At 39.7% G+C, this 123617-nt stretch overlaps 2 protein-coding genes across 6 annotated transcripts in view; both read left to right on the top strand.

Moving 5' to 3' along the window:
• Positions 1 to 3469, top strand: part of LOC138618250 (uncharacterized) — a 15517-nt gene extending 12048 nt beyond the window's left edge. For all 4 annotated transcript variants that reach the window (XM_069693847.1, XM_069693849.1, XM_069693850.1 and 1 more), the window contains 4 exons: positions 50 to 226; positions 524 to 700; positions 1369 to 1415; positions 1968 to 3469. In XM_069693847.1, the coding sequence (XP_069549948.1) occupies positions 50 to 226; positions 524 to 700; positions 1369 to 1415; positions 1968 to 2491 (925 nt within the window). In that variant the 3' untranslated portion in view covers positions 2492 to 3469. The remainder of the gene's footprint in view (positions 1 to 49; positions 227 to 523; positions 701 to 1368; positions 1416 to 1967) is intronic.
• Positions 3470 to 55522: 52053 nt separating this feature from the next.
• On the top strand, positions 55523 to 121658 carry sema3bl (sema domain, immunoglobulin domain (Ig), short basic domain, secreted, (semaphorin) 3bl). Of its 2 annotated transcripts, none has more exons than XM_069693852.1 (16): positions 55523 to 55974; positions 75531 to 75691; positions 83493 to 83555; positions 93493 to 93612; positions 103052 to 103142; positions 105330 to 105446; positions 106205 to 106347; positions 108179 to 108293; positions 108464 to 108533; positions 108932 to 109076; positions 113794 to 114025; positions 114230 to 114321; positions 114636 to 114677; positions 114790 to 115015; positions 117547 to 117674; positions 119557 to 121658. In XM_069693852.1, the coding sequence occupies exons 1-16, from the start codon at positions 55869 to 55871 to the stop codon at positions 120067 to 120069; spliced, it is 2364 nt and encodes a 787-aa protein (XP_069549953.1). In that variant the 5' UTR covers positions 55523 to 55868; the 3' UTR covers positions 120070 to 121658. The 2 variants fall into 2 exon arrangements, with proteins under 2 accessions (XP_069549953.1, XP_069549952.1); XM_069693851.1 differs by having other exon boundaries at positions 55524 to 55974; positions 117544 to 117674.
• The last annotated feature ends 1959 nt before the right edge of the window (positions 121659 to 123617 follow it).

The following is a 123617-nucleotide window of genomic DNA, read 5'->3' on the forward strand; positions in this document are numbered from 1 at the left end:
TCCACAGTCGGTACTTCTGGTAGTGTTCTGATTATGGATACTTTCACAGGTTGAGTTGGTGTGAAATCTCTGAAGAATCCTGCAACAGTCTGACATCCTCAGCCCTCAGCTCTGCAAACTCAAATCTCAAAGAGTTGCACATGAGTCACAATGACCTGCATGATTCAGGTGTGCAGAAACTTGCAAATGGGCTGAAGAGTCCACACTGTAAACTGGAGATTCTCAAGTAAGTGTATGTTTTATTTACATTTTATAGGGTTGTACAGGCAGCTGCAAGTGAAAAACAAAACTAATGAAGAGGCAAAGCCTGGCAGCAGTGGAGGGCGCACACGCTCTCCGCTGTTGAAGTCGACTTCTGCTTGTGTGAATAGACCTGAATTTTGACAAATCTGGGGACAGAAACTAAGGGGCACTGTAACTGTCTGGGTATTTCAGACTAATGCAGTGATGTAGTATCTTTTTCAAAATGTAAAACTGAATTGGGTCCACCAACAAAACACGTGTGTCTGTGTGTGGTCTGCAGGTTGTCAGGTTGTCAGGTGACTGAGAAAGGCTGCTACTTCTTGGCCTCAGCTCTCAAGTCCAGCACAGGCTCCCACCTGAATCAGCTGGATCTGAATTACAATCACCCAGGAGACAACGGGATTAAGATGCTCTCTGCTATCGCTGAGGATCCAAATATGAAGCTAAAGACACTGGGGTATGTCAAGATGTGTGTTTATATGTGTACATTTGTAGTTGTATAGCTGATTCTTTTAAAGCAGGTTATACTGAAGCTACATGTAGCCTAAGGCTAAATCTAATAGAGGTGTACAGTAAATTACAAGTTGAGCTCAGTTAGTCACCAACTGTAAAGTAATTGTAAGAAAATGTTTGCATCTTCATTTAGTTGCATTTCAGTGCGACAAAAGCAGGTGCACACTTTCAAAAACCCTTAAGTACAATAGAAAAGGAGTCATCGTTCACCCAGCTCAACAATTTAGGGATTCTGTGGTGTCATTTTGATTTCAGGATTTGTTTCTGATTTTCACAGCCATACAGCAGCCATGCTTCCTCTCACGAACTGTGCTAACCATACGAGGCTAGAGAGACCTTTACAGACAGTACATCATACAGTAGCTTAGTTAATTATGAGACAGACGACGACATTTGAAGGCATGTATTTTTTTCCTGAGTGAAAATAGCTGCTACTTTACCAGAGATTTGGCTACTATATATGATTTAACGGTAATTCCCAAGGTAGTTTATGATGTAGAAATTATGAAGAAGTCCTTCCCCTATCTCACCCACATCTGAAAATAATGTCAAATATCAGCATTTATAAAAGTATTGAATTAAAATTTAAAAAAATCTCTTTCTTTTGTACAGTCTGGACCATTGTGGGGAGCATCGCTTAAAGCCTGGGATGAAGAAGTGTAAGTCTTCTTCTGAAATGTTCCCAAAAATTGTCTCTCTTGTCACAAGATGGTGCCTGATCATTTTGAAATGCAGATCAAATCAAGTTCTTTTATCATCAAACTTTAGATATAATAATATACAGTGAACCCTCGTTTTTCGCGGGGGTTACGTTCCAAATAGAAACCGTGATAGGCGAAATCCGTGAAGTAGTAACCTTTATTTTACAATTGAAATAGATAGAACTGGACATTAAATATATCTACGTTACATATAGTCCTAATGTGATTTCAATGCACGATGCAAATCCGTGAAGCAGCGAGACCGTGAAAGGTGAACCGCGTTATAGCGAGGGTTCACTGTATAGTAATAATAATTGTGACACTTTGTACCATGAGTTTTGTAACTTAAAAACAACAACAACTTACAAATAACTTGAACTTTCAAAATGACAAATCACATTCCGATGTACTTTCTGTGTCATCTTACTTTTCTTGTTTCTATAATTTTTGAATGTTTTCTGAACTATTAACTACAGAAAAAACACCTAATATGATATCTTGCTTTTTCAGATGGTGTAGATCTGAAGCTTGATGAAAATACAGCAAGCAAAAGGCTGGTTCTGTTTAAAAACAAAAAAGCAAAAACAGTAACCACGGTAGGTGAGAAAGTGCCACAACCGAAAAATGAGGACAGGTTTCAGAGGACTCAGGTGCTCTGTGATCAAGGCCTTAAAGGCTTCTGCTACTGGGAGGTGGAATGGAAAGGGAGGGTCGGCATCGCCGTGGCTTATAAAGGAGTAGGGAGAAAAAGGGACAGCAGTGGTGGCTTTGGATGCAATGAGAAGTCGTGGAGCCTGGACTGCTCCAGCACTAAATGCACTGCGTGGCATGGGACGAAAGCAGAACATATTCAAGTTCCCCCCTCCTCCAGAATAGCAGTGTTACTGGATTGGGAAAGTGGAACACTGAGTTATTGCAACGTGTTGAAAGGAAAGCTGAGCCTTATTCACACCTTCAATGCAAAATTCACAGACCCACTCTTCCCAGGTTTTTGGTTTAAGGAGGGCTCTGTGACCTTATGTGACACAAACTGAACGCCCCTGTGATGCAAACAAGTTTAATGACTTGTCATGGTCCCTACAGCATACAGATGATCTTCTTGACATTTTGATATATTAACTAAAGCGTGCCTGCATCATTTCAGTATCATAAAGTGAAACATGTTTTCCTTACATGTCATAAATCCATTTTAACATTGTGAAGCGAGCGTTGTCGTTAATATTTTGACAAAGGAAACAAATACAGATTGTTGGAATACATATGTGAAATACATATTATATATTTTTAGTTGATTCACATCATATTTTCAAAGTTCAGTTATATTTACAGCTGACTATTTAAACAGAGTCTTTTATGGTTAGTTTTTTATAAGATAACTAAAATGGCTGTAGGCTTCTTTTTAAAAAAAAAATACATTTGATGTTAAATTTCTTATGTTAATTTGTCTGAACTCAGGAGAGTAGAAAGGGTTTACTTGAACTAGTCAGAGGAGCAGAAGGGACTAACATTCTTCAGAGATATGAGCAGATAAAGAAACATGAGCAGAAGTACTGCATCTGATCAGCTTTATTTCTAACTCCTGTATTGTTTTTTCACTTAAAATGGAAAATTAGTAGCATCTACATATCAGTGTCTTTCATGTTCAAAGGTCAGTACATGGGTTGGGCTGTGGAAACATGAAATTAAGTATAATAGAAGAACTGTCCGTCATTCCAACCAAAGAGAGCCAATTTATGACTGCCATGATAAGTTGCTGCATTTAAAAAAAATGTAATATAGGAACTGGATGTTATGGGGATTTTGAGGTATTTATGAGCACCTGCTGGTACATCTAAAAAGACATTGCAAAGGTACCAATGGCTGAATTATGCTAACTAAATACATTCTCATCATGTTTGCTGGTTTCTATCATTTGTGCTCGTTTATTTAATTTCTGTCATTGATTGCTGTAAACATTACTCCTGTTCATACTTGCCATTAAAAGATCCCAAACACCATTCAAGATATAGTGTACATGCATGTTTTTCCAGACTCATATATGTAGTGAAGACTTTAAAAGAATTTGGCAAATAAAGCTGATTCTGGTAGAACTTGTAGCCATGACAACATACAATGCATCAAATATGGATGTTAGTGCAAAGAAGCTTCTAACTCTAATACATGGATACTTCACACACATCTTTAACCTGACAACACAGGAGATCTGTACAATCAGCACAGTTTCAAGGTGAACACCTAATTCAGTATCTGACCAAGTGTGAAATATGGTCAAAATCTCTTTCTGTTATTCTTTAGGATCGGGGTAATGTTTGTAAAGACCTCGATCAAATAACGCATTATTTGATCAAATCAGAAGACAAAATTGTGTACTTGTTCTCGTGAAGTGGGCTGAAAAGCCTGCCATCATTAGATCCAAGACTAGATGAATCCTTTTTTCTTTATTAATCCTTCCTATGAAGATGGGAATAATTGTACACACTTGCAGACAGCTTTTCTTGAAAGGAAGTGTTTCACTCATTTGTGCACATTAAAAGTGACAGAAGAATTTTAAAAATTGCATGCTTACTTTCCAACTTTTGCATGATGTAGGCGTGCTTGTAAAATTTTTCTTTTTGGAAATTTGAATACAGTTCACCCCCGAATTCTAGCATTAAAAAAATGTGGCGGGACAGAGAGTCAGACGTAGTTCAACCATCTAACGATCACTTCAGATCATATCAACCACTCTGTCTCCTTTCTGCCCTCTGTTCTCATGTCTGTCTTTCTCTGACTCATCTACCTGATAGCCACACATCGTATAGCCCCCTATATATTTACTCTGTAGGTATACTGATGTTTTTCAAATCTTCCTAAGCTTTTTATTCTTCAAATTGGCCTATTATATATAATTTTTTATTGTTCCAGTAACGGAACATAAACAATGGCTTGGACATTTGTTTTCTTTCAAATGATTTGGGAACCAGTTTTAGCCTTGAGCTAACCACTCCGTCTCCAAATCAAACAGAAACGAAAAACAACATGTCAAATATCTTGAACATTATAACATTATTATTGCTCCAATAAAAAGACCACAGTTCTTGCCCTTGGGCCAATTCACAACAATACGACTCTAAACATACAGGTGGTTTGCTTAAAATAGGGGCAGGGCCAGTTCACATTTTAAAATCATATTATGCCTCTCTCCAACCCGTTGGCTAAATTGATGTGGACGCTGGCATGTGTGTGACCATCTGAATGTAGGCGGTAATGAATTACACTCGTGAAGGACAGCACTGGGTGGAAGCTGGAGAGAGTGAGGGAGCAGAGGGAGGGACGAACTGAGAAGTGAAAGGAAACATCCGGGGACAGTGTTGCCACCAGTGTTAAAGGCCTCTTTATACAAGCTGCATCTTTGTTTCTATGAACCTAATTCTTGACCAGATCTTTGAAGAGGCTGAAAAACTCACAATAATCACAATTTAGTTCCACTACCCACATCACAGCCCTCATAAAAACAACAGGCCTGTTTGATTCATTTAGGATCCTTTTGTGTTTCTGCTTCTTTCACTCCGTACCATTGATCTGCTGCTGCTAATTGACAACACATTTGAGCGCCTCGCGCTCTTTCTGTCTCGCTCTGCCTCCGTCTCTGCAGATTTGTTTTGATTAGTGAGCTGCCTGTGCCAGCCTCGAGCCGAATGAATGAGTGTTTGTGTGGGTTTACTGAATGGAGACATGGGACTTTGTGTGCGTGTCTGAATGTCAACGCTTTGGAACAGAAAAATGTAGATTCCTCCCGCAGCGATCAAAAAGCCTCCTAATACCCCCACACACTGTTAAATGGTTCTCTTTTAATTTAATTATTTGATTGATTGTGTGATTGGCTGAATTTACAGAAACACGAACCTTGAGACACCTCAGACTATTGGTTACTCCAATCAAACAGATATGAATCTTTGTTTCTTCTCATTTTTTGAAATAGGATCCAGATTAATGATTGGTCCACAGTTCTGACCCCAGAGTGTTCATTTGCTGTCTTCCTCTAACACATAAAAAAATTCCCCTTTAAGAAAATCTACAGAGAGCAACACAACCATAACCCAAACAGACTGTGTGAGGAAATGTGACTAAAATGGAGGCCACTCCAGATGATCTGAGCTTTTGGAGATTAACCTCATTAGAATTTCATTGTCTTCATTTCATACATTTATGTATTTTCTCCATCACAAAAAATGTATTATTTATTTAAATATTTATTATTAATAATGATCTAAAAACTGTTTGCAGGCACATTTGGATGCATTAATTTAAAGCAATTTTTCTAGTTTAAATGTGTTTATATCAGTTCATTAGTAACAATGGCACAGCACAGTGCATATATACAGAATAACCAGTAAGGATGGAGTCCGTATTAATCATACTTCAAGTTATATCTTGGAGTAAATATGCCAAAAATATGTGCTTTAGATTTAAAAAAAGAAAAAAAAGGAAAACTCAAGAGTCATGAATATTTGAAGCCTAAACATTATTTGTACTTGTGTATGTGGCAATACGTGGTCTGAGCAGGTCAAAGTGCAAGCAGATTTTCATGCCAAATACTATAAGTACTAACATTACATTCATCTGCATAACATCCACCCATAGTGCAATCACATTTGTTTGAAAACTACAGTTGTAGTCTAAGGTAAAAAAAAATAAAAATGGACTGAGGTCAACAAAAAGAGCGCTGCGAGAACATGATACCAGAGGTTAGATAATGTGAAAATACTGTATGCTGCCTAAAGCTTCAGAATATGTTGGCCAGTGATGAAAATTATTTGAACTATTTTGTAAATCATTAGATTATTAAATGACTGTATCATATTTTATACACTCATCAGGTGTTTTGTCTGTAAATGAATGTTTAAAACACACATGAGGAAAGAAAGGAGGCTGGGAACACCTGTGATGACTTATTGGTTTGACTTTTTACACCCACTATTGCAGCATGAGGAATACGCACCGTTTACCAGAGTATCTGTTTTTTCTTAGAAGTCCAATTTGTGTGACTTTCTTCAGCTTTGTGCCAAACCCAAATATTTATCCTAATCTAAACCAGAACATGTCGTAGTCTGTGTTAAACCTTAAATCTAACATCAACCTCATCCTTAACCATAAAACCTGGTCTTAGACAGCCCTTTAGAGACATAAGGATTGTCTAAAATGTTCTCACATTTCCAATTCTTCACTCTAAAGCCCTAAAACATGATCTTCACAAAGAATCAAGTGCAAGAGATCCCCTACACACAGACAAACACTCTAAAAATCGCAAATCTGGCTGAAGAACTGTGATTTATCCGATTGTCCTCCACAGTCGCTTCATCTTCACTCTACTTTTCCTTTTTGAGTCAAAATCAAATATTTCAACTTCATACATCTCTCTGAATATTAACCTAGACGTTCTTCAGAACAGTGATTTGTGACTTCACCGTCTGCACTTGTGCGTCTCCCTTTATCAGGACTGCTTGCTTCCCCTGTGCAAAGCCCTTTCACTGCAGGGTCAACTATGTGAGGTGTGCTTGATTTACATCACCAGGCACATCAGAACTGTTTTAACAGTTCAAAAGGAAGCTGCTGGCCTGGTGATTTACTAAGCTTGAGTGCAACTCAAATATTTAAAATATTTCAACTCTGACATTATGCGAATGAATGAAAATGAGGGCTTTCACCACTCGTCACTTCTAGCAGCTCACAGCTCTGCCCTGCAGCCTGGAAGGACAAAGTGAATTAGAATCTTGTAGCAGCTTAGCAGGTATCACATGGTAATGTATTAGTGTGTGTTTGTGTGAGTTTGTATGTAGCTCTAGGGTCCAAAGTGTTGTGCTATTTAATACTTTTGCCAACTGAACATGTTGTGTGCTGCCTGTGGTCATATGTGAGTTGCACTGTGTGTGTGTGTGTGTGTGTGTGTGTGTGTGTGTGTGTGTGTGTGTGTGTGTGTGTGTGTGTGTGTGTGTGTGTGTGTGTGTGTGTGTGTGTGTGTGTGTGTGTGTGTGTATTTCAGCTGTCATTTAATCCATCTTTCCTCAGTTTGCGCATCCACTCTGCTTCTCACAGACCACTCACATTGCAAATTCCTCCACCTTCCCAGGGTCTAGGGGACCCAGGGTGCATGGCTGCAGGGCGTTACCATGGCGCTGGGGTGATGGGGTCACCCCCCTTTGGTACGTCATGAGAGCTGATGGGGTAAGATAGGCAGGAATAAAGAGAAAGACGGGACAGAGAGGAAGAGCATTAAGACACCCATGTTTTTAGCAGTGAACATATACACGTTCATACTTCTGTTATTATGAGAAGCTTCATTGACACGGACTGAGTCCAAATGTCCGGACTTCACCACGCTTGCTGGAGAGATAACTTTGCGGGAACGTTCCCAGGAAGTCAGTGAGAGCTCAGGGCTGTCCAAAACCACAATTCATCCATACCACAAGGGGCTTCAAGTGGACCTACTTTATTAAAATGTTACTACAATCATGTTGGCCAGAAATAATATTCCACATCATGATACAGAAAAATGTAGATATATGCTATTAAGGTAAACAAAATGTCTTATATTGTTGTACTCTATCAGCAAATTGTGCAGCCTCTTGTGGTCTTGCAAGCATCATGTGGTGATGGTGAACACATCACAGTATGAGGTCTGACATATGAAATCCGTGAGGGCTCAGTCTGTAAGTCCAGTGGGTGGGTATTTGGATTAAGCCATAATGCTTTTCATAACATAATGCCTAACCCAAGCCCTTCAAGTTCCCATATTTTACCCTTTTAAAGTGTTTTATTTGCATTCTTGTTGTCCATAAGATGATATTTATGTTCTTTTAAGTACCAAAAACCATCTCATATGGAGGTCTACGAAGAACCGACTTTTTATTTAGTCTGTGCCTTTAAGGCGCATTGACATCAATCTCTAATGATTGGCTGAGTCTTTGCTGAGAGACATATGCCCAGGTTTTTTTCAGTATTGTAGCTTGCTCGCTCAGCAACAGACTTACTGTTCAGTGTTTTCTTCCAGATAAAAGGTTGGACACTTGTTCATGCTGAGGGCGGGCATATGACACGAACATGAGCACACTTATGGAAATCTAAATGGCACAGTTGCTGTATAAAGGCTGTCTCTATTTTTCCAGGAACTGAGCATTTTTACTCTTTCATGGTATTTTTATACATGCTTTGTAATAAAAACTCTTAAGGTCTAGAACTCAAATGCATCCTCACAACGACGGGCGCACAACAGCACACACACCTACCTCCTGTCACCCTCTGAGTCTGAAGGGAGAGTTCTAGTTTCACTCTGTCTAAGCTTGACATGTTGCCAAGCTGAAATCTTTTCTTTGGAAGGTGGGTTGCTTTTCCAAATTAGGCCCCTGAGTAGTTAGTCATTACATTCAAACCAAACAATTTCTCTGGGTTACTGAAGAGTCTTTTTCTAAGTGTAAGGATAGAAGGTGTCGTTTATCATGCAGATGAAAGCAGAAATGACAAAGATAAAATGCTTGATAAAATCGAATATGAATTAATCTGACAAGAAATTCAGCCTCTCTTCTGTACAACATAATGTAAATATTGATGGTTAATATCAGCCAACAGTCTTCTATTCACAGCTAGTAAAAGACAAATGTGAGCATGTCAGAGGACAGACCTTTGAGATAGTCATGGTTTAGGTCATCATTGTGTCTCGCTATACTGTGTACTTTAAGAATGACTAAAGAAGATCTATATCACTGTTGCCGTGTTTTGCTGTTTGTTTCTGCTGAAACTGTAGTCGACCAAACGTCAGAGTTATAGCTGTAAGATGTATCGCAGCCGATGGCTTTTAAAGGCAGTTTGTGCCCCATGATTACAAAGTTGAACTGAATAATGGATGCTGGGGGAAAATATAGTCAGCCTTTTTGTTAAATGTCTTTCAGCATTAACGTCCACTTTCAACATTTACCTCTCAGGTTATTTACATTTCCTCTCCACCTCATCCCCCGTGAGGATTTGTTGAGTAAAGGATAACAGTTCTTTGTGCTTCATTGACAGAGCAGGGATTTAAATGTTCTGTCTTCCATTGAAAATTATATTTAATGAGAGGACTTTTTGAAATTCAGCACATAAAGATGGCTTTTGTCCTTCTGCCACCCCAACTAGCTCCTTTTTAACGGTAAAGAGCTGCACTGGCCTGGCCTGGCCTCGCCGACTGTGGATAACAACTTCAATTTACTTCGCTGTGAATGCAGTCTGCGAACTCGGTTCGTATTAGCGTTTACACAAACACTCTAAAAGGTGGCCCTATCACCGACCAGTGTCGGTGCTTAAGCACATTTTCCCCGCCCCCCGTTCACTGTGGTTGGGTGGCTGGTGACAATGACGAGTGCAGCGTTAACATGTGGAAAATAACACTGAACATTTAGCGCTGAGCGTAGGATAAATGTTCAGCTCCGCGCCACGCTGCTGGTGTTCATTAAAAACAACTTTAAAAAAATTGGCTGCGCTAAGGAAACAATGCTTTTGTGGACACGGTATGTAGTAGCAGCGGTAGCAGAGTGTCTGCCGGTTTCGGCGCATGTTGATTGGTTAAAATGAACCTGAGGTCTACGCCGAGTAGGATGGAACGTCTGCAAACAATTCCAGGCTACAGACAAGGTCTGCACATCTGTTTACCCTGACCACAAACATCAAAGTTAAAGGTCCTCTTGAATTATGTTGATTTTGCCACTCTTGACCACATGTTGGCTGAACGCAAAAGGAAGTACAGTCATTTTTCTGTTGATAAATGACTGAAAGCTTGTTGTGTAAAATCTCTATTTCCTAATTTATCTCCTGAAAGAAATATGGGGAGTAAAGACTGCCGGTTTGTCACATGACCTACTTGATTCCTTGCTCTTGAGTTTTTACAGGCTCATCACACGTATTTAATGTCCCGAAACACGTAAATCATGATCGATCCACAACAACGAGTCTTGTCCTGTTTCTCTCATGTCTCTTTCACTCGCCTTCTCTTTTTTTTACTTTTCCTGTCCGTGTGCTGCTTTTCTGTAGATTTATTACAGAGGTTATCTCTGAGTCAACATGTGTTTTCATGTATCAGCTCTCCTTTTTGTATGAAGCACACGGTAAGAACATACAGCAGTGACATCTTATTTATGATCCACAATTGGCCTGTTTTTTCTCTTCCTACACACACACACACACACACACACACACACACACACACACACACACACACACACACACACACACACACACACACACACACACACACACACACACACACACACACACACACACACACACACACACACACACACACACACTTGCTGAGAGACAGAGTGCAGACAGTTGGGATGAAGGAAAGAGATGAGAAGTGTTGAAGATATATGACTGGTCCCGTCACAGCTAATCCACATATAAACACACTGTTATATACACACTTGTACAACATTGCTTCTATTGGAATAAACAGAATGTAACTGCAAGTGTATGTTTTTGTGTATATTTGATGTTTAAAAATATATAGATATGTGATGAGCAACAGGGAAATTCTATCTACCTATCACTGACAAACTGACCTGTGTGATTATCTCTTGGGAAGAGATGTAGTGTGCAGCCTTGCCAATGACAGGAAAGCATGGGAAGAGCTCATTGTACAGTAACGTCTCGGTTACTGGGGAGAAAAGTGGTGAAGAAAGACACATGCTGCATGGTTGGTGTAAACAACACAACTGTGCATTGAAAACCCTAATGAGCTTTGGAGCTGATGTAGCCCCCATTGTGATGTCATGAGCACATTTTAGATAAATCCAGATGTGAATACTGAGTCATAGATTTTTATGCAGTTTTTAAACCACAATAGCCTTGAACAGTTGTCAAGGTTGATAATAATGTGATATTCTTGAACCTCTGAAAAGGTTTTGCACTTCCCTTTTGTTAGAGCAGAGAATGTCAGGAACACAGACCGCCTGGAAGTGGTGGATTAACAATCCCACTTGAGTGCATGTCGGCAGGGCTGTGGACCAATGTTTCTGTTTTTTGTGAATTATATTTTCAATCTGACCCTCCGTCTGTTGCATTGTCAAGAACAGAAAATCTCACTTTAAGGGAATTTCATCAGATTTGGCACTAATGTTCACGTGGACTCAAATATGCACTACTAATATTTTGGTGGTCAACGATCAAGTTCATTGTTACTTTATGTCCATCCAGTTCTTATAAATGGAAAACTGTAAATCAGAACATTTGGTCAGATACTAAATTGTTGACACTAGTCTTATGTGTCCACGTGGAAACTGTGGTCATTATTTCAATCTTCTGTGCTGTTGGGGTGAAAATGTGTGTTAGCATCCACACTTTAGAGTTCTTAGCTTCTATGCAGCAACATCCATATTTGAAGCTTTGTCGACTGACATGGCAACAACTTTGTGTCTGTCAAAATCAGTTTAAAAAAAAAAAAAGAAATACCCTCAATGTTTTCACTTCATATATTATATGATTCTGGACAGACCAGGATGTCAACTGCAGCTTAACTGGTTGGTAGAGACACACAGCCATGAAGCAATAATTCCAGTAATGGTGGAATAATGGCATTGAATTACTGTTTACGTTATTAGTGACTGAAATTAAGTCACGCTTATTTGTATTTTCTCTGGAGTGCTTTTGTACTTTAAGAATTTTACTAGGCCACCAGAGTCCACCAAAGGAGCAAGAATGCCCTCTTGTAAATTCAATGTTGTCTTATTCTACTACACACTTACACAACAACAAAACTGTCTGCTTTTCTAGATGAAAATGTGACCTGTGGCTGGTTTGACCTTTGAGTGCCTTATAAAATGTCATGTGAAAGTAATGTCACTGACTGGTGCTACTTACACTTGAGTAATTGGTAACTTCATGTTATTGTCCTTTCAACAAGTAGTATGTAATTGCTTTACACTGATGTTTAACATGGTACAGCCTGACAGGGTTTATACCTAGGCTTTTGCTTTACCGCCTCTGCTCCACATGAACATGATATGTGGGATTGTGACCCGTTGGTTTCAAGATGAGCTGACTCGGCTCAAAGCCATGCTCCAAGGCCAAGCTAAGACAGAGACAGGGCAAACTCCAATCGGTGTCAACAGCAAAACCAAAACAGTGGGAGGATTAAAGGGTTTTAAACCTGATATGTAACAGTCAGTTTTCAACACAATGGAGATGTGTCGTGATTGTGATCTAATTGCTGTGATCTTATTTGTGTTAACCTTTGGCCGAAATACGAGTCAGGAATACAGAAACTATCCAACCAGACCAAAATAAATGTGGCTAGAGACGAAAACATGTCCACAGCATCTATGTGGTCTTGACATGTTGCAGTGATGTTGGAGCCTCATTGCGTGTGTTCAGTGTCTCATCTCCCCTGCGGTTGGACATAATGTCAACTTATTTACATAAACATGACCATATATCATAGAGTCATGGTCAGGACATGTGTGTGTGGATGTGATGAAGGCAAGTGGGACTTGTGTGTGTGTGTGTGTGTGTTTGCTGTAGGTATCTCACATTAGACTTAACAATTCCATGGCCTTTCCATAGGCCTCTATAGTGGTGCTTCACTTTTCTCTCTCTCTCTCTCTCTCTCTCTCTCTCTCTCTCTCTCTCTCTCTCTCTCTCTCTCTCACACACACACACACACACACACACACACACACACACACACACACACACACACACACACACACACACACACACACACACACACACACACACACACACACACACACACACACACTTCAGAGTACATTACGTTGGCTTACTTTAATTTCCTGGAGACTTACCATGACCCCAACTGTAACTAACCTTTGCCTAAACCTAACCTTAACCTTAACCTCAATCTTATGCTAACCTTAAGACAAAAATTAATGATTTACCTTACAGGGATTAACTTTTTGTTAGCAAAAGGGAGGCCACAATTTGACCATGTCAACTGATTTATGTCCCCACAGCATGAGTCCAACTAACACACTAACTGACTTGCACACACAAGGTAGTGTTGATTACCCGTGTCTAAACACAGCGTGTTCGATGAGGGTCGGCTGCAGCCTGCAGGTAAAGAGTAATTGGTTCCAGATTTCATGCTTGTGTGTGTTTGTGTGTGTGTGTGTGTCTGCTTGGGCACAGAAATGGTCAAAAGTGCAATGGTAGTTACTTAACGCTGTGAAAATGGAGGCTGATCGTAAACTGTAACAATAAATGTTGTTCCTTTTATTCGAAACGCTCCTGCTCTTTCCCTTAATTTGTTTCTTGATCTCTTTCCATCTTATTTTTAATTCTGTTCCCACCCTCTATTTTGATTCTTTATTTTTAGTTTATTACCTACAGCAGACAATATCTTAGCAATGTGCAGTTTTTAATATAAAAAACAAGCATATATATATCTATATCTATATCTATATCTATATCTATATCTATATCTATATCTATATATATAAAATAAATTATTCCCTCCTACCTTTTCCTTCTGTGTATATAAATGTGGTGGATGTCTGTATCTCCATGATCTTAAATTACAACCACTACGCTCACTTTACTAAATATGACCCGTCACGTAAACGTGGAAACCCAAACGGTTTTAATCTCACGCCATGCTTCACCTTTCGAGCTGAACACTGAACCACTGAGTCGAATTCCAAACCTGTCACTTAGGGAATCATATTTGACTTGACCCTGACTTTAAACTGACCTTCGTTCCTTCTGTTAAAATGTGACCTTCAAGCCTGTGGATACACACGTGTCAAAACAACATTTATCACCTCTGAAATTCCCAGAGCGCTGTCCTCATTTCTTTTCATCCCTCCCTCCTGCCTTCATCTGCTTTCTCTTGTGGATTCCTTTCTCCCCCAACTATCCCCCCATTTTGTCTTCTCCCGTCACGATCCTCTTCAACTCTTTCCCCACATTGCAACAACAAACCCACTGAGTCTTATAAGCATGTATTTTACTTATTTCTTTTCTTTTCTTATTAGTAAAAATACAGATTTTCTATCCTGTAGATAAACATATGTTGTTTTGCTGTTTTCTACCCAAACTATTAACTCATTTTCCAGGGCTGTCACAATAAAAACCTTTAGGTTGTCTGATGATATATGTTTGCAGTTAATAGTGAAACAATAATGAAGATAACTCTTGATTATTATTGATACAAAAGGAAACCTTTTGCCACACATCTTTTATTTTAGTTCTCATCCCTTCTCCTTCTTCTCCTTTTCATTGTTTTGTCTCATCTCTTCAGACCTCTTCATTTCATTCTCAACAATTATCTTCCTTTTCCCATTTTTTATCTTTTCTTTTTCTTTATATTTCAAATACTCCTTCCTCTTGACTTTTGTTTCACTGTCTCTACCCTCTGCTCTTCTTCTGCTATGCAAAGACGGATGATGGGGTGATAAATCAGAAGAAGTGAAGTGGTGTGGAAGAACAGTGTTGAGGGTTACTGCCTTGGCTACCCTGCTTTATACGACTCCCACTGGGATGTCCAGATTCAATATACCATCGATGGCTCTCCATCTCAAGTGTCTTCTTCTGCCTTCATCTGCCTCATTTTGGCTTCTTCTCATCCTTTATAACGTTTCTCTCTCTCGGACTTAAGTCTAACAGGTTGGTGCAGAGGTCAGAGTAATGACATCTGAAACCGCAGCTGAGGACCGTTTACTTGGAAATGGATAGTTTGATTAAATTACAGACATCGGTAGGATAAAGATTTTGCTCAGGCTTAGTTCATGTCAGCAAGAGAAGTGTATAAAACTGGGCCAAAATCAACACCAACTCATGTTGAGAACAAACTTTTAAGAGCAAGACGTACTGCAAAGACATTCAAAAATTCCTTTTAACAGCTGTGGGTGAGTACAAACGTCTTCTCAACTTTCATACGGCCGTAAAAATAGCACATTCTCAAACATGGTGCTGTGTATCGCACTGTCTCATCATTTAATCAAAAGATTTTTTGGAAATATATCAGTGATTGATTAAATGCTTAATTTACTTTTAGCAGATTACAAGGAAGCTGAGTTGAAGGAAAGCCGTGTGGCATTAGACAGATGTTACCAGACACAGATTCACTCTATGAATATCTAGTTCTGACCACCTGCATTGGGGATTATTGTTGTCGTTAAATCCTACTCCGAATAGACCTCGGGTTAATTTTGCCTTTAATCAATCGGCATTGACCACAATATGACGTATGTTGTCCCCTGAAACTCGCCAAGCTGTAAACAACAGAGACCCTTCCTCACAGGCATTGTTTTTGCTCCCGCTTTAACTCCTTAATATTTTCTTGTGGTGCTGTTTGTATCACGTCATTTAGCTCTACTCCCGCCGCCATTATTGCAATTATAGAACCACTTGACTTAAGTATCATCACTCTTAGCCACTCCCACTGGTCGCTGAGTGGTCCACTGTTCGGAGTGGCTGGGCAAACCTTCAGGTGAACCGGGTTTCTAGACTCTAATCACAGCGAAGACTGAAGCTGTGATTGGCATGCGGGTGGAGCCAGGCTGGTGTGGCATGTTGTTTTTAGAAAAGATAGACACTGTAAATCTTACTGGGCTAAAGGAAAGTGTGCAAAACTTCAAGCAATTTGTCTGCTCTGCACTAATAACAATAGCAAATAGGGGAGTTAGCACCCATTTCAATTTCCCTTGATTTCAAATTCATCTCATAAAATAAAGTTTATAACAGTAAACATCCTGGAGAGAAGGACTGATGAACATTTTGAAGGCAGGCTGAGCTGAATGTAATTAAAGGGAACATTATGACTTCTAAAGTGTGCACTTAGCTGAAAAACTAGTCCATGTTGCCTTTCACATCTTAACAAAAAACTCCAACAACAACCCTCCTACCCTTGTGTCTCTTGCTGTGTAACATAATCTCTATAAACTTTGCACATCCAACTCCTTAAAATCCAGCATGTCAGAGCAGATTCACAATGAAACCCCCTGAGCTGCGGTGAGGACAGACTTTGTGATTTAACCAGAAGAAATTATACTATTTTTAAACAAAAGGTAGATGAAATGGGATATGATATAGTAACGAGGGGGTATGGGGAAATGATGCCAATAGCTCCAGTTCCCTGAAAGATGTCTGAATGAACAAGATATGAACTTAATGACAAATATATTAAAACAATAAATCCTTAAGGCGATAAATTCTGCTTATATAAGGTTTATTAATATAATAAATCTGAATCCAGAATAAAATGCGAAAGAAATCTGGATAGATTCAGAGATTGAAATCACTGTTGAGCGGCACAAAGTCGCCGCAAACAAAAGAAATATGGAGCAGCAGCAGCTTCATATGTCCAATATAAGTTCTTTGACTCTTGGGGCGTAAATCGGCTAAACTAATTACTGATCCGGTATGCAGGACTGAAACCCAACAAAACTGTTCCCAAACCCTTTAAAAATGCCCCACAGGACTGAGAAAAACACCAAAGAAAGCATGATCATGTTTCTGAAAATGTGATTAATGTTAAAAATGTTCAAACACACAGTAAATCACCCCCGCTCACTGTCCGACATACCTGCAGACTTAAAGCAGCAGTGGGAACTGTCGATGCTTTTGTTTTAACTCTGTGTGTGTGTGTGTGTGTGTGTGTGTGTGTGTGTGTGTGTGTGTGTGTGTGTGTGTGTGTGTGTGTGTGTGTGTGTGTGTGTGTGTGTGTGTGTGTGTGTGTGTGTGTGTGTGTGTGTGTGTACATTGTACAGTATATGCCTCTACAGGAGAAGGTCAGGTATTTTCATTAATGTCTAGAGAGTAAACATACAGAGTCTGATTCTTCCTGCTGGACTGCGATGGAAAGATCACACTGAAAAGCTCTTCTGTTTTTGTGTAAATTCTGAATCCCAACAGAATCTACCAGGCTTGTAAAAAAGGACTGTGAGACTATCCTGCTTCTCTCATACACAAATAAACACTTCGGGAGGTTTCTGCCCCTTTGCGTTGTGTATATATAAATGCTGGTAAGAGCTTAAAGGCAAATACCAGCTGAACTTGGAAAGGCACATACCAGCTTTGAAATTTGTTATTCCTGAGTCTCTCGGACAGACTCGTTCAGCCTCTGTGAACATGACAGAACTCTTTTTCTAAAGCCACAAGAGCCAGAGGAGAGGAGGGAAAAATGTAATGTCATAAGGATGTATAACCTGGAGCTGCTCTGTTGGTACTAATGACAGATTGACTCTGTGGGAAATGCTTGTCCGAACTTCTTTCAGTGGGGCTTCTGTCTACAGCTGTTTAAACTGAAGAGTGATCCTCAGACACAGTCGGTCTGTTAACTGGGTGAAATCACATGTCTGAATTGTATTGGTAGAGTATGTACACACTAGTGAGCTTGTGAACTAATATTAAGCACCGTTGGGAAGGCTATTTGAAATATAATATGTTATAGATTACAAGTTACTCTGTTTTAAAAGTAATACGTTATATAGCTATTTTAATAACTTCATCAAAGTAATGTAACTTATTACATTTGGTTAGTTTTTGATTACTTTTCAAACAAATGTTTTAAAACTTGGCAATAAAGCTAAAAAGCCCTAAGAAATCAATATAAACCTCCCAACAGTACTCAACCGATTACTGTTAAACTTTAATTAAACATTCTTCTATGTAAAAAAAAAAAAAAAAAAAAAAAAAAAAAAAAGGCGTTGGTTAGTTAGCTAGAAATCAATATGTCATGAATGGAGATTAAACATTAATTTGAATCTAATGGACCGGCAATGAAGATGAAGCATCCAGAACACATATGGTGGGGTGGGAGACACTTTATTTTACGTGACGGACTGCGGTTACCTTAACCTTACCTGTGGATGTGTCCTCAGGTTTGACATAGAGGGTTTCGATGACACCATTTTCACACTGTACAGTAATGTTAGCCTGTTTTTTTCTGCTTAAGGACTGAAAATATTCTTTCATTTCTGACAGTGAAGCCCATTGTAATCTGACAACATAGCCAACAGACCTTGGCGGGGTTGCTTGGACCAGTGCGTCTTGATTTGATTGGCAGGTGAGAGGCGGTGCAAATTCATACAAGAGAACCAATCAAAAACAACAAACAAAATTGGAGCCCTTGCTGCCAAAGTAACGGAGCTAGTTGTGACGTAGAAAGGAGGCATGGTGAAAAGAAGCAGAATTAATATGTTATTCCTCGTAAAAGCTTTATACCGAAAACAATACATTTAGTTTTACCCATCTGTAATCACCAAAATCTTGAATCTTGGGATATTGTACTTGTAGAGATTGCTGTATATGGATGTATATGTAACTTATTTATTTGTTGTTGTTTTGGATAAAAAAGTTAAACTAACAAAACGGCATACACACACACACACACACACACACACACACACACACACACACACACACACACACACACACACACACACACACACACACACACACACACACACACACCATGAACAATGACAACAAAACAGCATTTGTATGTGAAACTTCCTATACATGACATCTAGTTGGTTTGGCTTTGGCATAGCTTGTATGTTCTTAGCGGTTGCCCTGTCGGTCGAGGATGTGAAAGCTGGATTTTCCTTTTAAAGTCTAGCCATGGGAAACCTTACTGTGACAACAGACTCCCTGCAGAGCGGACCAAATCAGAGAGCTCTCTTCCAACTATAGCGTGTGTGTGTGTGTGTGTGTGTGTGTGTGTGTGTGTGTGTGTGTGTGTGTGTGTGTGTGTGTGTGTGTGTGTGTGTGTGTGTGTGTGTTAGCATGTGTAAGAGCGGGCATGCATCTCTCTCTGTTAGTGTGTGTACAGTCCACATGCACACTCACACAAACGCATGACTGGTCTGGATCATTTTTAACATGCATTCCTGCCATGATCTGTGTATCAGCTACAGGTTTGTACAAGAATTCAGGAAGAGAATCAGTTTGGATCATCCGAGGGCTACTGTGATATTCAATCTTCATAACACGCAGCGGATCTGCGAGTGTGTGTTTGTGTGCGAGTCAGCTTGACGGATTGCCTCTTTGGCAGAGAGATTTGTCACTCAGCAGGGGAGCGCATGGTTTAAACACACACACTGAACAAAGTTGGGTGGTGTTGTGTTGGGGATGAAAGACAAGGGGGGGATGAAGAGTGTGTGTGTGCTGCAAGTTACAGATGGCAGCTTCTTTGACGATGAGGGCATGTGTTTGTAAGATGACATGAAAGGTGGAGACACTGTGGACCGAGAGTGTGAGCGCTTATTTATATATGAGAATACTGTACAAATATGTGTGTGTATGTGCATGTGAACATGTCTGTGTGTAGCTTGTAATGTGTAGTGACAGTCATGTGTGGCTGAGTGATGGGGGTGTAATGGTTGTCGACACACACACACACACACACACACACACACACACACACACACACACACACACACACACACACACACACACACACACACACACACACACACACACACACACACACACACACCAAGGCACACACATGCATACATTCCCCTGTTAGTTCAGCACAGTATCATATCAAAGCATGTAATACACCCACCGGGCTACTTGAGGAGAGTGTCAGTGTGACAGTTGGCCTCCCCTCAACGTGAAAAGCAGATGCACAACGTCATGTGACAAGCGTTCTGTTTCGGCGGTCATTTCACAAAGTACAAAAGTGCTAAATGCTGGAAGGCAAATTAGGGGTCTCTGGACGGATAAAACGAGACCAGGGTTCATGTCTGAGAAAGAGACCTGGATTTCTTTACAGAAATTGTTTCCTAAAAAACTCGTTTTTGAGCGTAACCCTAACCGTGTGTTTTTTTATGCCTTTGCAAAGAAAAAACGTGACACTGACACAGTGGGCTGTACAGGACTGCTGAGTGTATTGCACACTTAAGTGAGATACTGTGTTGGTTGGTGAATATGGAACGATGTCGTGGTCCACTGCTACATAGGTACACAAGCTCACACACACACACACACACATACACGCCGAAAACCTTTGATTGGCAAGAATGCATGCGTGTTGTGTTGAAGTTAAAACCAAACTCTTTTCAAACTTGCATACATGTATTTTACTTTGTAGTAGAGATCCAGTGGTTTCCAGATATACCAACGTTTCAAATATGTATCAAATGAGTTGGAAGACATCTAAAAATGTTCCCCTTTTGTAGCCATAAATATGTTGTTAAAAAGTGTAGTATCAATGAAAAGCTGCACAAGCTGAGGCAAAATATAAATAATAATATGAAACAGTGGAAATCATATGAATTTGACAACCTAAACACAATTTAATGGGTAATCTGTATGTTCACCAATTAATAGTGATAAAAAAACCTGTGTAAAAAAAAAAAAGCCCTCATACTTGAAGTATATTAATAATTTATGGCAAAGCAAAAATACTATCTTTAAAAAAACTTGTTTGATAAAAAGTTTTGTATTCATGTACGTGACTATCCACAGACTTAAACCATAAATATCCTCCATGGATTCCTTTGAAGTTTGAAGTGTTGCTACATCAGGCTCAGTTTTAATAAATATGTGATAAAGGTGTGTAAATCATCCAAAACCATTTGAAGTACAAACAGGCCCGTGTGGAAAATAAGGATCATGTTTACCAACATGGCAGAAGTCCCAGAATTGATGTGTGTCTCTGTGTGTTTGTGTGGGATTGCACTTGTAATGATGTGTCTGATTATACTTCCTCCAAAGGTGGGGATTACCCCCGCTGACCCCAAAGTGAAGACACATCCATTATGGATAAGAAATACGTACACACACGTCCGCACGCACACACATACACTTAAATCTAGCGGTTCCAGGAGATTTAAGTAGTGTCAACCTGCGGCTCGACTCTGAAGTCAATCCAGTGGTATAAACACTCTTTAATCATCACATGATCTCATCAGTATGCACACACACACACACACACACACACACACACACACACACACACACACACACACACACACACACACACACACACACACACACACACACACACACACACACACACACACACACACACACACACAGTTACACAAACATGAAGAAACACATGCAACTACAGAGATGTGAACACAAACAGGAGAGAGAAGAGGGGGCAGGAAAGAGGCCATCGATGGTCTTATCATCACCTAAGCAGCCCAAAGGAATTTTATAACAGAGGGATAAGGGGGTGAGGAGGTTTAGAAAGGAGGGGCCCAAGAAGAGGAGAGAGGGTCGAGGCTATGTATATGGGTAGATGGATAATCAACATTGTGCTGGGAGCTGCAATGAGCTGTTAAAATCATCGAAAAAAAAAAAAAAAAAAAAAAAAAAAAAGGGATAAAAATTCAGCTTTATTTATCCACCTTTAGGCTGATGTTCATCTTTATGGCCTGATTTGATAGTGCATTATAGTAGATCATATAAAAAAGTGCAGCCGTAATGAGGATTTTTACGAGGGAAACTGACAAACATGATCTTTGTGAGTCTGAGAGCTTTTCAGTTTTTCCTTTAAACTTTAGTATATTTTAAAAGGTGTAAGAGGAATATCACATTCCCACTAGCTTCATCCAAACCTACTAACCAAACTGCTGAGATTTCAGCTTCCTTTGAAGCTGCTTTCAGCTCATTGTTCTGTTGCTTGAAAGCAGTGCTGCTTCGTAGCCTGTAAAACAGGACAGCCTGTCCCAGGGCAAACACAGTTCTACACTTGCTATGCAGGAAATGTCTGAAAGCCAAAGTAAGCCAGTAGCTCGTGACAGAAATCAAACATTCATCTGGCCAAACAAAGGCGAATATTGTTTTCTGGACAGCTAAGTGCCCGAAACAGGAGCTATTAAGCTACAGGCCAGTGAATATTGGTCACAAAGTCCACATCACACAATAATGTCCGTTTTGCAGTAGCTTAGCTTGTGTGTTTTTAGCCATAAAATCTCATTAAGTTACCTGTTCATTGTTACAAGTTTGCTTTGAGTTTTTTTTTTTGTATAGCACATTTTAACACACAACAAAGGTTGCCCAAAGTGCTGCACATCGATAAGCAGTCATACATTCAAAAAGACTGCATTACTAAAAGTAAGTAACATTAAAATCCAGATAAACTAACACAAATCACACATAAGTGCCAAGTTAAGATCAAAGCGGATAGGCCAGGAGAAATAAATAGGTTTTTAAATGACTTTTAAACATTGGTAAGGTGGATGACAACCTAATATGAAGAGGAAGGTTGTTCCAGAGCTTAGGGGTAGCAACAGAGAAGGCACGGTCGGCCTGGGTCGTCATTTTTGTTCTAGGAACATCTAAAAACTAATGGTCGAAAGATCTGAGTGAGCGAGGTGGGGTATAGGGCTGCAGCAGGTCGGACAGATAGACTGGCACCATTTAGAGACTTAAAAACAAACATTAATATTTTAAAATTAATTCTGTACTGGACTGGTGGCCAATAAAGGGATTTTAAGATCGGTGAAATGTGTTCATGCCTGCGTGCACCAGTTAAAAGTCTCGCTGCAGAGTTCTGCACCAACTGAAGGCATGTTAAACGATTTTTGCCGATTCCAGCATACAAAGAATAACAATAGTCCAATCTAGGGGTGATAAAAGCATGAATAACTTTCTCCAGGTCTTTCAAGGAGAGAAAGGATTTGACCTTAGCCGAAGTTCTTAGCTGAAAGAAGCTGACTTTGACAACGGAAGCAACTTGGAGATCCAGTGTAAAAGATGAGTCCAAAATCACACCCAGATTTTTGACATGGAAATTACAGTGGGTTGCCATGGGGCAAGACACAATGAGGGAATGTCCGGTATAGCAGCTGAAAGGCGAGAGGGATTGATTAGCAGGATATCTGTTTTAACTTCGTTGAGGCATAGAAAATTTAGCAAGAGCCAGCTTTTGACATCAGCCAGGCAGTTCATTAATGAATTTATAATGGAAGTTCCAGATTTGAGGGGAAGGTATGTTTGAATGTCGTCGGCATAGAGGTAATAAGAAATGTTATGTTTTTGGAAAATGGATCCAAGACGAAGCATGTAGAGTGAGAACAGTAGTGGACCCAAAATGGACCCCTGCGGTACCACATAGGTCAGTGGGGCCTGTTGAGAGGAGCAGTTGCCCATGTTGACAGAATGATCTGTCATTCAGGTAGGACTTAAAACATTGTAGGGCAGTACCTCGGATGCCGACGGAGTGCTCAAGGCGGGAGATTAAAATCTCATGGTCCACAGTGTCAAAAGCAGCAGAGAGATCAAGTAAAAGCAAAATGGCGGGATCACCAGCATCAGCAATGAGTAAAATGTTGTTAAAAACGTTTAAAAGGGCAGATTCAGTGCTAAGACGTTCTAGAACAGAAAAGGCAAGGTGGATATTGGTCTGTAATTTGATGGGTCACAGGGCTCCAGATTAGGTTTCTTGATGAGAGGAATCACTGTTGCATGTTTAAAATAGACTGGGACTGAACCAGAAAATAGACAGCACAAATTTTACTGATGCTTACAGAAATACCAAAAGATAAAACAAGGTCTAATGTATGACCATGTTCATGAGTGGGACCAGAGACTAGCTGCTCAAGATTAAAAGAGTCAATCAGGTTTAAAAAGTCTTTCACCATTGACTTAAAAGAACAACACACATGAATATTAAAATCACAAAAAATTAAAATACTATCATATTTTGGGAAGATTTCAGTAAAAAAAAATTCAGAAAACTCCTGGATAAAAACGGCATTAGGTTTAGGAGGCCGATAGACAAGTGCGCATAAAGTTCTGGTGGACTGTGAATACTCAAAGAGTTGAAGCTCAAAGCAAGAGAATGGATCCATTTTAATCTGGCGGCAACAGAGACTGCTCTTAAAGACTGTGGCAAGCCCACCAACTCTACCAGTCAGCCTGGGAGAGTTCATGTATCCACAGTCTTTAAGCCAGGTTTCTGTCAGACACAGAACATCCAACTCGTGGGAGTTAAAAAGGTCATTTGAAATGAATGTCTTGTTGGTCAGCGATCTGACATTCGCTAAGGCCATTCTAATCTTCAAGCAGTTCCCAGCCGCTTTGGAGGCACGACTGAATGAACGGAGGTTGCAAAAGTTCACGCCACCGTGGTGACAAATAGACCGAGGTGGTGGCCTCACTAATGTAACCGTCTGTATGGGAAACTGAGCTGCTGCAGACGGGGGATCGCTCAGCCCATAGGGGGAACTGCTGGGGTCATGTGGCTGATGAATGAACGTAGAGGAAAAGTGACAGAGGACAGGGGATCCAGGATCGCGTGTGTCAGGTGTAAACAGTCAGTCATGTGGACAGGGGTGAACAGTGTACTGAATATTGGCTGTTGGCACTTCAGCGCCAGTTGTTCGGGTGTAAACCGTCTCTAAATCAAATAGTTAAATTCTTCTTCTCACCTTCTCCTCCAGCTTCTTCCTTTAAATAGAATAGTTAGAACTTCCTGCTCCTTTCGCTTCTTACTTTTCTGTTTTTGTTCTTAAATCGCTCATTCTGCATTTTTGTTATGGTCTCCAATAGGGCAATTAAATCAGAAAATAATTAGATTTAACTTGTTTAAACCAGAATGAACTTAAAATAAATTTTAAGTCACTGTTTGTGTATAAAGTTTAATTTTGTGCTTGCAGCAAATAAACAGATCAAGACCACTGGGACTTTCTGCAACAATTTTGCAGCATAAAATTATGGCAAATTAACTACACCACATACAGTAGAGCAGAGCAGAAATGAAGATATAAGGATCACAGCAATTACATTCCTCTAGAGAGGCGCAGATAGACGCCACGCTAATTAGTGTCACAGATACATTTTTTATTCATGGAAGTCCAGACAGTGGAGAGTCAAAAAGCAGACGCGTCAATAATCACTGTTTAATCATTAATGACAACCGTCTCAGATCGGCTCCATAAGGAATAAAAAAAAAAAAAAAAAAAAAAACCCTCTTTTCTTTTCTTATGTAAATGATGTCGATTAGTTCTTGCACGTGTGTGTGTGCGCGTGACTGGTTGAGAGAGAAGCAGGAAGGATTTTAGAAGACAAAAGGGAGTCGGCAAAGAGGGGCAGAACAACGGGGGAGTGAAAGAAAAGGAGGAAGAGAAAGGGAGGCAGAGGATCGAGAAAAGTGGGACACTTTCCTGGAGGCCCCATATCATGAAATTCTCATTATTTACCTCCATGGATACCAACAGCTCTCCTTTGGTCTTTGTATTCTCATTTTTTCCCCCCTTTGTTGCCCCTGTGCTTCTGTCCCCACTCTTTTTGCTACACTTCACTCTTTTGTCTCCCATCCCAAACCTTCCCTCCACACTTTCACTCTCTTTTTAATCTATCTTCCTTCTTTTTCACAGTTTCCTGTCTGTTTTGTAACTTTTCCACTTTACCTCCTTTCTTCCTCTGTCCGTCCTTTTTCTTTCTCAGTCTCTAGATGGACTTCTTACCAGGGTGGATTCTAGGATTATATCAGTTGAGATGTTACTATTTTATGATGGTATTTTTCCTTGCTGATTATTGGTTGTTGAAACTACTTCAAAGGCCACACTGTTTTTAAGGTTTTTATGGTTATGTGGTCAAGAGTTCCTTGAAACCACACAACTGATAAAATCAGGTGCAGGACTGAACATGAGGGGTAAAGAAGGGAACTTCCAATGAGTGATGCTTCAAACACACTTCTCCAAATCAGACTGATTTAACGGCATTTTCTTAATGTCTGAACAAAGGTTCATGTTTTTGTTACATTGTTTACATTTGATCCGGTTCGTTTTGGTTTCACACTGCAATTTTGCTAAAGCACGCTCTATACTAAATAGGTGTCCGTCTGACAGTGACATGTTGTCAATTCAGTCGATAGAGCGTTATGACCAGCTCTTATTTTTCCTCTCAGAAAATGAGCTAAGTTTCAGCATTTTTATTATTTGTCAAGCTAAATTTTGATTTCCTCGTCAGACCAAATTACAGTTAGATACTCTGCTCCATTCTCCATGTGCTACTTTGGCTCAGTTTTACTTTTTTTTTTTTTTACGAGTGATGATATTCCGCCATAATTTCCTATAATTGGTCGTAAAGTTTGAACCACCAAAATAGTGTTTTTACATTGCAAATGAACCGAGCCGTGGTTCAGTCTGATCCTAAACCACCTCTGAGACACCTCTTTTAGTCAGACCAAATTTTTATGCTTTGGTCTGAGGTGCCTTTCACACCTGCTATTCTGGTTTGGAAAATCATCATGTGGCCTCACTGAGAGGATACAATAGATCATAAAGCAACAGATTTTGGGAAGTACTTTCTTGCTGATAGTTAGAAATTGATGCCCCTCTTGTAATATTTGTGCACAATACAATTTTAACTACGAATGACAGTCGGTTTGCCGAGTGACTGGAAGAAGGGAGAATCAGCGAGCCTGGCTTTGACTTCCTGGAGTTTTTTGTCATGGAGTTGCCAGGCAACCAGCAGAGAACCAAGAAATATTCCCACAAATATATAAACTTGGATTATACAAATGAATATCAGCTTTTTAGGTTCAATGTTGCTGTATGGATACTAAACAAATGTAAATGTTATGGTTTCCTGCTGTTGATAAAATCTCTCTTTCTGCTCAGATGAACTGCTGCACAGTCCTCATCACAGACAGAATCAACGGGATGTGTTTAACCTGAACTCTTTGTCATTTTATATTTGTAAAAAGAGGTGTCAGAGATTTTTAGTTGGTCTCAAAGAAAACCTGTTTACAGGCGGAACATTTCACAAATAATGCACGTTCCTGACATGAACTGTTCAAAAACATATACAGTGATGCAGGCTTATTGTATGTGTGTCTTACAGTGATAATTTTTTATACTGGTGTTTGTCAGCATTTATTTTTTACAAATATTTATATTCTTTACTTTCACACAGAAATCCAGATGTTTTTTTTTTTTTCGTAACGGTGGTGCATAGAGACAATAAATGTTATGTCAGGTGGATGAGTTTTACTTTTCAAGAGTTAGTCTGTGATGTCACAGATGCATTAATACAGTTGTAAGGAAATTTCAACACATTTCTCATAATGGTTTTTGTTGACAAAAGGTTTTATAGCAGACCACCTACAGGCCACCTGAGAGGTGCAATGCGATGATTACCCTGAAGCAAAATGGACAGATTTTTGTTCATAAATCCAAACCCATCAGGGAGATTGTTTTTCTTTTTTGGCCATTGTCTAGTTTTCAAGGCACAGAGGTAATCCTTTAAAATTGGAAAGGTATCCTTTTCTTTCTTTATGGGTTCAAACTGTTAATCTTTTAAAAGTGGACTGGCTCTTGTTCTCCCTCTCTTTATCTCCCCGTTTTAAGAAGGAAGCGTAATCTGCTTTTAGTTTGGTGTAGGATATTCCTCCAACAGGCATCAGGGGATGTGAGAGCAGGGCTAGATGATGGATTGAGTGCATAAGTGGATGAATTGAAAAAGTTCATTTGAAAGAAAAGAAAGTGACATAAAGAAGGAGAGAGCAAGAAAGACACAAACACAATGGAAGTGAAAAAAAGAGAAAGACTGTTGATGATTTTAATGAAAAATCGCACAAAAAGGGTAGAGAGCAATAATGGGAGATAGATTGGAAGTAACAGGAGAAGAGGGGGAAAAAAATGACAAAGTAAATATGAAGAAAAGCTTTGGGATACAAAGAGGGAGAAGAAAAGAAGCAAACACCTCTGAACCAACATACCGAACTACACAGGATATTAAGTTGGTGGTCTGCAGGAGCAGGATGATTTTTATAGAGTGGTGAAGTGGCTAAACAAGACACACACACACACACACACACACACACACACACACACACACACACACACACACACACACACACACACACACACACACACACACACACACACACACACACACACACACACACACACACACACACACACACACACACACACACACACACACATTAGGAAACTGAATCTCCCAGTAGGAGCCAGTGTGGTTTTAACCTTTGACCTTATGACCTCGTCTTAGTTACGGCGCAGACGGCTTAGCCGCTGTGAAACCATCAGATACTTGTGGTAAAGTTGTAGCTGGGGAGTGATTATATGTTGTTAACTCCTCTACCTGAATGATGTGCTGTTGAATGGCTTTGTAGTTAACTTAAGTGTGCACATGCAGAGGTATATTTGTTGATATTGTGACTGAGTTTTGCAGGTAGAGGTCCATTACTTTGGGTAAAGCTGCTGTATTTAAATTATTTTAAAAAAAAATTTGCAAATCTATTAATGATTTAAAAAAAAAAAATCCTATAAGTATTCACAGCCTTTGCCATGACACTCAAAATTGAGCTCAGGTGCATCCTGTTTCCACTGACCATCCTTGAGATGTTTCTACAACTTGATTGGAGTCCACCTGTGGTAAATTCAGTTGATTGGACATGATTTGAGAAGACACACACCGTCTATACAAGGTCCCACAGTTGACAGTGCATGTCAGAGCACAAACCAAGCCATGAAGTCCAAAGAATTGTCTGTAGACCACTGAGACAGGATTGTATCGAGGCACAGATCTGGGGAAGGGTACAGAAAAATGTCTGCAGCATTGAAGGTCCCAATGAGCACAGTGGCCTCCATCATCCATAAATGGAAGTTTGGAACCACCAGGACTCTTCCTAGAGTCGGCCACCCGCCAAACTGAGCGATCGGGGGAGAAGGACCTTAGTCAGGGAGGTGACCAAGAACCCGATGGTCACTCTGACAGAGCTCCAACGTTGCTCTGTGAAGAGAGGAGAACCTTCCAGAAGGACAACCACCTCTGCAGCACTCCACCAAGCAGCCTGTATGGTAGAGTGGCCAGACGGAAGCCACTCCTCAGTAAAAGGGACATGACAGCCCACCTGAAGTTTGACAAAAGGCACCTGAAGGACTGTCAGACCATGAGAAACTAAATTCTCTGGTCTGATGAAACAAAGATTGAACTCTTTGGCCTGAATGCCAAGCGTCATGTCTGGAGGAAACCAGGCACCGCTCATCACCTGGCCAATACCATCTCTACGGTGAAGCATGGTGGTGGCAGCATCATGCTGTGGGGATGTTTTTCAGCGGCAGGAACTGGGAGACTAGTCAGGATGGAGGGAAAGATGAGTGCAGCAATGTACAGAGACCTCCTTGATGAAAACCTGCTCCAGAGCACTCTGGACCTCAGACTAGGGTGAAGGTTCATCTTCCAACAGGACAACGACCTGAAGCACACAGCCAAGATAACAAAGGAGTGGAAACTGATGGAGCTTGAGAAGTCCATCAGAAGAATTGGAGAAACTGCCCAAAAATAGGTGTGCCAAGCTTATAGCATCATACTCAAAAAGACTTGAGGCTGTAATTGCTGCCAAAGGTGCTTCAACAAAGTATTGAGCAAAGGCTTTGAATACTTATGTATGTTATATTTTTGTTCTTAATTTTTAATAGATTTGCAAAATTTTAAACAAACTTTTTTCACTTTGTCATTAAGGCATACTGTGTGTAGAATTTTGAGGGATTTTTTTTTTTTTTTAATCCATTTTGGAATACGGCTCTAACATAACAAAATGTGGAAAAAGTGAAGCGTTGTGAATACTTTCCGGATGCACTGTACTTCACTGTGTAGCTGTCATTTCATGTTTTGGGTGCAAGGTCTATAGTGTATGTATAGTATATGATGAGACATTTTCAGATGCACTACATGCTGAACATAGCTCAGATTGCTCTGCATATATATGTCAATGTTAAATTGGCATAATTTGTAACTATCCCAAAAAGACAGAAGTATTTTTTGGTTTAGTTTCTCTGTCTTCGGCTAACTTGTTATTCAAAGGAAATGTTCATCCCTTGTTTCAACTTTGTTGTAAATGAGCAAACATTGCTTTTTTGGTAAAGAGAATAATATGGATAAATTCGACAGAACAACAAACTTGAACATTTAATTGTGATTTCTAATCCGTTTCCCTGTGTCCACAACATGAAATTGTGACTAGTTGGACATGACTTTAGATTAGAAAGTGCACTTAATCTTCCCTTCATGCATTCCTGTGTATGCCTGAGAGGACTCTGAAATGTGGATCATTGATTGAACAAATTTCAGAAAGCATCTCAAAGCTTTCTTCTCTTCACCGGAGTTTCTTCAGAAGGAACAGAAGGTTAAAGGTAGAGCGGAGTGGTTTCAGTAAACCCTCAGGAGGAAAACTCCCTCACCTCTCTCACTGTGCCCTCATTTCTTCTGTGTCAATCCCTCTCACCTTTCAGAGACTAGTTTGCATGAGACTGCCTTGGTCAGCACAAAGAGCAGAGGTACTGACTGAAGTTCGGTTTGCTTTGTGTGCGTGTGTGGCTGTAATATTGGTGCATTCAGCTGTTGTCAGGAAAAAAGCTCTGACATACCTGTTGCAGACCCCCTGTTCAACACTTAAAGGCCGACAAAGTAGCAACGAGATGGTTAATATAATGACAAATTTGGCAGCAAAAGAGCCCGAATATTTTTCTTCAGCAGACCAAAACAGAGCTAAAAGAGAGCAAACATTGGACTAACATTTGTCAATGGACCAGATAAGTGATTTTTCCAAAAGTCATATTTAGTTCTCTGTCTGCTGGAAGCCTTGTCTCCTAGAAATTATGTTCAGAGACCATGGGATTGTTTTCCCAATTACATTGTGGTTGCAATGTAATTGTTGGCTGGATTATATATACGAGCAACATATTTACTACATATACGACCTACATTGGAGTCGCCCAGGGCTGATGTGGATGGAATGAAGTCCTCCCATAAAACTGGACCTCCATTGGTCAATTTTGGAAGCAGCTTATGAGAAATAATTGTTCCGTATGTTTTGACAGTGCTCTCTATTGACTGCAGCAATTATAAAAGGAGCAAATGAGGAGATGAGGTGATGTAGTTAGAGAGGCACAAGTCAGAATAAGGAGGAGGTCAGGATGGATGGATGGGTTATCAAATTATTGGATTTAAAAATGTAATATTGGACTCTTTCCATTGGTAACCTATCATCCAAACCCAAGTTCAGGAAGGCATCGGGAGATGGTCTTAAAATATGGTAGAAACCTGGGAGAGAAAATGGTAGTGTTGGCAGATATGCACACTCTTTTCTTAGGTGTTTTGGAGAAAGATGGCAAAAAGATGAGAGAGAGGCAGACAGACAGGAAACCTGTGTGTGTGCATGTCTGTGTGTGTAGGTATGTGAGGGGATTAGTGGCTTCGGCCAAAGCTAATCTGCAGGTCCCCAGGGAGTCTGAAGGGCCCACCAATGAACTGAGTTTGTGGAATGGATTGTATAAACTGTGTGTGTCAGACCTACTACCATGCACACAAAGCTGCCTCTTGGCCTGCTCCACTGACTTATGATTAAGACTTATCACATCAGGAAGTAAAATACCAACTCTGTATGTGTGTGTATGTGTGTATATATATACTGTATATGTATGTCTGTATCTGTAGCTTTGTGTCTCTATTTCGGGGTTGTCCCGAGTCTTCGCTTAGCAACAGACAGCATTTTTCCTCTTTGATGTTTTTGACCAAATTGAACTCCTTTGAATCTTTGATAAATGCTGCCATTATTTTGTTCTCTCACTGTTCACTGTGCAGTGCATGGACAGTGTCACACTGAGGGGCTGCTCACCCTTCTGCTGCATTTCATTTTTGTAGAGACAGAGTTAAAAATGGAGAAAAGGCAGGTTATACATTGTTATCTTATTGAAAGTATCTTCATTTAGCAGAATCAACAAGGTGTGTGTCAGATTCACCTTCATTTGTGTGTGTTTGTGTGTTTGTGTGTGTGTGTGTGTGTGTGTTTGTGTGTTTGTGTGTTTGTGTGCGTGTGTGTGTGTTTGTGTGTGTGTGTGTGTGTGTGTGTGTGTGTGTGTGTGTGTGTGTGTGTGTGTGTGTGTGTGTGTGTGTATAAATGTCATTATTTATACTAATAGGATTTTTTCCATCGGTACCCAAAAATTGCATTTGAAGTTGTGCAATAATATGCCCACAAACCTTAAATTCAGTCTCTTTGTGCCACCAATGAAATCACTTGGACTGCTCGCTCTCATGCTTGCAACAACCATTGTTGTACAAATTCCTGAAAATTAGTAATTAGTTGGAGTTATTAGTTACTTCTTTCAAAAGTAATTGAATTACTTTAATGAGTACTGCATATAAGAATAATTCATTTTCAAAATAAAATTGTGTTAAATGTCAGCTTCAATTCCCTTATGCAGACATAGCCTTATTATTTTAGTGTTGCCTGCCTTTATACCCCCCTGGATTACTGCGGGTCTCTCACCCGATCTGCTTTCAGCAGTGCTCTCTCCCCATGGCATTCGAGAAGGTTTCCCATGGCGCACAGCAACCACCACCGCATGTGCCTCTCAGTGTCCCCATTTGCAGATGTCTCTTAATGGAGGCAGCGAGCTGCGCTTGCCCTTGCGAAACAAGCATTGCAGTGAAAAGCAACCTCGTAGTCTGGGTCTCGTTCCCAATTGTGTGACCTTGTGTCCCCCACCACCTCCACCTTCGCCCCGGTTGCCATCTGTGCACCTCCAGGTCTTCTGAGGAGGGGGGCAGGCAGGAAATTGGGGGAGTGTGCTGCATTTGTCTGCTATAGTTTGTACTTGCCCATCACTATTTTCATGCACCACAAAAGTAATCAGTCACCTTGAATTTCAGCAATTATAATTGTGCCATTTAATTTTGAAAAAGTAATTAGTTATATTACAAATTACTGCCAAAACTAGTGTAATTACATTAACGGTTGTTGCTTTCTATGGAAGGGTCTGCACAAGACAAAAACAAACAGTCCAAACCCCCAAAAAAGTGTATTAAGATCTGTGCATAATTGTGAGCTGAGCGTCAGGTGTGTGTACACTATTGAAGATGATTCTGATTATAGTCTCTTGTGTCGGTACTGTGACTGTAAGACGTTTATAGCATGCGGTTGAATTGTTGTTGTAGAAATAACTTGCTGCATGGAAGTGTTGTGAACTACCGTTTTCTTATGATACAGTGTGTCCTAGAAGTTCAAAAAGCAAACGATTATTAATCACTGACTCTCAATTCAAGTCTATGTTAATACAATATATATCTAAAATGACCTCACTCACGCAACCCAAACACATCTGCATGTGTGTGCAGATGTTGAACAGGCTTTCAGGGCCTCCTCAGGGCTGCTGGTGGGAAGGTTACACTCTTTGTGTGTGTAAGACTGTGTTTGTGTGTGGATGGTTTAGCTTCTGGGAGCCACTTCAGCAGAGTCAAACCAAGGATTAGGACAAGGCGCCGCATGGAAATAGGAAATTAGCCTGAGGTGTGTGTGTGTGTGTGTGTGTGTGTGTGTGTGTGTGTGTGTGTGTGTGTGTGTGTGTGTGTGTGTGTGTGTGTGTGTGTGTGTGTGTGTGTGTGTGTGTGTGTGTGTGTGTGTGTGTGTGTGGAAATGTATGTGTGGATAAACAGAAGCCAAAATTTACATAGCATCTTAAATGACACAAACACATGTTCTTGCTGTCCTCCATGTAGTAGAAGATACTGAATGTAAATCACCTCACACAGGTTTTATAGACGTTCTCCAGACCTCTGACACAGCTGATGTTTGTGTAGTGTCCGGGGATACTATTCGTTCTCCATCAAAAACAGACCAGGAGCCAGTTTTATAGCTGTAGTGTGCTGCATCTAATTCATCCTCCACCTCTGCTGCTCGTTCATGTTTCCCGCTGAGTGCCAAGCAGAAGTCTGATGCCACAAACCTATCTTAAAATATTTAGACTCATGATTTTACTAGTTATACCCGATTCATCACTCAAATCTCCAGGTTTATAGTGAGTTTCATCTTATTGTTTGTCCACGTGGGTTTGGGCTCAGGAAAAGCTACTTGGTCAGTGTTAGGAAAAGATCTTGGTTAAAATAAGTAATTTCAATTAAAGTATGTTAAAGAAATCCGGTTTTCTTTCTTACAGACTCTAATCCTTTGGTCCATCCAACAAACCCTGAGCCATGTCCCTACTAGGACTTTATCACTCCCTGTACTCCGTCAAATTGCCTACGTCACATGACCTCCTTATTTGACCCTTGTCACATGTGTGTACTTTTCACGCTTAGTTGAGGCAAAACGTGACACAAACACGGTATCCTCTTATGGACTGACGGTTGTATTACAGGCTTTGGGGTGATACCAGGCCGAACAAAGTGCATTTGCAAATTCTGACCTTTCGACCACACTGTGCCAAATTATCATAAAGATCTTCAAAGTAAAATGGAAGGTTTGTTCAACCTTTTCTTTACCACAGACTATGCACAGTTTAGCTCAGCTAAAAATTCTTCAAATCCTGCAGGTATCTGATCTTAAACTGCATTACTAACCAACAATAATGCAATACTGTCAAAAATGGAAGCTGGACATCCCTTCACTTCCAATGTAAATCACTAATGTGTGTTTGGTCCTGGCATGTACATTTGATGTGTGTGTTTGTGTGAGTGCATGTGGACATAAATTATCACATGGCCTCCTGAATGGGATTAAAGGGCCTTCATTCGTTAACTCAACGTTAAGAGTCTGGGCTGAGTTATGTTTGCCGTACTATAAAAGCCAGACTTAAAGGTGAAGGAGGAGAGAGGGGGGCTGTGAGGGATTAAAGGGGTGGTCTGTGCTTCATCAGCAGTGGTAGAATCATAAGAAGTGTCAGAGCAGCAGAAAAAACAAACCCATATTTATACAGTTAAAACCTGCCATTAAAAGCACATTTATGTTTATATGTGGGTAAAGCTGCTTATTAAATCACACCTTCATGTTTGTGTGGTTAAACCATCATCATTAAATATAACAGTGGAGCTTATTTGGTTAAAATCAGTCATTAAAACACATTCATGTCTGTTTCTGGTGGTTTAAAACCACCAATTAAGGTTTTAAGGCCACACTATCAGATCCTGCCATCAAAACCACAAGTAATCCAGATTTGAGTCCAAGTTGTTTTTTGAATTTTGTTTTCAGTGAACTCCATTACATTACAGTAGAAGCTGGTGCGTTAGATGACATGATAGTTTTTATGTCATATAAGAAAGGATATTTAAAGTGATTGTTACAAAATCAGGATTGTTTTATCAGATTAGATGTTCCAAAGGACAAAACAATTAGCACATGGCCAAGAGCAGTTATGTTTCTCTATGTAAAGTAGATACAATATCCCCCTTCACAAAAGTCAGAATATTTTTGAAGTAATGCTTGACCAAGGTATTTCTTTCCTTTAAGAAACTGAAGATATGTTGCTTGCTTTTCAACCTTTTGAGAGGACTTACAATTTGTGATCAAAAAGTTCAGAGACTGTCCTTGTTACAACCAAAAACTGTATGTGATTTAAATCTGGCCACCGTCCCCTTGAAGTTGTCTCCTTATGCACTGAAACACAACTCCCAGCAGTCCTGCCACGCTTGGAAGGCTCCCTTGATGTCCCGTTCTGTAAGCACCTCAAGCACAATCTGCGATTTGCATTGATTTTCCACCACGGTGTCAGAACGGCGACTCTTAACCTTCAACTTCATTTTGTGGAACAGAAAGAAGTTGCAGGGAGATAAATCCTGCGTTGGTAGTGACAACAATGTTGCAGGTGACAAACCCACGTGTTTTCAAAGCGTTGTGACCAGGAACGTTTTCACGTTGGATAACCCAGTTGCCATCACGCCACAGTTCAAGTCGTTGGTGCTGAACATTTTCCTTCAGACGCTTCAGAACATCACAGTTAAACTCGATGTTGACAGTCTGACCATGTGAGATGAATTCACGGCGAACAACGCCATGAATGTCAAAGAAAACCACCAGCATGTTCTTGGTTGCACTCCTGAGCCGACACACGGTCTTGGACAGTGACAGTCTGCCCCTCTTGAAACGCAAAAGCCACTCAACATCTCCCATATAGCTCATTGCTTCATTGCCTTAGACTTTTTGAAGCATTTCGAGAGTCTCTTCTGATATCCCGAGTTTGACACAAAACTGAATATGCGCTCTCTGCTCAAGTTTCAGGTCCATGGTGAAATTGCAAATTTTCACCTACCAGTCATTACAAAAACCTGTGTAACTCAGGTGCTGGTATTAATCAAGCGATGTAACTTCGATGCTCACTCACAAACGTTATTGCTTCTACCTGCTCCTTGCACATTACTGTACTGCGGTTTGTTTGTGCGTAACAGCAACAGTCTCTGAACTTTTTGATGGAACCTAAGACAATGGATATAGTATGGAAAATGGTTTCTAATACTTTATTTTGCTTGATTCATGTTTCCGCCAAACTTTACTGGTGGAAATTCCTGAATGTTAACTGAAAACTGACACTGTAGCTTCTGCTTCAACAGCAGTGCTACCACCAGCATTTCTTTGTGTCTTTCTATGTGTCTTGGAAAGTGGTGGAAAAATCACACTTCATGCAGCTGGATATACCATATGCATTTCACCTATGTCCCTCTTTGTGTATTCCTTTCTTTCGCCTCTTTTTCAACATTTCCTTCCTCTACAGTGTATTCTTACCGTCCTTTGCTCCTAAACTCAGTTGTCCTTTCATATAAATACCCCCCTCACTCTATCCTTTTTTTTCAGTTTTTATATTTCCTCTCTGGCATCATGTTTGCTCTCCTCCATCTATCCTGTTTTACATCCATCCTCTTGTCTGTACTATTCATCTCACCGCGCTACTTTATGACGAGCCGTAAACCTTGTGACATGCGTCTCTCAGGTGTACTGAGAGGTTCAATAAAATTTGAAGTGTGTGTGTTTGAGAGAGGGAGAGAGAAAGAAAGAGAGTGATGTGGGGATATGGGAAAGGTAATTGGACTGGACACCGATTGTAAATCACTGAGGGTTTAGGTTCTCATAATGGGAGTGTATTTCTTTTTTACCAGCTCCCTTTCAGAGTCCGTATGTGTGAAAGAATACGCACATACGCACACACACATGCACGCACACGCACGCACACACACACACACACACACACACACACACACACACACACACACACACACACACACACACACACACACACACACACACACACACACACACACACACACACACACACACACACATTGGTATAATATATCTGAATGTTTATGAGGATTGGTGCCAGGTGTAGTAAATGATAGTTGAGGTGGTCAGGAGAGATGGAGGGACACAGAGAAAGATCAGAGACAAAAAAAATAAATAAAGACTAAAGTGAGAGAATTGTACCAAATACATTTACATACACTGGAGGAAACAAAAAAGACAGAAATATACCGAGTAGTATAGGTTTACACTGTACACACTTTGTGCAGTTCATCCCAGGCCTGCCAGTACAGCTGTTAAGCAGTGCAAAATGTATTCAGGCCTTTTTTTTTTATAGACACTCTCATGAGGACAAGTGTAGATTTATGTGCTCAGTAAATTCTTTGTGTATGACGTAAGAAAGAAATGGACAGAAGTGCCTCTGCAAATGTGTGTGTGTGTGTGTGTGTGTGTGTGTGTGTGTGTGTGTGTGTGTGTGTGTGTGTGTGTGTGTGTGTGTGTGTGTGTGTGTGTGTGTGCGCGTGTGTGTGCGTGTGTGCGTGCGTGTTTATGTATCCAACAGAGCTGGTGTTAGACTGAGGAGAGGAATCCACCAAGATGGACTAATATGAAACTGAAAATGAAAGTGCAGAGATAAAAGAGAGAGTGGGTGAAAAGAGGAAAAGAGGAAGGAAGGAAATACTGAGTGTGTGTGTGTGTGTGTGTGTGTGTGTGTGTGATGAAAGGAAATGAGAGAAGAGAGAGATGAATGGGGTCAAAGGGAAGCTGGCAGTGACAAAGAGAGAGAGAGAGAGAGAGAGAGAGAGAGAGAGAGAGAGACAGATGTCTGTAGCAAATTAAAAAGAGACAGCAACAGCTAAATCTAGATAAACTTTGGGGCTCCGAAAGAGCAAATTACAGTAGAGGAAGCCTGACACTAAAAGAAGTGAGAGTGAGCCAAATGAGTGGGAAGAGAGCGAGAAGTTCAAAGTGCTCTTGTAAAAGCCAAGACAGACACCCCCCCTCACTCTATCCTTTTTTTCAGTTTCTATATTTCCTCTCTGGCATCATGTCTGCTCTCCTCCATCTATCCCGTGTCATTATAACAGCAATTTCTCAAAGTTAAAGGATAATTCCGCTTTAATTTCCCATTAATGTGCCTATTGTTGTTCTATAGGTCATGCTAACAAAAAACAACGCGTTAACAGTTTATATCGGTGTGCATCCTTTTAATTTATGTTTTCGAGTAAGACGGAAAGTAAACACAGAAATCAGCTGCTTTTTGGAGAGCTGACCCTGCACCAGTCGCCTGATGTCGCTTTTCGCCACCGGTTTTCATTACCAGACATTTACATGTACTTCAACCTTCAAGTCTTTGACTTTTCTTAGATGACAATAGAAGTTATTCTTTTCATCAGCTCTTTACTCCTTGCGCTTTTTGCTCTTGCAAACATTTGTTTATTTACAAAAACACAGAGTAATGTTTATCCTTTTTATTCTGATGATATGCTTGGGTTATAAGTACAATGGAAATTTTATGGGGGTTTCTAAAATCCTTGAATGAGGTCAAATGAGTAAAATTCAGATCCAACTTAAGAACTTAAATCAAAATTCAACTTAAATCCAACTCAAATATAAATAAGACGCAAACCCACATTTTTAGCTTGTTTGCTGCAAATTTGAGATGAGGACAGAGAGAGAAAAGCTACTCGTATAGTTGCTTTGAACTCTGGCTTCATATGTGCATCTTGGTCACCTCGCACGGCCTGCGCTCCTTGGTAGAGCCAAATTCAATTTAGCACATGACTTGTGGGGGCATAAATAAGGTCAGCTTTGGATCAATAATATCAGAAGGTTTTGAGGAGAAACTCGTAGAGCTTACAAACCATCAGCTAAGATGTAGCTGTTGACATTTTCTTTGTATGCTATTTTCTAACTCCCTCGAATGTCGGCATGGTCTTTGTTTACATTGCACAGGAGCGGAAGTTCGGAAAAAATTCCCTTCGTGTTCACAGTTGAATAAACTGTATTCTGCTCCCCAGTGGATACACTTTTTAATCCTCCAGATATACAAAAGGTCCCAAGCAGGTGCGACTAACAATGCTGGTGCAGTTTAAAGCAAGTACATCAGCGGCCAGAGAAAATTCTAATGGAAAATGACCTCATACATGCTTACCTGAATGATACAGTTTCTGTTACAGTATTTGATCACATATCAGATGGAACATTTTAATTTAAACTGAGAAGTATAAATTGTGTTTTAATGTAATGGGGATTAGTCACAGCACAATAACCTGGACGATACCATGTTTCGCTGACTGGTCACTGGGTGCCTGGCTGTCTGGTTTCATTTGATCTCCTGTGCTTCACTGCCTGTTTACCTTGTTGCCTGTATCGCTGTATTTTCTCACCGACGCTGTTTCTGGCTCCTAATTTCACCTGCTGGCTCACTGGAAATGTCCTTGTTTTAGCTCAAAGTTTCAGTTAATGGCTTTGACATGTTTTGGTTACAGAGCTGGCAGCCCTCCGAAGCCTTGAAGGAAAAGTTATACTGTATACAGAGCACTAGATGATGTGGTACATTGTGACAAGTTTCAGTACAGGTCAAACACATATTAATGTTATTAATTATTCTAATTGATGTAAAAAAAAAACAGATTACTGCATTGATGGGAGTGGCATATTGTGAAAATACTAAGAAAAGATAAGACTATTAATCCCAAAGTGAAATTAGAAGTGTAGTAATAATATAGACAATACACAGATTAGTAAGCAACATAAGATAAAATAGATTAATGACAAGATAATAAAGAAAAAGAACAAATTTATTTACAATAAAATAACAATACAAATATATTTACATAAAATGAAAAAGTATCTACATATGGAGTCGTTACAGTCAAAATGTGCACAGCTTTAAACCACACTGTGGGTCTGTTAGTTTGCGGGAATGCATGCCAGATTGAGTTGCAAGTTTCTCAAAATAAGAATTACTGAAGTTTACTGAAAAGTATGACTGAAGATTTATTTAAGAAAACAAAAAGGTAGTTGTTCTCACTTTGGCCTGTGTTGAACTTGGCTTACTCTGATCCATCATTGTCAAATCCTTGCATGAGAACACAGCTGCAATCAAAGCCAAATGCGGTGCCTCTTTTTGGTCAGTAATGTGTCTAATTCAGTTTCCTTTGGTGACTGTTGCCAGCCCTGAGCAAAGGTCATACTAGATTCTCAACTGTTCTGTGTGTATTGAGAAAGTTTGAGTATTTAAACGATATTAATATAATAATATTGTATAATGTTGGCAACAGAGGAGCTAATTCTGCTGTCATTGTGGATCCCGGTGACACAAAGTGACAAAATGACCCCCAAAAAGTTAGTTTGGCTGTAAACATAGAAGTGACTTTGGGTTGACCTCCAATGAGTCGAGATTCATAAATTGTTCTCTATTTGACTTTTTAGTGACACTGTGAACTCCCAGCCAGAAACCATTGGTGGCTATAATCGGGCTCCACTGGGCACGCTCTGCAGCATCCACTGGTTCAGTCTGTCGACAGGGAAAGGCGGAGTTGGCTTTTTAGAGATGAGGAAGGATGGAGCTGCTTGACTGAGTGTCAGCGAAGCAGAAAGACTTTTATATATGTGTTTAGAGCTGAACAAAAAAAAGAGTGAGAGGAAGGAGGGAGAGTGAAACGTGAAGAGATTTCTTCATTAGATTACCATCAATAAATGCCATTCTCCAGGGCTCCAAAATCAAAGTAACCAAGGGAGCTAACAAGCATGTCTTTGAATTGTTAATCCTATTTGAAGCTAACTCTTCTGGTATTTTACATTTGACTGAAAAAAATCTGCTGCATGTCAGAAAAAAGATATGAACAACAAAATGGAAAAATCTGATTCAGAGGGTTTAAGAAAGTAATACTTTCATGAAGCTATGATTTTGATCAATTGTATATATGGGGATAGTCAGTGTAAGTCATCTTTCTCCTAAATTAAGTTTTGTTTTGATTACTTCATCTTTTTGCATATTTGTTTGTTTTTCTTTTTTTTGTTGTTTAATGGGCACCAATTATGCTAATCAATAATGCTGATTTCATGAATAGGAGGGCTTAATCGGGCAGTTTATGATAAGTCTGGTGAAAAAGAGGAAAATGTTAAAAAGACTTAACAAGAACATACAAATGTTCTTGTATTCAGTTTAATGTCTTTCATGTTTTGTATGAAATTAACTTTTAACCATAATTGTTATCAGTGGTTTTAAAAGTAAAGAGAAAAAGATCTGTATGTTTTTTTAGTTAGAGTTTTTATGAACAAAAACACCTGCATACATTCCCATTAATGCCAATTTTATGATGTAAAAATATTGTTTTTCTGTTCTTTCATATGTAATATTTCTATATTTTTCTTTTCTGTTCAATTAGAGACAGCTTCTGATTCTACTGTGGTAATTTTAACTCTCTAGACAGGCATTTTTAAAGACATTTTAAATTTCATGTTTGCCCCTTTATTTCCTCTATTCATGTTAAATTCCTTTAACTCTCTGTAAGGAAGCCAAATATATGTGCTTTACCAAGTAAAGTCACAAAGGGCTGTACAAAAGCAAACGACACACAAAAAGAATATCAGGAAGATTAATTGACCACCCGAGCCACACATTACAAAGGCTGAAATGCAAAACAGATTAAAAAGATATGCCATTATTGCCTGCTGCAATAACATCTTAATTTCCTGAGGCTACTGGAAATATTAAAGTTTCATCCGGTTTCACCGAATCTCTCTGGACTTAAGGGGATGTACTGTAAATGTATCTAATTATGTGGAGGAACATAAGAACCAGATATGGATAAAAAACTCATATTATCACATATTACAATATACTGTATACAACCTACTCAAACACACAACACACAACACCCCCCCCCCACACACACACAGACACACAGGAAGGAATGATGGAAACGAGTGGAGTATATTTTCAACTTCATTCAAGAAGAAATACCTGCAGAGGAGACGGGGGAAGATAGAGGGTGACACACGTTCATAAACTTACACTCACACACTCACAGACGTACCTCTTCCTCGCGCCTCAGCCGAAACACTAGTTAAGTTGTTTTACAGGCTCTGTGATTATTTTCATAAGCCTTAATGATGATGGATTGACTGAGATTTAATGGCAAGAAATTTAATGTCTCATAAATTTTAAGGTGGCACTTTGTTTTTCCTTGTTTCTGAGATATGAAAACCATTACGCGGTAAGGGTTACGAGACATTAAACAGCCCACCTTTAAAGCCTGGAGGGGGACCGCAGCAGAAATAGAACTGCTGTTTATCATCTCCGGGAAAAATAATATAGTGTCAAAGAAATGTTTGGCTCACAATTTTCATTTTAATGGAAAGTGAAAAGTTTGTACTAAATCGAATGTTTGCTTTTGTCAATACACTGCTAGTTTGATTACGTTGGCCAGCAACCTCTGGTGGTGTGCTGATTTTTGAGTGTGTGCTCACTGATTGCAAGTTAAGTTAAAAAAAAAGTATGATATGTGACCCAGAAAAATATTATTTCAGTCAATCTGCTTTAGTTGTTAGTTTTGGAAATGTGACTTCCAGTCAGGCGGAAACACACCAAAAGTTTGCAGGTGACATCAATGCTCATTAACAACAAGGTCAGTGTTGGTAGCTGACAGTTTAACAAATCATACAAAGACACAACTGCTGAAATACAAAAATGAAAGGTCATTATAAAAATAAAGAAACTGATTCGTTTTGTCTGACGGTGATATGTGTAATGATTATGGTTATATATCCCCCAAATTAACATGGTTAAAGAGAGCGTTTGGTGACTTTTCTTACTTTTTGTTGGATGGCTGGACATACTTCAACAGATTAATGTTGACTGATGTGGAGATATTTCCAACACATCTACAAGAGGTTAATGCCAGGAAGATTTTGAATCTTAGGTCACAGGTTTGTGGATTCTTGTTGGGAAACTTACTCTCGACTAAATATAGATCAAGTCTAGTAGGAGTGTGTTTTAAAATATGTCACTTAACTGTGTTTAAACCTGCAGTGAGGAACTTTAGTCTCCCCCTTCTGCCAGTGAGAGGAATTCCAAAAACACTGTCGACACATGCTTACATCACAGGCTTCGCCGTAGTCAAGCCCATTTGTGGCTGTGAAGTGAAGGAAAAGTGTTTTGAGCATCATAACCCCTGTGAGATGACTCGTTTGACTATCAAAACTTCTGATAGCATTTGGAAATTCTGGAGGAGCTCCAAAGGACTAAGGACAAGATCACCGTGACTTCATGTCCATCTCATCCATCTGCTCCATTCTTGTGAAGGCAATATCTCGGGAACGTCTTAAGGGATTTCTTCAAGTTTGGCAAAAACGTTCAAGGAGGAACTGATAGGATTTTGGTGGGCAGAGGTTAAACGTCAAGGTCACTGTGACCTCACATCTTTATTGTGAATATACAATATCTTAGGAGTGCATTTGAGGAAATTTCTTAAAATTTGGCACAAACATTCACTCGGATTAGGAATAAACTGATTAGATTTAGGTGGCCAAAGGTCAAAGGCCACTGTGATGGTCAAAGGTGAACTTCACTGTGGCATCAAAATGTCCTGCAAGAACACTTTTCTGGCCATTATTCAACACCATAATTTAGGGACAGAAGGAGAGATTGTAACTATATTTTACATTTGTTGTGATACAGAATTAGGGACACTAATCTTGGGTTTCCAACTTGAAAATTTGCTCATTGTACAGATCTTCTGTGCAATCAGGTTGAAGATGTGTGAGGCCTCTGCGTTTTAGAATCAACTTTATTGGCCGAGTTTGTGAATACATATGATTCCTTCAAATTCTTTACATCATATGAAGTCTAGACATACATGGATGTAAGCCGCAATTTGACTGGTTGGTTGGAGGAGTACAACTGTTAGGCGGTAATTCTAGTTTTCTGATTGTTCTGTTCAGTTTTTGAGTGTTTTTTATGAGTCTTTGGGGAGAGTTAAAAGTTTGTGAACAGTGTGTGTTTGGTCTTTTGGGAGTGCGTGATGTGTGTGTTGTGTGCAGGGGAGTAGCAAAGATGACACAGCAAAAACAGATCAGAATGTATGTGTATGCTGTCAATCTTGTACAAGCATGCATATGTACTTCTAGTCTTGTGAGGACATTTATTGACATAATACATTCTCTAGTCCGTATTGTTTATCATTACAACTACATGCTTAATCCCAACCTTTATCCTAAACAGATTTTTTTTTATGAATATTAACCCTCAAACACTTCTGACTTTTTAGAAATATCTTCATTATGAAGTCCAAAACTCAAACTGTCAATTGCAACAGTACACACATCATGACCACCCGTGTCATCTTAAATTTTATGACAGCTAAATATTGACACACAGCATATCACTCAGCACCCATTACACAAGAGCCACACGCACACACCCAAACACACACACTCCTGACATTGATGATGGATGTCGTTAAGGTTGGAGGGTATCAACAAATAAACATCTGGCTCGGTGATCTATGGGTCAGGAGGTTATAGACTGTGGCCGGTGTCTGTGTGTGTGTTTGTGTGTTAATGACACCATCACACTGATCAGCCACATTAAGGCATCAGGAGCTCCAGCGCGAGGTCTCGACCTCGGCCTGCTGTAGGAACCACACAACAGTCATCACTTTGTGCTCACAGAGTGGACGCACACGACCACGCTGTTTATTTCAAGTTAATGATAATTGTTTGAGTCCTTTCTGCTTTAGTGGATGGGGAACAGTGTTGAGTGACAGGAAAGACTGGAGAGTGTGAGGCATTTATAAAATAGTAAAAATAACACACAAAAAAACACACACAACAAGCAGTATATTTGTCACATATTCAATGAGGATTTAACAACTGTAAAACTTTCCTAGAGCTTATAAAACTGATTGTTGAAAGTGACTTTATCTGTGTTTGTCTATGGGACATGCAGTCATGGAAAAAGGACATTAATGCACATGTGCACAGAAGTGTTGGATGAGTAACTGGAATGAGTGAGCAACATGTTGGAGCGTGTTATACACCCATTTATGAGTAAAACAGACGATACTCCTCGCTGCTGAAACTCGCACTTCAAGAGAAACAAATTATTTTATCTGCTGTCTTTGATGCTTGAAGGGCACTAAGCAGCAACCAACCGTGATGTCACCCATCGGTTTGTGAACAGCCATACTGAAGCATCAAGTTGAGTATTTTGGCCGTCGCCATCTTGCTGTTTTGGAGCCAGAAATGACCATATTTGGACAAGCTGGGGAGGAGCAAGCAGTGAATCTGACTCTATCTGATAGAGAACCTGACCACATTATGTTCGCCCACCTAATATTGGAAACCTCACTGCACCACAGGCCTGTCAATCAATAAGACACGCCCCCAAATTTACTGCTTTTGAGGCCTCATATCTAATTAATGACAGGATTATTTTCACATAGACTGACAGAAAACTGATGACTAAAGGAATGACTTTAGTGAATGACACCATTATGAGTTGTGGAAAAATTATTGACTTCAAATTGAATGCAAGAAGTTGAAGTCTTTGGAGCCTGAGCCTTTTTGGAGCCAAACCCTAGCTGCTCTCAATGATATTGCACTTTATGGCACCTCCGCATCAGCTGTATTTGTCAGACCCAGAAGTTACGTCCACTTTTATATACAGTATGCGGATGGCACTCGTGGCTGTATGCAGTCTTTTAGAAATTCCAAGGTCCAAAACCTGAAAAAAAAAAAAAAAAAAAGAATTTCCTGGTCTACATATGTGTCTTTAAAGACATTTGTAGAGGAAAAAATGTAAAGTACATAGATTATTTGTCAATTAATAATGCATGAGAATCATTGAATGATCCACACTACAATCTGGCGGTTATGTTTGTGCCACCATATATCAGATAGTAAACTTTTGTAGTCATCTGCATAACGCTCCGGCAGGTTTGTTGAGTTCAAAGAACCACCGTGTTGAGTAAAGATTGTGTAGCAAGAACAAAATCGTTCACTCCACCTGCAGCAAAGAAATGATGCTGATGATCAGATGAGAAAGTCACTTATCAAGATGTTACACAGTTTCTTTGCAGCATCACAGTGCCGTTTGTTTTAGGCAATTATTTTGTAACTTTTATGATACACTGAGGTCTAAACATTGGTGACCTCATACAGTATTGATGACAATGGCAAGAAAAGCAGTCATGAAGATAATGATTTTAAGTTCATATGTTTTATACACCTTTGCTACCTTCTTCCCAAACAGTGCTGTACAATACAGTCTGTAATAGGTTGACTATTTATTTCCATAAAGTATTTAATAGGGTGTGTTACATTGATCATTTTTCTGCAGTATTTCCAGAAAGCTCTAAATTGCTGTCATGCATAATACATGTACTGTATCTGCAGTGCAATCCAGGAGGACCGTTTTGAAGACTTGTGGGTGAAAGAACGCTAGAAACAGGAAAACTCGTCCCAACACACTATTAAAGATAATTTATGTTGGCATTTCTGTTGATAAGCAAGTCACAGGCTATTTTAGGAATCCAACTTGAGTGCTCACTGTGGGGATAAAGAGAGGAGTGTGGTGGATGATTTAGATGAGGCAGAGGAGGGTGAGGACAGAAGAGGTTGCTCAATTGGGATTTCACCCAGGACAAAGGTGTGTGTGCACGTGTGTGTGTTTATTCTTGTATTTGTTTCCTAATAAGGATAGTAAGACATGCATGCTGAGAAAATATTTGTCAGTCCTCATTTCTTTAAAGTGCAATTTAAAGCCAAGGTGTGTTTCAGACAGGATGCAAATGTGTGTGTGTGTGTGTGTGTGTGTGTGTGTGTGTGTGTGTGTGTGTGTGTGTGTGTGTGTGTGTGTGTGTGTGTGTGTGTGTGTGTGTGTGTGTGTGTGTGTGTGTGTGTGTGTTTGGCAGCAGGATAAAGATGCGATTCCTCTTGCATGACCTGATTTTGTTCCTCCCACGACAGGAAACAGTTTTTGAGAAAACCCTGGAGTAAATTATAAATTAAACAGATGATTTTCTCATAGAATCAACGGGAGACGTAATAAACTATTTTTCCAGTTTTGCAATGTAGAGAGCCCAAAAAAATCTGGACATGCACACAGAATAATAATGTCGTATTAAGAAGATTAACTGTTGGGCACACTAATGACAAAAATAGGGCAATAAGAAACAGGCACACATCGTTTGTTTATGAAACAACATCAATTCTGCTTAATGTCTCTTATTTTAAATCGTCTTTGCACTTTTTAGTGGTGTCTGCTTAGCTGAAATATATTTCATTTACAGTGTGGGATTTGTCAAACATTTATTTTCTCAGATGTTGAGCAACAACAGAACTGCAGCAATCACATAATACACTCAAGGGGAACTTCTGTATAAAAATGACCTCACTCACACCCGGGCTCTTCCAGAGAAAATACAGGATGGAAAAAATGCAATTAAAGTGCTTCATATTTTTTCATGATTTGTATTTTATTGGCTTATTTTTTTTATAGATTGCCATCTAACGGAGCAAAATGCTGAAGGAACAGGAGAGTAAAATATGGATGAAGTCAATGAAATTTATTGAGTAGTAGTTCAAATTAAAATGAAACTATGCTGTGAAAGCTTCGGATGATGAACGTATCAATAACTGTCATGCATTTTGATAGCGCATTTCATTATAAGCAAGCAAACATTTTATAGTAAGATCAAAAGTCAAAATATCTTCAAAGCAGGAAACTTTTGAATCATCTCCGCTGTAGTGAACGGAAATTTGGGCCAGTTTGAGCAGAACAAGGAGCTTTAAATGACTTCCTCATGCAGTTCCACAGCTTACGCTTTTTATGTTGCTCTGCATAATGGAAGTCCCCATGTGGTCTCCACGGTGTGTCGGCTGTGTTTTCTCCTGGTCTGGGAGTGTTTAGTGTCCAGTGGTCAGTGGCAGGGTCACAGCTTAATCAGGACAGGCAGGACTTCTCTGTGGGAGTGGGAGAGAGTTCACTGCTAAGGTCAGGCTCTAATCAGTCTAAATTGAGACTTGGAGCACATAAAGGTACTAAAAGGGGCTGCACAGTGTGTGTGTGTGTGTGTGTGTGTGTGTGTGTGTGTGTGTGTGTGTGTGTGTGTGTGTGTGTGTGTGTGTGTGTGTGTGTGTGTGTGTGTGTGTGTGTGTGTGTGTGTGTGTGTGTGTGTGTTCACTTGCAGAAAGGTCCCAAATGTCCCCTTATTTTGCACAGGTCACGTGTTAAAGACCTGTGTGTGTGTGTGTGTGTGTGTGTGTGTGTGTGTGTGTGTGTGTGTGTGTGTATGTATAGCTGTATTCATTCTTCCCATTACTCCCACCTCTTCTTTTTTCTCTGACATTCTTTCCTTCTAGTTTTCCTCCCTCTTTACTTTTCCTCTCCAACATTACTATGTGCCGTAACTCCCTCTTGTCTCATCCTTTGTCTTTCACCTTGCTGTCTCACTTTTTCATGATTGTACTCTCACCCTTTTTTCCTCCTTTACATCTTTCCTCCATCCTCTCTCTCTCTACTTTCAGCCCTCCTCCTCCCTCCTTCGTCCTCCACCATCATTCTTTTTTTTTTAAGGTTGTTTATTGGGTATTTTATGTATTTATTTGTTATTGTCAGTGGAGATAAACAACAAATGTGGGGGAAGACAGCAGGTGAAGGTACAGCCAGCTGGGAATCAAACTTAAACTCAAACTCAAACTCAAACACAACTGTTGTTAAGATGGGTTTCTTTTTAAGTTATGTTCATTGTGAAACATATTAAAATGACACAATGTACATTAATGAACTTATGAGATGTACGTTATGTTACTTACAAGAAATTACTCACTTTAACCCAAAGCATGGTATTTTCCTAAACCTAACCAGGTACTTTTTGTGTGTAAACCAAAGACACCTTGCTTTTCACACCTATAGGCAAAACATGACACTGACACGGCGTTCTCTTGACATGACACTGGGTTACTCCATTTGCCTCTCCCATTTTCTTTTCTCTTTTCCTACTTTCTCACTCTGTATTCCCTGTTGTTACCTGCCATCCTCTTTCTTTCTTTCTTTCTTTCTTTCTTTCTTTCTTTCTTTCTTTCTTTCTTTCTTTCTTTCTTTCTTTCTTTCTTTCTTTCTTTCTTTCTTTCTTTCTTTCTTTCTTATTTACTGACTTACTTACAAACTGTACTGGTAATGATGGTTAAGTCTTCAGACAAAAATCCAGCTCTCATTTATTTCTGAATAAAAGACTTCTTGTCTGATTTCCTCCACTTGGACGATGGAGGGAAGAATTATTACAGCTGTGTTTGTGTTGGGATTTCTTAAATTTCATGAGCCGTCCCTGACAGCATATTAAGTTCTTGAAAGGCCAAATAATCCACAGAGGAAAGTGATGGAGGTTGTTGGTCGTTCTGGATTGTATCTTTATTGACACACAAACTATGGTAGAATATTAAAACAGAATCATTGTTGGCTTGTTAGCTAGTTTCAGTCACATCCAAACATCTGTCCACTCCCCTGGCATGCAGAAGGAAAGCACATTTTCAAGATCATGTTTTCTAGTTTATGGTTTGAGCAAAATGAAATTAGTAAAATAAAACAGAACACAAGCAAACAATGTTTGAAATTATCATCGCAAGATAATTGGGTTCAAAACATCAAGTGAAATGCAAGGAAAAACATTTCTCTACGTATTGGAGGGAACCTAACGAATACATAACTAAACACTCCAAAGAAAAAAAAAAAAAAACACATACAAGTAAACAAAAGTCACAAATATAACAACACACAGTCTAATATTTCTGTGTCTCTAAGTATATGGCCAAACATTGCGAGGCTGTGTGGAAACTGGGTCAGTGCGCTCCCCCGCTTGCAGATGCAGCAGCTGTTGCAAAAGCGTTTTTCTCAATTGATTTCTTTCTCTCCGTCGATGGAAAGCACTCCGTGTTTGATTGCTGTTCATGCTTGCTCAAGTGCCCTTTGTGTACAGCTTACATTCAAACTTATTCCAAGTCAGCTGGCTTTTCTGAAAAATGTTTGACTGGAACCTGAAGAACTGCCAAAGAAAGTGGAGCCTTGGCTTAGCAGTAGACAGGTCTGTCTTCATTTTCTCAGAATTAAGTTAAAGCAAAAACCTCCTTTTCTATTTCCTGTTTAGAAATATTATTTCTCATACTTGCAAAAACTTATGTTGCAAGAAATTCTGTGATGCCTTTACTTTTGTGAAACGCAACTAATGTTAGCCTGTGCGTATTTTTCCTCGCTTCTCCTCTTGTGCACACATTAAAGAGAAACAAGCACACTGTTGCTCAACACAACACAGATTTTCTGTATTGGCCTATCGGCCTCTTTCAAACAAGACCATTTGACAAGTCACAGCAGTTAAAGCACTGTTGTACATTTAATGACTGGCTGAATTCATTCAATTCAGGCTCATGCTAATCTTGGGAAATTTAGGGCTATTACTTGCAGATATATTGACAAAATCTTCAGTTCAGGTCATGCAGGCTTGCTAGTGACCTCTAGAGGTCATATAGATAACAACAATTTGGTGTCTCGTAAGAGATAACGTTGCTGGGTTGACTCTGGATTTAGCAGAGAAGGAATGGTATTGGCACTTGTGTGTAGCCGGTATGACCTTGTAGCTTTGAGTAAAGATTATCCTTCCAAACTATGTGTCACAAGTCATCAGTTTAGATGTAAAAGAGGTAAAGCAGAGGTGGTTGGTGTGGGTATTGAAGGAAGTAGTTCTGGGACACCAGGACTGCGGCTGAGATGTCGTGAGCTTAACCCCAGGACACACTTGTGAAGAGGGGTTTCCACTTGATAACCCAAGTGAGATACTGCATACTTTCACCTTGTTGATGAGCCTTTTCACTAGATAATGTCTTACTTGGGTGTATGAGGAACGAGGGTAACCGTATTACAGTAGCTTTAGCATAGCATCCTCCGAGTTAGCGAAGCGTTTGATTGGTTAAGATCGGCAGTAAGACTGAGTGAGTCGACCCTATGGAGTTGTTCCACAATAATAAGGCACCTTGTGTGTACTTGACACATTTGTACCTGTTGGGTGAGTGGTTCAGTTTAACAGCGGAGTGGGTGCAGGACACTGCTGTTTGCTACTAAAAGTCGGGACATTTTTTTGACAGGGAAGGTTGCATACTTTTACGGAAGCAGTAACTTCAGTGCACAAAGCGTTTCGAGTTATCTCTTTAACCCAAACCATCACCCTTCTCTGACCTTAATTCAGTGACTTTTGTGCCTAACATTAACCAGGGGCGCTAATTTAAGAAACAATCCTGTGGCTCGTATTTAAGGGTAGGCACTAAAGACTTGCAGGGTTTTATGGGTTAGAAGACTTGTTGCCAAACAGTATAACTTCAATGTAGTATAAATTCAAACAAAGTGTTGCTTAGTTCAGGTACTTTCTTGCCGTGTGTTACCTCAGAATGTACGATACTACTGAGCCTCCTCAGGTGTTTGTCACTGTTCAGGTTTGAGTACCATCTCTCTCTTTATCACAGCTCATCTCTGCGTATTTCTTCTCCCTCCTCACTGTGCCTTTCCTGAGTCACTTTGTCCTTTATTGCATCTCTACTCCATTATCTGGGCTTCTACTCTTATTCCGGAGAAAGATGAAACATTTATGAACCCTGAGGCACATACACAAACACACCAGCTGTCTCCTCCCCTTGTGCCTCAAAATTGTTCTCCATCCGCCGTTTCTGCCCTACCTCCCACATTGTGAATTCATGAACTTCTGCCCTGCCATTCCCAATCACCACTCAAGGAGCAACAGTCGGATTCGTCAAAGTGACGCCATGTCAAGATGCTGGTAAACGGTCTTAGGTTTCATCTCTACTGACAGCTTGAAGAGCATAATTTAACCCTGGGAGAATTTTGTGAGGCACAAAGAAAGTCTTTCGCTCAGACAGTGCAATTCTTTAAAGAGAGGTAATTCAGAGAAGTGTGGCGTACCTTTCAGAGGGAATTACATGGTTCAAGAGTTTGAATGGTGAGCCTCAGACACGAGGAGATCTTTTGGAGGATTTTTAAGAGCAATCATCATGTTTGAAAACCATGAGTGTCGTCTGTGATTGGTAATGACGCCGAAGAATTTACAGGCAGAGTCCGAGAAGGGAAGAGTAAAAGAGAGAAAAGGAAATTTATTTTGTCCAATCATTCCAGCTCCTCATGTTCTTCTTCCAATCTTGTGGTCAAAGAACCATTTCTTCTCTCAGGTCATTTCCAGTTAGCAGCTCTTTTGACAAATACAAGGAACACTCATTCACAATGATGGTAAGACGGCCGCTGCATTTTACAAATTAATGAATTCGGCTCTTGAACACCCACTCTGCTTGTGGCCTCTTCTGCTGCTTTCCCACGTCCACTTGTCCTTCAAAAAGAACGCGCAAGTGGACAAGTGTCGTCCAATCATGAGTCACCGAATGCTGAGAGTACTTCACTCCAGCAAAAGCACCAATCAGAAGAGCTTCAATCACAGCTGGTCAACAGTTTGGAAAATTAAGTGGTGTGTTGTTTGTTTGTGACAAGAACCTTTAATCTCTTTGTCTTTGGTGGCTGCAGAACTGTATTACCAAAACAAATGTCAATTTACTGTTATACTTATTTGTATAAATTCGAATTTCACAGTTAATTTCCATTGTTGTTGCTGGAAAAAAGATCTGTGGCACAGTTTGAATTGATACTTTGTTCAAATTGCTGCAAAATGTTGGCAATAATAATTTTATTGTTACAACATAGATTTGATTAATGCTTTTTGTTACAAAAAGACAGAAAAAGTAACATTTGGTGCAGTTAATGGAGAGTTTTGTATTTATTGGAAACAGAATAAATGCAACACAGACCACATCTGTTTGTGTCTGTGGTTCAAACTTGGAGCCTGAATATTTCTTCTTCAGTTTGACATGATTAAACTGAAGTCCACATGATTTTTGTAATACTTATTGTAATAATTATGCATCTTTTAAACATTCAAAACAAATGTACAACATTAAACCGATGCCATATTAATGGTGACAAACAACAAGGAAAAAACACAAACAATCACAACACCCTCACTGGCAGCCTCTACTGGCTTCCCTATTAGATTTTTATGTATAATATCTGTTTTCATTATTCACTGTGTAGCAAGGTTTGTGCTACCGGGGTCTCTCCTGGACACAGATGACACGCTCAGTCGTACGTTCGGGTGTAAAATACCTTTATTTGCCCTGACCACACACCAATGTCTCCATGCAACCGCTCCTCCTCAGCCTCCTTCTCCCTGCTCCCTTTATAGGGGAGAGCTCATCTGTTCATATTCGGCTCAGCTGTGCTCATTACACCTTCCCGGCACCGTTCCCTGAACCTCTCCTCCCACTCTCTACCCCCCACAGCTGAGCTAACCACACCCCGCCACCACACTCTGCTTTGGCTGATTTAGTTAAGTATCTGCTGTATTGCTTTGTGGCACAAAACAAAAGCAGACAGAGCGAACGCAGATTATATTTCAGAATTTCTGGCATCATGAAACCAAAGAATGCCAAATGGAAAACTCATTTGAAACATGTTTGTCCACTAAACGATACAAACGAAGTCCCTGAAGTGAAGGGCAAGTGATAACATCTTTTATCCATCAGTAAGGATCAGTGTTTCAAGATAATTTCAAGGAGCACAATACCACTGGAATGAAACCTAGGCTACCCATTGTGAGCAGTGTGGTCTCATTTGTCTACAGGAACTGTAGAAGTTATTCCGGGAATTTTTTCAAAGGCATATTAATGTGATCATGTGACTCTGTTAAAGACACCTGTAATTATTGAGCGTGATTCTTTTCTTTGTCTTGCATGGTAGAGAATGATATGGTGGGAAGCAATCATTCCACAAAACAGTTTTAGTCATGATATGATCGGATACTTTTCTGATTCTCGAGAGAAAACATTCATTTCCGAGTGCATATTTGAGGTTTTCTTAGTTTATGCTTTATCTGAAAAAAAATGCACTTACAGTACATATCCATAAATAAGACATTTGATATGTTGCTTGCAAAGTATTCTTTATTTACTACTTGGGAGTTTCCAAAAGACTATGAGCCAAAGATCAATTTACCAGAAATGCGGGTTTGGGCCTCACAACGATGTGACAAACTCAGAGGGGGGAAACTGTTGCGGGAGCACATGACTGATTCCTGTGTGACTCTACAGATCTGCGGCATGACACAAAATATGAGTGAACAGACTTTGAGAGAGCATGCACAAGTCCCCAGTGCAGCTACAATGTGAGACACGTTGTCTCTTCATGCACTCAGCATTCCCACCAATACGTTGCTTCTATATGAACCATGTATGAGAGTCTCCCGCTACAAAAGTGTTCCCAAAAGAGTCAGAGCTGCAGTGACACCTTGAATGGCTCTTTCTGGTTCTGCTGCTGACCCCCTGTGTTCATAGACTTGCTTGTGAATAGATGAACATGGGAGGGGGTATCGAGAAGGTACCCCAAGACTTAATTAAACCAGTGAACACCTCACGATTGCTCTGAAGGGCTTAAAGAAGGTTGCAAACATTTTTAAGGGAGAGAAATGTGGAGATGTTCTTTTATCATTCTTACAGCCCACCAATCTGTGGGATTATTGATGTCCTTCCTCTCTTATTGCTCCCACAAATCCACATCTAAAGGGCCAGTTCACCCAAAATACAAAAAACATTTTTTTTAGACACTTCTAGAAATTGGGAACCGTGTTTATTTTTGAGCAAGGAATATTCTACAGTTTATCACGAGTTTACCTTGAACCCATCATAACGAAATTATAATGTGCTAAAAAGGCTTGTGATAGGATTAGTGTGGATTTATTTTTATTGTAGCCTCTAAAAAAGTTTTTCTCTGCAACATAATGCTGCTGAAAGCACTTTACTTCTCATGATGAAATATCTACATGATGAAATCGGGCTATAAATCATCCGCGGGAACGAACCTCCAGGTGCGCTTTGGTTTGGAGAGCGCAGTCTACTGTGTAAAGGAGGGGCAGGTCACTCGGAGCTACTGCTCCCTCTTTCTGTTTCTCTCTCTCTCTCTCTCTCTCTCTGCTGTAAGGCGTGGTATCCCCTCACTCTCTGCCTAAAACAGACTTCTGTTGGGCAGCTGCTGGAAGTGAACTGCTGAAGCCTTTAGTCAGTGAATCTCCCTACCAGCCCGTGAGCAGAGTGGCTGTCACCCCGCGGAGAGGACTCCCAGCTGCTCGGTCTGAGACACGCTTTACGCGCTTCGGGAAATTACCTGAAAACGCAAATGCCGGCATTGTGAGAAGAAGGATCAAACTGTTATCCCCCTCTCACCCCCCCCCCCCCCAAAAAAAAAAATCTTCGGGAATATTGCGTGTGATTGTTGCCATTTATAGATTCCTAATCAGTGAAAAGCGGGAAGACATCTCCTCAGCAGAATGAAGGGATTTACACCGTTCTTCAACATGATTATTGTTGCGCTGCTTGTCGCCACTGCCTCTGCAAGCAAGTTAAATGTACCACGACTGAGACTGACATACAAAGGTAATCTATCTATCTATCTATCTATCTATCTATCTATCTATCTATCTATCTATCTATCTATCTATCTATCTATCTATCTATCTATCATTTTTTTGTGTGCGCGTGCTTGTCCGCAGGTGGCATTAATTGGTATTCTTGACTGTCACGTGTGTCATATTTATTTGGAGTTTTCTCTTTCCAATCAGTTTCTTCTCTCTCCTGTTAACATTTCAACTTAACACCCACCTCTTTTTTTTATTTTATTTATTTTTTTTTTTTATTGTGCATTTTTCTCACTTCTCTTCGCGGTGGTCCAAGCTGGAAACATTAAACTCGCTGTTTTGGCTACTGTTTGGTTGGTTTATGTGTTTTAAGGAGACGCACATGCATTCATTTTCAGGTTTCCTGGTTTAAACAGATTCTCCGTGCAGGCGGGGCGCGCAGCCAGAAGAGCTTTTTGCTGAGGTTCATCTCTGTGGTGAGATACACCGGGGTGCCTTCGTCTCATTATTTAAGTTAATTTGGAACGGCAACCGCGACGAAACACTGTGGAAGGATGTTACATAATTATCCTCTTAAATTGTTATCAGCACTGGAGAAATGGAAATCGCTGCTATTGTCCTGGAGAGGTGGATTTTTTTTGTGTTACACAAGGTTCAGATTGTTCAGTCCTCGTTCATGACCTTTTATGATTTAAACTAAAAGTTCTGCTGTTATACTCTAAATAAAGGATAATGACACACGTTTAATAACATCATATCTTTCTGAAACTGAAACATAGCCATATACAGTATTTTTTTTCAGCCTATTTACATGTCCTCTCTCCTCTCCCCACTCTATTCTAAACCCTGTTGTTGGCCCTGACTCATTCAAGTTTAATGATAATAAGGCTGTGTGTGTGTGTGTGTGTGTGTGTGTGTGTGTGTGTGTGTGTGTGTGTGTGTGTGTGTGTGTGTGTGTGTGTGTGTGTGTGTGTGTGTGATGTTGACTGTGTTGTTGCCATTGTTTCGTTTCACTCAGGCCGCTGTGGTTCTGCAATCACCATCAGCGTGAGATATCACACAGGATTTCCTCCTGTTCAGCTTTCAGGAGAAAAGTCACCCTATGAGCTTTAATGGTCTTCCTGCTGGCTGGACTGGAAATAAATCCTGTTCAGGGGGGACCATGAGAGAGAATACATGGAAAGGATTGTTGGATATTGAGGCTTTAGGACAACAGAAAACAACAACAAAGAAGAAATTGTGAAAAGCTGAGCTTTCTTTGTAAACTTTCTTCATATCTGGTAAAACTAAAGCTTTTAAACTTCACATTTGCTTTTACCCAGCTAGTAAAAATGCTTAACATTTGAAATGTTGGTAGGTTGATCTGGAGCATGATATTTTCAGACTCCTTGTCACAAAACTGAAATTTGATTTAGATGTTTCTCTGAGGAACATTTACATTTACTTTCTTTTGCTTGTGCTACTGTTAAGACAGCATTTTCCATTTGTGCACAAGTAATATCAAAATCCATCAAACAAATCCTCATAAAATCATCCGAGGACATTCATTCTCCTCAGAGGATAAACCAAAGTTCAATGCATTTTTAGGGCCGTGGCTGATAACCTTACAGAGTTCACTGGGTGATATTTTTGGTCTCTAACAGAACAAATTTAGGATATCCTGCATCACATATTAGAAGTTGAAGCAGAGTGGATGAACCTCTGATGTTGAACAAACACGAGAAGTGGAAAAAGCAGTGCCCCACATCGTGAGTCATGGCGTTAAAAGCCTCTTTTTCCCATTTCTTCACTTTGATCACAAACGGCACCATATAAAACCAATTTTCCTCTCTACATGCCATCAAAAAACACTCAACTCTCTTTCTGTGAGCACATTGAGGAGTGTGGGAGAACTCTGCCTATAAGATTCTCATTCATGACCCACCAGTTCCTCGCTTCCTGTCTAAATTACCTCAAATTTGACCCCACAGTTTACCCTCCTTTACATAATTTCCCCCTTTGATTCGGGTCTTTCCCTTTCCTTGTCTGTCTTCCACCAGTAAATCTTTCCATACCCTTCTGTGTGTCTCATCTGTTCACTCTTTAGTCTAATTTCTTTCTCCTCACATCTTTCTTTCTCCTCCGTTTAACTGTCTCTTCCTCCATCAGTCATCTTCTCTCATTGTAGCCCACAGAAGCCCAGAGGGTGTTTGTACTCCCAGGAGGATGTTGAGGTAAATTGGTTACAGGGAAGGCTGTCATTATTTCATTTCAATCAATTAGTGGGTAGAAGTTCAAGCAGGAAGACGACCATTTTTACCTCAGAAACTGAAGCACTTGTTTTCCTTCTCTTCTCTTCTCTTCTCTTCTCTTCTCTTCTCTTCTCTTCTCTTCTCTTCTCTTCTCTTCTCTTCTCTTCTCTTCTCTTCTCTTCTCTTCTCTTCTCTTCTCTTCTCTTCTCTTCTCTTCTCTTCTCTTCTCTTCTCTTCTCTTCTCTTCTCTTCTCTTCTCTCATTTACTTCAAACACCACAGATTTGTTGAATTTTAAAACTAAGTTTGAATACTTATGTAAAAAATGAGCTAAAATCAGTTTAAAACACTTTTTTTTTTACATTTACATGACATACAATCATTGTTGTTCTTATTTAATTCACATTCTTATGACTCTATTTATTTACAAATAACATTCTTAGAAAAAAGGTGCTAGTTTTTTCAAAACCTAACTTGTGATTTAAGCTTTGAGCTGCGAGAGTACAGATGTGTCTGTGTGTGTCTGTGTGTGTCCGTGTGTGTCGTGAGGTGACATTGAAGCGTCGAGATATGTCGTGTGTGCATTGTGTGTGTGGTGGAGGGAGTGTTGGCTGCACTCCCAGCTCTCTGCCAAGCATCTATACAAACCTCCCATCATGCATCTCTCTGTCTTTCTCTCTCTGTCTCCGTATGTCTTTCATTTGTCCTCCTCTCTCCCTTCAATCTGCCTGCTTCTTTTATTCATCTGAATTCTCTGCATATGTTTGTGCGCACACACACACACACACACACACACACACACACACACACACACACACACACACACACACACACACACACACACACACACACACTATGACTTTCTTTAGACTCACACACTCTGTCTAATACAATATTCACTTTGTCTGGCTTAACACAGAGGGGGGCACTTGAAAACAAACGCTCCCATCAGCATCGTGTTTTGATCAAATTGCATGAGTTCTCAGAGTGAGGGGTTCTGTTTGTTTTTGGTATAGCCTGTACTTTAATCAGTTTGTTTTCTCAGTTGGCATTGCCCAGATGCTTCCATCCAGACGGGTGTTAGTTGTTCTTAGGTGGAGTTGGGTAATCTGTCACCGGGAGTCAGATGGAGCCCCGGCAGCTGATGGAATGTAGGGCGTCTCCCATCCTTTTCATCCTTCAGCTCCTTTCAGTCTCCGTCCTCTGTCCATCTCTCCCGCCCTGCGTCATGGAATAGCTCATTCACCGTGATCGTCCTACTTCATCCTGCTGTTTTTTTTTTAAATGTTTTCAAGTTCAGATGAAGTGCTCGCAGGCCTCTGTCCTGATCTAAATCCCAGAAAAGGAAACAAAAGAGAGAAACTTGAAGGTTTTCGCCAACTGGCTTGTCAGGCATGCTATTTTTTTTATTAGGATGTATATAAGCCTGAGCTCGATTAAATATTGGGAAGCTGAGAAGGTTTGCGAAATTTGAGTGTTTTAGTAATGGTTGACATGTGTTTAAATTTTAAATGTGTGTGTAAAAGGTTAACATATAGTCTATAGCTGCAGGCTCGATAGCCAAGAATGTAAGTTTACAGAACATGAACAATAGTTTAGATAGTTTATTAGGTGATGGAAAATGTAGGAAACAGCCTGAAAAGAAAGTTTAGATGCAGGTGAAAGTTGTAATCCTTTATTGATATCAGCTAAAAAAATCTACCTTTGTTACAAAAGTAGAACAATTTGATAAGCTCTTAAACTTGGAACGATGGAAGGAATTCTAAATGCTAGTGACAATTTTTTCTGCCCCAAAATTATCCACTGAACTTAATATGAATGTATTTAAAGTGTTTTAATTATACATTTTAATGATAAGTTCATGGCATAGAGTTATATAAATTATATTTATTCTCATTGACTGAATAGTGTGTATCATGTGAGGGATAAAAGCTAACATGATGGATTACACATGGTGCTACCTGCTATCGCTTTCACAGAACAAGTTTGGAGAGTATCGTCACACTATTATCATGGCCACTTGCTAACAAAATGCCCTAATGTTATCACATTTTTAAAAGATTCTTCACTCAGCTCAGATCATTTCGATGACACTTTGCTTACCCACAGTTTAGTACTCGCAGATTATTTAAGAACTGTAAACAGGCACCTGCATCATACAGCAGGTGTCCAGATACTAAAAGTTAATCCGCATCCGCCAGTCAATCAGAATCATTCATAATTTGAGGTAACATCCATGCTTTGTCCAACCGCCCCCCCCCCAACCTGCCTCCCAATACTCTAACATTTACACATTTGTATTTTGTTTAAAAAAAACCGCCGCCACATGTTTGTCTACTTGTCACGCTGAACTGACACACTGCCCTCTATTGGATTGGCGGGTGAAATACATGCTTTGTCACGATACTGGGCTGTCATGTTAATAAGGCTTTTTTTGACGATGTTTTTCTATTGTAAGACTTGTCATACACAGGAAATGTCTTTTTCTTTACTCAATGTTTTAATACATGCTGTAATGAAAGTGGCAAAAAGTGCTTCCTCCCATCCATGACAATCAGCCATATTTAGTTTGCAGGCTGCAGAGACACCTTGAGAGGTTTTCTGGGTGGTATGTAGACCTGCTGACAGAGAAAACGCACAACACGTTTCTGACACCATAAGCATGATGTGACGGATGATCAAAAAAGTCTGTGAGAAACAAAGACACTATGTTGGATGTAGTTATCTGTGTGTGGTGAGGTGTTTTTGGTTAGGCTTTTTGGATCTGTGAAGCATTGGTGTGTGTTTGTGGGTGTGTAGCAAGTGCAAATCTGTGCACAAAAAAGAGCCATATTTCTTCTGATGTAAACATCTGTGTGTACTGAGCTGCTGCAGTGTGTGTGTGTGTGTGTGTGTGTGTGTGTGTGTGTGTGTGTGTGTGTGTGTGTGTGTGTGTGTGTGTGTGTGTGTTTGAAGTTAACCGTGTGTGACTGTGAGAGTCTCAAAGAGAGAGCGATTGCATCTGATGTAGACATCTGTGTGTCTCAAGGTGTCACTTTTGTGGCGTGTCAACAGCATCTCTCGTGACGGCCTTCAGATGGCGACCTGGCAAGATCACAGTCAAGACACAGATGGAGGAATTAGCAACAGGGGTAGAAAGAATTGACAGCGAATGTGTGAGAAATGTGCAGCTGGAGATAAACACAGGGCCAGATCAGAAAGCACAGATGGAAGGGAAGCTGTCGTGACAAGAGAGAAGATGGTTGGGATGTTTGAGGAAAAAGAAAAAAATGACGGTGTAAGAAAAAAGAAAGAAAGCAAGAAAAAGACAGAGAAACCACCAGAAGGAGACTCAGGAAAAGAAAATAGAAGTGAGTCAGAAATCCTATCTGAAAACAAATCTTTCCTTGATATGTTTCTGTTTGGGATTTAACCACAACGTGTGATGCTGATTTAAAAAAAGCAAAAAACAACCTTGACTGCTGTTTTTCTTGCTTATGAAGGAAATTAGTTACGGCTCATTATACGGTAGATTAGACTTCAAATGAACCTCAAACAGGTTTATAATTTCAAGTGTGTTTTTTCCATCAACATAAGTAGAAGCAGGTGTCTGTTATATGCAGTTATAAGCTGAATTTTATTTATGTATTAATGTATTAAGAATATTTCCAAGGAACGTAAATTATTTTGTTTTAACAATGTTGTGTGAAAAAAATTCAACTTGGCTGACAGTTACAAGTAATTTCATAATAAAGTAACCATGAAGTTCTACAGATGTAAAATTTTAAAGCCGTTGGTATTTCAAACAGATGCCAGCAGCTGTTCTGTGCTGCATTAATATTGAACTGTCATTGCGATTTACAGTAGTAGATTTAGTTTCAGTTTTAGTATTTAAACTGAATGGGAATTTAATCATGTAATAAAACCCTAAAAAGTTTCCTGATATATTAAATTAACAAATGGCACAAATTTACCAAACTGATCCTCAACTATTTCTCTGTTACAAAATCCTCCAATGTTGTCAAAAAAATTATTAAAACCCATTAATGTTTGACACCATTGTGCTTCGTGATCTGTTGATTTACAATGAACATGGGCTCAGTAGTTTTATTGTAAGCGAGTTCCTCTTACAATTCCAAACATTTATTAATCCATCGCTGAGTCTAGTCCTCACACATATTTATTTATATGCCAATGGGACAGATGTGTGATGATAACCACCTATTCAATAGTCCGATAACAGTCAGGTCAGGTGAAGCTAAGTAGGTTTTTTGTTTAAAAAGTCATCACCCATGAGTTTAGGTGACTGTATATGTTAACATGGGGCCTTGTACATTTTTAAGATACAGCTCTGCAGAAATCCATTGCACAAAGTATACATTTTAAGACTGTACTAACACTGGATAAACACCTACGAACAGATAAGTCTTAACACCCTGGTTTGTCCCTAATAAATCCTTGCTACATTCAAATGGATAAAGCCTTGCTGCAAATCATGTCCAGATAAACAGTGCATTGATACCCTGAAAGGTCAGTGAGCACAGCCCCTACATGGACCAGGACTGCATCGTGAATTAGAACATGCACCCCTAAAGCTGGCAGGAATCAACGAGCTGAAAGATGAATCGAAGCGAGGAATGTCCATGAAAGAGAAGGAAACATCAATGAATTTCAAAGAAGTGGAAAGAAAGAGGGAGGTGATGAATGAACGATCTGTGAATGTGGAGAGAAAACGTAAAAGAAAGTGAAAGAGGGTGAATGAGGAAGAGGAGAAAAAAGGGGTGCATTCGACAAGATGGAAATACCAAAGGAGTACAGATACAAAGGTCATGACGGTGGAGAGAGATAAATGGATGAAGAGAGGGCCTGAGAAAATGAAAAGGGAAGGAAAAGACAGAAGGTTGAAAGAGTGGAGGGAAAAATGAGAACAGTGGAAGAATGACAGATAGATGGATAAAAGGAAGAGGGGAGCTAACCTGAAGCCTGAGAGACACTGGTCCCTTTCAGAAGCAAAGGTTGAGGGTTCAAGTCCCAACAATGTGCCTTTGACCATCTGTCATGTAGATTACTAAGTACTCCACTTACACGCAGGGAGTTATGGGAGATATGTGTGTGTCTATGTGTGTGTCTATGTGTGCCTTGTGCACACAGCGGGAGTATCCTGTATCTCTTTCCTTTGTGAAATCTTTATGGTTCTCTACTGTTATTAGTGTGTTAAAGAAGGAGTGGATGCAAGTGTGTGTGTGTGTGTGTGTGTGTGTGTGTGTGTGTGTGTGTGTGTGTGTGTGTGTGTGTGTGTGTGTGTGTGTGTGTGTGTTCAGAGGGGCTAGCCAAAACCAACCTCAATGGCGATGGTTATTTTAACATGAGCATTGTACAAATCGCAGCAGTAGACCTTCACCAAGGGGGGTTCAAGTCCTGAGAAACTATTTACCCAATCTGTCTCCACTCTGCCACACCCTGAAGACTGAAGACACTCAGCGGCTTCTCTCCCTGCAGTCCTCCAGAGGTCTGATCCAGCGCTAGTTTGGGCCTTGTTTCCTGATAACGATTGGTCGTAGAAGTTAAGAAGTTTCCTAAGAGCATTTTTTTAGGAACACGTGTTTGCTAAAGCAGCACTCAACAAAGTCAAAAGAGCTTCTTAATGACGGTGTGTCTGTGGAGCTGAAAAGGCTGAATACACTTTAAAGTCAGTTCGCTTATTTAACATCTTTAAGCTGTGTCATGTATCAAAAGTAGAGCGCAAAGACTGTACAAATGAATTGTTAGTTGTTTTTTTTTTTTATTAGCGTCTGTCTTTGAAATCAAATGTAACTTGAACACCTCCATAATACAAAATAGACTTTAAAAATAACCAAAACAATAAAAACTTAAATCATTTTTGGTTTTTCTCATCGGATGCAGCGCTTTTTTAATTTTCTCTTACCGCTCTACAATTGGTTAGAAGATGCCTATTAATCTACATACAACCTTTAGATTTGGTCTACCGTCACAGAGCTTTTGGGAAGCACCTCTTAAGTCTAAAAAGGTATATTCGATAGATTTTACAATCATCTTGGCCTTGATAGTCTGAAGATGTAAATTTTCAGCTGCTGTTTTAAAGCCAGTATTGGTAGAGTCTTTAATTTGATAAAAAAAAAAAAAATTAAAAGCTTTTCTTTGTAGAATTTTGTTTTGTTTTGAAAATGTTAAAAACCTGCACAAGTCCTGGACTCACATAATAACATCTCTTGACAGAGTCCTATAGAAATTGATCTCAGTTTGTGGCTGACAATTGTTTGTGAAATCTGATGCTGCCAGTGGTGCAGTGTAATGTGCTCACCCATGTGGATTGAAAAAGAATGCCACAAGTGTTTAAATAATCTGACAGCAGCAAACACCGAAAACCTGTGCACATGAATTAAACAGAAAGTCCATGTTACTTACATGGCCATCTGCAGCACACGTCCACCCAAAGCTTTTAATGCTTTCAACAAATCACAGTGAAAACTGTGTTGTCACTTGGACTAATGTTGAATTTGGCCTCGTCCTAAATGTCACCGACAGCCAAGTGCATGCTGGGTTGTGGTGCTGAAATGACAGATGCCTTGCCAGTGTTTTATGGTGAGTCTTGCTGTTCCAGCTTGAAGAAGAAACATCCCTCCTCTGCTCGTTTTTGCTGGCTCAGATTGATAAACAATGTCGGCTCTGCTCGCATATTTTTTCACTGGAGACATTAAAGAATTATCAGGAGTTAAAGATCTACAGCTGGACCTTGGTGCAGAAATCAAACCTACAAAAAGTAGAGCAGAAAAGAGCTTTTCAAAAACCAGAGAGGGTTCCTTTTGTCTTGTCATGTCACTGCAGTGTCGTACCATTTGGCGTTTTGGCCCCAAGCCAATGCAAAGTGAGCAAGAAACCGGGCAGGGTGATGGGACCCTCTTTAATGTAGGATGGGGGACATTAAATGTTCCACACACTTGGACATGCTGCACCCCTGCAACAGAAACAAACACACCCTCTCTTGTAGCAATCAATTAGTTCCACTGGAGCTGCTGATAAAAGGAGCCGAGGATAACAGACTCTACTGTGGACTGATGTGTCAATTAAACAGCAGCTGACGAACATGCAAACATCAGTTAACTCATACCATAGGAGAGAGTGTGTGCATGTGTGAATGCATCGATGTGCTTGTCACTGACATTGAGGGCAACCAGCTGTCTAACATTCAGCATTTTATTTTGTCTATACTTAAAACCACATATTTTCCTTTTTTTACTGAAACAAAGCAAACCAACTTGTTTCTTGATTTTTTTTTTTTTATGTTTTAAATGTAATTTCGATTTTCTTTTGCGCTGAATTTGTTTATATTTCATACAATACACTTAACCAATTTATCCGCAATTACATCACAGAAACTTTGCTCGTCATTGCTTAAAAAGTTGAACATGGACATGTTTCAAAGAATAACAAAGCCAATAACTGACTTATTGTTAAATGTCAGAAAAACAATAGTAACATAATTTTATAACCATCAATAGATTTGACTAAACTCAAGAAAGAAATGTCAGAAATCCACATTTCACTGCATCGGTTAACAGAAAGTGTGCGAGACCAGCAGGGATTTGTCTGAAGTGTTTGTGACAGAGAATCTCGTAAAGAGTTGGAGGCTTCAGATGAGGCAACGAGGGATTGAGGGATTTGAGTAAAGTTATTAATTAAAAGACTGAAGTCCGAGGAGAAAATCAGGGAGAGATGTTGCGTTGGTTTTGTCTGATGTGAGGAAGGAAAATAACATATTTCTGAGAAAGAACGGTGAGATTAAAAGGACAGAAGGAAGCTGAGGTTAAGTGAAGTGGAGTTTGTTATAGATCATTTTGGATGAGAGAGACAAAGTAAGAGAGAAGTGTGTGGTGCCGTTGAGTAATGGAGTTAAAGCGGATTCAAAATGGGAGGAAAAAGAGATGAAAGTGGACAAAAGACAAAGAAGGATACAGAGAAAGCAGCTGGCTGTCAGGGAGGGGTGGAAGATGAGGGGAGGAAGAGGAGAGATGATGAAATGAGGGAGGAAGGGGGAGGCCACGGAGGGTGAGTGTTGATGAGGATCGGGGGTGATGAAGTAACACCCTGCGCTGTGTTTTGATTGGCCCAAGAGGGAAGATTGGGTAATAGGAACAGTAATAGGCATCCTGAGACGAACTGAGGGAGAAGATGGCTTGAATATGTCAGAGCGTGTGCGTGTGCGTTTGAGAGATATGAAGAAAGACAGAAAAAGGATGGAAAATGGAGTGAAATGAAAGGGTCAGCTGTGCGTGTCCTCCTTCATCTCACTCCTCATGTTTTTATCACATGATCACACGTCTGGCTGTGTTACAGTGCGAGCTGTGCGGGACATCTCGGTGAGGAGCAGGGACAGGTTGGCAGGAAATCCCAGGATTAACTCTGTTAGGACTTATCTGTGGTATTTCTGCCAGTACAGTATCTCAAAAGTTTAAACAATCAAAGCACAGATATGTTGAGATCGTATAGCTGTAAATTATTACTTTCTAAGAAGCATAAAAAAGATATCTGGGAAATCATGTGGCAACAAAAAACCTTATTGTGAATATGTCTGTGTGCAACTTTATCAAATGATAAATAGCATATTTTATCAAAACTATTCTGAGGTCAGAAACCTGAAGAACAGAGGATGAGCTACACAACAGATGTTTAATGTACATGACATCAGAAAAGATAAGACAATATTTATAGTTTAATAATAAAATTTGTGTCGGTCTGAACTTTGCTATTCCACTATCTCTGTGCTTCAAGAGGTTCCAGCTGTGCCTTTCTTTATCTGCTGCTGTTGTTTTTATACATGACAGAGAAACGTAATTCATCCTGTTGGTTGTCCTGACATATCTGTTGTTGCCTTGGAGACATATTTCCAAATGATCATTTGTAAAGAAAAATATTTTTCCATAGTGGAGTTAATATACTTATTGTGTTCAGCATTTAGTTTTTCTGCCCTTATGACCACCCTCTCTGTTCAGACATGACAGCTATAGAGTAAATCCTACAATGAATTGTCACACATTAAAAACAGTTAAAAGTAAATGCAAGAGCACTGTAAAAATAACTTTTGTGCATAATCTCTTTTTTTTAGTATTTGTTAAAAAAAACTTTTTTAAATTAAGACATTTAGATCCATAATTTAAGTAATTTGTCCAACCCTGATACACACCTCACAAAGAACGGTAGAAGGAGGCTCAATGTAAAGGATGAGAGGAAATACGAGACCTGAGAGAGAGGGATGAAGAGGAGAAGGAGGAGGTTACTTTATGCGCATGCAGCAGATTCCAGGAATATTTGGCGCTCTGTAATAATATACAGCTGAGATCTAATGATACCCTGGGAAGTCTGTCAGCGGGTGTAATGAGTCTTTGTTTGTGAATGTGTGTTTGTGTGTCCGAGCTCCTGAAAATTGGATATCAAGGAGCAATATTTAGAGGAAGAGTCTGATAGTAAGTTTTGTTTTCAATGTGACTGAAGCTGGGACTTATTGATTAATAATGGTGTGTGTCTGTGTGTGTCTGTGTGTGTTTCTGGATGTATTTTGTACTACAGGAGGTCTAATGGGTTTCAGATGTGTCCCTCTCTCCCACTCAGCCAAAAATAACACTGATGCTATCGTGTATGCGTGTGTGCCTACATTTATGCGTGCAGGTTCAAACATAGCTTACACTCAGCCTGTGCCCAATTTGTACATTAGAGATGTCAGCATGAGATTAGAGACTTTTTAAAAAAAATTTTTTTAACTCACTGCCACTATCAGTAAATCTTTTTCTTCTTCTTTACTTTGGTTTCTAAAACTGCCAGTGAAATTCTTGGCTCCATTTTAGTTTTTTTTTTTAACAATCATCCTTTTATCACTAAATACAGTCATGAAAAGAGCCTCCAGAGACTTCACATTGTGACCGTTCGCTGTGTCTGGTTAGAGGACACACTGATGCTGATTGAGTCGTTGTTTCTGGAAACCAAACGATGAACTTTCAGTTCAGGATTCATCACCATCTTTTAGCATTGCACCACTGGAGATGCCGTGGATCATAATGTGTGTTGGCCAGCTTAAAAAGTATTCGGAACTTCATCTTTATCTATTTTTCTCAGTGGTTTTCTACTTAAATGTTGAGATGTACTGTAGAAATTCTTTACATAGACAATTTGTTTACAGCTATATCATGTGAGACACACAGGCTGCTTATACAGTACACGTGTATTCCTGTTTTCTGTCACTGCGAGAAAATGACTGTAAACAGTAATCTGTCCCACATATATCCACTGCTGTACATAGATTTACAAAGGAAAACCCCTTTTCATTGTCATTCCCACATTCGGCTGTTGTAATTTGAACTTTTATTTTACTCTGAACTGAAACAACTGATGTAGCTGCATATGTCAGTGTCTCATAAAAAGCAACATAATTGTAGTTATCAAAAGTGGAGTTTGATAATCTGAAAAATACTACTACAGGTTCTCAAGCTGCCAGTTAGATGCCCACCAGTGAACCGGTTCCCATTCCCAGAATGTTAAATACTGCTGGTTTTTCAAAGTCTGCTGAGATCTCAGAGAGATGCACAAGGTGCCTTAGGTCTACAAATTTAAACGATGTGGTCAGGTTTATGAAAAGATAATAAGAACATTACTTACAGGTGTTATGTTACAAATGCCATGTAAGTTACATACACAATTATATATATATATAATTATGTACATTATGGAAGTCATACATGTTACATGGGTTTACTCGTGTACGTTTCTTTAAATTCATTCAAGTTGTCTTTTGTTTTCACATGGACATGAACAGTAGTGTCCTCTGTGTAGGTCCTGTGTTTGATCCTCACTTCCTCTTCCAGACTTTTTCACCCTCTATATTTTTCACTGACTACCTTCTTTAAATTGTATGCTTATAGCACCTACATCAAAGGGCACCTTATGCGTATCTCCTAGACACCCACAGGCTTTAACAAAACTGCAGCATGTGACAACCTGAGAATGAGAACAGGCTGAACCAACACGTCATTAAGCTCAATAAAGACTGCAACTTTGATTCATCTGTAAAAAAAAACAACCAAAAAACCAAAACAAAAGTAGCATGCCTTTATGGATGTTATGTGCAATAAGCGGTTTTTTCCCTGGAGTAGTTACTTTTTGAGTCTCTGCTGGTTGCCCAGCAACCTCAATGTGACCACAAGACGGATGATTCCTTTAAGGAGAACTCCATGTTGGCAGCGTTATGAGTCCCCGGGTAGATCGTCCATAAATTCATCTCCCAGCAAGCATGGGTCCAGGACTTCAATTCTTCATGCAGAGTCACCAGATCCAATGAACTACGGGTCTTTGGACTGTCGGAGAAGTCAGAGCACCAGAGGGACATCTACGCAGACAAAAAGAGATTTTGAAAACTCCACACAGAAAGGCTGTAAAATATGATGGAAGAAACAGCTGCAGATAAAAGTTTGTCGATCATACCTCCGACTTGGGACCCAATTTAAAATGTATTCCCACAGTGACGCTGTCCTCAGTTTCATCACACTAGTTCTGTTCTTTTTGTCTTTATTCAGAAGTGTGATTACATTTCATTGGTTCTCGGGTGATGAAAGAACCATGTAAGCTCCCTGATCAAACAAAAATATGCAAAACGGCAGCAGTGAATGAGATCACAATGTCCACACGTCTGACTCTTAGGTCTGACCGGCATCAGAGCACGACTCAGCCCAACCGAGCACAACACTGACAATGTCAACAAATCTCAGAATAAATCATTGCATACATGTCTTTGTCGTGGGTGAGACACCATAGTTGAGGTTTGACACAGTGAAACCAGATGCTCTCTCGCGTGTCGCTTTGGTTTGGCCCGTCTGCTGTTTGTCGATGCAGCATCAGCCAGCTGCCTTTAGGGAAATAATACACATTGAATACAGATGTTTTCGCCATGGATGTTGTCAGGAATCTGTAGATATATATATATGGTCAGCAGACTGGAGATGGATAAAAAGAGAGACGAGGGAGTAAGATCAAGTAGCAAAGTGTGGGAAAGACAGGAAGACAGATGGACAGACTCTGAGGATATAGTGTTTAAAAGGGACTTCAAGAGAAGAAACCCAACCAGAGAGGAAGCTGAGGTTGGATAGGACAGGAGACATGATGGAGAGCAGAGAGAGGTTGAGCAGATAGATGGAGGAGAGGTGCAGATGGATAGACAGCAGGAGAGAGAGGTTGATGAGAGGTGAGATGCTGGTGTGACTTCCACAGTGAGGTGATGAGCTGGTGGAGTGATAACAAGCTACAGATGGAAGCTGTTAGCTCACCTTTCCTCTGTGTGTGTGTGTGTGTGTGTGTGTGTGTGTGTGTGTGTGTGTGTGTGTGTGTGTGTGTGTGTGTGTGTGTGTGTGTGTGTGTGTGTGTGTGTGTGTGTCACTGTAGTATTTATGTGCTCGCATTCTTGTTTAGGTTTGAGAAAGATTTTATGTGCGCAATGTCAGTGATTTATGAGATACAAATGCAGAAAGGAGGAATGTGCTTACAGGTCTGAGTGTGTGTATGTTTAGCAGAAAGTAAATGAAACTACAAAGAAAGTGATAAACCTGAGGGAATCCAATAAATACTGATTCAATTTATGGATGAAAGTTCAGTGAACTCAGTCTTTCATAAAATATTTTCATAATGTGATCAAATCATCTGTCAACATGCTCGTTAAGTCACTTCCTGCTGCCCTCTGCTGTAACACCGGGGCAAAGTGGTTTCACTCCAACAATAACTGTACATGCGGAAATTGTCATTTATGAAAATGCCCCAAAATTATATGTTTATATTAAACTAACAAAGTCCCCTAGTGACAATAGAAACTATGACTCTTGTCTGTCGAGGGCAGAATAGTTTAACATGTCTTTAAAGCCACAAAGTGCCTCAAAGGAGGAGGTTCGGGGAATGGGTCAACAAAATGTAAGACTGTTAAACTATGTTAATCCAAAGCACGATGTGAACCAAACTGACCCGCTAAGTTTTTGCGGCTAAACACAACCAAACCTCAGCTATAGTGTTTGCTTTGAGACAGTGATGCAGCCACTTTGATTGTCAACACTTGTGTCAGATCAGAGTACACATAAGTGTCGTTCTAGATGGCATGGCTTGTCAACATACTGTGTTGTTTGATTTGAACGACATCTATGGGAGAGATGCGTCTTTATTTGATTTTTCATGTGATTTTGAGACCACATATCAAGCATCACAAGCATGACATTACGTCAAAGATCTTGCGTCATATATTACATGACACTACTTCAAAAAGATGTTCTTAAAGAAAGAGCAGATAAAAAATATGTTCCCGACACAGTTAGGATTTTTTAAATGCTTGCCTTGGATTCTCTCTCCTCCGACCCCACTAACTCTGGCCGTCCACAAGCAGATGGGTCTCCCTGTGTGAGGTGGGTTCTGCTCAGGGTATCTTCCTGTTAAAAGGGAACTTTTCTATGCCATCATTACCATATTACTAAGATTCAGGCTCTGGGTTCTTGAAAGTATCTTGAATTTGTCCTTTTTTAGTCACTTTGTGTTTTATTGATTTGACATTCCTCACCAATTATACTGGGAAAAATTAGAATTTATTGTGTCCTAACTAGAAGTTGTAATGGACTTGATTTGGAGTTTGCTTTTGCTCTTGCTAACTTTTAAATTGTCATTCAGCTTCATTTTCAGATTTAAATACACATGGTTCACAAAGGTTAGATAACTCTGCTCTGTTAACCAGCCAGTATCCATCACAATCTTCACTGTCAAAACAAAGAGGTGTGCTGTGAACATTGGCTCTAAACCCAATACCGACTTTATCTGTTAAAGGTCTTAGGCTCACACCATGAGCATACACTCACTGTCACACACTCTCTTGTGGTTTTTCATCACTCACTCTCCAGTTTGAGGTCAACTCAGGGCTCAGGGCTACTTGGAAAAAGTTAAACTCGTGGAGACAGACGGTCAACGTCGGAAGATACTCTGAGGTGTCGGCATGTTCGCTGACAAATACTGAATTCTTGCAGAAATTTGCAGCTTCACATGTCACTGTAGACTGGTTAGTGAACTTATAAATGTATTGGTTGGTGTGTAATATTGTCCCTGTATCTGCTTTTCTATAAAAAAAAAAAAAAGTTGGTAAAACATTATGTGAAATGTTCATTTTTAAAAACCACACGAATCATCAAACTACACGGAGAAAATACAACTTCTGATATAAAAATGTATAAATCAATGGCACATATCTCCAGCATATAGTGTAAAGCAGGTCTAAAGGTTATCTTCCTTCTTGTCTTTCCATCGTATTTCTTTGACTGCCTGTGGACTGTCAGTCCCGGCAAACCAATCAGACATCACTTCACTATCCGTCTTGGAGCTTTCTCTGCCTGTCTCTCTTCCTACTCATTATTTTCTGACTTTTACCAGCTGCTAAAAGCCATGATACTCCGCTCTCTTCTCCTTCCAACTTCTTCCTCTGACGTTGTCTAACTCCCTCCCTCCCTGCCATATATCCCCGATGCCCTCCTACTTCTGTATCTTCTCGTTATTCTCCTGCCAGCAGCTTTCACGTTTTATATCCAGTCGTTCTTACAAAACTATTTCCCTCATCACTGTCTCCAGAGTTTTCGTTTCAATAACATCTGTCCGCTGAGGCCGGCCGACAGTGTTTCACTGGAGTTCATCCTTGTAAAGAACCGATTACTGAATCTACATACGCAGTAAAAAAAAAAGACAAGTGTTCAAAGGTTTCTTACATCACTGCAAAAGTTCCATCTGCACTGGTAAATAGGTTGATCGAGGGTGAAGTTGTTTGAATGGATTTGTGTGTGTGTGTGTGTGTGTGTGTGTGTGTGTGTGTGTGTGTGTGTGTGTGTGTGTGTGTGTGTGTGTGTGTGTGTGTGTGTGTGTGTTTGTTGCCTGCAGGCTGAAGAGCAAAGACTGAAAATCAGGACAGATTGACTGCAGCGTCTTCTGCTGTGTGCTTGAAGAATACAGTACATCCGAAAAGTATTCAGAGCGCTTCACTTTTTCCACATTTTGTTATTAGAACCTTATTCCAAAATGGATTGAATTAATTTTTGTTCCTCAAAATTCTACACACAATACGCCTTAATGACAATGTGAAAATATATTTTTTTAAATTTTTTGCAAATCTATGAAAAATAAAGAACGAAAATATAACACGTCCATAAGTATTCACAGCCTTTGCTCAATACTTTGTTGAAGCACCTTTGGCAGCAATTACAGCCTCAAATCTTTTTGAGTATGATGCTACAAGCTTGGCACACCTATTCTTGGGCAGTTTCTCCAATTCTTCTGATGGACCTCTCAAGCTCCATCAGGTTGGATGGGGAGCATTGGTGCACAGCCATTTTCAGATCTCTCCAGAGATGTTTAAGTCTCCAGTTAAGTCTCGGCTCTGGCTGGGCCACTTAAGGACATTCACAGAGTTGTCCCAAAGCCACTCCTTTGTTATCTTGGCTGTAACATAACAAAATGTGGAAAAAGTGAAGCGCTCTGAATACTTTTCGGATGTATTGTATTTCTAAAATGATTTAACAGAAAGTGTTATTGATTAATATCATTGTAAACTGATTGTCTTTGGAATTTGTTGGACAAAATTAAGACATCACCTCTGGCTATGACTATTTCTGGACATTTTACAGCTTAAACAATAAATTAAATATATGACAGAATAGAATAGAAAACAAATAGATGACGGATTATAGAATAAAGAAAATAATCTGTACTTGCAGCCATGGTGAGAAGTATTCAGACATGTGTTTAAGCTTAGCAGTGTGAGAAACTGAGATTTCTAATAAAAACACATCGACTGTGTGTGTGTGCGCGCGTGTGCATGCGTGTGCATGCATATCTGCGTGTGAGCGTGTGAGTGCGCGATTTCCCCAGTGATGGACAAGGTGTCACCGGTACATGGGGCCCTTGTGCTTCACTCGGTGCCCTTGTTGAGTGGCGAGTGACTCAGGCTTACTTTCTCACCGTGTGTGTTTCTATCTGTATGTGTGTGTGTGTGTGTGTGTGTGTGTGTGTGTGTGTGTGTGTGTGTGTGTGTGTGTGTGTGTGTGTGTGTGTGTGCGTGCGCATGCTAGTCTGTGTATGTTGGGTCGAGAGTAAAATGGGGGAGAGGAAGCACGAGCATGACAGACGAGCGATGAGAGATAGACGGAAAGTTGATTCAGCCCAAGGACTCCTCTGCCGAGAGTTTGGCATACCGATGACATCTTCTGACATATTTCTCTCCTCATCTCGTTACCTCGACAGAGAGAGAGGAAGAAGCTCGGTGACGAAGATGACTAGACAGGACGAGAAGAGAGAAAGTAGGAGAGGCAGAAATAAGAAGTGTTTCTGTGAAATGTCAAGGCTGCGGGAGACAGAGAGGCTGGGAACCTATAAGCTTGTGGTTGTGTTTATGTACTATTGGTTGTTCATATATATGTGTGTGTGTCTGTTAGGGAAAGCGAGGAGACACCTCATGTCTAGGTGAACTTGAATTCAACCCAATCTCTACTGCTCCTGCAGAGTCATTGAATCAACCTTTGAAGCTGCTGCCAGGTCACTGTGGATTTCTTACTTTGATACTTTTTACTTTTAGTTGAATTAATTATTGTCTGCTTTTGCTACATTTAATTAAAACTTAATCAACCATACCCAGTTAATGTTTCACATTTCCTTCTTTTGTTTTGGTACTGTAAGTATTTTTGTGGGAGCATCCCTAAATGTGTTTGCAGCAGCAACAGGAGTGAGTTGTGAGACAAATACAGAGGAACAAAAATGAGATTCTCACAGGAGACGCAGGGTTTTTATACGAATGAAGAGAAAAATTCAAAGTTTGATCAAAAGTAAATGAGACATGTTAAAATATACCCGATTATAAACGGATATAAAAAGGTAATTTGGGAACTTTGTGAGAATCAGTTAAATAACCTCTCAACATCAAAATAAGATTCATCACATGTTGCACTGGTCTTACATTTAAATACTGAAGTAGTGAATATGTTCTTGTTTTCTCACAAAAGCTTAGTGCAAATGAATGAGTGTTATGGAGTATTTTTTAATATTTTTGTGCCATGGGGTGTTGACATGTAGTAAAAAGTTATCTGTACTGCTTCAGTCACCACAAAATGTCTAAAGTCTATTCATTATAGTGAAGATAGGGACAGTATGATTAACCCTTGACCTGCCAATCAGTGGAATTAATGCAAGAAAGGATGCTACAGTGCTGAATCTCATTCAGGAAAACCTCTGGGAATGGCACACCCACATGCATTTCCTGTATGTTTTTTTGAACGCCTCCCTTTTCTTCTCTCTCTCTGTAGACCTGCAGTCCACCAACAGGTCATCTGTCTTCAGCGGTCATCACGGCCAGCTCTCTCTCACCGCCGTCTTCCTGGACGAGTACCGTGACCGCCTCTTCCTGGGAGGGAAAGACGTCCTGTACTCTCTCCTGCTGGGACCTGCCAGCAGTGAATCCAAAGAGGTGAGGTTTCTCTACACAGTAAAACATGTATCTTAAGTGTTGTGCTGTGATGATTGATGTATAGTAAAAATTACAGTACAGTCTGCATTTATCACTGCATTTAGATTCAAGTTGCAGTGATTCTGCAAGCGGTTTCAATCGGATGATATATTACTGGGAGAGAAAGGTACAGGATTTTGTTCCATTTTACAGAATTCCTTTTTTACAGAACATCTGTTAAAGTACTCTTTGTTATAAATCAGCCATAAACATGGTGACTCAAACCTGAACAGCAATTTCACTTTATATTACTATTGCATTGTACAGTAACAGAAAACAGTGATGGAAATATTAAATAAAGCTTAAACAAAGGGCAAATTTCAGAAAAAAAAAAGCTAAAGATGGAATGGTCCTACATCGGCTTTCTGGGGTAAATTTGTGACTTCGCACCAGAGGTTCTGGCCTATACATGTTCTGCACACAGTATATCTGCTTGAAGCTCTGGCACTATAAACAGAGTTCTTCTAACCCAAACCTCAGTGAATACTTACATCTCTCTTCCTTGCCAAAGCATTTGTACCCTTTCTGGTGCAGGAACGCCGGTAAAATAGAGCTACTCGTAAATCAAACCATCTATTTTTCCTTTAGTCTGTAAATGCACTTGTCACCTTGTTAAACACAGTGGTAATGCTGAGAGAGTAACAGCAGAAAGACGTCAGATTTGTTAAAGGTGTCGCAGATTTCCACAGTTATCAAACTTTGAGAGTCTGACGAGAAACTAGAATTACTGCTCGGCTCACCACTCAAGTTGTAGTTTGCAAGCATATCTGTCCAAACCCATATAGATGTTGCTACAAAAAAAGCTATAAATTCTAAAATGTGGATGGTTCAACTTCAATCCTGACAGCACAGAAGATCTCTACAATCAGCATAATTTGTAGATGGACACCACAGAGTAATGTGACCAATTTAATATCTGTCATAAATGTGGTCACAATCTCCCCTTCTTTTCCTCAGTTTTGGTGTTAAATAATGGACAGGAAAGAATAATAATCATTACGTCCGAGATACTTGTTTGAAATGTTGCTATAATGAATATATCTTTAATTGAATTATGGCCACAAACATGTGTTGTGAGGTCACAGTTACCTTCAACCACCAAATTGCAATCATTTAATCCTTGAGACAAATATATATCGCATTCACAAAAATGGAATTGACGGATAGGACAGACATGAGGTCATATTAAGCTTGACCTCTGAGTACCAAAATCGACTCAATACATCCTTCAGTCCAAGTGAACATTTGAGCCAAATTTTAAGAAATTTCCTCAAAGCGTTCCTGAGATATCTCTTTCACAAGAATGGGAAAGATGTGCAGTCATGGTGACTGTGACCTCTGACCTTTGACCACCAAAATCTTAGCACTTCCTCATTGATGCCAAGTGAACATTGGTGCCAAATTTGATGACTTTCCCTCTAGGTGTTTACCCGATATCATGCTCACGGGAATGGGTTAGTGTGATAGGATGTCATAAAAAGAGGCTGAAATAATGCTGTAATACAACTATCACCATTTCAAATTCAAAGCTTTTATATTAGATATTTTTTTTATCACTTTAAATAAAGATACTTTTGGGAAGAATCACTTTTTATTTCACTATAAGGCAGTGCTTTGGCATCTCAGTTGAAGTTAAGATGATCAGATACAGTATGTTAACAATTATGGAAAAATGGGTATCTCATATCAGAGTGTAATCCATATTTAATGTAATTTATTCAGTGGAACAGTAGACCGATGTCATTTGTAGACTAAGGGAGTTATTATACCTTTAATTTATATCTTATGAACTTTCAGAAAGTTTTTATTGGAAAACTTTGTCATCAGGGAAATGAGGGAGTTTAAATTAAACCAGGATTTCATCTACTTTTGTTTCTGTTGAAGAACGGTTTGGGGAAAATGTGCTGCTTACGTATTCATGTTTTTTATTTTCCTGTAGGCTGCCCAGTGTATTCTGGTGTTCCTTTAAACTGGTTTCTAACACGCACTGAACAAAAATATCTCAAAAACTGAAGTCCCCGGTGTGCATTAGCACTTCAGCAAGGAGCGTCAGTGTGTGGCTGTGAATGTGCGTGTACTTGTGCTCATTCATGGGTCAAAGAGACACAGTGAATGGCTGAATGGGGAATTTAAGCACACAGGGAGCCAGCCAGATGTCGCCCACCTTATCCGCCTCCTATTTCTCCTTCATCTCTAGCTCAGCCTCCTTTCACTGCGCTCTGACTTGGCTCATGATCATACCTCACTTGCTGACACTGTAAGCTGTTTGAGGTTTAATGCCCGTGTGTGTGTTGTAGCCAACCATTGTGACTTCAATAAAAGAAAAGTTTACAAGTTGACACACATCTTCCAAATACTCCTTAAACCAGAACTGGAATAAATTAATGAATTCAAATGGTGTTGGTTTTACATTGTGGATTATCTCTCTAAGAAAGCATGCTAATGTTAATGTTGCCATGACAACCGATACGCAGCTGATTTTTGCATCATTTTGTAAAATTTAGAGCCTCACTGTCTTTGAGTTGATTTGAGTTCAGATGTGTTTTAAAGAAATAATTCAGTATTTTGGGAAATAGTGTATTCAGTTTGAAGTGAGATGAGAGGAAAGTCAGCACTCTTATTTCTGCTCATTACATTCAGAACTGAAGACAGGCTTTTAGGCATCCTGATGAATTACACGTTTTTTTTTAATCATGATGTTATGGAAGGGATTAAAATCAGACAATGAATTAAATCACTATCTGCTCAATAAGTGACTCTTCTTTCATCCATACCACTTCTCTAGTTCATCAGTTTTCTGGAATTTAAATGACCACAAATTATAGAAAATATATAAATTGAATGACGAGAACAGCCATTGTTAAATCTGCTACTCCAAATTATGATTTTGCAGCCCAAACTTTACCCATGAAAGACCACAATATCTATCTGGCATAAGAAGCTTGTTTGTCACCCTTTCCACTATAAAATCTGACCAACAGCGTGGTAATGGGAGGGAGAAGTTATGAGGCTTTAGTTAAAATGGAGTTAGATGGCAATAAATCAGTCCATCCAGTGTATTTCTGCCCAGAACTGGATCTAGTACTGACTGAATCAAATCTGGGAAGTGGAAAAATTTACCCTACTAATAATTACCCAGGGAAAAAAAAGATAAAACAAATACTGATTTAGTGCATGTAAATGTTTAATGTAAGGGAGTAAATATTCCACATTCTCCATGCTAACAGATAAACACATCTGATTGGTATTTAATATCCCGTCTTTGATTGTTGTATATGAAATGTTGAGTCCTGTTTTTTTGGCCTGGAAATGTGGCCTGCTGTCAGAGACATTTGTTTCGGCACGTTCAGGCAACTGATTTATTTTGCTCAGTGTTTTGGTTACACACAGTATATCTTGCGTGATGTGCTTCCTTAGTGAGTCTGGAGATGGCAACTTGCCCAGCTCACTTAACATAGCTTAACTCGAGAGGAATCTCTTTGGCCTGAGCCGAATCGTGTGTGAAAAATGGAATGTTGTGTTGAAATTTAAACCTTTTCTCCGGGGACCAAACTTTTTTCTTCTGAAATTCTTACAATGTTTCATTCCAATATTTTTAATCAAGCAGTTTTAGCCTTGTTGTATACAGCGTTTATACACTGAGCTGACAAAAACAACAGGTAATCTTGTGCATAAATTGCAACTGAGATGATCAAAATGGAAATGCAACAAACTCTACCAACATCAGTGTGCAGCAGCTTGATCTTGCTACAGGCTTTCAATTAAAAAAATAAATTTAAAAGGGAAACTGTTTATTTTGATTGTGACATTCATGCCCACTAAATTAATTTCTTTTTTCAGAATTATGATAAAAGTGATGCATGTATTTGTCATAATCTATGTGGGCTTGATGAAACTTGTGGCAGTTGTCCAGAGTCATTAGTCAAATGGTATAATTTGAACTAAACATTATTTTTGATCTATTTTAGACTCCATTTGGTTCTGTTTATCTGTCCAGGATTCTCTGATCTCTTAAAGAGTTTGTCTGGAGCTACTGTCCCTTTTGAAGGTCCTGTTTATTTTCAGAGGAAGTTAAAAGTTTCCGTTTGAAGTTTCCAACTCTTGATTTTCTCTCTCAAAGAGGCATTGTTCTAAATTTAAAGATCAAAGAAATAACCAGTGTTAATTATGTTTGAAGGTGGACTCAAAGAAAGAGCACTTTGAAGAGGTAGAGTCATAGCGATGACAAGAAACATTTAAACAGAGGCAGAGAGAGGGGTGGCTGGTGGAGGTCGGCCACATTAAGTCTATCTGATGATAGATGGAAGATTGTAAGACCTTCTCTGCCAGGTTTTGCGCTGGACTGATTTCATAGTATATCAGTATTTGTCAAGCTATAAGCTGCTTTAGGTCAGACTTTAGTGCGAGCCAGACATTTCAACAGACAGACATTCATATCAGTCGAGGATCAAGCCAAAGAAATAGATTCAGAGATCTAAACTGAGGCCAATATGTTCATTTCAGTCGGCCGTGACACAAACTCTTGTTTCAAATGGATTTCCATCATTGCAAGCCACAAGTAGAATGAAGACAGACCCTCAAATCAGAGGGTCTGAAGGTGTCCATTTTGAAAGAGCAGGCTTAAGTTACCATTTCAATTTTATTTTTCGCTTAAAATTTTGATCTGAATAGGAATTTAAGTTGACATGAATGGAAATTCTCTTGTTTACCATTTTGTCAAGAGTTCCATGAGAAGTCCTTCTCATGGCTGTACGGTTTACTGGTTAAGTTCAACAATGTCCCTAAGAAAAAAAATGGTTCGGTTGGGGTGGATAGTCATCGTATAGCACTCAAATCTTACATCAGAGACCAGGGTTCTCATCCACACTCGTGCCATTCAGTGTCTCAGGTCACTTAGGACTTTAAAGAAAATAATTTCCTAACTTTAACCAAGTACTGAGTGCATAAACATAACCATGAACTTGAAACATGCTGTGGTCAGAAATTTATAGTGGCAGAATAATATCTTGTCAGTTAATGTAAGCCAATTACATACATTCAGTATCAAAGTATTTTATATATAAATTAATTTACCATGTTTCATTTTTACAGCGATAGCAAACATAATCTGGATGCTGTTATGTTTCCTTCAAAATGTGTTTCAGTTTAATTGTACAGAAAGGTTATTTTCAGAGTTGCTAATTTAGCTGGAAAAACAACTGGAAACAAGGGCAAACAGCTAACCTAGACAAAATATGTCTGTATAAATTATCAATTCACATTCAGTAATTTGTTTGTTTACTTCTCACAAAAATTTGCCTGACTATTTCTTGGTCAGTTGCTTTAGAACCAGTGGAAAATACAGGAATTTAATAGTCCCAGCCCAGAAATACTCTAATGCATTACATTAAAATAGCAAATTGTCATTGATACGCTTCAGTTTTTGTACAAATTAAAATAATAAGATACAATAAGTCCTGTTAGCTGGCTAGCTTTGTATTTGTTGTCCAGAGAGTGGTGTCTGTTTTTGTATTGGCAAGAAAACAAAATCTTTCAACTCCTCATATTGATCCCTTCAGTACTTTTTCTTGGAGTACTATACTCAAGGTATTACAAAAGTATCTTGCAAATATTACAAATATAATGTAAGTTCCTGAATGTTTTCTTATAGGAAAGCAGCTACACATACTATTGAGTTGCCATAGTAACACTGTTTTTGTAAAGGACTCAAGTCTTGGAAAATAAATACAGAACTAACATTGAAATAAAGGCTTTTCAATGTTACTGTGTCACATTGCTTATTTATCCGGGGCTTCAAATTAAGATGAATAATGTGTCACATAATTATAACTGTGGGAGCCACTAGTCCACTGTTGGCAGTGATGACTTCAAATTTATCATGACAGAAGAGATATAAACTGTCTCAGAGTTTTACTGCCGATACAAAATTCAGGGTGGTATGAGCAAAAGGAAGAGATTGTGGTTCAGTTTGGAGCCAACAAGCCAGAAACAGAAATTCTCTTGTCTTTTCAGCTTAAGTTACATCTCCATTTTTCTACATTACTTCCATTACTTCCACACTCTTTAAGAACCCTGTAGTCACCACAGTAGCCTTCACACACACACACACACACACACACACACACACACACACACACACACACACACACACACACACACACACACACACACACACACACACACACACACACACACACACACACACACACACACACACACACGTACGTACGTGTGCTTTATACACAGTGAACACTGTCAGACCTAGAAAAGCAAGTCAGAACGGTTTGTTTTCCCCTCTGGTTGCTATCCTCCCTGTGAGCCCTAACAAAGCCAGTTTCTTCCTGGACCAGACAAAGACTTATTGTCTCAGACAAACCTGCTGGTCTTCTGCATGAAACTACAGCATTACACACATTATTTAAGGCCCAACTGAGACACACTTTCCTCTTCAGTGGCATTTTGGTTTCATTTTTCATTTGCAGAGAGCAGTGTAAAAACTATCCTCATTGTTCCTGGTCCAAACCTGATTTCATTGCTTATCTGAGATCTACGCTTCTTACTCAGTTGGCAGAATGAGAGGAAGATTTTGGGACTTTCCTAATCAGGCAATCTTGGACCTATACTGTGAGAATTTGACTTGAAAATAGAAGAGAGTTTAAAATGATTATATTTTCTTTTGTTTTTTTAGGCACCAGATAGTCTTGAAAAAATACAAATGATTTCATAGCATCACAAAGATTCCCCGTGTTTCTGTTTGGTATGTTATTACTGTCCCTAGCAAACAAGCAAAGTGTTGCTCAAAGAACGATTCAACCAAACAACTTCCATATCAGGTACTCAGTTTATGGTTAATCACGAATGTGAAAAAGACCTTTGGTAATTAAACAATCAACGTTGGGTGTGAGTAGAGGGGAGGGACAATCACATATCTCAGTGGCAAAATAACACAGGGCCTCATTCACTAACTATTCTTAAGAAGACATTTAAGAAAAAACTTAAGAAGGTATTGGTAAATGATGCCCATATAGTGTTTCTCTGCATGTAAGGATGGTATTTCTTGCAGTAAAAACTATTTATTTTACATTGAAGTCAAAATACAAATAAAAATAAAAACTGAAAGGGATGAAGTTTGCGGGTCTAACAGCATTTCATAATTGCATTAATAAAATTCAACAGCAACGTAGCTTTCTAAAAAAAAAAAAAATAAAATTTATGTTGTCTCTAAAAAGACATACTGTTGATCTTTATGAATGTATTTTTTCACTACAACAAAAAGACTTACAGTTTCCACTATATCTAAAAACGTGGGCAAATAAAACCCTAATTATCTGCTTGTTTAAATAACTTAACCTTTTCTTTCATGAACCAGTGACATCAACCTGTGTGGGCTTCTGTCTGTCTTGTCTCAAACAAGGTTACAGCTTTACAAGCCTGACGTTACCTCCTACACTCCTCGACTTCCCATTACACAACCTTTGTTTCATCATGTGGGGGATCCGCTCTGCTCAGTATGCATTTAATTGCCGTAAAGTTGAATTTGGGGGGAAAATAATTCACATTTAACGACACAAAGGCGGATCATTATATTTTGATTGCATTAACAGAGTCTAACAAAACGTGTGTGGTGCCCACACAGCCACTACATTTTGTAAAATGCCAGAATAAGGCGGTTATTTGCATTATTTTATAGTTATGGGGTCATTAATCGTCACACTTTTAAAAACTTCTTTATCTGTTCCCCCATTTTTCTTTGCCTTTGTAGATCTACTGGCCTCCGTTACCTGGCAACAGAGAGGACTGCATTCAGACAGGCAAGGAATCACAGGTAAGCTTTCGAATGTTACGTCCTGCTTGTTTTGAAAAAATATGTTTGCATTAAGATACATTTGGGGGTAAATCATTTCATGGAGGAAGTTAGGTCAAACCTTTAGATTGCTTCACAGGGAGTTTGAACATCTGCGGCTGTCACCTCCCACCAGTCACATCTGGTGCAACTCCACCAAGATCGAATGCCTTTGTGTCCACTTCTGTTTTCACTCTCATTACTTGTAAAATTTGCATTGCACTCGGTCCGAACACACCCAGAGATAGTTTCTCTTCCCATATCCAAAGCGTCTGTTCTAGATGTTTTCATAATCTGTCCTGCCTCACCCCAAGTTTATATTCTCCAGAGATCACCTGACACAGACACCTGCCTACCAAGCTGCTCCGCATGCTTTATAAGGAAATGTAGATACAGCAGAGGATCATTTTCTGCCAAAATCTTGTCTAAGATGTTTGATGGTGCTTTGCTGCAGTAGCATTCAAGATCTGTTTCCTGAATACCGTTTTCCTGCCTGTACTTTGTAACCCGTCTGGTTGCCAATCTCCTGTCAGCTTTGTGATTTTTCTAATTTGTTCTCCTGTCCTGTCTTTCATCCTATTTCTTAAGACTGTCTCTATACCAGTTTAGTGTCGGCCTGTGATATCTTATTACTGTTTCCATGAACTTGAACTCTGACTGTAAAATGTCGCAAGACACAAACTCAGCACAACCTTCTTTTTATATAAATGAAGTGACTGACTTGACCTAGCTGAACAGCTATCTACTTTCCATTAAAATGCCTCCATAAGAACAGAGAGGCAGCTTTCTCCATGACACCAGCTTGTCAACTTTGACCTCGGGCTTTGAGAGAATTTGGCTGCCAGCCCAAACCTGTATCCACACTGGGCTTCACCCTATTTTGGTCTCAGTGTTTCTACTGTGTCTTCCAATCCCTGCTTTTATATTTGATGTTTGAATTTAAAGAACATGTTTGGGGTTTGAAAACTATGATGTAAAGTTAGTATCCATCTGTGGCACTGTAAGGCCCCATCATTACCAACATTCCCCACAATCACATGTTGTGATGGGAATGGCAGAATCATCTTCCTCTAGCAGCACTGAGTATACTGTAAATGGGATGCTTTGACAATTTAGTGCCGTGTAATGTTGTGCTGACACTGCAGTTTCCCACCCTACAGCAACTGGTATTCAAGTCTCTGCTCCCTCACGTCCTCAAAAACATCAGTAAAAATTTGAATTTCAATAACTTAGCGACCAAGCACACTTCTCATTAGAATGGTCTGTAACAGAAAAAAGCGAGCTGCAAAGAAATGGAAAGATTTTAAACATTAATTTCAGCTGTAAATGAAGTCTTTTGTTGGTGCTGGGATGGAGGGAGGGGAGGTAGGACTGTATCTCCTAATGAAGGCTTAAACACAGAGGGAGGAAGGAAAATAAAAAAGAGATAGGGAGGGAACTTGAAAGTATTACATACAGGGAGAGGAAAAACACTGGTAGGACAATCTGTCATCTAATTATGTCTGTGTAAAACTACAGTCTCAAAAAATTGCAAGAAACAAACTATTACAGTTTTAGCTTCTATGACTGCAACATAAATAAAACCACCACCCAGAATTGTGTCCGCAGCTTCAGTTGTTTGCCGCCTTACAAACATGTATAACAGAAAAAGCTTCTGTTGTCATTGTAGATGTTACAATTAATTTTTAATCAGTAACTGTCGAAGATGAAGCACTCATTAAACTTTCAAATAAATAGATCCTGAAACAGTTGAAAATATTGAACTTGAATTGAAATCTGATAAATAAATATACAATGTTCTAGTTTGTGGGAGTTTATTTTGCCACGGTTCTTATAATTCTGCAGTGTGCTTGGTGCAGCGGTCCGGTGGCGGCGGTGGGGTTGTAGGTCAGCCATAGCTCAAGGAAAAAAGCTGTTCCTCAGGCTGTCTATTTGTGGGCATTGTTCCGTACCTTCTGTCAGAGGGTAGAGGGTCAAATACGTGGTATCCTGAGTGTACTGGGTATTTGGTGATGGTTTAAGTAGCATTATAATTAACAACAACAGCATACTAGATTTCTCCGTAACTCATAGTATACTGTATGACGGCCTACATTGTGTTTTTAAATATTTTAAAGGAGAAACAAGCTCTGTTTTGGTATATCAATCAAAATTGAATTTTGAAATGGAAAGTTTTAGACATTTGTAATGAGTACAATGTCTAAACTGATCCTAATGATCAGTATCAGAGCTGATCTTGGTTAATTTGAATGGTTATACAAATGTGAACAGTCTATTTCAGCAGCAGGTCAAAGGCTGTTGCTCATTAATATTAATTCCAAGAAAAATTTAAGAACAGACAAAATAACGTTTCTTGTTGTGAGTGGACAAAGTGTTTTTGTCGTTCGAAACGCTTTTTCAGTCACATCCCCCTTCAGAGACTTTAAAAAATTCACACCACTCACCCTATAGCACAATCAGATTTGATGTTTGGCTTGACTGCAACAGCGAACACAACTTCCTGTATCCATTTCAAATTAAGAGCCCCCTCGCTTTTCCTGCAAGATCCTGCCATGTACTAGTTTTGAACCTGTTATCAATGATACCAAATTTCAGTAAAACCACTAATAAAGCAAGCCAATTTCAATTTGATTGAAATAAAAAAAACATTGAAATTGTTAATCTCACTGTATGAATCATATTGTTGCAGCTTTAAGTCTGCTCAGTATTCATCTCCCTCTTCATCCATGTGTCTTCCCTTTGCAGTGGCTCAAGTGGATCTCTTCATGTCAGTTTAATGAGCTACATTCTCCCATTTGAATCAATCAAATAAAAGAGGAAAGTTTGACGTTTAGTAATGAGTCTCCTCTTTTCTTTGATGCACTGAGACACTGTTAAATTTGGTCCCAGTTGGAGAGGCAGCTCTCAGTGGCCTAGTGGTGCTCAGAATACATTAACTGGCACTAATTACTGGTTTACAAAACACATCACTTACATCACACACACACACACACACACACACACACACACACACACACACACACACACACACACACACACACACACACACACACACACACACACAATGAGTACACACTGTCAGGGTTGCGAAAGCACTGTCATTTTTGTACTTGTGTTCATGGCAGGAAGTTGGACAGCTACCTCCATCTGGAATTGGTTAGACTATAAATGAGTGTGTGTGTGTGTGTGTGTGTGTGTGTGTGTGTGTGTGTGTGTGTGTGTGTGTGTGTGTGTGTGTGTGTGTGTGTGCGTGCGCGCGCGCGCGAATGGGTGTGTGCGTGCGTGTGTGTGTGTGTGTGTCTGTGTGCATATGTTCTCTGTGTTTGAAGTGGCAGGTGTGTCTTGGGTGTCTTATATCAGTTTTATTAGGTGTTTCCTATACAGGCTGCTCACGGGGCTCACAGGGCTCACACAGTACCGGGTGTGTGCGCTACTGTACTGTCTATAGAGGACAGGAGGAGTCACAGTGCATTATGAGACTCTACCTTACTTGTACCAAAGGAGCCACAAAACGTGTGTTTCAGTGTGTTTAAGGCAGATTGAGTTGTTTTTAGTAAACTACACAGATATCTTTCTGCTTTCCTTCACATCTGTCGTTTTCAGTGAGTTCGCTGCATCCCTCGGCATCTACACAGTAAAAGGCCCACACACTGAACACACACACACACGAACACACACGTTGGCACAGATGTTACATCTCATTATGTTTGCCCGTCTCTGTGTGTTAAACACAGTCTGACAAAAAGTGGTCGAGGTTGAAAGGTGAAAGGTCTTCACCTTGTTTTTTTGGGACTTTTGTGTGCGAGTGTTTTGTGTTTGATGATTTAGTGAGACATTTGGTGTCTTATACATGATGTGACAGAGTCCGAGGCAAAAAGACAAAATATATCCAGTCAAACTTAAGAATGTTTATCTTTAATCTATTTCAGACTAATCATTCGTTTGAAGTAAAAAAATAAATACATCTGTGGTACACTTTTGATCTCTTTAATGAAAGTCTTTGTCTCCACATCGTTCCGCTGACAGAGTCGCCCACCTTAAACATGTTTTTACTGATAGCGTTTCCTCCCAGAGTCACCACCTCATGGCCTCCACCATCATTAATCACAGCTCAGACAAATAAATACCAGCAGCAGGGAGGCACTCGCTGACTTCAGCTGAACGTGTAGTGTCTTGCTCCGGCTGTTAACACATTTTTGCCTCATCCATCTGCATCACTGCTTGTAATTGGATTGATTATCAGATCAGCCAATTACCTGCATGTCAGGGCTGACACATCACATTGCACAAACATAACTTATTAAGCACAGAGCAGAGATCTGCAATTGCAAGTTAGACCGTTTCAGTGAGTGTATTTGAGTAAAGATTTGAGAGTTCTTTATATGATCTCCAAAAAGGGATTTGTGCTCTCAATCCTGTGCGTTGTACTTCCGTGACAGCCCTGATAGTGTCAGTAATTCAGTGTCAGTGGCCTCATTATAATAGGTTTAATTTGAGTTTTAATGAACTTTATTTGAATTTAGTTTTGGATTTTATTGCAGGAAAGTAAAAGACTGTCCTGTTTAAAAATGGTCAGGTTTGAACTTGACATCTTTATACCATATCGTCAACAGGTCACACAACTACAAGTTTCCTTAGTGTCTCAACTATGATATTAGTATAAATGCAGGACCACAATTTCTAATAAAGAGTAGTACCTATTGTAGATGACTTTTTTAATTATTAAGTCCTTGATGGGACTGAAGCAGGGTCAGCATGACATGCAATCAAAAGGTTCTGAGACTGTTCCTGCTGCACACAAACAGAGCACAGTACACTGATGTTTTTGTGACCACTAATATGTCCGATTTTGTTTTTAAATCCAGTGAGTAGGGTGATAGAGTTACAATTGTGTTGTTGATGAGAATCTTGCAAGTTTTTAACATGTCAGGGTGCACAACCCCACAAATGTGAAAGAAAACCCATCTTATTGTGCTCCTGACCTGATGTACCTTCTTCTGTCTTGGACATTCTGCATCTCTTGAAACACAAATCTTACTTCAAAGACCTCGCTTGGCTCATTGCTTCATTGCCCCAAGCTTTCTGAAGCATTAGAAGGTCCTCCTTTGCCAATTTCCTTATTTTGACACAACATTTTATGTGCTCAAGTTGCGTATCACACCGGTGTTTATGTTAATCAATTAACACAACTTACAAAAGTTATAGCTTTCCCCTGCTCCATGTATGTCACAGTTCTGTGCTCTGTTCGCGGAACAAGGAACAGTCTTGGAATTTTTTTAATAGCACCTTCCTATACCTTATGCCAATTTGCCCAAATCAATTCTATGTCGTGCATCAGTCAGTGGATCAAATGTTTATGTTTCAAGTAGGAAAGTCTTTAATTCTGTAAAGTCTAAAAGCTTACGTAGGGCTAACTGTAAAAGATTTGAGCTCCAGATTTGGGACTTTGCAGCAGCTTCATAATTCTTCACTGTTTTTATTTAATATTAATGAGAAAAAGATGCTGCAAATGTTGGTCAATGCTCATTTTAGCTCTTACGTCTGCCAGGAAGCTGAGTAGGTGCCTGTGGTTTTCTGTGTTAGAAATGAATATTTGATTGGTTGCCATGGTGGGAGTAGTTGGTAGAGATTTGGGAAAATCCTCTCATACACTTTGGCGACTGTTTCTTGCCATGACTGAGTGTTTTGCTGTCTGGAAATCAATCAAAATTGATTGACCGGTTTGGTTGAGCATCAAACGGTTGCTGAGAACCAAAGATTTGGACTGACCAGTTCATCCAGCTGTCTGGCTTTGAACTACCTTCATGATGTTTGTGTGTGTCTGTGACTGTGTTTGTCTATGAGGTCCTGTTCACTGCAGTCTCGAATGTGTGCATATGTGTGTGTGTGTGTGTGTGTGTGTGTGTGTGTGTGTGTGTGTGTGTGTGTGTGTGTGTGTGTGTGTGTGTGTGTGTGTGTGTGTGTGTGTGTGTGTGTGTGTGTGTGTGTGTGTGTGTGTGTGTGTGTGTGTGAACATGTTGCTCCTCATTTCCTGTTAGTATTACAGGATCTGAGCTCTTTGCTGAACGTTGGCTGTTTATGCTGGAAATGCTCTCCGGGTCTGAACCTGCCCCTCCTTAACCGGGTCACTCATCATAAAACATGTTTGGCTGCTGGAGCTTTCATTGCTGTTCGCTCCATGTCAGCTGTACCATTGCACTGTGTGTTCCAGGGACATTGCCAATTAACTGACCAGTGACCACAAGAGTAAATTGCGCCAAGCTGCATCTCACTAGTGGCTCAAACTTTCAGCGTTTCTCTTTGGTGTTTCAAACATACTATGTTCTCCTAAAAGGAGGCATTACTACATCTTTAAAATGCCTGCAATATCAGAAAATGAAAATGACCATGAGGTAGAAAATTCGGATTTATCACATATTGTACAGCTGTGCTTTACTTTGTGTTGACAAATCAAACCATGATTGAAATTATTTGGAGCCTGTGGAACTGTTATTGCTCGTGCTTCTTAAAAGTAAAGCTTACATCGGTGGTGCCGGTTGGGTTGTATTTCATAGTACACACAACAACCGCCTGCCTGCTTGTAAGCTCCCTTTAACATCTGCATTCCCCTGTATATATGCCTGGTCAGTGAGTGAGTGAGCGAGCAGGAGAGAAATTGGTTCAGGTTCTTTTGCACTGAAATTACTGACACAACACAAACTTTAGTTACTGAGTGAATGCAGCCATAAAAATACAAATATTTGCAGATGTCCCGTCATGGAGCTCCATGTCTCGGCCCTGCACTTGTCGTCTCCACCAACAGTTCTTCTCTTCTATCTCTATGCTGTCCTTTTCTCTCTATGCTCTCCTCTCACCCCAACCGGTCGAGGCAGATGGCCGCCCACCTCTGAGCCTGGTTCTGTCAGTGGTTTCTTCCTGTTAAGAGGGAGTTTTTCCTTCCCTCTGTTGGAGGTTTTTCTTCCTTAAAGAGGAGGTTTTTTTTCCCCTCCTAGCTTATGTGGGAATTGTTGAATTGTTGGGTGTCTCTGTATAATGTTGTAATGTCTTGCTGTAAGGACTTTAATGTGTTAAGTGCCATGAAATAACTTGTTGTGATTTGGCGCTATATAAATAAAGTTGAATTGAATTGAATTGAATAAAATAAGACAGGATATGTTGTTGTCATCATTTTATTTTCAAGATCGAATGCTGCGCCACTGGATTACATTCTGTCATAGAACCTGTTTTTTTCTGTCAAGAGGAAGACATTTGTGTTCATTTAGTTTCTAAAGTCAGCTGCACCTTTAGCCCAAGTTTTCACACTTTGAATTTATTGAGAATTAGATGTAAAAAAAAAAAACTTCAAGAAATCCACTGGACTTTCTGTGACCCCTCAACCACTAAATGGCTACAATAGTTTGACTGTTGTTGAGCTTGTAGGAAGTGATTTTGCTGGTGTTTCATTTATTCAGTCCAATCATTCATTTGCTATTGAACTTTGAAATATTGAGCTATTAATGGAAGCACAGTGTTTCCCTGTTGAATGCTGCAAAAAATATAGACCTGGAGAAGCTGCCAGAGGTCTTGGCAGTGTTCTTGTTTGTTTATGTTAATGATATATGCCTCAGAAGTAAGAAGTAATAATACAATATTTAAAATGGTATACATACTTTCTCTTTTAAAACCCCAGGAGACACAACTGTGGCTTCTGTGGGCAGCTTCAAGGTTTGAATTGTGAGTGGCATTGTTGGGAAATAATATTTGTGGTCAGCCAATCTTCTCCTGATAATCAGAGGTTAATAAATTAACATTGCAGTCTTTTGTTTTCACCATCTTGCCCTGACCTTGGCTATTTATGCATTGATTTTCAATCCTGGCTGGATGTTACGACAACTCCCTGAGTTCTGCCAGTAAGCCAAAACTAGATCTAGTAATCAAACCACTTCATTTTGTGTTTAACACCACTCCCTTTATTGCCACTTAATCTCAGTAAGACCACACAGAAATGTAAAACTCTAAATCCCTGAGTGGGAGAGAAGAGACATATTTCCACTTTTCAACATATCATTCCACTTTTCGCTTTCTGAGGTTGCGCAGATGTCCAAGATGACTCCCTGAGTAGAAGAACGGAAACACAGGAGAGACAGATTTCTATACATTCTCAGCCCATTCTGTCGGCTCTGATAGACCTTGTTTATCTTCTTTAAGAACACAGAGACACAAAGTTAAGTCTACCCTTTAATTGGATCATTCTACGAGATGATCCCAGTAGGCTGGGGATAAATTCTACTCTTGTTTATCACAAGAAAACCATCCAACACTAGTTTAGGATAAATAATTAGGGGGAAACAGGATGTCAGAAAACCTTTTAAAAATCATGCCAAGTTCGCTCTACAAATTCCTCTCTTACTCGATGGAAATACACGTTTGAACCTCAGATGCTTGTACATTGAAGAATTAGTGGTCAATTTAGATTTATTGAAAACATTCTTACTATAAATGTATCTGGACCGGTTTTGTTTGGCATAGAAATGAGCCAGCAGAGACAAACAGTGACATGGTTTACATCAGGTCTGCCGAGTCGCAAAGCACTCGAGGAAATGATCAACAAAGGCTGAGTGTCTGGCTGCAGCTTAGAGGGACAAGGGCCACACGCAAAATGAGAGATTTATGGGATGCATGCACTTGTAACAACACAAAGACTAACGCAGTGTGCACGTGTTGGAGTCAAGATGAGGCATTCAGACAGAAAACACAGATAATAAGTCAAACAAACATGCACCAACACTCTTTAATGAGAGTAGATTTTATTCTGCACTTAAACACACACACTCTCTAGCTGCTCATTGTGCAGATATGAGTTTGACCTGGTTAACTTGAGGGAATGAGAGCTGGCTGATCCTTTCCTGCTCGGCTGACACCTGTTTTGTCAGCTGCTGCTGTTACAGACAGGAAGGAGGAAGTAGTCCTGCCCTCTGCTTCCTGTGAACCTCTGTGCAGTATACACATGTCTTGATACTTGTTTCCTTATAGTCACCACTCCTTTTGTTCTTGATCTTATGTGTCACTGATGTCTGTGTTCAGGACCTTTTACATTTGTCCACTCATTTTTATTTGTCAGTTACGCAGTTTTGGAGTTGAATGAGCATCAGATGAACCAGGAGTAGCTCCTTTCTTTCTTTTGAGATTCAGCCTGTTTGTCTTTCTCAACTTCTACATTTAATGCCTTTTAAAAAATAAAATCTTTGGCTACCAAATGCCAGACTCAAGGCTTCAAAATGACAAACCAATGGGTGACATCATGTTGCGTTGCCACTTTGTAAAAACCTCAGAATGATCCATCACATTTTCCTTTGACCTGATTGTGATTAAACTTGTTTTTAAAAATCAGCGTATCTTTTTGGCTGATATCCAAAAATCTGATAAGAGTCTGGTGCTGGACCTATCACGTTTCATCTAATACAAATTACAACATGTGGGATCAATACAACCTTATTGAGATCTAATTTTGGTTCTCTTCAGTACCATGAAAATCAACTTATCTGCATTTGGATGACAATCACTATGATTTGATTTATTTACAGTTCCTCCACTTTTAAGTGTGTGTGTGTGTGTGTGTGTGTGTGTGTGTGTGTGTGTGTGTGTGTGTGTGTGTGTGTGTGTGTGTGTGTGTGTGTGTGTGTGTGTGTGTGTGTGTGTGTGGACCATGTTTGGTCCGGCGCATGGACAGAAATTTTCTGCACTAGAATTTAAGGAATTGAAAAATTAGCTTTTTTGTTCAGTATTGTTGTTTATGGTAAATTTTGTAAATCTTCTTTTATGTCACAATAATAAAATTGTGAACGTAAAGTGCTGCATTCAGTTTTCCAATCTGCATTTTGACATATATATATATTTCAGGTAGCCTATAGACTTTTAACTTGTTTGTGTTTTTTTGCAGACGGAGTGCGCCAACTTCGTTCGCCTCCTGCAGCCCTACAACCGCACTCACCTCCTGGCCTGTGGCACCGGCGCCTTCCAGCCCATGTGCGCCTTCATCTATGTGGGGCACAGAGGAGAGGTAGGCAGTGGTTTGGCTGTGTGTGTGTGTGTGTGTGTGTGTGTGTGTGTGGGGACAACAAAGCGTCTTGGGGAATGTCTCAGTGTATCAGTCATTCACAAAAACACACTCATAGACTGCCAATTACACAGCCACAAAGACACAGACATGCAACACATATCCTTTATGTTGGCAACTACATGCAAAACATAACAATCAGTTGGTGCTTTTCAGCAAACCTCTGCTATACATCTATCACATTTGAGGCCCTATAATTTGGTGTATGTACTGAGCTGCACTCTTTCCCTCTGTTTTAAAACTGTAAATCATCTGCACTTTTTTGTGCACTGTGTAGTCGCCTGTCTGCCTGCACAGAGAGCAGCTGCCCACACGCCCCTTGTCGGGTTGTGGGTTGGGAGGTTGCGGTTGGCAGATGGGTTCAAATTGTATGTAGGATAGTGTGTGGACTGTTTGTAACTATTGTTTTATAGACGATCTGGCAACGTTGTATGACAAACATACAACACTTGTAGATCATTGTCGGATGATTCTTCGAATAAAGTTCAAGGGAGTTTTCCAGGAGACACAACAAAACAGGACGGCAACTGGAGACAGCATTGAAATTTAGTGGAAACTCTGGAAAAATTAGGTGTCAACAACTGGGGTGGGACATGTTTTTCCAATATTAGTCATTAGTCATTACTATATAAAAATTAAAAAAAAAATCGATTAGTCTACACAACTATTGTTCCTTATTTTCGTTGTTTTATCAGCAACTGGTTGTAATGCGTAAACCCCGTCAGAGGGTGGCGGTAATGCTCCTAAAGCCTGTTTGTCAGCCGCCATTACGCAACATAAGAAGAAGTAGAAAAAAGTTCCTACTTGGCTCCGGAGCTCTGCAGGTAAAACTGTGTTGCAAAGAGATAAGATGTGAAGGTGCGACCAGCAGAAACATGTAAAGACGACCACAGCCATAAAAAAGTGTGCGGAAAATGTATTTTTAATCGAATAGTTAAGAGCAAATTTCAAATACTAATTCTTTGCTTGAAATGCCCACAATTATACTTAAATTGTCAATCAGAAAAGCTGACAAAAAATGAACACGAAATCATTTCAGTTTTAATTATTTAGCACCAAATCAAAACATAAGTCACCTCAGGGCTTTTCACATAGAAAGGTCAAACTTTACAACACAAAAACTAAAATGAATGGTGGTCTAACTGCTGCACTGTATATGAACTAGTATACTGCATTCTATAGTGAATCATTAAAACAGTGTAGAAGTACAAAGCCACTGTATCATTATACATCAGAAATACTGTACACATCGGATGATCTGATGAAATGAAGAACCACTGGGTGGCCTCTTAGCCGTCCTGTGGAGGAAACCAGGCTAATGGAACAAATATGTTTGGTTCCAGCATGCTTTTTCAGACAAACACAGCTCAGACTGGCTCTGGTCTGCATACAGAAAACCGGGGTTCACGGTTAAACCTCAGCAGGCTGCTCTGCCATGAGTTTTTCTATAGGGTAACTCAGACGCAGCATCTGGCCATCTATACGTCTTTTCAGCTGCACAGGCTGGCTCTCCTCACAGCCACTCAGCTCAGTGGGACCCTCTGCTGAGTCTAGCACTTGGAGCCATTTGAAGGACAAGAATGGATGAATGGAGCCATTAAGATAGACTCGTAGCTCTCTGTTTCACGGTGGTTCACCAGATCGCTGCCTGGTGTGCTGCCCTGCCTGGGCCAGCGGGAGGGGGTCGATCTGGGCATGAGGAGAGGGGAAGGCTGGATACTGGCAAAGAGCTATGAAAGGGAAATGAGACAGCGGGATGGGAGCGTGCCAACCTTTTAGAGTGAGTGTATGTGGTGGTTTGTGTGGTTTGTGTGTCCATATAGAGTACAAAAAGTCCACTGTAGCATTTTTCATTTTTTTCTTATGGATTTAGGTGCTCGGCACAGTGTGTGTTCTTCTTGGCGGTGCCATTTTCTGTCTCCCTCTCAATCTGTCATCCTCAGTGTGAGTTTTTATGGCACACCATGAAACACAGCACACATCTTTCTCTGCTCATGTTAAATCATTTTAGTCCAGTGGCAATATACAGTGGTCAGCATGGAAATAAAAAACTGGAGATACAAATACGTGTCAGTGGAATCTTTCAAGGTTGGTGCTGCATTTCAGGAAAGAACAGACACATTATAAAGACGTAGGTCACCTGACTCCTGAGCTGCTGGGAACACAGGAGCTTCTGCCCAGGAACCTTTTAGCAAAGCACTTGAACTCCTCACTTGCTGGCAACCAATCATAGCCCATGAGTATGTTTGCTGTGTTGCCGTAAAAATGAGAGTATTTAAAATTCTATTGTAGCACACAGTTTAACACATTTACATTAATGCTCTTTGGTGTGTTTTCCTAACAAATGTCTGCACGTACTTGAAGTAAAGCTCAGACAACCATTAATTACAATTTTTAGACATGTTTACAAAAGTTGTACTTGGAATTTTAGAGCTAAAGTGTATACAACTTTGTTTTTGACTACTTTATGATGATGAAAGCAGTACAGCCATCTTTACAATGATTGCTGCATTTTGTAATTTATCCCAAGAAATGTATGTGTGTGTGTGTGTGTGTGTGTGTGTGTGTGTGTGTGTGTGTGTGTGTGTGTGTGTGTGTGTGTGTGTGTGTGTGTGTGTGTGTGTGTGTGTGTGTGTGTGTGTGTGCCCAAGTGTGTGTAATATGAATGATGTTAAGATACCAGCCGCTCTCCAACCTGTGTGTGTGTGTGTGTGTGTGTGTGTGTGTGTGTGTGTGTGTGTGTGTGTGTGTGTGTGTGTGTGTGTGTGTGTGTGTGTGTGTGTGTGTGTGTGTGTGTGTGTGTGTGTGTGTGTGTGTGTGTGTGTGTGTGTGTGTTAAAGAGAGAGTAACAGTGGAGATGCTGAGTGGTGGAGCGAATTAGTAAAACTGCACCAGGGGAAGAAGGGAGGGAGAGCTGGAGTGTGTGTCCCACCATCCCTCAGACTATAACCTTTGGTGTCGCCCATTTGGACACACTATCGGACAACCTAAAGAGAGCCTGTCCATTTATTTAACCAATCGTTAACTAGTGGAGAACACAGACACCCGTCTATTTGTCTGACCTCTCCCAGGAACTGAGGCTGCAAGCACCTCTGACTGGACTCTGGGTGGGATGACCTTTGACCTCCTGAGGTGTTTCATCTCTGTTAGGGGCAGACACACACATACTCTTTCTATCTCTCTCATACCAGCCCACTCACTTCCTGCCGCCATGTCTTGGTGTTACGTTGTCATCTAAATGTCATCTCAGATTTTAAATAAACCCTGTTGTGTTGTGAGAACGATGGATTTAGTTCAACAGCTGGGTTGAAGTGAAGAAATATGCTCTTTGACTGTCAAAATGTTTTGACAAACATTATGAGTATTGGACATTCTACTATTATTCTTAAGTGTTAGCTAATCATAACTATATTTCATGCTTTTATTCAAAGATGAAACCACAGAAATGTATTTAGCAACATTTTAGTCCCTTAACCAATTGACGTACCCTCACATGGGAGGGAAGAGTCTGTACTTTTCTGGGAGGTTGTTGAGAACAGAATTTTTTTTTTGACATTTCAGACCACCTAAAGCATTTTCAAACTGTTTTGCAATGAGCTTGAATATCATCTGGCCAGTCAGAAAGAACTCACAGTTTATGTTAGTTTATTGAACAAATGTGTCCGTTCTTTAATTCAGAAATAGTTTCTGTGTAGAACTAACGTTTTGTTTAATTATCACCATATTATGTGTATATTAATTTCCCCAAAATATAATCTGTGACTTGACTCTTTCTAACACACAGACACACACTTCTTCACTCACATATACTGGAGTCCCTGTGGTGAGTGACACAGCTGCCTGAGCGGCATCATACATAAAATAAACCACCATGGTTCGGTGACGACATAAAGAGGACAAGACCACACACACACACACACACACACGCACACGCACGCACGCACGCACGCACGCACGCACGCACGCACGCACGCACGCACACACACACACACACACACACACACACACAGTCAAACAAAACAGATGACATGAACTACGGGGATACAGACACAAACATCATGACAGACATACACATTGAAACATAAACATATAGAAAACCAGGTGTGTCCAGACGCCAACGGACACACACACACACACACACACACACACACACACACACACACACACACACACACACACACACACACACACACACACACACACACACACACACACACAGCGGGAGGCAGATGTGTGCATCTAAAGCCCAGTTCAGACCAAAGATCTGCGACAAGCTGAAACTGTTGTGGAGCGCTGTGTGGAAAAGTTGCAGCATTGTGAATTTCTGCTTTGTAGAGGAAACACCAACTCCACGAAACAACTGACCTGCTTATGAAAGCGATGGGAGAATTTGACAAAGGGGAGACCTGCTGTCTCAAGTTCACAGCATCAATTTGCATAAACCTACTGGATATTACATTGAAGCAGCCATGGCCAGCTCCAAAATCTCAACCGTCTCATTTTTCTGTTTTTGCCAATTTATCATGACGAAAAATGCAATTGTTGTAGGAAACTCACCATCATTATACTAATATATATTTCAAGCTTTGGCTGAGCTGTCACACACCTGAACTAGCAACTTTTTTGATAATTGTTTAAAGCATTTCTAACTGTACTTCAAGCAATGCAACTTATAATAATAATGATAATAATGAAATACAGTTTACAGGGATACTGTCATACCTTGATATTTTCTGAGACGATCATCATACCGTGAAAACCTCATATTGTTGCAGCTATATTGCTGAATAAAGAATCTGCTATCTCATTCCCACTCAGCATAATGGTGACCTTCATGACAACCTCTGTTACTACAAGTTTGACTGTGTTTAAGTCCAGTGAGGAAAAAAGCTCCTCAGCACGGCCAACAGTTCAGCTTTAATGTGGCTACAAAAATCGACTAAAAAGGTTGAAAGCATAATGAAAAATGTATTGCTCATAAATCACCCATTTATTTCTCCCATGTTGCCTTTGGATCAAAGCCCTGAAGTGCAGATGAATGGAACCTTTTTATGGCTAATTTGACTGATTTGGCTTTTTCTGCTGCTTTGAACCCATTTCAATTTTTTTTATTTGGCATTTAATATGAAAATTTCCTTGAAATTAGGACCATAATTGTAAATAACAGCTTTTCTCCCATCTCTCTCTGCCTCTATATGTTTCTTCTTGATCTTACTTTCCTTTCTTTCAGTTTCTTCCTTCAACACTGCGAGTATGTCCATCTCAGCGTCCTTTTTCACAATATTTAGTAAAAGCACAAGCTTATCATTATTTTGCTTGAGCGATAGTTGAATAGTGGAAGAGGGTGCCCAGTCACTATTTAACTGGACAGTGAGGAGAAAGCCAAGTTTAACACACAATCAAATGAAGTCTGCCGGGTGTTCAAGTTGCCTTTAAGACTCTTGAAGTGAGTCCAGAGTGTAGATTCTCAGACATTTAAAATTTTAGACAGCTACACTTTAAAACTACAGGACTGGATGTGTTGCTGACTTTTATCCAGTGTTAAATAATAAAGAAATAAGAGAATTCAAAGATGAAACTCAGGGGCCCAAACAGATGATTCACATCATCACATTTCAAAGGGCAGCTCTGGTTCATTTTCAGTATTTCATACACTCATCAACCTGTTCTTCATCAAAACATCTGTAACGAGGGAGGACATGAGTGGAGGAAGACAGAGATGAAAGGCTAGAAAGAGCTTTGATTTTAAGAGAAGGATGTTTGCTTTTTTTTAACTCAGGGGATCAGATGATATGATTTATGCTGAAACTCTAATTTTCTTCCCTTTAAGTCGCTCTTGCATGCGCTGATTAATTTTCTCCTTGAAGTGATTCGGTCCAAATGTCTTTACAAAGAAATAACAACCAGGAATATAAGTGAAGGTGCCGGTCTTGCCTTCTCAGTCAGAAGGGAATTTAGAGTGAAATGTAAATGCATCTCAGCTTCATGTGGATGCATCACTTTTATTTGTCATTATTAAAGAAACTCTTGAACTGGTTGAATTCTGGTCTTTTGAGGTTTCTGCGTGGTGAAACTGACTTCTGTTACTTTTTAACAAGCAATCTTTACGCCTTCTTGTCAGAGACAGCCATACACATAGAGGCATTAAGTTTTCAGGGTCTCCGTCCGTCCGTCTGTCTGTCTCAGGCTCGTAACGAGATATCTCTAAAAAGGCCTTGCGGGAGTTTCTTCAAATGTGGCACAAACATACACTTTGACTCAAGGATTGACTGAATAGATTTTGGTTGTCAAAGGTCACTGTAAGTGTGTCTAATAAAATAAGAAAATAATGACATTTTATATCCAAAAGTTCAAGGTCAACTTCATTGTGACTTTATAAAGTCCATTATTTAACACCAAAACTCATAACTTTGCTTGGATACTGAATTTGTGACACTAATCTGTAGCTTCTTTGCAGCAACATCCACATATCATCTACTGTCATGGCTGCAACTTTGTGGTCTTTCATAATCAGCTTTGTTGGTCAAATTGCTTCAAAGTCTTCACTCCATATGGTATATGAGTCTGGACAGACATAGATGTAAATCCCAACTTGACAGGTTGGCGGAGGCGTACAACGCAAGGTTGTAATTCTAGTCCCTCAATGACTAAACAGTGTTGTGCAGTAGTGAGTATGTAAAGAAGTTATAGTAATCAGAAACATACATCGGTGATCAGTAGCTTTTTTTTGTGTGTTTTATTGCACGGTTTTAGTGAGATAGACTCAGTAATATTTGTCTGCGTTTAGAGTTCTTACAGTGCTAACATTAGCTCCATAACATTAGCCACCAAGGCTGTAGCAGGAAACTCGTGGGTGTAAAATTTATAGCAAAGGTTGGGATTAATACCTTATAAATTCCAACAGTTCATTTACAAGGGAGAAAGTGTGCTTCTCACAAGATGTAGTGTCTTTTAAAGCTGTTGATTTAGAGTGAACATCGTATTCAGAATTGGTTTTGATTTTAGCCAGGTTAAGTAATGGATAAGACAGAGGTCACTGAATAAACAAAAGTAAAGGCAGATTTTCCAAGTTAAATGACACAAACGCATGTGTCAGGAGTCACTTGTGGTTTTGTAGTGGGGGTCCGAGGTATTTTGCTTGGCAGAGCTGAGGACAAAGTGGCCAGGATGTTCTCTCTCTCTCTCTCTCTCTCTCTCTCTCTCTCTCTCTCTCTCTCTCTCTCTCTCTCTCTCTCTCTCTCTCTCTCTCTCTCTCTCTCTGTGTGTGTGTGTATCACAGCACTTGTGTGTTTGTTTTGGCCAAAGCGACTCTGACGGTCTAATCAGGCAGCCGCACCATTCCTCTGGATCACAATGAGATAACACAGACACATGCATTAACACACGCAAACACAAAAAAATACCTAAAACTGCACAGACAGCCACAGACAGCTCACATTCACACACACACACACTGAGATGGGGAATACAGACACAGTGACGTTCTTCTGAAACAAGAGAGCGAAGAGGTGCTGAGAGAATAAGGATGACTAATGATTGAGCTAAAAGAGCTCTGCAGGGAAAGAGACGGAGACCAGAGAGCTGCTGGAATTAAGAGAAGAAATTCAAGATAAAGACAGAAAGTGATGCCACAGTTACAAAATGATATAACTAATCTGAAACTTTTTTATTACAAAGGCTTTCTGTGATTTAAAGAATCATGTCTGCACAAAAGCCGTGATCTGCTGCTGGCCAGCGGTTTCTCAGCTAACGGATGAATAAATGATCGTACTGTATAAAGTCGAGTGAAAATGTCAAAAGAAATCCTCATAAATGACACAGATATCCCCTTAAATTTAATGAAGTCTGAGTGTTTTGTGTTCGTGTTCACTTTAACACCGGTAAAAGTCCTTCCAACCTCTTTATGAACATTCAGAAAGCTACATGTGGATCAAATAAAAAAGTTGACTGTCTCTGCTTGTTTCCTGAGATCTACTGAATATGCCAGTGTGCATATCATTTTCACTGCGTCCATGTTACTCAGCACGTAACATTGTGAGTGTGTGCTGGTGCACGTACAAAACTGACCGTGCGTGGGTGTTAGTATTGTCCACTCTTACAGTATTTTTATCCAGCCGACTTCAATGTCATCATCTCCCCTGTGATCTCTGCTCAATCAAAGACTCGCCCGCTTCGTGACAATACTCCATTGTCTATAAGAGGAACAGTGACAGAGACATGCAAGAGTTCACTGTAAGGACACTTAGATTGGTAATATGGACTTGAATCGGTCTTGCCACCTTCCATCCTCTTTTATCCCGGAGGTTGGCTGCGTTTGGGCTCACGATGATCGCGACCCTGGCAGAGACAGCCATGGTGCATTGGCGACCTTCAAGAAAGACTTAAAGCAAAAGGCCTGTTGTTCACACTGACCCGTCTTTGACCTGACAAAGCACACAATCCAAGGATGTGGCCAGCCTTTGTCAGGTGAACTCGAACAACTGGCGAATGACGAAGAAAGAAGCAATCTGTTATTTGAATTGCTTCCTTGCTTCTTCACTGCTGGAGCAACACAAAAGGATTTGATTGCAGATGGATGTAAAATGGTGATCAGTAAAATTGTCAGTGATGTGGCTAACGTGACTGAAGACTCCTGTTTCAAACAGTCTGCTGTTGCTGCTGCAAACCACATGAACTGCTGTGCACAATGTCCTGATGTAGTGAAATGAAATGGAAAAATTGTTCATGAGTAGGAAAAAAAAAGAATTATGGGTTAAAGATGGTAAAACATGTTTTTTATTTGGTAACAGTTTTGTGCACTCTGTTTCTCCTTTCTTATCCTGCTGGCTCTTCAGCATCCACAACTCTATAAGGTCTGATCTACTTTGGGAACTGGGTGGGAAACTAGTCTGAACTCTGGCAACTACGCAAATCCTGAATTTCCTCTTATCTCAGACATCGACTGCGTTCTCAGACAGACATAGAGTTCGGTGAAAGGACAAATACATCTGAAACACAGTGTGAAACTTAAACCAGACCCTGTTCACTGTAATTTAGTGGACAATGGGACAGAGAGGCAGAAGAATGGACGTTCAGTGGGTGAAAATGCTTGACAATCCTTTCAACAAGGTCTAGGTTGGTCTGCTGTGTGACCTGTTACCTGTTGAACTTTCCTTGAAGAAGACACGGTTATTAATCTCAGGTGTTGCAGTCGTGTGACCCAGTTTGTAAAGCAGAAGGGAAAAAGATTTTCCATATGGAAGGATTGAGGAAGAAAATGTGATTCAGTGCTGTAGTCTTAATCACATAAATCATGTTGATATTTCTAATGTTTCTGGAAAAGGGAGACTCTGTCTCAGGAACCACCTGCTGTAATTTATAACTGAGTATTTTTCTTCCTCAGCATGTGTTCACCATGGACCCGATGAATGTGGAGAACGGACGAGGGAAGGTTCCACACGACCCCAGCCTCCCCTTCGCCAGCACGTTCAGTGGTACGTCCCATATTTATTTTGACCTTAACATTTCTTAACAATTTCTCAAGTGGTTTATGGAGTTCATATGGTTCAAGAACCAGTTTCAGTTTCAGTTTCAGCAGGTAATTTGACTTCTGTCAATAACATTGATATATGTCAAAATGTAAAACATAGCGAGTACTCTGGTTACTGCCATCCAGCCGGCCTTTTTACTGCCTGTCAAAATAACAGCAAACATGTCCAAAAAAAGAGAAAAAGAACTTGATTAAATGACCCAAACAGTGTGTGTTTTAAGTATTGTATTGTGAGTCTCTGTGACGAAGCTGTCCACTTAGCTTTGTGTTATCTTTTGTTTTGAATCCTTTTTCTCCCACGTGACTATTTAAAATGACAAACAGATTTGTTTCTGCACCTTTCACCTCTCTGCACAGAACTTTACTGTGTTCTGAAATGATAATAACCCAACAGCACCTAGGAAACATTTCTTTGGCCCTGACACATATAAATGCACAAACTGTGGAGCTGTGATGACTCGGTCTGGGTGTTTCTCTCTGAATGTCATTAGGTATTTAATGTAGCTTGGGAAATAAAGCTGATTTATGCCAGTGACAAGCAGTCCTGGGAGCCACTGACGGTGGAGGTGTGTGTGTGTGTGTGTGTGTGTGTGTGTGTGTGTGTGTGTGTGTACATACACAGTCCTTCCTCTCTCTGCAGCTGGGCGATTTCAGCATCAGAAATAATCCTAGAATGCATTTTCTTTGGCAGGATAACTTTAAAATAGAGCCAAATGCTGAGTTCGGACCTCGTGCTTCCAGACGTGTTAATCGGAAATCCGACGCAGAAAGATTGACAGATATATCGAGGGTCCCATACCAACAGAAACCTACTGAATAGTGATGTGGATCACACCTGCTGGGAGAGAATAGTGATTTGTTTAACATTTGTTCAGTGTCACTCCAATGAAAGTGTAAAACGCTGACTCAGCAGGTCAGCAAGGTTGTGCAACATCAGACGGATCGAATTCGAAGCTCTCGTTGCAGGACTGTCTTCGACTCTCGATCTCTGAACACTGACCTCTGTCTGGATTTTCACCAGCAGAGATCAATAAAACAAAAACTTCTTGACTGTGTATTATTTTAATTCTTTCTCTGATTCGCATAAATTAGACAGGTCTTGAAAATAATCTTTGCAGTGATAAACAACATAAAAGAATGGAAAAACAAAAATACAAATTGAACAACACATTGCAGCTCAGGTTAAGAAAGATAAAGAAACAGAAACAGAAGAATGAAACAGTCAAACTTGATGACTCGTCACTTATCAGCTCACAGCGTCTCCTCTTCAGTTTTAGGTTTTTCACCCAAACTACACAAAGCCCTGTCACCGCTTATTATGATGTCTGTCTGTTTGTGGTTGCCTGTGAGATTATATCATACCACATCAGTTGACTCTATGTGTGTCTGTTTGTAAGATAAATACTCGTGTGTATTTCTAGTGTTACAGCCAAATAAAATACAAAGAATTAATATTCACCCACAGGAGAGCAGTCTGTAACCAGATTCAGTTTCTACAGTTGCTGGGAAAAATTCCTAACAGTCATGTTTTTGAAAATACATCGTCTTTTTGTGAAAAAGTATCTCTTATAATTCTTCATTTTTTTCCCTGAGCTGTTTCCAAGTCAGTGAGGCTGCTGTCTTGTCTAATGACAGATAACCTGCGCAGCTACAGGTTTTTCCAAATATCACGCGAGAAACGTGCCACAGGAAAGATTCAGTTTTATTTCCACTCGCAGGAACTTCCTCAGTTGCTGAAATTGAAAGTCAATCCAGTGCTGATGGTCTCAGAGGAGGCTGTGCTGCATGAAGTGTGTTTGAGTTTCAAATTGCTCTCCCAGTGTGCAACGTATTGGATTTGTTTGATTTCCTCGTTCCTGCCCTGCCTCTGTACTCATTTACCTAAACCGCAGAAGTTTTCTCCGTCACTAATAATTTCCTTAATGTTCCTCTGTGCCAGACTTTTTGGTATTTTTCTTAATCTCTTTCCCTTTATTGCTGCTGTTCCTTTATATTCCCTCCTTTCCCTGTCATTTACATTCTGATAGCCCTTTTCTACAGACTTGGTTGTATATCCATTGTTTTCCTCTCCTTCCTCTCGTTTTAAACATACTGACTCTCTCCCACCACCTCTGTCCCTCCCTCTCTGTAGGTGGAGAGCTCTATGCAGGACTGACAGCTGATTTCCTGGGAAGAGACTCTGTAATCTTCAGGAGTATGGGAGGTCGCTCCACCATGAGGACAGAGACTGACCAGAAACTCCTGCATGGTAATGTTTCACTGTTTTTCAAATACAGAAATAAAACACGATAAAGTAACATCATCATCTTCCTGCGTCCAAACTCTTATCAGTATCTTAAGTTTGTTTTTTGTCTGATAAATGTATATTTGGGTACATTTCAGTTGATGACATAGCATGAAACAAAGTGCTGTTGCTATGGTTACATGTTGTTTCCTAATCTTTCTCACAATTTTTAATATTAACACTTTATAGTAAATCATAAATGACTCATTACCCCAGACATGGTATGATACATCAGTCAGTTTCATCTCTTACAAAGCACCCTTGCACCAATGTTACAGCTGTTCAAAGCGCTGCATAAATGATTTACAAGCTGGCAGCACAAATGTACGTAAATAAATTATAGAAAAGTGCACACTACAAAGAAAAATTATGATAACATATATTTAAAAAAATGTGATGCTATTTGTATACTTAAAACTGATAAAACTATCACTATCTAGAAACTTGGCCACAGCTGTCAACCTTTATGTTGCATGTTTCATTGTTTGCACCAGCTTCTTCAGCATTTGAGAGGAATTAAGAAAATGATGGTAATACTTGCATCTTTATTCTCTTCATAGAGATAAAACAGAAAAGAAGTGCACACCAATCAGCAGGAATACAGCAGAGTTTTTTGGAAATATTGTGTGTTGCATTTTAAATGCAAATAATCCCATCAGTAGGAAGAGAACTGCTGCTGCAATAAAGACTACTAGTTGTGACTACTAAATCTACATCTGCAGACCCCAAGTTCATCGCCGCCCACCTCATCCCCGACAACGATGACAGAGACAACGATAAAGTGTATTTCTTCTTCACTGAGAAAGCCACCGAGGCAGGAGACAGAGAGGGGGCCATACACACACGAGTCGGACGAGTGTGTGCGGTGAGATATTTCATAACTGGTTTTATTTTTGATACAGTAAGTGATGATGTTGCTAATAAAGCTGCTGACTTAAGTACATCAGATTTGTGTAAGTGCTATAGTTCCTTGGAGATACCTTTTCTTGAGGTTTTGAGATATCTACCACAGCATTTGCATTAATAAAGCATTAAGCATTGATAAGTTACTTAAGAAAAGCTCAACAGTAATGTATCTTTTCAGAAACATTGTCCCAATTACTCAGGATACCCCAAAGACCTCAGTTACATTCAGATACACACAGGGAGATTGAAATATTTCCTGTTGGCAGGTGGGGATGAGTGAAGCCAGATGGTCAGGTGAGCTGTACAAGGCCATACAAATGTCTTATCCCGGGAGTGAGACATCTGTAGGAAAGTTTAATTTGAAGAAGAGGTTGGAAGTCCTTTTGGGCTTTCTTGGTTTCTGAAGGATCCTTTATAGAAAGAAAAGTTACAGAAACAGAGCTAAGAAGAGCCAGTCGTTTGATTTAGGAACCTTTTTCTGTCTGGTCACATACAAATGTCTGCAGGATTAACTTTCCAGTACAGTAGGTAATAGTTTTATAGGTTCATTCTCCTGTACTGACAGCTCCAAGTCTTCATGTGGAAAAGGCAAATGCCTTTTGGGGCTGTCAAATAATTTACGTCCACCAAAGGACCCTGAATGCATCATGATATTCAGAATCACGTGAAGTGAATCATCTCTCCGTTCAAAACGCACACAGCTGTCAGATTTCCCAACCACGATCGCCATTTGGTCTGCACGCTCTGTAACATTCTTTCACGCATTGATTTGTCTTATAAAACCATCTGTGCTGCGTGAACTACATGCAAATTCAGGTATGCATAAAAGAATACGCAAACATACACATACACATATACACACACAGACACCCACAGCTGCATGGCTCACTTGGAGACTGGTGGACTGTACCCGAAATTTTTTTTGAATAACTTCTGAGACAAACCTTCAAATTTTAACTTTCTTTGTCATCCTCATCTTCCTATCCGCTCCTCTTCTTCCTCTCCATCTGTCTCTCTTCATCTCCATTGTGCCCTCTTTTTGTCCCTTAGGCGAATATAAATTGTTGTCATCACTTCCCCAGTGGAGCTTCTTGCCAAGAAACCAATTATCACCGCTGATCCTCATTACACACACACACACACACACACACACACACACACACACACACACACACACACACACACACACACACACACACACACACACACACACACACACACACACACACACACTCCATGCTTTTATTTTTACATTTCCTCAGCTATGATGAAATTAAAAAGAGACAGTGAAGAACTTACAGAGGCTCCCTTGGTACTGCAGAGTACTTTATATATGTATATATATATATATATATATATATATATACATATATATGCAGTATATATATTTTTATAGAGCAACGTTTTTTTTAATTAAACAAAAAAAAAAACTTGAAGACAAATTTTTCAAAAGGAAATGAACTGGCCTGTATTTCATGTGTTGTGTCTCATTAAGCAGGTTAATATTTTTTTATTTTATTTTAAATGATTTAAAGGAGAATCACTGGCTTTGTCTTCACTGTGTGCCTGTAAGTATTTTTGGATAGTGCCACATTTATTGTTGTTTCCTTCTCTGTACTCCAGCACACAGGATTCAGATCAGTGTGTTGACTTTGAGCTTTAGATTGAAGATTTACCATCACATTTGAGATGCAGTGTAGGGATGTTGGGGCCAAAATCTTGAATGTCAAGTATTTTGAAGTAAATATGCAGCTGTGTTTTATGGATTATTTTTCTGTATTTTCTGACAGAACGATGTTGGAGGCCAGAGAGTGTTGGTCAATAAATGGAGCACCTTCATCAAAGCCAGACTCCTGTGTTCTGTCCCAGGACCTCACGGCATCGACACACACTTCAACCAACTCGGTGAGAGACATTTTACGTTTGCACACGCACACACACAGCAGCATTTTACGTTTGCACACGCACACACACAGCAGCATTTCATGTTTGTACACGCACACAATTCACAGAAATACTTATTAAAACACTACCTAAACGTGGACACTAACTGACATCGTCTTCATTTAAAACAGAGGATGTTTTCCTGCTGAGAACCAAGGATGAGAGGAACCCAGACGTTTATGCAATCTTCAGCACCATCAGGTAAATACATGAGGCTTAATGTGTTTACCAGTTATCTACCTCACTCTCATCTACCGTGTTGTTCAGAAAAATAATATTTGATTGTTTAATTGTGTTTTCCTTGTGCTTCCTGCTGCTGGAAGACTGAAGGGTGTCCTTCTGTCTCACAGAGCTGCTAATATGGAATTAATTCCATTTTGGTGATTTGGTGGAGTAAAAATACTTGTAAAGGCATTTTTACGATCACATGAAAAAGCAACATCTTGAAATCTAATTTTTGCTGATGTCAAGTGATTTGACTTCTCATTTTGATGTCAAAGTGTCCTGAAGGGTGTGTCCATACAGGATGATGTGACATGTTTGGACCTGTTCAACTCCAAAACTCCACTACAGTATATCTCCCTTCTTCTCCTCCACAGTAATGTGTTCCAGGGCTTTGCTGTGTGTGTTTACCGGATGGCTGACATCAGAGAAGCCTTCAATGGACCTTTTGCTCATAAAGAAGGTCCAGATTACCAGTGGGGTGCTTATGAAGGCAGGGTTCCTTATCCAAGACCAGGCGTGGTGAGTGACTGTTAATCAAATATATCAACTCTAATCCTAAATGTATTTAAATGTTGTAGTCACCCAGCCTTCACTATACATAACCATACTGTTATCTGTTACCTGGGGAAATATAAGATGTCCGACTCTTTGTATGCTAATGACACAAAGTTCTTTGCTGATTTCAGTCCTGTAAACAACCTGGTAAACTGTGTCAACAATATCAATCAATGAGCACACTTTTTTCAGCAGTATCATATTAATGTATTCAATTTATGTAAAAGTTTCATTTTCAACTGTACTTGAAAGACATGACAACACTGCAAAGCTGTTTTTGTTGGATTACCCAAAGCTGGAACACAGCTCTTGTTGTGTTTCTTCTTTGGCGCTCTCCTGCTACATCATATGTGCCATGGATCTGATCGGTTAGCCCGTGATGGATGGTGATAGACAGATAGTTGATCCAATCACCTGTTGAGTATTTGTTGAAAGTTCCTGCCCTTTTCCAAAAAGCTAGTTTGAGCAGCCAGTGATAACTTGTCAGATGTTTCTGTTACAACAATCTGTCATTTCAGGTTAATGATTTTCACCACAGTGGCATAACTACTGGTGTTACTGTAGTTCCCCAAAACAGTTAGAAGTGAACTCCAATGAATGTGACATATCTACAAAAGGGTGTGAAACCACACATTTTCTCAGAACATGTAGATTTGTGTTAACATAATTTGAGAAATAATTTCTCAGGCCCACTACATGTTGTAAAACAAAAAAGGAAATATATATGGGGATAGAAAGGCTATAAAAACATTAAAGATGAGGTGAAGAAAGTTTCCATATCAGTAAAGTAAACTACTGGATGTGATGCAGCTGTGGTGACTGTATACAGTACAGACCCTTCTCCTGGTTTACATTCGGACTCTCAGCGGAGCGCTGTCATGTTCTCTCAACCACATCACTGTAACTTACTCCTGTTATACACACAAACACACGTGTACAGTCAACACACACGATTATGTCGCGTGTGTAATTCCACCTCATTACCAGAGTGAATGAGAGGCAGAAGGAATATGAATAATGTGAGAACAGAGCAGACACCTCTGTGGTTTCACTCCACTGACTCTCTGATTATCAGGAATGTTTTGGCCTGAAATTGAGAGTAAAAGACAGAGAGAGGGAAGAGGAAATGGAGGAGGAGAGGAAAAAGGTGATGACTCGGGGCGAGCCGGTGAGGAGGCACAAATGGTGGGAAGGCATGAATTGTCTCTTTCTCCGTGGTTTGCTATCCAACCTGGATGTTAAAACATTCTCTCTATTCTGTTATGTTTTCAAATCAATAACAATGACCTCGATTTTTCTCTCACTCACCAGACAGAACATTAAAGGCTTTTTTTATTTGCCTGGATTTATCAGACTTAAGGTTGATATTACTTAATACCCATCATCATCTCTTAAGTAACTTGTCAAAAAACACCCTGGGAATGGAAAATAAAGTTTCAGTGTTACCCTTCTGCCAATGTTTGAGTTAATTTGAGAGAGATTTGGTGGATTTATCCTCCTGATATATTTATCTTGGATTGAAATATAACAGTACATCATTTACATTTGTTTCAGAACGGATCCACAGCGGAAAAAGTGATAGGCTACTCGTTTTATTGCAGATTTAGAAGAGCTTTCATGGTAATCCTGCCTGGACATCGGCAGGGGATTTCATTAACTTTGTGCTGTATTTGTCTGCATGTATTTGCAATCTGCACTGACATCTTTTTCCGTCAAAAAGCCTCATTTATCTTTTCCAAATTGATCTTAAGTTTTGATCCACATGAAGCAGTTAAGTGTTTCTTTTGGATTGCAGGTTCATTTTTGACATGAAAATCGCTTGTGTGTATCATTCTGTAACTGAGAGTGCCATCATCATATTCTTCTGCCTCTTGTTGACAATGTCTATAGTTTAGATTGTGTTTGAAATGTCAAGTGCCTGTTTTTATAATAAAGGCTTTAGATGTTGACGTTACATTGCTGTTTAATGTCATCTGTTTAGGATGCTCACTGTGATTGAAGATAGGCTGTTACAGGATGCAAGTAGTGTGTACTTGAATCAGACTTCTGATAATTCATATATCTGTTGGCATTGTTGTTTGTATTCAAATAGATTCAGGTGAAATTGCAGACTTGTTTTTATCACAAGAGGTTTTAAAAGATTAATATTTTGTCAGCATCATTGTAATTTAAAATCTTTTTATATATATATATATATATTTGCTGCCACAAAAAAAAGGTTGGAGCTTTGTTATCATGATACATTTACACCACCATGTACTTGTTCAGTCTGTAAATAATAGCACCGGTAGCATTATTTAGTTAAATGAAATAGCTTCACTCTAAAAATCTTGAACACAGTAAACCAACAAAAACAATGTAGAAAATTTGGGATTTTTTTTTTGGAAAGTCATATTTTCATATTGTTGGTGACTACAATGTGATTACACAAGAATAAACAGAGGTGCTTCAGGTGTTGTCTGTATGTAGAGGATAAAACATTTGATGTAGAGTTTAGATGGTGTACCAGGAGGATGAATCGAGTTGTGCTGTTTTTGTGTTAGACATAAAATCTTTATTTTAAGCATTTTCTTCCAAAACGACAAAGTGGTCTTTTAGGATTTAAACTTCAGCTAAATTCTCTCTTCAGCTGGATCAGCTGGATGTACTGTGACAGACACACGTACAGTAAATGAATAGTTGTCTTGCAAACATGCTCACATCCTCGCTCTCTCTCTCTCTCTCATTACTTCTCACTGGGTTCTCGGCTGCTGCAGCAAAGTTCAGATGAGTTGAGAGTAGACTTTTATGTGCAGTGCACACAGAAGAGTAATTTAGCAAGCAGTTTTTAAATATGCTGACGTATCCAGAATGTGCATTGGGTGCTGCAGAAGGAGGAGATTGTAAATTGGCAGTGGCAGTTTTGCCTGTTCCAAAAATGCATTTATCATAACAAGAAGGTACTTGTTTTTTTTGCATTTGCACCAGTTGCTTTCACACATAGTTTTATGTAAGAAATCTCAAGCTTTTCACGCCTTATTTATAGTAAAACAAAATCAAATCTGCAAACCAATCTATATGTTGAACAATATAGGAAGCATTTGAAGTTAGTGAGTTGAATAACTGAGCTTGGATTTGCTTACACATTCCACACCTTCTGCAACAAATTATAAGCAAAGCCATTTAGTACAGCATACTCAGAGGAATGTGTGATTATACATCAATAGTTTGTTCATATTTGAGAGTAACCTCCCTGCACAGCACAAATCCTCCCTCTGAAATTGAAACCAGACCATTGTGGGTCTATTGTGTGGATTACTTACTGTTGTGATAAGCAGGAGTAACAATATTTCTTCCATATGGAAGTACAGTCTGGAAAAGCAATTCCAAGCAGTACGTTTATATAAATACCGCACCTTCTATTAGGAGGAGATCGAATGATAAACTGCTCTCTCGTGGATCTTTTATGTGTAAAAGCATCAATCTCAATTTCACTTCATTTTCATCATTCATGTCAGTCACTGTTGCAACTCTCCGTTCCTGATGGTGCTTCCTTGTCCAAATGCCTTCGTCATTTCAAACACCTTTTCCATGAAATCACCAATTTTTCAGTTTGTTTCAGTTGCTGAGGCTCTCAGGTTTGTGAAATTATCTTTTAGCACTGAGTAGTCAAGCTTCAAAAAGAAGATACTTATTCTCCATTAAACTCTGAGTCTGGCCAATTTCAGGTCCTTCTAATGTAATGTAATCTTGTCTGATTACAGCACTGCAACACTCTTGAAATCAGCCTTGAAAGCACTTGTGTTATTTTTGGTTATCATTTGCATATTTAGACCCGACTGCAGTCTTTTGAACTAAGAAAAGAGCTCTGTAAAGACAAAGACCAGCCCTCCTTCCTCATCGCTGCTGCCATTGATCTTAATTAGATGCCGTGCAGGTTGTAACGGTCTTTAATTGTATCAGGAAGGCGATCAAAGGTCAGTAGAGACATTAATGTAGTAGGTCAACCAGCTTTGGTGGAAACAGACAAACAAGCTCTCTCATGATGGTTTTGGCCACATGCAGAGATGAAAGAGTCAAATATTTGCCAGTTGGCATTTTGTTACCCATCGTTGTGCTGAACAGTTGTGAAAAAGTATCTGTGTGTGACAAAGTGTTTGGCTGCTTCACAAAGAGTCGCAGATCTGAATCATGAGCGAACCCAGAGGTCTCATTGTTCATGTAAATGCTTTTATTTGGACGGTGCTCAGCTTTCCTAATTATTTGAATGATACAGTATCTCTGCCAAGTGCTTTCACATTCCTTCTCTCGTTGTTACAGCGGCACAAATGGGAGGAATTGTTTGCCTACAAACACCTAGATGTTTCCAAGCACATAACGTTACAACAGTGGTTGTGAACTTTCCTCCAATATTTTTAGGCACAGTAAAACTGCTAATGAGGGTTCTTTGAGAGGATTTTAAGACCGTAATTAAGCCACAGTTCTTTTGGAAAGCGCGGTACAGAGAGAAATGGTGGGAATAGACTCCTCATGGAAAATGGCCAGAATGTTGCTTTAAACTTGTCCTTCTGTCTTGCTTCTGTTTTTCTGTCCCTGTTATTTTCATTTTCCTCAGGTTTAGGGTGCCATCAGTAAGTCGTCAACGATTTTACCAATATATATCAGCTCCACGTTTTTCTCATCCCTCCCTTTGTCTCTCCAGTGCCCCAGTAAAATCATCAACCAGCCCGGCCGAGAGTTCGGCAGCACAAAGGACTTCCCCGATTCTGTGCTGCAGTTTGCTCGCAGCCATCCATTGATGTGGCGGCCGGTGCATCCGGCCTTGCGCCAACCTGTGCTCGTAAAGGCCAACATTCCTTACAAGCTGAAACAAATAGTGGTGGACCGGGTGGAGGCAGAGGATGGGCAGTATGATGTCATGTTCATTGGTACAGGTGAGCACACGCGATTCCACAACTTTCCAAACTTAGAAACATGTACACTAGTTAATTTCTAAATTGGATGTTGACTTCTGAACTACTGGTCAAACTGTGAATTATGTTTCTAACTTGATGATCAAACTTTACATCCATCCCAGTGGTGACATGATTCTTGCTCTGTAACCTCTCATTTATAGTATTTGTCTGTTTATCCGTCAGATACTGGGACAGTGTTGAAGGTCATTGCTCTGCACATTGGAAACAGTCTGGAGATGGAGGTGGTCACACTGGAGGAGTTACACGTTTTTAAAGTAATTTTTTTATCCATTATGTGTTAATAATTCTGTCTGTGCAACTCTTTGTTTCCTCTCGTTTTCCCCTTCTTTTTACACAGCAGGCCATTAATTATCATAGATAACATTCTTTTAATTGTGTCTCTTAAACCGTTTTTGTAGTCGACAGATAAGGACCTCCATATATGTCCATCGAGTCCTCAAAGTCTTTAAAGGAAAACATTTTCAAAACCTTATCACATTAATAATTCTCCTCTTTGCTTCTCATCATATTTGTTTTCATTGTAAGCCTTTTGTGAAATATCCTAAGTTAATTATTTTCATTATTGCAGGTGCCAACTCCAATTACATCATTGGATATATCTGTGAAAAGGGTGAGTTCATCTGACTGTAATTACAAAATTTAATGGTCACTTCTGCCAACTCCAAAATGTCACCTCGATCGCGCCTTACTCTCTTTTTTTCTCCTCTCATCATTTCAAACAGCAAGCCTTGTATGTAGGCTCTCCAGCAGGTGTGGCGCAGGTGAAGCTGCATCGCTGTGAGACTTACGGGAAAGCCTGCGCCGAGTGCTGTCTGGCCAGAGACCCTTACTGCGCCTGGGATGGATCATCCTGTGCTCAATACGTTCCCAATAGCAAACGCCGCTACCGCCGGCAGGACATCCGGCATGGAAACCCCGTGCTGCAGTGTGTGGATCAGAATCTGAGTGGTAAGTACGACTGTAGATTTGGTCGGTAACCTGACAGTGATTGCTGGTTGTTCTTTTTATAGCTTAACCAAATAAGTTACAACATTTTGATGAGTGCAGGTAGGTCGATTTTGTCATGCTAATCAAGCTATAACCGGTTTAACTGGCCAAAATGTTTCTCCACAGGGTGATTGTATTACTGATGAGAAGATTCCGGTTATTGGTGCTGCCATTTAGATGTGAAAAGGAAAAATGAAAAGGAAAAAAAAAATAAAAAAGGATTATGACTGCAGATGGGAGATTAAAGCGCACAATTAGCCACGATTTCACGACAGCACTACAATTAGTTTCTCTCCCTGGATGACTGACATTCTTTATAGGCACTTAATTTCACTATTATTGCATGATTTGTCTTGATTTAATGCTCTAAACTTAAGTATCTCTTAGACCTCTTATTTACATGTCAGGACATTGCAGATTTTTACTTCTTGTATTGTCTCGATGAGGGTGGTGCTCTCCTTAACTCTAAGATATTTAGCTGTGGATAGAAAGAAGACTAGTGAGACTCTTTTGTATGCTGTTTATATCTCTTTATAAATCCAAGGTCCAAAGGAAGCTGTTATTGGACGTGTGCTAAACCTGAGTTTTAATGAAGGCTGTATTAATGTGTTTGTGTCTGTATGGGTCAGAGTGCTGCATGTCTGTGAGGCTTCATCTCAGGATGAAAGCTGAACTGTGTTTACATGAGGAAGTCAGTCTGTTTATCTCAAGTGTAATGCAACAGATGTTTTACTGTATATTAGGACAAAAATATATATTAACTGCTTAACAAGACATGCTTATTTACACACAGCATATACGGATGTGGAGGTGAGGGTAACAAGAAGTGTGAAGACAGACAAGGAATTAGGCCAGCAAAAAGCAGAGAAGAAAGAGTACGTGAATGTGTTTGCTCACTTCGGTGTATGTACGGAGCTGAGGTGATGAAAGATGCCTCCCTCTAAGCCTCTGGGTGAATTTATGTTTTACAAGGTTTCTTTGTGCCAAAGTGTCAGGTAGTTGTTAAAGTAAGATTTCAAGAGGCATTTGTTTCTCTCGCCAAGACTGAAAGACCCTCAATTCAGCTGTTCACTATTAATTCACAATGTGAACTCACAGGAGAAGTGAACTGTTTTCTAAGTGCAGTCAAACTGACAAACTTTGACTCCAGAGAGCTTTCCTGTGTCAGCGGTTATCGGGATTAACGTCCTTAAAAGGATACAGTACAACACAATATCACAAACAGACTGCTAATCTGGGGGAAATAGTTAACCTGTAACAAAATGCACAAACCAGAATCTTCCCCTTCCAGTGTCTTCGAGAAAGTTCACTGATTAACACATTATAACTTGTTTTTTTTTAATCTATACAAAAAACCAAAATGTAACAACAACAAATAGCAGTTTTACAGGGGATTATGTGAAGGTTTTCTCAAGCAGTGAGTTCCTGTAAACAGATTATTTTTAATTTTGCCCAGAGCCAGGCTTGCTGTTTCACCTGTTTGCAGTCTCTATACTAGGTTTAGCCTGACTTGCTGCCTGTGAAATGATGGTATAAACCTGCCATTAGTCGATTATCTTGGTCGAAATTTGTCCTCCTCTTTGGCTATCCGTTTTCAAAATCCTTGTTGGAACGGAAAACAACACCAACCTCAGATCTAACGCCTGCTCGGTTCTTTTCAGCATTTTGCTGGAAATTAAGCATTTTAATGCAGGAGATTCACCAAAATAAATTCCGCTGAACGTCATTTTGAGACGACACTATTGCTGCATCCTGGGCTTTGCATATATAAACGAGCCACAGCATTTACTCCCATTATACCAGAATGATTCTGTATATGGGTGCAACCAGACCATTCTCCAGCACTGGAACAGCACAGTTGAAATAATATAGGTCTGACTTTGCAGAAGGTGCTAAAATCCACCTATCGACCGCTTGCTCCCCCTTCATATAGAACATACATATGGAGATTGGTATCAGTCTACTAATTTAACTCTACCAACTAATTTAAGACAATTTAAATGAAGATTGTATTTTTAATGCTTAAAGACTTGTTCTTTTATAATATATATATTTATACACAAGATAAGAAGACGAGATGTAAAGCTACATAAAAAAAAAAATCACATGAAGGAGCTTGATTAAGATATTCTCTAAGGCATGCAGGATATTAGATAAAAAAAGTTGAATATGCAAATTGCTACTTAATTTTAAAACAAATACATTTTCCAACTATAGCTGTACTTTAAATCATTCATCCTCTATATTTGTCCGTTACTGACTGACAAACACAGAGGCACCTCACAAGCTTTTGATTCACGGTGCTACTCAAGAGAACTTTGACTATATAGGCGGCTGGCTGGTTGTTTAGATATCCTTTATTATGCACAATAAAATGTGTCCTTAAGGAGAATCTAGCCTATGATAGCAATTTAGTCCTTGGCAGTGCATTACAACTTGAGTCTTTATTTAATTCTTTCCCATCCTTTGTGTTCCTCTCTTTCAAAAAGAAGACCTTGATGTGACGGAGGACAGGGTTGTGTACGGTACTGAGAACAACAGCACCTTCCTAGAGTGTGTTCCTCGCACTCCACAAGCTACGGTCACCTGGCTCGTCCAACGGGACGACCGCAAGGACGAGGTAAGATGATTAGTGAATAACAAACAAATGGAAAAGTGTCTCCCTATCCTGATGTATTTACAATGACAGGAAGGTGGGAAACTTTGGGAGACGGGTGACGGCTGGAATGAAACTACTGGCAAATGGTGGCCTGAGTAACTGCCTTTAAAAGTGAGATTTGAGTGTGAATTTGGCACTTGGTTGACACATTTGACAACCATTTGACATATGGTTGAAATTAAGCAGTTACATTTCAAAGTAAAAAGCACAAATCACTCTTCTCTTGAATAAACAGTGAACTTCTCTGCCAACCTTGACCACATGCCACTGAAAGCTAAAATGTCACTCAATATCCACTGACCACTGTGGCTTGTTGTGGAATGCCACTTCGAAAATGATGTTGCCGTGAATGCCCACACCCAACAGTAATCATTCATCTGTTTGAGGTTATGTTTAACTTAGTGCCTCGGTCAGCCATGCAAGTATTAAGGCATTACCACCCCTCTCCATTTCCCTGCAAACAAACATTTGGCTGCCACTCCAGCTGACAAAGCTGCCATGTTTGTGTTGGCACCAGAGGATAGTCAAAGAAACAGAGGTATAGAATCTGAAGAGGGGGGAGATGGGAGGTTGATCGGGAAAAGTGTGTACATGAATAGAGGCAGCAGAGAGACTTTGGGTGGAGGTTGTAAAGAAACAGAGAATGAGAGAATCGAAAAAGGGAGAAGAAGAATAAAACCAACGACTGGATTTCATGGTACATTCTTGATGTTGCAGTTCAAGCTGAGAAAACAATAAAAACAGCCCCCGTTCTCCCTTTTTTCTTTTCTCATGCTGTGAAGTGATCACATGCTCTTTTTCCAAATTTTTCAAATTTCTTTATCCTTTGTTTACACTTTGTTGGGCAATCTTCAATGTTTTTCTTCTCCAGCCACGGCAGAGTTTAAAAGAATGATCTTGTGGTATTAAGTCGCGAGGAACACTCACAAATTCAAGTTGAGTTACAATCAGAAGTGGATATTTCTGCTCCATTAGGGCCACTGTTGAACAGACAGACAGAAAGCAACATGGTTTTATAAGCACAAATGTATACAAATATGTCATTGCAATAGTTTAAAAGATAAAGATGATAATCTCGTAGAAATTAGTACATGTTTGTATAATGAAATTCCTTTTTCCACATGTTCTTATTAATCTATTTAACCTCTGTGTGTATGGAATTCAACCAAAGGATGTTTCAAACTGTACATGCATCCTTTTGTGGCATTCCCAAGTTGTTTGAATCTTAACAATAACATACCTTGCTTATAGGTTTTGACTTGGCTTTTTTTCCCCATTGTATTGCATTGCCGCAATGTGACTGGTGATGGTTGAATACTTTGACTCGCAGTTTTCAGTTTTTCGCATGGAATACCACTCATATTCCACCGGCACAAACTTTTAATAGAAACCACCATAAAGTGAGATTTGTGCTGCTACATTTAAAAGCCTTTCTGTAAAAAAGGGCATTATAATGTCAACTAACCTCCTTGTAGATCAACACACAGTCCTCACAGGAAATTGTGTGTATAGCCATGCTTATAGATCTAAGTCAGCACCACGATGGAAACTCTTCTCTCATCCATCAGCGTAGATCTCGCCCATTACCTCCAACTCAACTTGCACGCAAAAGGTTCTTACTCAAAATTTGAATCGCAATCAAAACTTTTTGTGATTTACTAAATGACTGAAACAAACAAAAACTGTAAGGGTTAAAGAACATTTTAATGTTGCTCCTTATGTTTTTACTCATAACCTTGATTTTCAATTGCAGTGCAATATGCTCTCAAAACTTTTGTGTTTACATTAAAATTATACAAAAATAACTTCATGTATACACATATTCTCCCTCTGCCACGTTCAGGTGAAGCTGGACGACCGTGTGATGTCGACAGAGCAGGGTCTCCTGTTTCGGCGTCTCTTCCGACAGGATGAAGGCGTGTACATCTGTCGCTCTCGAGAGCATGGCTTCACGCAGACCCTGGCCCGCCTCACACTCGAAGTCCTCCAGGGGGAGACCGTGGACGAGCTCATGGCACGTGACAATGCCGGCCTCTCTGACTCGTTCAAAGACCGGTCGACAGGGAGCTACAGGGCCTGGATGCCCTGCAGCGCGTACAGCAGGGGCGGCTCGTCGAGCCAGATCGGTCAGTCACGTATGTGGTTCAAGGACATCATGCAGCTCATTGGGCCGTCCAACCTGCCGCACGTGGAGGAGTACTGCGAGAGGATGTGGTGCAATGACAAGCTGAGGAGGAAACACAAGGGCATGCTGGAGAAATACCGCCAGGCGCAGGAGAGCGCCAGGAAGGCTCGCAGCAAGAGCTCCGGGGAACGCAACCGGACGCCGCGGGATCTACGAGCATGGGAGGAGTAGCGAACAGAAAGACAAGAAGGGGGAAAAAAGAAGGATAAAAGTGGAAAAAGAGACTAAGGTGATGGTTCAGGATATGACCAGTGAGACAGCGTAAAGGACCAGGCTAGTAGTTGAAACTTTCTATTTGTAGAAATATTGTAGATCAGTGTCTGTTTTGACTTTTAAACATTTGACGAAACAACAATTTGATGAAATTAGTGTATAAAACAATCTGGAAAGTACTCTGAATATTTGTCAGATGTGAGGGAGGAAGACTCAACTTAAACTGAAAAACTCCTGCATGCTGTCTCGCTTCTTGTTACAGCAGCAAGTGCAACATTGTGTGGGTGATTTTCGGTTATTATGAAGTTAGTGTTTTTAAAATGGTGTATGAATAGGTCGTGGTTCTCACTGTCGCCCTATAAAGACAGATACTGGTGTGCAAAGACAGTGATGATGTTGACTTCGATGAAGAGCAGAGGAGAGACAATCTTTCAAACACACTCTGAGGATGCTTTTTAAATCTTGACAACCAGGGACTCCTCCAGCTCTCACACTATCGTCCTCCAACTCTTTCTGAAATCACAGACTTTGCTTTCATTTCATCAAGTCATTCTTCACTGAGAAAATCTTCCAAGCTTCCCGAACCTCAGACTTATAAAACATAATCATGCCTGTGGGCCGACTTTTCCTGACAGCAGACTCCGTATAATGTTTGCTTTTCAGCCTCATTGACTCTTTACTGGATGGTTGACGTTGTCTCTTATCAAATTCTTGATTATCTTTTTCAAATACAGCTGTGACACATTTGCTGACACACAGACATACACACATTTTCCATTTCTTTTTTGGATGCATTTCACACAGTGCGATCACTGGATTAATTTCCTTCTCACGTTGCCTTTTATGGTCCATGTCTGCGACCTTGCTCTGCCTTGGATTTGTTATGAAATACTTGTGTGTGACTTCAGTTTATAACAGACTTTGCAGTATATTTGTGAGAGGAACTAGTGAAACACACTGGTTTAGTAACTTACTGTATCTAATCTTGCCATTACACATGGACGCACACACTCTTACACAAAAGGAAATCTCACTCACTCATCACACTGAATGCATAAGCTCAACCAGATCAAAACAGAAGCTACCATAAGACGAGTGTTGATGATTCAACAGATTACAGAAGCATTGGTGTTTTTTACTCCTGAGATTTGAATTTTCCTTTAAACCCCAGCTTGAGGTCAAAATCCCCACTCACCAACCTTTAAAGGAATTTCACAAAGCTTATTTTCATGTATTTGGTTACATACAGTAACACCTCTAGGAATGATGCACCCAAAGGTTACAGAAAAAAGCCAAAAAATAGTAATTATTCAAGTTGTTAGTGAACTGTAAAAATGGCCTTTCATAATATACCTGAGCCCAAAGATACATCCTCAAAGTGCTTTTGTTTTATTCCACCTACTGATCAAAAAACAGCCGTTGGGCCGATATATTACAAAACCTGACCTCACCGTAGCGACCTCACACTTTAATCATCCACTAAACTCTTTTTCCCACAGTTCCTCTGTGTGCTGAAGCTCTCCACTGATGATAGAGAGAACAATAGAAGGGGCTCCTCTTGTGCTTTCTGCTTTGTAAATACAAGCTCTAAAATGGTTTGTGGTTTGAAGGCAGAACAATCCACATTGTTATTGGTTGTTAAAATATTACTGTTATGGTTGGTGAATCCAAAAAAAGGTTTTCTTCCAAATTAACAGGCAGAAAAGAGAATAAAGGGATGAACTGATGGAAGAGAAATAGAGGAAATACAGGATTGTATCTCTCAGCAGAGGAAACATTAAGACAGAAAACACCACCCTTGAATGAGGTGAAATGTAACTGTTGTACATTGGGGTCAGATGTAGAAAAAATAAACACATCCTGCAAATTAACCAAACAAATAAATTTTGTCCATGCCCTCTAGAATGAAACTCTTACCAGCAGGATATTTGTCTACCTTACAAATCCATTAAAATCTGTAAAATAAATCAGTTTTCTTGTCTGACTCTGCTATGATCAAGTTTTAATCTGGTTTTGGCACAAAATTAAGTTGGTTTGGTGGAGAGAAAAATTTGTTTGAGTTAAAATAACTTCTTTAGGACCTTTACTGCCTTTGTTACAACAAGAACCTTGTGGTTCAGAATAGGGATTGAGGACAGGAAACAGGTCGTGGTTTAAAGCGACTGTTGATTAAAATAATTATTTACTGTCGCGAGGACATAAGAAATCATCCGTGGCCTCATATTTTAATTTGTCGGCCAAATCCTTCACACTGACTTCATCCCACTGTGGACTTTGAAACTGACAGACATCATTCACTCCAATACACACATATTCTTTTTGGAAATTTGCTAAAAGTAAATCATGCTGTCGCTTTTCCCTCCGATTCCATGAGATACAGTGGAAAACTGCACAAATAATGGCTATATAAAATACACCTAAAAATCAACTCTTCACGTGTATCCTGCTGCTGAAGCACTGAGAATGTCCAGTTTCGCTCTCGGAGCATTTAACGCCTCATGTAAAGAGAGTGTATTTTCCTTGGGAGCCCTCTCATTGTTTAGAATTTAGTCGGGAAACAACATTAACACCAACGAACTTTGTGACCTTCATGGCGTGTGAATGGTCAGAGGAGAAATGAAAAGTGAGGAGTGAAGATGGGCAGAGGAAAGAAGGAAGAGATTTTTTTCTTAAAAAAAAAAAAAAAAAAAAAAGGTACTACAAGCATCTGATGGTGGCTGTATTTGTAATTACTAAACACCCCAATCCCTATTGAAAGGATTTTCCCACAACTCATCACTATATAATGAATGTTTTTAAAAGGTGTCATATTTTTACCCCTGCACAATTAACACGTTTTACTCTATCAAAGTTTATTTTTTTTTAGTGTGGGGATTATGAGATTGGCTATTAGACTTAATTTAAAATGTTTTCTCTGAAAATATTGTTTCTGATGTGTCGCTGAACTGAAAGGAAATAATGGGGGGACAGGAGGCAGAGTAACAAAGTTCAAATCTATAAAATAACCCTACCTAAAAGTTTTCTTTTCTCTTCAACAATTTTATATTTTATTGTTGTCATAATTTTGTGGAAACAGCTCTGCTCTATGAAGATAAAAGTATTTCCTTTGTTGTGGTGGTATCATATATTCTAAGTTCAACTTCCTCTCTAAGTTGGGATTTATTGTCATCAGAAAATAAAAATAAAAACTTTTAGGTGTAACTTTTGTAACAATGATTGTAAAATAATGTGTCAAAGTGTCTGTACACACAGGTTTCCCTTTTAGGTTAGGTTAGGTAGTTACTTTATTAATCCCCGAGTGGACATTTTTTCGCTACAATTTTTACAACAACTGTCATGAGACAGAATTGCCAAAATATAAGCGAAATTTGCTGAAAAGTGTTTTAACACTTACTGACACTTAACTGTAAATGAACTTAAACAGATGAGGATTAAGAAGTTATAGACAAAAATGTGCCATGGCTGGTTAATTGTCAGTTACTTGTGCATGTTCACAAACAATGTAC

Source organism: Brachyistius frenatus, unplaced genomic scaffold (genome assembly GCF_029030835.1).
Source record: "Brachyistius frenatus isolate BFR_SWC_R1_liver_20210118 unplaced genomic scaffold, ASM2903083v1 Contig_16, whole genome shotgun sequence".
In the NCBI taxonomy this organism is placed as follows: Eukaryota; Metazoa; Chordata; class Actinopteri; family Embiotocidae; genus Brachyistius; species Brachyistius frenatus.

Excerpts from the sequence above, each read along its gene's own strand:
- sema3bl (XM_069693851.1), top strand. The coding sequence starts at position 55,869 with ATGAAGGGATTTACACCGTTCTTCAACATGATTATTGTTGCGCTGCTT. Across the intron at positions 93,613-103,051 it reads ATGTGGGGCACAGAGGAGAG|CATGTGTTCACCATGGACCC; the intron begins GTAGGCAGTGGT and ends TTTCTTCCTCAG. Across the intron at positions 114,322-114,635 it reads AGGAGTTACACGTTTTTAAA|GTGCCAACTCCAATTACATC; the intron begins GTAATTTTTTTA and ends TCATTATTGCAG.